Source organism: Setaria viridis, chromosome 9, assembly GCF_005286985.2.
Source record: "Setaria viridis chromosome 9, Setaria_viridis_v4.0, whole genome shotgun sequence".
In the NCBI taxonomy this organism is placed as follows: Eukaryota; Viridiplantae; Streptophyta; class Magnoliopsida; order Poales; family Poaceae; genus Setaria; species Setaria viridis.
In genome coordinates, this window is record NC_048271.2 from 52021487 (window position 1) to 52160949 (window position 139463).

Genomic DNA, 139463 nt, shown 5'->3' on the forward strand with positions numbered 1-139463 from the left:
GGATTTGTGTCTCCTTAGGATGTAGCCGCTGCGAGCCTCCAACACTCGGTGCACCAAACCCGTGGCTGTAGCCTTCAAAATTTGATGTACCAAGCCTGTTGGCGGAGCTTCCGGAACTCGGTGCACAAAACTTGTGGCTATAGGCTCTGTAATTCGGTGTACCAAGCCCAAGGCTATCGGTTAACATGCCCTAGGATTAATTGGTAAAGTGTAGCTCTAGAGGGTAATCTCCATTGAGAGGCGTATACAAAAAGTACTTGATGCGTCGCCCTTCATGCAAAAAAGCTGAAAAAATTATATAAAATAATTAAAAAATGATTTAGCTTGATTCATGGACGATTGTCGACGAAGCCATGGCTGTCATCATGAAGCCGCGATGGTTGTTGATGAAACCGACTAGTCGGAGTTGATTCCGACTAGTTATTGATTGTATGAAACTTACACTCGACTAGTTTCTAATTGAGACGAGTAATTTTGCCAACATGTCCGCGAAGCAATCTTGTCAGAGAGCGCAGAGTTGAAATAGCCGTAAGATCTTAGATCATGAGCTTGTGAAGCGTCGTGGTGATCCTGCTGGTAGCCAATGGTGTGCATGTAGTAATTTTAAATGAATTGAATTTCCGGTCGCAGCAGCTTGATGCTCTATCCCATCTTGATGCGTATGCTTACGCGGCTCAGACTTGTATGTGCAGAAACAGCAACAGATATACTTCAACTTGATACACGTGGGGATGCCGCAACGGATACAGAGGACATTGCGTTTTCGATGCGGACTCAGGGAGTAATCCATCGTATCTTCGAGTAATCGCTGACTGCTCTCGGACTCTATCTTGGCGAATCCTCTTGACGCGCAGATAGGAACACGGCAAATTGTCAAATACAGCTACTACACGCTCAGTGAGTAGATTGATTTTGTGGATGAGGTCCTTCAAGCTTGCCCGATGATCTTCACGATCACTCCTACCTGACACGTTAGATGTCGGTGTTTTATACCTAGCAATCTACCGAGGGGTATCCTAAGGTAGTAGATTGGTTGGTGGGGGATCGTCGGACCTGGAACTTGACGGTAAAAGAGAGGACACAAGATACGGATTTATACGGGTTCGGACCGTCAGAGTAGCGTAATATTCTACATCCTATTTGGGGTTTTGTATATTGCGCTCTGTGCTTGGATGTTGTTATGTGTTGAGGATTTGATCCTCTGTTGTGGTTCTATGAAGTCTTGGCCTACCAATCTAGGGAGTCCTATACTCCTTTATATACTCCAGGGGACAGGATAACTAGTCAGTTAAAAGAAGTTCTAGTAGAATTACATGGTATGAGTCCTGTTAGGATTACAGGGAAATTATAGTAGAAGTCTGTCTTCTTTCTTCCTTGCGTGTACTGAAGATCTATCCCTGATAGCAAATTTTTAGTGTGAAAAGCTAGAAGCTCAAACAAACAACAACCTTCTCGTGTAGCTTCCAAAAACCCAGCAGCTCAGAAAATCTAAGTTTATATGAGAGCTGAAAAGCTCAGTTTTCCGAGCATTTCATAATTTTTGAGCCCCAAAAAGTAAACGCATCTTTCGAAAGTTAGGGTTAACTTTTCAAAATAAAAAATCAACAATAATTTTTCAGAAAAGCACAAAATAGCTAGCTAGCTAGAGACGGATTGACATGCCTGGCTGGCTCATCGGGCAGCGGAACTTAGGAGCAGTCATCGGTCAATCCGACAAGACGGGGGACATTGAAATGAATAGGGAGCACGTGCGCCCGTGGTTGCACTGTTAGCATGCGTTTGTATTAGGATGACGTGGGTTGGGTCGGAACCAAACCCCCTTCTGTGGGTTGGAATGATCCCAGCTAGTGTTTGGATGAGAGGGATAGAGAGAGATAGATTGGACCCAGTCTTTTATTTGGTTGAAGAGGTTGAGAGGGTTGGGATGGATGTCAGCTGCGGGGCTCACCTGTCATCCTCTTCTTCTTTTTTCCCTCACTTCCTCTTCTATCTTCTTCCTCCTTACGCCGCCCGGCTGCAACTCCTCCCCGGCCAGCGGCCCCTTGCCAGCGCCGGGCGGCTCCGCCCGATGCCGGCCGCCTCCGCCCCTGGCTCTTCCCCGGTGCCCCGACGCCCCCGCGCCCCCTGCTCCTCCACGGAACCGTCGACCGCCTCCCCGATTTCTCCCCAACGCCTCCCGCTGGCCGCCTCCTCCCCACGTGACCTCCCTATCCCGGTGCCGACTACCTCCTCTGCGCCGGCCTCCGCCTCCATCAGCAAGCAGAGCTCCCCTGGCCATCCCGCCCCCACCTGGCTCCCGCTCTCTTCTCCCCACTCCCACGCTTGCCGCCTCCTCCCCGCCGTCACTGCCTCCTCGACGGCGACCCCAGGTGCGTGTCCTGGAGCCTGGCGACCAAGGGAGGCGGTGAGCGCGCGGGCGAGCGCGGAGATGGAGAAGCACGGCGTCTATCTGGGTCGGCGTGGTTCCTCCATTTTGGAGGAATGCAGCGGACCCGGATCTCGTACGAATAGTCCCATGTGGGTTGGATCTAACCCACATCCTTTCTCAGCGAAACGCGGAATGACGTGGATCGAACCGGTTCCGACCCGCTACGTAACCAAACACACGCTTATATTCGCGCACTCCCGCTGGTCCGCTCGATTGCTGCCCAGTCGTGCTCATCCGTGGGCCTGGGAAGCAGCAAGCTTCATCCAAAGTCATGAGAGTACCTGTGCAGCACCATGCATGACGGATCAAACTCAACGCGACTTTTGCCTGTGGCAACGCAGCGATCTTGGACGATGCGTAAGCCTAGGCGTCATGCCTGCCGCAGCTAGCTAGCAGGCGTCCTGACACCGAGAAGCCTACCATTTCGGCCGGCGCCAGTACATAGAACACTACGGCGCACACGCGGATCTGCTCGACTGCTCCCAAGATACATCTCCCAGAAACACAAGATACAAGTAAGTCAATGCAGCGCATCATCTCCGAACCGTATAAATTTATTGATAGGGTGACGGCTCTACTTTGAGCAATTTGACTAACGAGAAATAATGCGATTTTCAATAAATATCAGCAAGATCTTATTCAAGGAGACTTATTGTCTCCCATAATGGACCTAGCTACATCACCATAATGACTAGAAGGATACGATGATTCAAGTATGTCGGATGTCGGAGACTTTTGTTCGCCTCTTATGGATGATCCATTAGTTGTGTGAGTATATACGTAGTACGTTGCATCTAAGTATCTTGTTGCGGCCGCATCGCGTTGGCGGACGCCCCAGGGAAGTTCGGGAATGACGCGAGAAGCGCAGGGGCACAGATGAAATGGCGTAGGGGCCGACAACGATGCCCACGTGGTGTTTTTTTTTCCTTGCCAAGCGTCTGTAGAGTAGGGCCTGTTTTCTTCCACTTGCTAAACTTTAGCACCCGTCACATCAAAGTTTAGATACTAATTAGAAATATTAAACGTAGATTATTTACAAAACCCATTACATAAGACGAATCTAAACGGCGAGACGAATCTATTAAGCCTAATTAGTCCATGATTTGACAATGTGTTGCTACAGTAAATATTTGCTAATGATGGACTAATTAGGCTTAATAGATTCGTCTCGCCGTTTAGATTCCACTTATGTAATTAGTTTTGTAAATAGTCTACATTTACTACTCCTAATTAGTATCTAAACATTCGATGTGACACGTGCTAAAAATAAAACACGGGAAGAAAACGCCCCCTAAGAATTACAACGCCTTCGGGTGTATGTATCCAAAAGGATCCACCTGATTTGTTTCGCGCGTTGGGCTCAATCAATCATACTAATCTAGTATTACTAAAGAAGGAGAAAGGCCGCGTACCGAATGTCTGATTTCTCAATCGGCCCGCTAGACGGCCTACCCACAGAAGAAAATGGCGCTGCGTCTCCTCTAGCCAGCCCAAGTTTTCAGAATTGTCTTGGCCCAATCTAAAAAAGAGAGTTTGGTCGGAGAGAGGGAATTGTTTTGGGCTCTTGGCAGACGGTATCATTACAGGATTCCGTACGGCTGCGTGATGGCACGTCGGCAGCCAGACAAAAGTTCAGAGGTAATGTTTTTGTTCGGGTATTTTAATCCAATTTTCCGGGTAGAACTATGTGTACTAGGCGCGTGAAACTTGTGGAGACTGTGAGATTCCATTTTCCGGCCAGAGGGGTATCTAAAGTTCAGAGCTAGACAAAATTACCTTCTGTTTATCTATTTGGTACTGACTCGCCTAGCTACTTCGTTGGCACAGTATATCCAATTAAACAACCATCCTAATTCCTAAACACAAGTAAAGTGTGCAAGCACCAACTCATTAACCATCAGCTACAACAAAATCGCCTACACAGCATGCCTCCCCACTCCCCCAACACGTCGCTCCGCCCCTATCACCGGCGTCGCTAGCTCCGGCGCCGCCGCCCAAGCTCCTCCGCCACCAGCCTGCGCGCATCTGCACACCCTCCCTCCTGCCTCCGCCGCCACATGCCCTCCACGCTCCATCACCTCCACCGTCCCATCTCATCTGCGCTCCCCAGATCTAGGTCCACGCTCCACCGTCCAATCCCCTCCGCGCTACCCAGATCCACCTCAGTACTAGACAGAGACCCCTCCGCCGCCATCGCCACGCCCCCGCCGCGCCGGTTCCTGGGATGACCTCATCATCCCCCACACGACGGAGCACGAGCCCCCATCCTTCGCGAAAGTGGTACGGAGAGGGGCGTCCGTCTTCAAATCGCTAGCTCACCCCCAACAACTAAGACCATGCCACCTCAGATCCACCATTACCATACCTCTGAGGAGCAATTACTACCCTGGCCAACCTCGCCGTCCTCCAGGTGTCATCTTGGGGAGTAATGGCCCTCTGCGCCACCATGCCCCTTCGAGCCCTGAGCAACGGCGCCCCACGTGCAAGATCCGCTCCGGATCCGGGTCTGACGCCACGCCTCGCTGCCTCTCTCCAGTCACCTCGAGGAGTAATGGCCCCTTGCGCTATTCTGCTCCTTCGAGCAACGACGCCCCTCGCAATCTCCGCTTCGAATCCAAGCCTAAGCCAGAGCTAGGGTGGACTCGCATAAGCCGGCGTCAACGACGAGGACGGACATAGTGGCTTCAACCTGCTGTCATCAACCACGCCCGGGACGGCCAGCATTCAAAGCGCCCCTCAACAACCGGCACCACGCCATTCATCCACCTCTCCACCAGTGTTGCCTTCCTGTAGAAGACCAAAGGCCGCTGCTTCAGGTGCCTTGGCCGCGACCACAAAGCCAGTGCGTGCAGGGACCCCATCCGGTGCCTGCGCTGCCTCCGCTCGGGGCTTCGCCGGTAGACTGCCCGCCTGTCGCAACACCAGCAACATCGACGGGAGCTGCGGCCAGCGGCTACCACCGGCAAGATGGCAACAATCCGAGTCGCCAACCCTACCCTGCGGCCCAATGAGGATGCCCTCCACATCCCCACCTCCTTCAAGATCGACCACGACCTACGCGATTGGGAGGAGAACACACTGGTCACCTCGGCCATGCGCGTTCCACTGAGCACCACCGCGAGGAACATCGAGGATGCCATTCTAGCTGAGTTTCGGCTACGTCCCAGTGAGATCACCGTCACTAGGCATCGCCCGGAGGCGTTCCTGATTCGCTTCCAATACCGGCGGCACTACGAGGAGGTCAACGCCAAGGGCTCCATCAAGTACCATGGCAACGAAGTCTGCGTCAGGACATGGCGCAGCCTCACTGGAGCTCTCGGCGCGGCATTATTCTACTGCGTCCGCATCTGCCTCGACGGGGTGCGGAGGCACGCCTGGTTGTCAGACATTGTCGAGCGGCTCATCGACCAGAACTACGCACTGCAATGCATTGACACCAATCTTCTTCACCTGACGGACACGCGCGACATCGAGCTGTGGGCATGGACGGCCGAACTGAGCAAGATCGCAAAGGTGATGTGGCTTATCTTCACAACCTGCTCCATGGATGGATCGTCCTCCTCTGTGCAAATCAATGAAGTCCCGCTCGAGCGCTGGCAACGTGGGCTAAAACATCATGTCCTTGTCCACTTGTGGGAAATCCAAAACTACTCCATGGTCACCGCGGACCCACATGACCTGAACGTGCCGGTTTGAGAGCTGGAGAAGCGGTGGTGGCCTAGTACTGGGGAGTCAGGGACGGCGACCCAGAGTCGACTCCTGCCTTCCCACCATTCCAGCACCCACTTCCATCACGCACGAAGCGGCGCGATGAGCGCAGGGACAACAACCATCGTGGCGGTGCATGGCGTGAAGGCGGCGACAACCACCCTGACTTCCACAACTGGCAGGGGTGGCGGGAGGACAACGATGATGATGGTAACGGTGAATGGCACCATGAGACACGTGGCCACGGTGACTCCAGGGACTCCAGAGGATCTGAGCGCGACACGCCGCACCATCGCAATGGGGGCAACGTCAACCAGGGAGGCAGGCGCCGAAGCATGGACGGTGAAGCCTCACCGTGCGTTGTGAACCGCAAGGCTACAGACTTCAAGCTCCTCTTCGACCTTCAGGTTGGGTCTATGGCGGAAGCAGCACATAAGATATTCAACTTGCAGAGGCATCCCCCACCAGCGGCGCCACGCCCGATACTGGACATACTCGGGAAGGCATCAAGCATCATCGACTCGATCGGGGATGAAGCCTGGTTCAACAACAATAGCAACATAAATGAAAACACAGAGGTAACAGCACCAAACGCTCAACTGGATGTGCCTCTCCATCGAGTTATCACCAGAATCACCTCTGCCTTGCCTCCCCAAACAACCCATCCATCCAGGAGGTGGACGACGCGCTGCATAGGCTTTCTGCTCACCTGGAGCCGCTCGTGCACACACTCCAGAGTGACTAGCTTGTGGAGCATCCTGTGGAGCAGGGGCCAAGCATCACCAGTACGCACTAACACCTCCTCGCGGCGCCGTTGAATACGGAGAGCGCCATCGACGACCAAGCCCTGCAGGCAGAAGCAGAACATGACCGCACAGCAGATGCCTGGCGACCGATGGCGTGGCAGGTCTCTTCACCATGCCTTCACAGCCGGTTCTGCCACCACTGGAACAGCCAAGAGCATCTTCACCTACACCGGCTCCAGTTCATCGTCGCCGGCGCCGTGTTTTCGACATGACTTCGGTACGTTGCAACGTTCATCTCTCCACAGTTTGCCCTATGATGGCAATGCAGAGAGCGCAACGCAACCTGTGTAGGAAAATTAGACTCCTAGGTGATGAACTTGACCCTGTGGAGAGTGCCCTGCATGAGTTCCTTGCTATGTTCACAGGACCACTGCCACAAGACATTATCCCGGCACTGACAGAGATCTTCAACATCAACAACGCTGACGCCGATGAGCTGGACGATGCCATGATTGCATTGGTGGGTGAAGGGGTTGACGACCTTCCAGGGGAGATGGCTACCGCGCAAGCAGTGGCATGACCGCACGCCGCCCCTACTGTGTGTCATTCTAGTTGCAAATGAATTGCAAACTTCATATACTGTCATGCTCCCCAGAGGCAGCGTTCTACGGAGGCCTCACGTATCCTACCTCAACTTTCAATTGGGTTGTAACTCTTAACACAACAATCTACGATCAGAACTTTGATTTGGTTGTAACCTTTAAGACGATACCCTACGACAATTTTGACTGGGCAACGACTACGCTACGCAACGGTTATGGCTCGAGCCCACATCCACAAATTGCCTGTCAAACGTTCCTAAGCTCTCCATCTCCTCATGATTGACGTCAACCTAAATATCATTAGCTGGAACATGAGAGGTCTTAACCAGCAAGCCAGAAAAGATACAGTGCACCAGTTCATGGACTCCACTCTATGCCACTTAGCCTGCCTACAGGAAACCAAATTAGCCAGCATCGATTCGTTCACAGCTGTGTACCTCGGCGGCTACCGCATGCGTAAACACGCATACAAACCGGCTTGGGGTCCGTCACGAATAAGAGGTGGCATCCTCCTCCTATGGAATGAAGACTACATTGAGATTTCCAACATCGCAATAGGCGATTTCAGCATAATGGCAGATGTCCTACTGCAAGAATGCCTACAGAGTTTTAGACTCATGGTAGTCTATGACCCTTCACGTCAAAACGAGCAGCATTGGTTCCTTAGCGAACTTCAGGCACAAAAACCTGTTGAACCAACCAAGTGGCTAGTTGTGGGAGATTTCAACCTCATCTACAAAGCCTCAGATAAAAACAACAACAACCTCAACCGATGGCTTATGAGTGACTTTAGGGACACGCTCGATAGGTGCGACCTTAAGGAAATTCCTCTACAAAATCGGAAATTCACGTGGAGCAATGAACAATTGCAACTAATTATGGTAAAGCTAGACAGATTTTTCTGCAACCCCGACTGGGACATAAGCTTCAGGTGAAACACACCGCAAGTGCTATCAACGTCACATTCCGACCACTACTCGTTGCTACTATCAAATTCCACGGGGCCAAGAAAGCCAGGATCGTTCAAATTTGAAAATTTTTGGGCAAAATTGCCAAGATTCAAAGAAGTCATCACGAACGCACGGAATGCACCAATAGAACATTACGACCCTTTCCACATACTGTACCATAAACTCCTCCGCACCTAACAGGAGCTGCGAGTATGGAGCAGTGGTCTTATATCTGATGCAAGACAACGACTATATACGGCAATGGAGGGCATACTGCGTCTGGACATCGCGCAAGAGCACCGACCACTCACCCAAGGCGAGCAACAACTACGAGCACAACTCAAAAAGAGGGAACTAGGGCTAGCTGCAGTTGAAAGAATGAGAAGGAAACAAGCATCATGTATAACAAATCTCAAGGCAAGAGACACGAACTCGCGCTTCTTCCATCGAAAAGTAAATGCACGCAAAAGACATAATCACATTCAAAGACTGCAAAATGATTCCGGATGGGCTGTTTCCCATGAAGAAAAAGCGGCAGTCACTCAGCAACACTTCAAGAATGCCCTCCACTGATCACCGCAGCGCAAGAATGACATCAATTGGGATATGCTAAACTTGCAGCGCCACAACCTAGACGACTTGGAAGCCCAATTTACCAAAGAGGAAATCAAAAGAGCCATTCACCTCCTACTAGCCAAAAAAGCCCCAGGATCGAACGGATTCATCGAAATTTTCTTCAAAGAATGCTGGGAGACTATCAAGCAAGACGTAATGAATGCGGCAAATGCGTTTTACCTCCTTCGGACAGACAACTTGAGCCTTTTAAACTCAGCCAACATCATCTTGCTACCCAAGAAGGAGGAGGCCAACTCAATCAGTGACTTTTGCCCAATTAGTCTGATTCATTCGTTCATCACAATCCTCGCAAAAGCTTTGGCAATGTGGCTAGCGCCTGTGATGACCGGCCCGTAATCCCCCGGGTTAACCTTATATCCTAGCCCTGATCGTCTGTCTTGTTTTACCGCGCTTGAGTGCTCAGCCTCCCGCCCGGCCCCGAGCCCTGAGACTCGACCCCTCCCCGCCTCGCTTCGGTCCCGACCCCGGCAAACCCAGCCCACCGTCAGATCCTTCTACGTCCTTCACAAATGCCGTTCTGTCCCACCAGTGGACCCGCGAGATCTTTTCCCCCAGATCTTCCGTGGCAGGTGCACTCGAGTTGCATGCCCGCTTCAGAGTCTCCCCGCCGCGTGGCTCATCTTCTCCGATGCCCGCCGCTCAGTTTTGTCTCTGGCTCGCGACCGAATGGATCCACGCGCCCCCTTCCCCAATGGCGGCGGAAGCCCCTCTGCAACCTTTCTGCAGCGCCTCGCCTCCCGCGCTCATCATCACACCGCCAGATCCCGGCCGCAGAGCCCGATGTTGCCCGTCTTTTCCGTCACTTCGAACACAGTCGCGCCGCCCGGTCTCCGCTACACGACGATTCCTCCATCGCCAACCCCGACCACGGCAGCGACAACTCCTTTCCCCGCCCTGTCAGAAGCCGCCCGACAATCTGTTGCTCCGCGCTCGCCCGCGCGCCCGCAGCTGCATGTCTTTTCACCTGTGCGCCCTCGATTCTAGCGCCGTTTAACCAGTCGCTTCTATCAAATCTTCCGCACGACGACACCCGCCTCCGCCAAATCTCAACCACCGGCATACCCGCTCCTGCGCCGCCCTGACGGCAGAACCCAATGACCGCTGGCGTCATCCCCGAGTCCTACACCACCACCCCCATCGCTCAATCGTCGCCCCGGCAGAGCACTCCATTGCTTCTCCCCGGCCTTCGCGCCGCTTCCCTTCTCTCTCTCCCGCGCCGCTTCCCTTCCCCATTCCAGCAGCTATAAAAGGGAATGCACCAGCCGCCGGAGTTCCCTCCGCCATTGTTGCCTTCAGCCATTCTCTTGCTCCCTGCTCAAGCTCCTAGCGCCACACGCCAAGTTCTTGAGGAACTCTTCCCTCAGCTCCCCTCAGTTTTCCAAGTCACCCAGCCGCTTGCTCCTCCGTGCTGCGTAAAAGCTTACTTGTGATCCGCAAGAAGCATCGCCGCTCCCGGAGCACTACCGGTCTTAGCCGTTGTTCAAAGCTTTAATCCCTCCGCCCAAGTCTGCTCTTCCCGACCCCAAGCTTTCCTTTTAGGAAGAAGGTAAGCTGCCGACCCCAGTACGCCTCGCCCGACCCCTCTTATCCGCCCGACCCCGGTTTTGTCTCGCCCGACCCTATCTGTTCCGCCGACCCTTATCCGCCTCGCCCGAGGGTTCGACTGTGATCCTTTTCTTCAACCCGAGGGTGTATGTGTAAAACTTAGGAACCCTTCAGCGCTTGCGTCTGAGGATCCCTAGTATGCCACATCCTCTAGTTCAAGGGTCAGATCATAAGTTCCTTTCCGACCCTTGTCTTTTGATCTTCACCAGCTCCCTTGAACCTCCCCACCCTCCTGCTCTTTGTCGCGAGTTTCTGGGCTCAGGCGAGCAAGTGTTGCTGTTGAAATAACCGTCTAAGCTAACTCCTGCATTGCATTCGTGTAGAGCTGTGCCTCGCCGACGGCTTCTACGAGCTACACCCGGTGCCAGAAGACGACGCTGTAGCTGAGCTCCTGCCCGCCGAAGTCGAAGTCGCCCCCGAAGTCGAGCAGTTCTCTTCCTCCTTGCTCGAAGGCAAGCCCCGGTTGCATGAAAACCCTGCGTGTTTTACCAAACTTGCGCATGCCTTCTGTAACATGTTTGTGCATTTACGTATAGGAGTTGTTTGAAACCCTAGATGCATGACTTAGTTATCCCCATGATCTGAGCACTAGCTGTTGGACCGAGTAGTTGTATTTCTTAACTAGGAAACGGTAAAAGCCGAGTGATTTCCTGTCACTCGCGAGTTGTAGGAGTTGGATGTCTACCTTTTTGTTATAACTATAAGGACGATGGACAGGGCAGGGTTTTGGTAACTCTTTGGTGGACGGATGGTCGCCCCGTCTGTCTATGAAAACTTGCTAAGGCCCGACAGTGGTGGTGTTCGTGATCAAGTGTTTGAAAGTACTAGCCTCATACTTAGTATGGGATGAGGAAGCCTAGTACCGGATTGAACCTAGACGTGAGCGGTCGCCCCATTGTTCTTGGAACGGAGTTTCCCCTGCTGGATGTTGCACGTGGTGGCATGCGTGGTCACAGAACGGCAGAGGCCGGGTCTGTGGAACCTTGCACCAAAGGAAATGGGCCCGACACGGGTTAGGGGATTGATGGGGACGGCCGACACAGGAAGCGACCTCCGGGTGCGTGGATGTCGTGGGGCTAGGTTCACGATGCATGGTTAAAGAACTCGAATCGATTCATCTGCCTCTCACAGTTTGAGATTGCTTGATCGCTATGTCACCCTGAGTAAATGAGGAATCTGATGATGACATGTTTGTTGATATATCTACACATCTTGTTTGGTTCTATGATTGCTTAGAATAGGTTGCAAAACCTAGACTGGTAAATGAACCTAGAACCGGAGCTAAAACTTGAAAATAGGGTTTTTACTTAGTGCTTTTGGGCAAACAAACCCCTCAGCCAAAAAGCCCTGCATGTCTAGAAGGAGGAGTAGTTTTACTCCTATCGGTTAAGTCTTGTTGAGCTTAGTAGCTCAGCCTTCTTGTGGCTCCTATTTTTCAGGTGAAGCTGCTGCTCCTAACCCCTCTCTTGCCGGCGCTTGGCCGCCCCAGCTCCCGCCGAGGTGGACGGTCGAGTGGGATCCCTCCTCGGACGGCGAGGAGAGGGATCAGTGATGTCCCGGCCGGCCTCACCAGGACATCCGACCCCGACGATTGCTTCCGCTAGTGTTTTATCTCCTGTTGTTTTCCGAAATCTTGTAAAACTCTGATGTTCTTTTCGAAACTAATTAATTCAGTTGTTAATTTGTTAACTTGGTGGACTTGTTGTACTCTCTGGAACTGCTCACCTTCGTGTGAGTCTGCTAAATCGGTCCTGTTCAAGTGGTTAAATCGGAGGAAAATCCGACGGCACTTCGTGTTTACCCGACTTAGGCATGAGCGTCGCATATCAGGCGGCTAAAACATGTCTAACCCGGTAGATCCGAAGTGGATCCGCCACAGCGCCCCACATGGAAACGATCGTCTCCAGACACCAGAGCACATTCATCAAAAAGTGAAGCATTCACGACAATTTTATGTATATCCGATCCACGGCTAGACGTCTCCAGTGAAGTAAATGCCCTGCCTTGCTAATCAAACTGGACATTGCCAAGGCCTTCGATTCCATCAGGTAGGACTACCTTCTCTCTCTCATGCAAATACTAGGTTTCCTTGTTTGATGGTGCAATTGGGTAGCTGCACTCCTGTTTACTTCATCGTCACGCGTCCTACTCAACGAGGTGCCAAACGGGCCTATCCAACATGGGAGGGGGCTGAGATAGGGGGATCCACTGTCCCCCTTGTTGTTCGTCATCGCAATTGATCCGCTACAGAAGCTTCTGAAATTAGCAACTGACCGAGGGCTACTCTCTAAATTACAAGGCCGTGCAAATGATCTATGGATATCGATGTATGCGGACAACACGACCATCTTTGTCAACCCAACGCAAGCAGACATAGCCACCCTGGTCGAAATTCTTTCATGTTTCGGTGATGCCACAGGTCTCGACACCAATTTCCACAAATCAATGGTAGTACCAATTCGATGTGCAAGCGTGAACATGGACGACGTCCTTTATAACTTCCCAGTGCAAAGATCTCATTTCCCCATCAAATACTTGGGTCTTCCGCTAACCACTAGAAGGCTTCGACGCATTGACTTTCAACCTCTAGTGGACAAGGCGGCGGCAAAAATGACTTCATGGAATGGGAAGAATATTAGCTACGCGGGATGATTGACGCTCGTCAAATCAGTCCTCACATCACAAGCTGTCTACTTCCTCACGGCCTTGCGTGCGCTGAAGAGCGTATTAAAGGAAATAGATAGTAAGAGGAGGACATTCCTTTGGGCAGGATCCGAGGCTCTCACAGGCGCCAAATGCATAGTAAATTGGCCAAGATCAACTCATCCAAACAATTTGAGGGGCTTGGGCATCCTTCACTTTGGCAAATTCGCGCGAGCACTGCGTTTACGCTGGCTATGGAAAGATTGGGTGGAAGACTGCAGGTGCTGGGATGATCATGACTTACCTTGCAACAAAATAGGTAAGCTCCTATTCGCGACAGCATCCTCAATAATTGTGGGCGACGGTGCGCGAACTTTGTTCTGGAAGAGCTCATGGCTACAAGGATGACGACCTTGCGATATAGCACTAAATATTTTCAAGATCTAAAGGAAGAAAAAAAAGGTCATTGAAGGAGGCGTTAACTCACAACAGTTGGGTCCGCGACATAAATCTGCACCATACGGAATTTTTTGGCTCGGCACTTCATCGAATACATCAAACTGTGGAGGGCAGTAAGAGAGGTTGACATAAGGGAAAATGTGCAAGACTCCATCTCTTGGAAGTTCACAAAAAAAAGGGGAGTACATAGCAGGTTCAGCATACAGAGTGCAGTTCATCGGAGCTGAGAAGACAAACATGAAGATTCTCATTTGGAAGACTTGGGCTCCTCCAAAATGCAAATCCTTCGCTTGGCTGGCCATCCAGAACCAGGTTTGGACAACAGACATACTACAGGTGTAAGGCTAGGCAAACTCAGGGCATTGCCCCCTACGTAGACGAGAGTAGGAGACAGGACGCCATCTGTTCACAGAGTGCCACTACACCAAGCGAATATGGAACGAGATGGCGACATGGGTGTCCAGTGGCGGCCTCCGACCCGCGAGCTGGCAGATGCAACTTTCCATCCACCAATGGTGGACAAACCTAGCTGGCGAAGACCGACGCGGACTAGATAAGGAATCATCCTCGTATGCTGGGTCATCTTGAAGGAACGCGACGCAAGGATTTTCGACCGCAGGGAGTCTACAACACAACAGCTCATGCAGGACATTAAGAACGAGGCATCCATGTGGATAGCAACAGGGGCAAAACACCTGGTGGTAGCTAGGACAGCCGCCAGTAGTTTCCAAGTTTTCTCTTTTCGTGAGTATGAGCGCTATCCGCCATTCATTGAGGTGTTGTATTTTTTAAACTATTTGTGCCCGTCTGATCATCGCTTCTTTTTAATATAACAGGCAGCTCTCGTGCCAGTTCGTTTTGAAAAAAAAACTCATCAACCATCCATTCATCCTATAAGTAGAGCCATTATTAGACCACAAGCTATTGTCCAAGGCAAGTAGAGGCATACTGTGTCGACCCATAGATTGCCGAGTTTGCACTTTGCACCGAAGTCCATCGCTACCTTATGGCCAACACAAAGACAAATTGCAGTTCTTCCATGCAAGAGCAAGACACCAGCCATGCGCCAACACCGCCAAGCACCCCGCGCTGGCCGTCGCCGCTGGTCATATTCAGCGCCTGCCTCGTCCTCCTAGGCGCCGGCGGCCTGCTCCTCCTCCGCGTCTACTTCGTCCACGGGGTACGGCGCTTGTGGCTGTCCACCCTGAGCCTGCTCTCCGGCTGGCCGCTCCTCGTCCCGCCCATCTGCATCTCCCTCTTCCGCGGCCGCAGGGAAGGGATTGCCAACCACCTCCTGCCCGCGCGCCTCGTCGGCGCCGTGGCCTTGCTCCGCGGGCTCTTCGCCGTGGCGTGCTTCGTCTACTCGCTGGGAGCGCAGTCGCTGCCCGTCTCCACGTCCTCGCTGCTGCTGGCTACGCAGCTCGCGTTCAACGCGGTGTTCGCGTTCCTGTTCGTCGGGCTCCGGTTCACGCCGTTCTCGGCCAACGCCGTCGTCCTGCTCACCCTCGGCCCGGCGGTGCTCGGGGTCGGGCCGCCGTCGGGGAAGCCGGCGGGCGAAGGTTCGAGGACGTACTGGACAGTGTTCTGCGAGGCCATCGCCGCGGCAGCGCTGGCCGGGCTCGTGCTGCCGCTCGTCGAGGTCGCCATGGCGCGCTACGGCCGGCGCACCGGAGCTGCCGCGAGAGTGCCACCCCCTTACGTGACGGTGATGCAGATGCAGGTCGTGATGGGCGCGGCTGGCACGATGGTGTGCCTGCTCGGCATGGCCGTCAAGGGAGACTTCCGGGCCATGCCAAGGGAGGCCCCCGAGTTCGGGCTTGGCAAGACCAAGTACTGCCTGGTGTTCATCTTTGAAGCCGTTTCGTGGCAGCTTTTCAACCTGGGGATCATGGGCCTAATCATTTGCGTGTCGTCGCTGCTCACCGGCGTCATGATCGCCGTCCTGCTACCGCTGTCCGAAGTCCTCTCCGTCATCTTCCTTCACGAGAAGTTCGACGGAACGAACGGCATTGCCTTGGTGCTCTCACTGTGGGGCTTCGTGTCCTACCTCTACGGTGAGAACGCGCAGAAGAAACTGGAGGCGAAGAAGATAGCGCCGCAGAAATGTATGCGAGACGTCGTCTTAAAAGAACAGCATCTGCAACATTGACATCAAAGCTTGATTCTCTGCGAGGGGGGTAAAAAAATCCTGCACCAACATTGACATCACGAGACTTTGTGAATCATGGCTCAGTACGATCGAAGCAAGGCACTGAGGAGAGAATCTCGTAAAAATCTGTAGTTTTAATTTTTTTAAAAAAACAGAGTATTTGAATAAAATTTTCGATCACCGCTGTGTTCCTTGCCGCAAGTAACAGTACAATCAATACTTGATTTGGATAATTTATTTGGAAAGTTATGGATTTTTTCTTTATTTCCAATCTTTTGTCTGTACGAGGTGATGCGTTAACGCTTTAGCCCGTTTGGTTCTTCAGTCCGGACTAAAATTTCTATTACATCGAATATTTAGATACTAATTAGAAATATTTAACATAGACTAATTACAAAACCAATTGCACATGGAGGCTAATTTACGAGACGAATCTATTAAGCCTAATTAGTCCATGATTTGACAATGTGATGCTACAGTAAACATGTGCTATGATGGATTAATTAGGTTTAATAGATTCATCTCGTGAATTAATTTTATAATTAGTTCTTCTAATTAGTCTTCAAATATTCGATATCACCGGAATTTTAGTCCGCCCTATAACCAAACGGGACCTCTGCGTTGATGCATGGCACTCTCGTGGGCCGTGTCTGGGCTGTGGGCGCGCACGGCCGACGTGACGTCGCGCGACTAATCAAATCGCCGTGTGAACGTCTTCTACCCAGTTACTGGGCCTACCCCGTGAACCACGAGGCAAATGGGGCCCCTGGCTCGCCGGGATCCGCCTCCGACCGATACTGGCGGTCCCCGTCCGTGTCGCAGTCGCACGCGGCACATGCGTGTGGATTTATGAAAAGGGGTGGTTTGGATACGAGATATTAAATTTTTGGAGAATGATGTGCGATCGTTAATTAGGAGAATTAAATATGAGCTAATTATAAAACTAACTGTAGAACCCCTACACTAATTCACAAGACGAATTTATTAAACCTAATTAATCCATCATTAATAAATGGTTACTGTAGCACCACATTGTCAAATTATGAACTAATTAGGTTTAATAGATTCATCTTGCGAATTAAATTCTATCTGTGCAATTAGTTTTGTAATTAGACTATATTTAATACTCCTAATTAGTATCAAACATCCTATGAGAATAGATACTAAAGTTTAGGGTGGGTTGCCAAAGAGCTCAGCATCTATGCAAGCACCATCGACTCCCCACAGTCATCCACACCATATCGCCAGTCGTCACTTACTCCATGCAATGCAAGGCATAAGCAATGCGCCAACGCCGCCGCGCTGCTCGTTGTCGCCGCTGGTCGTACTCAGCGCGTTCCTCGTCCTCCTCGGCGCCGGCGGGTCGCTCCTCATCCGGGCCTACTTCGTCCACGGCGGCCGGAGGCTGTGGCTTTCCACCATGATCCAGTTGTCCGGCTGGCCGCTCCTCCTCCCGCCCATATGCGCCTCCCTGCTCCTCCGCAGCCGGAGCAGGGACGGCGCTGGCGGCGGCGTCGCCGACCACCTCCCCCCTCCGCGCCTCGTCCGCGCCGTGGCCGTCCTCGGCGCGGTCTTCGCCGTGGCGTGCTTCGCGTACTCGCTGGGGTCGCAGGCCCTGCCCCTGTCCACGTCCTCGCTGCTGCAGGCGACGCAGCTCACCTTCAACGCCGTCTCCGCGTTCCTCTTCGCCGGGCTCCGCTTCACGCCCTTCTCGGTCAACGCGGTCGTCCTGCTCACCATCGGCCCGGCGGTGCTCGGGTTCGCGCCGTCGTCGGAGACGGAGGCACAAGCTGAAGGCTCGACGGCGTACTGGACGGGGTTCTTGGAGTGCATGTCCTCGGCCGCGCTAATTGGGCTCGTGCTGCCGCTGGTCGAGGTCGCCATGTCGAGGTACGGGCGCCGGGACGGCGGCCCCGCCGCCGCGAGAGCGCCGCCTCCGTCGTACGCGACGGTCATGCAGATCCAGGCCGTGATGGGCGCGGCCGGCACTGCGGTGTGCCTGGTCGGCATGGCCATCGCGAAGGACTTCCAGGCGATACCGACGGAGGCCGCCGCGTTCGGGCTCGGCGAGACCAACTACTACCTGCTGCTCATCTTTGGGGCCGTCTCGTGGCAGCTCTCCAACCTGGGGATCATGGGGCTCATCGTCTGCTCCTCGTCGCTCCTCGCCGGCATCATGATCGCGCTTGTCCTGCCGCTCTCGGAGGTCCTCGCCGTCATCTTCCTCCACGAGAAGTTCGACGGGGTCAAGGGCATCGCGCTGGTGCTCTGCCTCTGGGGCTTCGTCTCCTACCTCTACGGCGAGAGCGCGCGGAAGAAGATGAAGGCTACCGGCAAGCAGGTGGCAGAGGGAAGTAAAGACCTGGAGTCAATCCGTTGCCCCCTGGTGGCACCTTAATGTTTCTAAAATGTTTTTAGTTCCCACTTCCCACCGTGCTTGGTTGGTGAATCTGTCCACATTGGACAGATTGCACTGTTCATGCATGTGGTAGGTACAGTAGCTTTAGTGATCTGTCTGCTAAAGCTCATCTAATAAAGGAAGTTGTTTGTTTAGGCAAACAGTTAGACCAGATACCGAGCTCTCCAGTTCCAAAGAACAATACTCCGAAAACTCGTGTTTGCCTATTCAATCTATACCAAAAGGTGCTCCGGGACTTTGCAGTTTTGAGTGCTGTTGTACCATGAGCTAACAGAATCCGTAAAATGATCTGGTACTCCACATATAGGAAACTGATATCTCACTTCTCAAGGAGTACCAGTTACTAAAAAAAAATCTCAAGCACCAAATTTTGGTATCACTCATATTCGTATATATACGTAGTGATACCACTTTAGGAACGGGTAAAGAGGAGCTCTATGATCTTGTGTACATGTCCATCCGTGTTCCTTTTCTTTTCTTTGTTTTAAAAATGTTTATTTGAGAAAAGTGTACACGATACTCCTTCAAACAGTTGATTGATGGTTTATATGGCGCTAGTATAACGGGACCGGCCCATTTGGCGAAGCATTTCCGTGCAGCCCAGCCCAGCCCAGCCCGCCCCCCCCAAAAAAATAAATAAATTCTCCTCAAAGGGCTTCTGACGTCCGCTCAGCTGGCCCATGGGCCACAACAGGTTCTGCTTTTCTCTGGACGTCCTTTTCCTTCTTGTTATTATTTACCGTCGTCCGAGACCCTCAAACCCAAGACAAATTAACTACCAGCCACAACAACTGGCTCCAACAGTCCAACACTTTTTTTAAAACCAACCAAGCAGGAGCTGCAGATTATATTAATATAGAAAAAAACTAGACTAGACAACAATGACCTCGTAGGGGTTGACAACAGATAGGCTAGACAATAATGACCTCGTAGGGGTTGACAACAGAAGAAATATAAAGTTACAAACTAAACTACGACTTAATATAACAACTCCACCAACAAACAACTTCATTCAGTCACAGCATGAGCCATGGCAACACAACATCCTCAGTGAAGGCAACACCTAACACAGAGATAAAAGAAAGTTCCACCAACAACTCCAAGAAGGCATGACCTTTCAAATTCATAAGTGGCTTGAGGTCGTTTGATGGCAACAATTCTTTTAGGCGGTCTGCATAGTCTTGAATTACATCCTCGTTGAGCTTCCCGTCATTCCCAAGAATACCCAAATCTTTTAACACCTTACGCTGGGCAATGCGAGCACTTCGACGAAGCGACGATTTATCGTAAGTTTGCATCGACGTCTTGCTAGGACGGTGGTGAAGGGGTGTGTGTGTAAGAGGACTTCCAAGGTCCTCACCTTTCCTAGCTTTGGTGGATGGAGAAGACACAACCTCTATCGGTGGATCCTCTATTATCATTGGAGCCTCTTCTATCTTGACCTCAACCATAGAATAGGAAGGGCTATCTTCGATGGTGATGAGAAAGATGGGGTCTTCAATTGTCACATGTGCATCTAAGATAGCTTCCTCATCATCAGATGCGTCCTCCACTAGAACAACATCCTCCACAGAGGTGATGATTTGTAGCAACATTTGTTCAATGGGTGAGTCTGGGTGCATCAGTGTAGTGGAGGTCCCAAAAGGCACCTCAATGGCATGCTCTGCAGATGTCTTTTGGTGAAACTCAGTGTCATATGCCCCTCTGGGCACCTCCTCATTTGTGACAGGCTCCACCTCTCTGTGAGTCTCTATGGCAGAGATCCTTGTTGTCATCTCATTGATGGTGGAGTTTGCAATGTTCACATATGTGTCTTGACACACCAAGGAGTCAGCAAATGTGCAAACCGCTGCAAGAGAAGTGAGGATCGACGGTGTTGGAGAGTGATGAATGGGAGAACATGGGCCGAAGAGCTCGGCCATGTCGGATGGCATGACACACTCCAAATGGTTGGCCACACGTGCTAGCCGCAGCTTGATGGCAGAAGTCTTCTCCCTAAGTGGGCGCAACACTTCCTCCAAACAAACTGCAATCTTGTGTTGGAGCTCTGATCACAACAACTCCACCAAAGGTGCAACCATGGACTGTAAGTTCAATGATATCGAAGCAGAAGTGTCACAATGACTATGGTAGATAGGATCGATGTTCTTTTCACAAGAACCAATGGGTCGAGAAGCCGACGAGATGTTGAGATGTTCTTGCGACTTGGACCCAGCCGCAATGTCTGCACAAAAAGTAGAGCAACATGCACTTGGCGAAGGCGTGGCCACTACAACAACCCAACTCCATTTTTGTAGAGGTTGCACATTGGAGTCAACTTGCGGGGTTGGAGAGGGAGACTGAAGGTGATAGTGTCGCTCCCGATGTCCTTGCTGGCGACAACGAATGCAACGGAAGTAGTCCCTGCATGAGCTAACTTGGTGGTCACGTGCGAGCCAACGGTAATATCTACCTTGAGCCCATCTCTTGAAGGCGACGCTCCGCTCAGATTGTGAAGATCGTAGTGGCGGTGATGAAAGCAATCAGTGCCCGTAGCCTAAGAGGGGGAGGGGGTGAATTAGGCAAACTTAAAACCTTAACCTATAGCTTCCACTACTTTTGCATAAAACATAAACTAGATCATGCTATCAAGATGTGCAACTAAGGTTGATCTAGTCTCAAAATAAGTTTTGCAACCTAGAGCCAATCCTATCAAGTTGTAAGTATGAAATGCAGAAATGTAAGAGGTGAGGATGAGGGGAAGCAAACTCTTGACATGATGATTTATCTTGTGGTATCGGTAGGCACTAAGCCACCACTAGTCCATGTTGTTGCAGCACTCACATGCGAGTATTGCTTCCCGATCACCAAGTCTCTTCTGGGACACTCCTTGACTTGCCACAAAGGCTTGACCACTAAGGCTCATGCCAAGTTCCCCGATCACCTTGATGCCTCTCCACTAAGGAGCTTCTCCACGAAGGAAGGGGGTCTCCACGTCCCCCACACACGGTTGTTGACACCGCTCCACACCAAGCCAAAGGGTCAAAGAATTGCTGGTGAGCCACCAAGGCTCCAAGGCGCCGACACACCTTCTACAGATGTGGTTCACTTCTTGAACCGATCATAAGGTAGGCACACATTGCTCTCTCTCTTATCTAGATCTATCCTAGAACTAATCACTCTTCTAAGCTTGTGTTAAGCCTTTGATAAATCACTTAGGCATTTTCGTGGCTTGAATGTGTTGTTGATGAGTCTTGAACTCCAATGGATTCCTGCACACTCCAGCAACTTCAAATGGGCGAATGGAGAGGGTATAAATAGCCCAAGGCATCAAAGAGCCGTTGCTCGAACGGCTAGTTAAAGTATATCATCGGATGTTCCGATGGTCCATTTTGGCATGCATCGGAACATACGGTGCAACTAACCATTGGCCTCCCTGCGCCCAAGTTCTTCATTGACACATCCAAAATTCATCTGACGCTTCATCCGATGGTACTGTCGGAACATCCGGTGTTGAAGAGCTTCTAGCCAAAAACTCTCTGGAACTTTGCAAAGTAAATATGCTTCGTCCGACGCTTTTCATGACCCACCATCGGATCATCCGATGCTATAGGTTTTTTTCATCTTCCAATCGTTCTCCTTAGAATTACTCTGACGCTACTAAAAAATAGGGCATCAGAACATCCGGTGGTCCTAACTTAGATAACCTTCTGCGCGGTGTACCAATTGCTCCGATGTTTACTTTGACGCTTGCTACGGTGGACCATCAGAACATCTGGTGGTACTGATTTTTCTGTGTTAAATACCACCACTTGCACACCGAAGATACCATCATTTGGATGCTCTAGAATTTGGATGCTTGAATACCATAGAATAATCCTAGATACCATGGCTTAGTCACTCGAATACCATAGCTTAGATACTTGAATACCATGATTTGGACCTTGCGATGGTTTGGTTTGCATACTTGGGATGTAGAAAAAACTACAAGGTACATGCTAGAAAAAGCATTAGTCCCAATAACTATGTTGTCACTCAATCACCAAAATCATAAACTATGATCTAACGGGGCCATGTTCACTATGGGTGATTTTTTACGGTGGAGGCAAACCTTCATCTCCAGGCACCCGCGGTGGCTCCACGAATGAAGCTGCAAAACCCACTTTGCTCCCCTCAGGCACAATGTCAGGCTGCTTAGGCAGCATAGTATCGTCTCAGGGGCCAACCAACATGGTAGCGGAGGGGGATTGAGGTTGAATGACTCGGAGATGACCTGCTGGCCAAACTTGTTAACGAATACAGTTGCAAGAGATGGAGGTTGATGCACCGCAAACAACGTAGCGGTGGATGGGCGAGGCGATCCCTTGCAGTGCAGGGTGCAGCCTGAGCTGTGAAGACAGGTGTTGCCGGTGATCCAGACTTACTCCTAGCTACTTCGAACTGGTGGTGGCGACCGTAGGTGGAAGTGCAGCAGAGGACGAGACGAATGGTGATGCGATGGTGGTTGCTGCCGGCAACACGAATGCTAGTGACGACGCCATGGTTTCTGCCAGCAACACGAATTCGGAGACAACACACGCGAATGGGCGACAGTTGATTGGAACTGTGGGCAGCTCAACTTCTTGCGGTGTCAATGACGGTAGTGGCGCTCCGTGGCCCTTGTCGTCTCTTTCTGCTACCCTGCAGGGTCACCGGTGAGGGCTAGTGCAGGAGAGGGGCTGCGGCTTGGAAGCTGGCATCACCAACATCATGGGCAAGCTTTTGTTGGCTCCCATGGCAACCTCCCAGCAAGCCTCCTAGGAGGCGGCAACGGCGACAGCACCATTTGTGCTCACAAGACAAGGGCCTCCTAGGCCGCGATGTGAGAAGAAGCAGTGAGGCAATCTGAATCCGGCGCAGTGGCAATGGCGAGGTGCTTGCTGATCTCCCTTCACACACAACATAAGGAGCTGCTGATGGGATGAATGGAGAGAGCGCGTGGGGGAGAGCTCCGATCTATGGCTGGCCGAGGTGGAGGAGCACAGAGCCGGGAGATTAGAGCGACGGCGGCACTATGGCGGCAGCGACGGAGAGGAGCTCGTGTCAACTACGAGTCCAAGACGCTTATGTTAGTTTGATCTCCACCGGACTTGACCCAACGACCAAGTCTGACCTTGATTCCACGCCCTGATCAGGGGCGCACAACCAACTCATGGTTGGTGGGCCCCCGTCGCGTAGCACATATAAAGCAGAGGTGGGGGCTGGCGGCACGAACGCCCAAGTTCGACACCTTGCCCACCAGACCCACCTACAAACCTAGAACCCAATCTAACTCGTGCTGTCAGCGGCGGGAAGCTCTGCCAACTCTTCGCGTCGCCGCTGCCGCCCTCATCGTCAACACCACCGTCACCACCATGGCGAGTTCCTGCTCCAAGCCCGATGGTCGGTGACCCTCTCACTCTATCTCTCTCTCCCTCTCGGATGTATCTCTGTTTGGATTCTAGGATAATGATTTAATCTAAAGAATGAGTTTGTTAACCCACTAGTTGAGCTCCTAGTGTTTCTGTAATCCTGTCAATGGTATCAGAGCTGTACTAGATTGTTCATCTAGATGGGGAAGTTGTTTTTTGCATGAATCAGAAACTTGAAGCATTTAAAAGAAGATGATTCGCAAAAGAAGAAAGAAAAGACAGAAACCCAAACCCTAACTCCAAGAAGAAAGAAAGAAGAAAAGAGTTTGGGGAAGAAGAGAAAAGAAGAAGAAATCAGAAAGAATCAAAACCCTAACCCAAAAAGATAACGACCGCCGGATTTGACCGATGGCCGCCGGTAGACCAAGGGGAAGGAGGAAGGGTTAGGGAGGCGGCTTACCTCGTCGGCCTCCACTCACCGGAGAACTCCGGGAAGGGGAGTAAGGGACACGCAGTCCTCCTCCGCACCCTCCTCTGCACCGGGAGAGTCACGACTGTGCTAGGGCGCCACCGCTAGGCCGCTCGACAGCGACGTGCTCACCCACAAGGGAGCGCGCGCACCGGCGATGGTGTAGGCAACGGCGCGACCATCCCTCCGCTGTGGTCTAGCACCAGCCGCCACCACTCCTCTCTCACTCGGCTCTCACTCGGTGCGGCGGCGCTGGAGAAAGAAAGGAGGAAGGAGAGGAAATGCGCTAGGGTTGGCTGGAGCGGGGTCGAGCCGGGGTTTTGCTCGCGTGAGATCGACGCGGTGCTATTGATCGTGATGAGCGGCAGGCTACTTTGGTGACCTGGGCCCAGGAGGGAGGCCGCAGCAGGCTGCTTTGGTGTCTTGGGCCCAGGCTGCAGTCTGGCAAGACTCCGAGCGCGCCTACGCCATGCAGGCTAAGCAGCTTCACCACGTGGGCTGGCAGCACAGTGAATAAAAGGCCCCGTCTTGGCGTGCCAAGTGAAGCTGTTGGGCTGGGCTGTTTTCGCTAACGAAACCCGCCGCACAGTAGTGTTTTGAGCTCGATTTCTTTTCCTTTTTCAGAGAATTTCGTATTTTTCATGGAAATCGAATTGATGGCTCAAATAAAATTAGTTTTAAGGAATTTTTCCTGTAGGTAAAATTAGCAAATTAAGATTAAGCTTATGCTATATTAAGATTAAGTTCAGTTGAATTTTTAGCTTTATTTTGCCAATTTTATACATTAAGTTGAAGTTTTTAGTCTATTTCTCTAATTAAATTGGAACCAATTTGGAACCAATGGGAAAATTTATTTGGAAAATAAGTAATTTTTTCTGTGTATAATAATTTTATCTGCTGACTAGTGTTGTTGATAAAGTTGTTGTACTGATAAGTTTTGTTTTATCATTATTGATTTTATTTCTGTCCAATGGTGATGTAGAATTAATATTGAGAAGCTGTATGTTTTAATTTGACCAATGTTGAATTAACTCATATTTTTTCTTTTCTTTTTTTTGCTTTTAGGCAATCCTTTGAATTTTATCTCGGCCATAGAGCCCCTCAATGGAGGGAATTACAACTCACGGCGAGAGAAGGTCGAGACAGCGCTTGCTCTGTCCGACATTGATCTAGCATTGACTGCTCCTTGTCCCATAGAACCTAAGGACCCCGTGAGGGCCGAGAATGAGAGCGAAGCTGCTTTCAATGCTAGGGTGCATGATCATGCACCAATCAGAATGCAGTACGATCTTGATCGTGCGAAGTGGGGCTCATCGAACAGAAAGTGTATGATGGTGATTAAGAGCTCCATTTTGGAGGCAATAAGGGGAGTAATCCCAGAGTGTGACACCGCCAGGGAGTACCTGATAAACATGGAGAGTCAGTTTACTGTCTCTTCAAAGGCATATGCAAGCACTCTTATCAGGAAGCTTAATACTATGAAGTATACTAACGGTGGTATAAGGGATCACATATTGAGAATGAGCAATATGACTTCCAAGCTTAAGTCTATGGATATGGAGCTCCCAGAAGAGTTTATAATCCATCTGGTCATTACCTCACTGCCCAAAGAATTTGAGACCTTTGCTGTGAATTACAACTCACAGCTAGAAAAGTGGGGTATTGAGAAGATGATTGACATGTGTGTGCAAGAAGAAGAGAGACTTAAGGGCTCATCTGGTGATACTATAAATTACCTGAGCCAAAACAAGAAGAGGAATTATCAGAACAACAATTCTAAGCTACAAGGGAAACCTCAGTGGAACGCCTCTTCTTCTAAGGCACATGGAAAGGCTCCAATGCATGATCACCATCAAAGATCAAACCATGAAGTGGTGGTGGACAAGGACACTTGCAAGTGGTGCAAGATCAAGGGATACTACCAAAAGGATTGTGTAGAATTCCTAAAGCATTTGTGCGGGAAAGGTGAGAATCTTATTACATTGATAGATGACTCCCTGTATTTAAGTTATGCAAAATCTACTTGGTGGATTAATTTAGGTGCAACTGTTCATGTTGCAAATTCATTATAGGGATTCCATACGAGGAGGACCCTGCAAAGAGGAGAGAGAAGCATTAAAGTTGCAAATGGCGTCCAAGCTGAAGTCGAAGCCATTGGAGAACTCCCATTAGAATTAGCAAATGGTTTTGTACTTCATCTGAGAGATGTTTTTTATGTACCCTCTTTTCATAGAAACTTAATAAGTGTATCGCACTTAGATGATTATGGTTTTGCTTGTCATTTCGGTAATGGATAATGTAAAATCAAGTTTAATAATAAGATTGTTGGTCTTGCCTTCAGACAAGACGAGCTTTATTTATTATCACTTTGTGAGAATGTAAATGTTGTAAGCGTTGAGAATATGAATGTCTCCTCGTCTATGAATGTAAAGAATAAGTGGGAAAGAATTGATGGTGTATCTTTGAAATTATGGTATTGTTATTTAGCCCATATTTCGAGGGGGGAATAGAATGGTTAATTAAGGAATCAATTCTTCCGCCTTTGGAATTTTCAGATTTAGAGCAATGCATCGATTGCATTAAGGGAAAGTTCATTAAGAAAATTAAAAAAGACGCAAAAAGAAGCACAGGAATTTTAGAAATAATTCACACGGATATCTATGGTCCGTTTCCTGTGATATCTGTGGATGGTTATGATTCTTTTATAACATTCACAGATGATTATTCGCATGATAGTTATATTTATCCAATTAAAGAGCGTTCAGAAACATTGGATAAATTCAAGATATTTAAAACTGAAGTAGAAAATCAGCATAGCTTAAAGATTAAAATAGTAAGATCCGACCGTGGGGGGAGTACTACGGTCGACATATCCCATATGGTCAAGTTCCTAGATCCTTTGCACGGTTTCTATAGGAAAATGGCGTAGTTGCCCAGTACTCTACACCGGGCGAGCCTCAGCAGAATGGAGTAGCTGAAAGACGTAATCGTACCTTAATGGATATGGTGAGAAACATGATAAGTTACTCCACTTTACCAGTTAGTTTGTGGATGGAGGCGTTAAAAACCGCCATTCACATCCTTAATCGGGTTCCTAGTAAGTCGGTGTCTAAGACACCGTATGAGTTGTGGACTGGACGAGAGCCCTTACTCAATTATTTGCGCGTGTGGGGCTATCCAGCTGAGGCTAAAGTCTTTAACCCAAACATTGGGAAATTAGACCCTAAGACACTCAGTTGCCATTTCATTGTCTACCCTGATTAGTCAAAAGGTTATCGTTTCTACTGTCCTGATAGATATACGAAGTTTGTAGAAATGACACATGCTGTGTTTTTGGAAGATGAGATGATCAGGGGGAACACAATACCCCGAGAAATTAACCTTGAGGAGAAGCGGGTATATGTACCCACTCCGATGATTCAAGAACCTTTTTTCCCGATACCTATTGTTGCTGCACCGACAATACAGGACACTGTGGCTACAACACCTGTTGTTAGTTCTCCTGTGGCAACAACGAATGAAGATGAGGAATCTGTCTTTCAGGATCCTATATAACCAGTTGTCACACATGAGGAAGAGCTGCAACAGCCCCATATGGAAGATGTACCAGATGTTGAGGCTCCTAGAAGGTCTCAAAGAGCTAGAAAGCCAGCTATTCCTGATGACTATGAAGTCTATGTCAGTGAAGAAGTTCAAATGGAGGAAGATCCCATCTCATTTGAAGAAGCCATGAGAAGTGTTCACTCATCGAAGTGGCTTGAAGCCATGAAAGATGAAATGAGATCCATGAGTAGCAATAAAGTCTGGGATTTAGAAAAAATTCCTAAAGGATCCAAGAAAGCAGGCTGTAAATGGATCTACAAAATAAAATGTGACTTCAAAGGAAATGTCGAAAGATATAAAGCACTACTTGTAGCAAAAGGTTTCACACAAAGAGAAGGAATAGATTGTAATGAGACATTTTCTCCAGTCTCATGTAAGGATTATTTAGAATTATAATGGCTTTAGTGGCACACTATGATTTAGAATTACATCAGATGGATGTAAAGACGACTTTTCTCAATGAAGACCTGGAAGAAAACGTTTACATGGCACAGCCCAAAGGTTTTGTCGTGGAAGGAAAAGAATATATGGGATGCTGCCTGAAGAAATCCATTTATGAATTAAAACAAGCCTCCAGACAGTGGTACTTAAAGTTTGATGAGACGATAAGAAAGTTTGGATTTCGTGAGAATAAGGAGGACAATTGCGTGTATGCAAAGTTTAAGAGTGGGAATTCATTTTCCTTATCCTGTATGGAGACGAATAAGTTCTTGTTCTTAAACTTTGATATGAAAGATCTTGGTGAAGCTTCATTCATTTTAGGAATTGAAATTCACCGAGATAGAAGATAGGGGGTGTTAGGATTATCGCAAAAGGCATACTTAGAGAAGATTCTAAAGAAGTATAGTATGCATACAAGTAGACCTTCACCTGCTCCCATAGTTAAGGGAGATAGATTTGGGAAATTTCAGAGTCCCAGGAACCAGTATGACATCGATCAAATGAAAGCGGTTCCATATGCTTCAGCTCTCAGAAGCTTGATGTATGCTCAAGTGTGTACACACCCTGACTTAGTTTTTGTTACCGGGATACTTGGCAGATATCAAGATAATCCAGAAATAGATCACTGGAAAATAGTAAAGAAGGCATTGCGTTATACGCAAGGCACGAAAGGCCATATGCTAACATACAAAAGAACTGATTCCCTTGAAATAGAAGGGTACTCAGATTCAGATTTTGCGGGAGATGTAGACGATAGAAAATCCACATCAGGTTATGTATTCACTCTCGCAGGTGGAGCTACATCGTGGAAAAGCTCCAAGTAAACCATCACAACATCGTCCACGATGTTTGCCAAGTTTGTAGCCTGCTATGAGGCCACGGGGCAGGCAAAATGGTTAAATAAGTTTGTACCCGGGTCAAGAGTGGTAGACAACATTCAAAGACCACTCAAGATGTACTGCGACAACAAGCCAGCAGTATTCTATGCTCACAACAATAAGTCAAGTGGTCCTGCCAAACACATTGGCATAAAGTTTTATGTTGTGAAAGAGAAAATCCAGTATCATACTATAAGTCTTGAGCATATAAGAACAAAAGAAATGCTCGCGGATCCGCTTACGAAAGGCTTACCGTCCAATGTGTTCAGAGAACACTTAGCCGGCATAGGTTTACAGGAAAGCCTATGATCCCTGATACTAACAGCCTAGAATAAGAATCTGTTTCAAAACAGAAAGGTGTGTTGTAGCTGTTGAATCTGATAGTACGTAGCTGGCTATTATGACGAGACATGCTCTATACACTGATCTATGATGAAATGGGTGCCAAGTAGCGATGAAAACGGACAGGAACAGGCGGGAAAATCCCTTAACCGTGTCCCGTCCCATATTTTTTTTCACCGGGAATGGGAGCGGGACAGTCGGGAGCGGGACAAGAAGCGGGATAAACGGGTATATGAAAACGAACAAATGCGAGCAGAAATAAAATGGAAACAGGCAGGAACCAGGACCCTACGCCAGGATGACACATTCCAACTTCCAAAGTCCAAATGCCAGCCACAGGCAACAGCAAACCAGCGCTAGGTCGCTAGCCACAAGCACTAAGGCAGGCCGCAGGCAACAGCAAAGAGCAAACCAACGCCAGCCACAGCCCACAGGCAGGCCGCATGCAATAGCACAAGATGACAGGCAGGCCACAGGCATTCAGGCAAACCAATAACAGCCATAAGCAACAACAAGGCAACAAGCTACAGGCAATAGTAAGACAGCAAGTTACAGGCAACGCCGAACCAACAACAGCCACTGCGCGGCATCCTTCTCCACTCCTCCTTCGGCCACAAAGGACACGCGGCAGGGGGCCAGGCGCGTGCGCTGGCGGTGCGGGCGTGCGGGAGCTGGGGGCAGGCAGGCCGGCACGCGCACGCGGCAGGGGGCCAACCAGGGGCCAGTGGCGGCGGGCGCACGCGTGCGAGTTGCGACAGCAAGGGGCCAGCCAGGGGCCGGCGGCGGCGGCCGGTAGGCGCACGCGTGCGACAGCAGGGGCCCAGCCAGGGGCCGGCAGCGGCGGGATGGGTGGGGTAGGAATGGGGAGTTGCGGGTTGCTGCAGTTGCCAGACGCTGAGACGCGGATGCAATGCAAGTTGGGGATCGGATTACGGTTGTTTGTTGGGCTGGATTGGCCGATTGGGGTTTGGGGTGAGGGATTGAGGTAGTGGGCCTATCCCGGTTATTTAGAAACGGGATGAATATGGGACCATCTCGGACTAAAACGGGATCCCACAAATACTGGTAGGATACCCCCTCAACCATATACCGTCCCATTCCCGGGTACCCCTGTCCTGTTTCCCGTCCCATTACCGGATCTTACCATCCCATTTTCGTTTATCTCCAATTACGGGACAAATATGGTAAAACGGACGGGCGGTCACGGGATTTTGTCCGTCCGTTTTCATAGCTAGTGCCAAGTTAAGTTTAAGACTAAGTTTAAGTATGAGATGAGATCAAGGGGGAGAATGTTAGTTTGATCTCCACCGGACTTGCCCCAATGGCCAAGTCCGACCCTGATCTCGCGCCCTGATCGGGGGCGCACAACCAACTCATGGTTGGTGGGTCTCGTCGCGCAACGCATATAAAGCTGAGGTGGGGGTCGGGGGCACAAACGCCCAAGTTCAACACTGTGCCCACCGGACCCACCTACAAACCTAGAACCCGATCTAACTCGCGCTGTCAGCGGCGGGAAGCTCTGCCAACTCTTCGCGTCGCCGCTGCCGCCCTCGTCGTCAACACCATCATCACCGTCATGGCGAGCTCCTGCTCCAAGCCCGATGGTTAGTGACCCTCTCACTCTATCTCTCTCCCTCTCGGATGTATCTTTGTTTAGATTCTAGGACACTGATTTAATCTAAAGAACCCACTAGTTGAGCTCCTAGTGTTCCTGTGATCCTATCAGCTTATGGCTCAACTGTCCAACACTATGAATTATGAAATGACCTTGCAGTGGACGCATGTGATGATGTACCAAGTACCATGCCGGAGCCGGACACAACAACCGTACGCGATCGATGCGAGTCTGCTGAGAGGCTGATGAGACTTTCCAAAGCTATCAGCATTGGTTGAACTGTCACATAAGTCTGACCTTTTCTTGTTTCCCAGCAGAGTAGGTAAGACCGCCGGATTCGGAGTGTTGGAGTGGTCTCAAGGTTAATCGGAACACATGCGCTAATTGCTCAACTAACCTGAACCAGATTCCACGCGCGCGGCCGCCTACACCTATATGTCTACAGTCTACACGGCTGCATGCGTCAGACTAGTGTATACATACATGGTCACAGTCCGATTAGTATAGTTGGATTTCAGTACTTGACCTCAAGTTGATGGCAATACTAGTATATAGTAGATCACTCCATCATGCTGCACGCATGCGTGGACCAGATTTAGGGCAAGTCCGTACGTTATCGTACTCGACTTCTTTCGAAACGAATTATGAAATGATCCACGTAACTGCCTAGAAAATTCCTACGTGATCATTGCATGGCATCAGCGAAAAATAACGCATTATTTAACTTCTGCAGCATTCGGCTCTCTGGTCAAACTTAATTCAACCCAATTTCTTAAGCTTATATAGTATACGAGTATGTAGAGACTCGGAAATATGTCCTAGTTGAACGTGCTACTATTATTCTACTCCCTCTGTTCCAAATTATAAGTCATTCCAACTTTCTTGGAGAGTCAAACCATTTTACGTTTGACCAAAATTATAAAGAGGATCACAAAGGTTTATAGCACCGAATAGATATACTATGAAAATATATTTAATGAAGAAACTAATAATAGTACTTATTTGGTATCACGAATGTTAATACTTTATTGTATAAATATGGTTAAATTTGAGATGCTTTGACTCTGCAAGAAAGTTGAAATGACGAACGGAGGAGTACTAACTGCTCTGATTCTTGACATGCCTTCTGAAACAAGTGTTTCCTCGCGGACTGTCTCAAAGAATTTTTCCCACAGGCGGCGGCTCAGTTAGTTTTTTTTCCTTGGCAGTTGGTGGCTGAGAATATTGAACGTTGATCTTTGAAAATCCAGCAGAGAAATCAGTATAGCTGCAATTCATGCTCAACTAGGAAAAACAGTCATAGCACGCATAGCCGTTAAGTCTGCAGCTTCACTGATGTTTACGGTTCAGGAAAAAAACTACCTGTACCCATCGTCCACTTCTCCGATCATTTTGTGGAATAATGAAGCGCGCGGTCTTACCTACCATACCAAGGAAGACACCAATCAGAAGCTCGGATGATACGATCTTGCTAACAACTAGTACTGCACACTAGTTTCATTCGACGACTACGGGAGAGAATGTTCAGACAAACTAAAGCTGGTGGGTTATGATGGAGTCGAATCGATTTCTCGCAGTAGGTGAATGCGTTTTCAGCGCTTGGATCGTTGTGAGTTCAACCAACGCAGACGGGGAAAAGTGAAAAGGCAGCACTTTTCCCAGGATAGTTGGGAGAGGCACCGGGAAATCCAAACGAGCTGATTCCAACTGTCTTTTCCCTGCTACCAGCAATATGAACTGCAGTCACCATCGTCAGACCGGCTCAACGACGATCATCACCTCTGAAACCTTGCGCGGGAAGAGTCTACTAGCAGTAATGAAGTCCGAAACTCAAGCCATATCCAGCTGAAAGTCTGAAACTGCAAGCCTCCAACAAATTGGTGCATGACACTAACTCTATACACACAACAATCATTTCACGTATAGTTTTCTATGTTCATATACACTATACAGTCTGAAATTTACAGCAATAGTACTGTGTCTGGATATATGAACTAAACCTCGGCCTGAACCAACTACAGCAGAATGGAACTATGGAACCGATCTAACATCTATGTAGCAATTTATTCCAGTGGAAACAGAATAAGATAGCCCACTAGGACAGCGCACATGAGTTAATTACCCGGTCTCCGCAAACGGAGCCTGCTGCACTTTTCTGCGGAGGCGCTTCAGTTTTGTTTTGTCTCTCAAACAACGACAAAGTCTGCGTATTCAGACGCGCGTGTGAAAGAATGGAAGGTGTGATTGGCAGCTACTAGTCCAATGACAGTTTAGTTTGACCATCACTGATTATGCTAGTGCCGACGTGGACTAGTACACCCATCACGGCATCACACGTGAGCAACTCCTGATCCTACGTGGATGCTGGTTGGCTATGGAAACGGCTGATTGCTACGCACGGGTCAAACAGAGCACCGGTCCAAGCATGTGGAACGCTGACAAACTTGCTCACATGTTGTTCCGATCCCTGTCCTATAACCAATCAACAATTAGTATGCTTTACTCGGTCAGGACAGAGAGAGGACATGGCATGTTGAAACTAATGAGTTGTTAGAAAACATATCTAAAAAAATAAATCCCAACTAATCCCACGCAACGAAAAATACTGGAAAGCTTATTCTTATTTATTGTACTCCAAAATTCACAGGAAAACTAGTTAAAGTATAAAACTTCAGATTTGAGAGGGATCTCGGCGACCTCAGACGACTAGTTTTATTATAAAATCATATTTTGTATGTGGAGTATATAGCAGTATAATTTACAATTGCAGCGTTCAGGATCTGAATCTGAGAAACAAACAACCAAACCACTCATTAGTACTTGACTGTTCCGCGTGTACTTATTCTTATGCCCGGCTGCAAGTGTCTACTTCTCTTCCCTTGCCATTCAGTGCTTTGTGTTGACTCACCAACTTCGCTAGCTAACTTGATTTCTCTGGACCTCGTCACATCTTCCGGCTTCTATATAAACGCTAAAGGCCTGTCATGCAAACACAACCAAATCAAGCCAAGTACAGCAGAAGCATACAACAATCAGATCGAGCTCAGCCTCTAAACTCCTGCAAAGTAGGAGTAAGAGGCTGCAGCGTGCAAGAGGAGTAGCGTCATCTCCCATGGCCTCCATAACAGCTAGTGCCAGTCCAGCCATGCAAGAAATCAGCAGCAAGGCGGCGAGCACGACGTCGCCGGATCGCGCCACTACCGCCGCGCCGGCGCCGGTGCGCTACAGGCCGTCGCCGATGGTCATATTCAGCGCCTGCCTCGTCCTCCTGGGCGCCGGCGGCCCGCTCCTCCTCCGGGTCTACTTCGTCCACGGGGGGGAGCGCCTGTTCCTGTCCACCATGCTGCAGCTCTCCGGCTGGCCCCTCCTCCTCCCGCCCATCTGCGTCTCCCTCTTCCGCCGCCGCAGCCAGGGCGTCGCCAACCTGCTCCTCCCGCCGCGCCTCGCCGGCGCCGGGGCCGTCCTCGGGGCGTTCTACGCCATCTCTTGCTTCGTCTACTCGCTGGGATCGCAGGCGCTGCCGCTGTCCACGTCGTCGCTGCTGCTGGCCACGCAGCTCGCCTTCACCGCCGTCTTCGCGTTCCTCTTCGCCGGCCTACGATTCACGCCCTTCTCGGCCAACGCCGTCGTGCTGCTCACCATCGGCCCGGCGGTGCTCGGAGTCGGTCCCGGCTCCGGGAAGCCTGCTGGCGAGTCCTCGAGGACGTACTGGACAGGGTTCTGCGAGGCCGTCGCCGCGGCCGCGCTCGCTGGCCTCGTCCTGCCCCTCGTCGAGGTCGCCATGGCGCGCTACGGCCGACGCACCGGACCCGCCGCGAGAGTGCCACCCCCGTACGTGACGGTGATGCAGATGCAGGCCGTGATGGGCGCCGCCGGCACGATGGTGTGCCTGCTCGGCATGGCCATCAAGAGCGACTTCCAGGCGTTGCCGAACGAGGCCGCCACGTTCGGTCTCGGCAAGACCAACTACTACCTGGTGCTCATCTGGGATGCCATCTCATGGCAGCTGCTCAACCTGGGGATCATGGGGCTCATCACCTGCGCCTCGTCGCTCCTCGCCGGCATCATGATCGCCGTCCTCCTACCACTCTCTCAGGTCCTCTCCGTCATCTTCCTCCACGAGAAGTTCGACGGGCCCAAGGGCATTGCGCTTGTGCTCTGCCTTTGGGGTTTCGCCTCCTACCTTTACGGTGAGAAAGTGCAGAAGAAACGCGAGGCTCAGAAGATTGTTGAGCAGCAGTTGGCTAAGAAGACTGAAGACCTAGAGTCGGCTGCTCCTTGAGAATCTATAGTTTTAGGGTTGTGCAAGCATATATTGGGCCATAAAGCCATATAGGTATAGTAAACACATATTTTTCAGCCACGAGATGATTCTTTACGCGGTGTACATCTTGTAAGGCATTATTTCATTTGTAAGGAAGAGAATACACAAATTTATTAAGTGCTATACGGATGTAGTATCAATTATTACAAAGTTTTCCGTCTCTTTGTCGTCCATGCGTATGGCCAAAATCTAACTTTTCTTAGCCAATACAATTCTTCGATTTTAATACTGACACATCAATATCTAAATTTCCAAGATCTAACGTTTGGCCATTCCGTGACTAATCGGCTATCAAGCCATGGCCCTATGCAGCCTCTCCATGGGCCTGTGGTGCGATAACAAGAGGTTAGACGATGACGAAGCTGAGGCGATGGACAACGCCCTAATCGGCATGGTTGGGGAGGGCGTCAATGACCTACCAGAGGTGGCAGGATAGGTAGCGGTTTTAGGCGAGTTCTATCTATGTCAAGAGGCGGCCGATGATACTAAATTGTGGAGTTACGGGGACTAAGTGATGCACAGTATTGAAGTGGTGGTTTGGCATTGTAGTGTGCTGAGTGGTGGCAGGTGCAACACATGTCTATTGAGTTGATTGGTTTTTTTGGTTGTTGTACTGCTTAGTTTGGAGTCTCACCTTCTTTTTAATATAATCGGCTGCTCTCCTGCCTGGTTCATTTAAAAAAAAGTTAGATGCTGCTGCAATTTCTATTTTAAAACGGCCAAAGTATTTTAGTCTTATATAGTTATCTATCATAACTGTTGATAGTATGTTCTCAGGAATGATATTGTTAGCAAATAGCAATAGCAAAATTGGGGTGAAGGTGTTTGATGAGGTGGGATAGGCAAAATGAGGAAAAAGCTCGATTCGAGTTCAGATTCGCTTTCGGATATTCACTTAATTTTGATGATAGCAATTAGCTAATACTCACTTGCTTTATTGATAGTTTTGGAAGAATGAAATCATCATAAGACATAAAAGTATGGATCAAATATAACAGGTAGGCAAAGACCATTCATTGCAAATATTATGATTAAATATTGATTAATAAATCGTATAATATTTTACAATAACAAAATAAATTATGGTTCAGAGAGTTGCATATGCTATATGAATATAGATAGTATCGGATATCCATCCACGTACACCCATATTCATTTCAAATATGAATACAAATTCACATAAAAATGAATTCGAAAGTATGCACTTAAGGTACCAGTACCACACATTAGAAACGAATGTGAATACGAATATCAATATTTCACATCTAAGCGGAATTTCCCACCCGCTTGGTAATTTGTGTGTAAGCATGACCTGCGCGCACAGTGTCGTTTCGACATGGAAATCCTCTCCCAGTTGGACGTGTTATCTTATTTTACTACCTACTCCAAACATCGACGACATGCCTCGAAGTTTCTGAAACAACGCAGTCTGTCTGAAAGAAGTTTTGCCGCAGCCGGCCTGGTAGTTGTTGAATGCGACGATTGAACGTTGATCTTTGAAAATCCAGCGGATTAATCATGCTTAAATATGCACCAGCTGTTCATGCGACGATCTGTTCACCTACTAGGCGAACCGCGAACGATCATGGCAGAACTGAGAACTGTTAGTCCGCAGCCGGAAATAAACTTGATTCGTAAAACAAAAACGTTTGTAAGTCCACAGTGCATGCCATGCTTTGCTGATATTAGGGGAAATCTGTAGAATCATAATCACTTCTCCTTTTCTGGAACGAAATGAAATGCGTGCCCTTACCTACCATCCCAAGGAAAAGGGAAGAGATCATCTGATCGATCTTACTGACTGCAGCGACACATTATTAGCTTCATCTATTCGACGACCTCGCGAGGGAATGTTCGGACAAATCAAAGTCAGGCGGCATGATCGAGTCCAGTCGGTTTCTCGCAGTAGGTGAATGTGTTTCCAGCACCTGCATATCGTTGTGAATTCTTCAACCTACACATACCGAAATGAGAAGTGAAAAGGCACAACTTTTCTCAGGATAGCAAGGAAAATGACATCACCGGTGGAGGATCCTGTGTAAATTAAAGTTTTACTTTTACACAGGAGAGAAAACAGAGAATCTTAACTCCTAGATAGACAATTCCAACCATCTTTTTCTGCACTTTCAGCCAGTAATACTGATAATACCTGCATTCAGTCAACATTGGTGATAATTTGCACCTGCATATAGGTTCGATATGGTAACATACAGTCCAAAATATTACAGCTATAGAGTTTAATTGGATACCTGAAATATTAGCACAAAGGCACCGGTTGTAAGACATTTTGTAAATCAATCTCTCGGGCTGAACGATTACAGCAGAATGGAACAGATCAAACATTTGGTTCCTTTGAACAGACAAACCTTTAGTCAACAGAATAGCGACCTGCAGCAAAGCTTATCCGCTGATTACCCGGTCTTTGCAGCCTGCACCTTCGAAGGAGGCGCCTCGGTGTCTTCTCTTTTGTGAACAACCATCACATCTACGTGTAGACGCATGTGAAAGAATGGCAATGTGCGATTGATTATTTGATAGCCACAGCTACTAGAGCTACTAGAGCTAGTCGACCCATCTGCATTACACGTCAGCCAATCCTCCTAGTCCTATGGGGATGGTGGTTGGTTACGGTTACGGACAATTGGACATGGATGATTGCTACGCATGGGTCAAACGGAGCACGAGTCCAAAGCCACGGAACGCTGACCGATTTTCTCATTTTGCTCTCTGTCCCTGTGGTCAATCCGCCTATACCAAGTAGGAGTATGCTTTATTACTCGGTCAGGACATAGAAAGGACATTACATGTTGAAATTAGTTGGCGGCAAACATAAAGATAATAAAACTTAGTTAGACACATGCAACGAAAAATCTCGGAGAATCAATTTGCATTTTCTAATTCCATGCTTCACTATTTTTGTCAAAAAAGGAAAAAAGCTGCAGCATGAAGTAATTTCAGTCGATCGCCACCGAAAAGATCGAAATTTCGCAAAATTCACGAAATTTCACCCGAAACTTTTATCACTGGAAGTAATAATTAAATTATTCGTTGAGATTTGCGTTCAAATTTGCAGGCGCAGTAAGATTTTCGTGGTTGGCTGCTTGCTCCGGTCACAGATTCCGTCCAAAATTTAGATTTCAGTTCATGTTTGTATTGCATTTTAGTATGCCGAAACTTATGGTCATATATGCATACGCAGCATGTGAACCATTAGGTCTGTCACAAGCTGACGGCTCATTACTTAACTGTTCCGCGTGTACTTATTTCCCATGCGTGCTTCTCTTCCCGTTCCATGCCTTCTGTGTTGACTCACCAACTGCGTAGTAACTTAATTGATTTTCTCTGAGAAGATCATTCCCGCTTCTATATAAACCTTACAAGACTGTCATGAACAACAAGCCAAGTACAAGCAGAAGCATCCAACAAGTAGATCGAGCCTCCAGACTCCTTCTGCCATTAACTACGAGGCTGCAAGAGGCATAGCATCAACACAGTACAGAATGGCCTCCATTACGGCTAGTTCCAGTCCAGCCATGCAAGAAATCAGCAGCAAGGCGGCGAGCACGACGTCGCCGGCACGCGCCACTACCGCCACGCCGGTGCCGGTGCGCAACAGGCCCTCGCTGATGGTCATATTCAGTGCCTGCCTCGTCCTCCTGGGCGCCGGCGGCCCGCTCCTCCTCCGGGTCTACTTCGTCCACGGGGGGGAGCGCCTGTTCCTGTCCACCATGCTGCAGATCTCCGGCTGGCCCCTCCTTCTCCCGCCCATCTGCGTCTCCCTCTTCCGCGGTCGCAGCCACGGCGTCGCCAACCTGCTCCTCCCGCCGCGCCTCGCCTGCGCCGGTGCCGTCCTCGGGGCGTTCTACGCCATCTCCTGCTTCGTCTACTCGCTGGGATCGCAGGCGCTGCCGCTGTCCACGTCGTCGCTGCTGCTCGCCACGCAGCTCGCCTTCACCGCCGTCTTCGCGTTCCTCTTTGCCGGCCTACGATTCACGCCCTTCTCGGCCAACGCTGTCGTTCTGCTCACCATCGGCCCGGCGGTGCTCGGAGTCGGTCCCGGCTCTGGGAGGCCTGCCGGCCAGTCCTCGAAGACGTACTGGACAGGGTTCTGCGAGGCCGTCGCCGCGGCCGCGCTCGCTGGCCTCGTCCTGCCCCTCGTCGAGGTCGCCATGGCGCGCTACGGCCGACGCACGGGACCCGCGGCGAGAGTGCCACCCCCGTACGTGACGGTGATGCAGATGCAGGCCGTGATGGGCGCCGCCGGCACCGTGGTGTGTCTGCTCGGCATGGCCATCAAGAGCGACTTCCAGGCGTTGCCGAACGAGGCCGCCACGTTCGGTCTCGGCAAGACCAACTACTACCTGGTGCTCATCTGGGATGCCATCTCATGGCAGCTGCTCAACCTGGGGATCATGGGGCTCATCACCTGCGCCTCGTCGCTCCTCGCCGGCATCATGATCGCCGTCCTCCTACCACTCTCTCAGGTCCTCTCCGTCATCTTCCTCCATGAGAAATTCAATGGGCCGAAAGGCATCGCGCTCGTGCTCTCCCTTTGGGGCTTCGCATCCTACCTCTACGGTGAGAGGGCGCAGAAGAAGCAGGAATTGCAGAAGAACGAGCAGCAGTTGGCTTTGGCTAAGAAGACTGGAGACCTGGAGTCAGCTGCTCCTTGAGGATCAATAGATCTCTGTTTTGTCTAGGGTTGTTCACACATATACACAGGTATAGAAACAAGTTTTCATTACACGATTGGTACATTTATACACATTTTGTACGCATTAATTCATTTGTAAGGTAAGCAGATACAAAAACATACGATTGTATCAAGGAAAGATCAATACAGCTCTTGTCCAAGCCTAAAATGCTTGTTGTACTAGCCAACAAATGTCCTAAAATACGCAAATACATCTCCTTTTCTTGTCGTCTGGACAAACGATAGCATTGCTGTGAACAAAGATACAGATGGAAAAGAGAAGGATGATGGCACTGTACCAAGAGTCTTAGCTGTAGACTAGACGACAAGCAGCACCAGAAGACCATGGCTGGTGAGAAAAGTTCCCTGGGTGTCTCTGCGAAAGTACGATGAGAGATTACAGAGCAGAGCAGAACTAGGAAATGCACCGACGGCCAAGAACTCACTCGATCACGAACCAAGGAGAAGCGAAACTGGAAGCGCATGGCGCTCGTGAATTGATGGTGCGTCCGGGGTTTGCCATGCCGGACGCCGGTTGGCCTCATGGTGGCGGCAGGCGGCGGTCGACGTCTGCAGCGCGGCCACATCGGCCACACCGAGTCACCGACCGACGACGATGGCGAGCGCGCAAGTCACGCAGATCAAATTCCCCAACGGGCCTCAGCGTAAAAAGGAAGTGGGCTCAGGTAATTGGGCCCCCGCCTGGCCCAGCAGCGCGGCCGCATCTCACTCAACAGATCGAATCGTGGCCGCATCCTCTCGATCCAACGGTTCGGAATACCCCGAGCCTGGACGGTAAATGAAATACCGTCCAGGGTGGACGGCGAATGAGATACCGTCCACCCCCGACCCTCCTGGCGCGCGCCATCGTGCTCGCCGCGGCGTCGCGCTCGGGATCGCCGGCGCCCGCGAAGCCGCAGCACCCTCCCCTAGCGTCATATCCGCGGCCTTGGGCCCTTCCTGCGCCATTTCCCGCGCGCATCCACTCGCCTCGTTGTGCTCCGCGGCGGCGGCCGACATCTTCCCTCGCCGTCGTGCCCGCGGCCAGCGCCGCCCGGGACGACACCGCCCAGCCCCGTCGCGCGCGTTTTCTCTGCCTGCAGCTCTGCGCCTCTGCCGCGTCGAGGTATTCCAGTGCCATGGGGACAGCCAGCGCCGCGGCAGTGCGGCATGGACTTGGACTCGGAGCCTCGGAGGGCATCAACGATGCATCCTGACCGCGTCCGTGGCACCTTCTGCCGTAGTCGATGGCACCTTCAGGCTGACTATGCCCTTGTTACTTGTTAGCTCCAATCTGCAACGACGTGGCTGTCACAGTTTACTGTTGTCAGGTATTCAATCGGAAATGGAGGGGAAAGACCACAAGCAGCACCAGAAGACCATAAAACTGTGAAAAAGCACCAAACTCGGCATATTAACATATATATAAACTCAAATTTCTGTAAAACATACAGAAGAACAAATCCCTTCTCCAACTACCATCATGGTGTCCCATATTACTGTGGCTAGAATTGACCCAGCTATAGTGTTACCGCCTTGCCGGTCACTAGGTTTCTTTCGCTCCCTTTCCTTTCTTGCAACAAAAGGCTTCCTATTTCATTTCCGGGAGAATTTGGACACAAGGTACACTAGAAAGAAGCAAGCAAGGGCAAACAGGACCACATGAACAAGATGGTTTGAACCATTCTGTATGATGCTCTTGTTCATTCGCCTCATGTTGTTCTTGACCCCTGCCTGGGCCTTAGTCAGAGTCATTTGCTGCAACAAAAAAGGAGTTGTACATGAAACACTGTCATAGAGGAATATACCAAGTTTCAGCCCAAAAAGGCACAAAACACATTACATTGTTGATCAGTCACACATGCTTTCACAAACAAAAGGAACGTGGCAGATAACAGACAACACATACTCTCAACAAGCATCAAGTTGCTTGAAATGAACTAATACTAAATCAAAGTGCTCAACACCAATGGAACAAAATAATAAATTAGATCCAGAGAGGATCATTATCTTTAAAAAGTCTTTACATCTGAAGTAAATGGCAAGCACTTAAGGGTTGTGGTTCAAATGTATGACACTAAAACATATGTTTCCAGTTGACCCTTTTGTTTTTAGAAACAACTACTTTGTGGAATTTAACATAGCATGGCGGTGCAAAGACAACCTGGATAAGATAATCGACAATAAAAGTAGGATCAAATCAGACCATGGAGGCTTTCAGTTTCAGACAGTCACGCATGGTTTAAGGAATTGCCAACCTTGGCTGATGAATTGACAAAAGACAGTCGACTGGCGAAATGCATTTGAGAAAACATAACAGTAAGAACATAATGTTTGGTGATGACCAGATTAAAATGCCCACGCAAGATAATAGAAAGCATATCAGCAATGGAAATACATCACTCACAACCCATGTATACATCTCTATTAGGTGTTGGAAGTTGGAACCTTCAAACAAATATATGTGCTGATAAGTGACAACGAACCACAGATGCATAATTCTTATCAAAAAGCAACTGAGCTTTCTTCAGGATTTGCCCCCACACTTATTAGTAAAATTAGTTAATTACCAGGTGAGATATGAAATCATTTTGATACTTGGCCTCTGACTGGATCTCTTGAGCGACCTGCAGTACAAAATCGATGGCTTATCTTAGAAATAAATCGATGTGTAGCTAAAAGTACTGGGAACTAATTACATGTACCATTGGTTTCATTTAACGAATAAAATCGGACAAACTTCTGAAGCGGAGTTCAACTCAGAGGGAGGTACAACTATACAACTTACTCCTCTTAGCTTGCGGACTTGTCCACGTAGTCCAATGATATGATCATCCAAATCAGCATTGATCGGGTCAATCTGGAGCGAAATCTCGCTGGAGCTTGATGATGCAGCAGGCCTGACCGTCAGCCCTTCCCTGCAGAACTCAATATTCAGATATATGTCATAACAACGGAAGCGGGGAGTTCGAGAGGATTAAAACCACGGAGCAATTGATGGGGAAAACTTTGGAACCAACGATAGTAGTAGATACTAGTATTAGAACTACGCGACCACAAATGTTTGGGCCCTAAGGAAGATCAAGACCACACCAAGCACCGCGAGAAACCAAATCAGGAATAGGTCACGGGGACATTGGGGATCAGCATCACGGCGCAACCTAATCAACCAGTAAGGAGGGGAAACGGACACGGAAGGGCGAACCTGGAGCCGTAGGAGCTGTTCGCCATGGCGGACGCAGCAGAGGCGATCTCCGAGAGATTGGAGCCCGACGAGTTCGAGATCGGCGCGGCGGTAGTACGAGCGCAAATTTGCTTGCCCCGCCGGCCCGACCCAAGCAATCCCGGCGGTGGCTTCAGGGAAGGGGGAACCTGGCTCTGGTGGGGCCGTTATAATTGGGGAAACGGAGGGGGGAACGTGGCAGATCGGACGGCGGAGGAGTCGCCGGTGACGGTGGCAATCTAAAACGCGTCGATGCGAAGCAGTGAAGGTGAAGCAACACAAGCTGGCTTGTCGCTGACTGCATCGGCGAACGTTCCTGACGAGCACAACTCGTTTTCCCGTATGCTATCATGAACAACTTGCTAAGACAGTTTAGGAGTGTTTGGATATCACCCATAAAATTTAGCACCTGTCACGTCGGATGTTTGATACTAACTGGAACTGGAAGTATTAAATATAGGCTAATTATAAAACTAATTGCACAAATGAAGTCTAATTCACGAGATGAATCTATTAAGCCTAATTAGTCCATAATTTGACTATGTGGTGCTACAGTAACCATTTGCTAATGATGAATTAATTATACTTAATAGATTCGTCTTGCGAATTAGTCTAGAGGTTCTGCAATTAGTTTTATAATTAGCTTATATTTAATCCTCCTAATTAGTATCCAACATTTGGTATGACACTGCTGCTGCCTCCCCTTAAACTGGCGTCGGCGATCACTGATCGGGGGTGTACTCTGTTCGACTGCGCGATCGATGATTGAACAAATGCGATAGTTGTGTCAGAGCTAATACTAACATGAGGTTGCTACACCACACTCCAGTGTAGAAGATCCCGTCCACACTCGAAATTTTTAACCGCCCGATCCGGAATCGACGGTGCAGATCGAACCAGCCTGCTCTTTCACTTCCTCCGCTCCTCAGCGCTCAACCTTATCCATTCCCCGCCCGTCACCTCCACCCCAGAGCGAGGCCCTGCCGCCTCCTCCCCGCTGCCTCGTCGGCGCCGTCCCCGGCGTCGGCGAGGCCCGCCCTCCCTCCACCGCCCCTCCCACATCCCTCCCCCCTCGCCGTTCTTTGCAGCCGTCGGAGTCACCTCAGCCGCTAGCCCCCGCCTCCGCCGCCGCTCGGCCCGTCTCCAGCGGCTCTCGCCGCCGGATACGCGTCCGCCGTCTCGACCGCTTGCCTATTCTCCGGTGCTCACCCCCGCCGCCTCCACCGCCCAACCGGGGGTCCACCGCCGCCCGGCTTCTGCGGCGCCTCCGCTTACCCGCCGTCTCGGCCGTCACCACCGCCGGCCGGCGAGCCACCCCGGAGCTCCTTCTACAGTCGGAGGCCACAGGAAACCTCCACCCCCGAACCCTAACTTGCCGGAGCTCAAGTAGAAGCTGCTGCCGGAGCTCGAGAAGAAGGTGTTGTGGCATGAGATGATTGGGCAGTGAAATTTGAGCGTGGGGAGGAGTAGAAATGCTCGAGTGTAATATAGCTTTCCCCTACTAACATTCAGGATGTTCAGTGCTCAGACATACTTTTGAGTGAAAGCAGACGGGCTGCTGCATCGGTATATTTAACAGGGATGACGATACATTTTGATAAGTTGTTCATTCAGATGATATCCGAATCCCCAGTTTCAGTTGACGCAGAATGGAAACTAGCTGCACAAGGCAAACACGGCAGGATCAGGATGCACACTGTCATAGATCAAAATTCAAAAAATCTGTTTCAGACTTCCATTTGGTGTAGAGCATATGCCAACGCCTATCCAACTAAACTGCAACAACTGTCAGCCTTCCAGACACAAAGTATATCACAAGTTCACAACTGTAACGCAACCTGATAACCCCGATCTGGTTCGATCAGTTGGGGTGCATTCCACTGCAACAATCTGATTGTAACTGTGCTAGCATTGCACCTCAAGGAACATTTTTGTGATTGTGCTATCCCGTTTGCCGCACGGCATCGTCCTTGCCGGGCGCAAGGCTCGCGCTCGCCTGCCTGACCTCGTCGTCATCGCGTCCCAGGCCCAGCGCCGTGCGAGTGGAAGCAAATCCTTCACCACCACCGCAGCACCACCGCACCACAGCAGCAGCAGCAGGAGGAGGAGAAAACTTTCGTCCCCGTTGGAAGACTGAAATCTGTTTGTTAACAAACAGATTTCAGTCTTTCTGGACGGAAAAAGAAAAGAAAACTAGCAACGAATACTGGGCTGCCAAGTACTGCAAACCACGCACGGATGGGCTGAATTGTACGGGTCATCGGCTCGTTGCAGGAAGCCCAAGCCCAACTGCCCAAGCTGGACCTCCTTCCCCGACGACGGCAACGGCGATGGCAAGTTGGCAACGGCGATGGCAAGTTGGCAACGCCGTTTGCCCACCTTCCCAGCAGATCTAGAGGAGTCGAGAGAGAAGAGAACTGGCCAAGCCGTCCGCACATCCAGAGGTGGGCCATCGCTTCCTTCACCGGCCGACGGCCGCGCCGCCCCGCAGATCCATTTGACCTCGTGCCGCGTCCGAGGCACCGAGGTAGACGCCCGGCGGCGAACGGGCGGGCGGCGGGAGGACGAGGAGAAGGAACGACCGCCAAGGGGGGCAATATGTAAAGTTTCAGGGGGCAAAGTGTAAATAATCGGATCGCGATTAAAGGTCACGATCCAAACTAGGGGGCACAATGAAAAATAATCGGATCGCGATCCAAATCAGGGGGTAAAGTGAAAAAGGGTGAATCGCGGCGGCGGAGCTCCGGCGGGCCTCCGCCGCGGCGGACGCGGGGCTGGAGATGCTCCAGAAATGGAATACGGCGGCGATGCGTCCGACTACCTCAGATTTGAAGCCTAGAGGAGAGAACCATATGCTGGCGTCCTCGCTTCGCTGGTGTTGCGGCGGCGCCGGGCGAAGCAGTGGCGCGCGGTTCGGTCTCCGGCAAGCGATGGTGTGGGCCCTAGTTTTACGCTCCATAGGCAAATACTAATGGTGCGCAATCACGGATTCCTAGCTGATACACCATGGGGGCGTCGTGCTCTGTTTTCTGTTGTTGCAAGCTGCAGTGCAAGCTCAGATGAAGAGCGACGGCAGAGTGCATGCAATGCAAGTTCTTTTTCTATTTTTGCGGGCTGTATGCAAGTTCATGAGATTCACTTGAATGGTGTGCGAGAGTTGAAGATGATGTTGAGGTCTGTACATTGGATGGCAAATCGGAAATTGGCAGCTTTGAGCTTGAAACCGGCTTACATCTGATCCAATCCAAGCATTGGATGCTGGAGTCCAAGAGGTTCAGATTCAATTAGGTACTGTTACATATGTAAATGTTGGGTTGTTGGAGGCTCTTTATACACAATTATTATGTCGGGTTCAGATTCACAGCTACAACGTGGAACGGAGGGAGTAACATTCATCCACTCGATTTGATCTGCATGAAAAAAGAAATAATAAACCAGTAAATATTGTTCCTCGAGAAGTGCCTACGAGTCTGGAATAGCAACTCGTTAGCTCCATGCTCTCAAGTTTGGTTCACGCAAAACATTGTAATCAGGTTCTAGAGGGCATATTTGCCTCCTATGAATCTCATGCCTGCAAGGAAGTGAGCTGCATTAGGCGGGCTTTAGTTTTTTTCATGTCAAACATTATTGAGCTAGGAGCCAATACACTCCCATCCCAACTGCTTGAAGCAAACGGGCTCATATTATCAATGGCAATTCACAGCAGAGTGCAAACATGAGAGGATGCACATGACAGACTGAAAAATGGTCCAAGTTGGCACTAATCACAGCAGAACCAATACTTATCCAACTAGATCTGAACAACAGTCGAAACACAAAGTATATTACAACTGTAGTGTATAAGACATGCTAGTTCTAATCTACGGACATCACTAAGCACGCAAATTCTGAGCCTCCTGAAGTGCTTCCTGCAGATTCTTTACAGCACTGTCGTAGTACACGAAGCCCATGAACCAAAACTCATGGTTATCGACAGAAACCACCTGAATGTATTTCTCTGATGCGTTTGTTCTGCTGGTGGAGGAGTTAACTGATCGCAGTTGAGCAAGGGGAATGACCACCTATTTTCAAACAAATTGTAAGTTACCTATTCTTTCTGAAAAAATAAGATCGTGAAATTTTCAAGTAATATCAGCAAACAAGATTGCCGAAAATCTGCATATGTGCATTCTGCTACTTTAATTTTTTATACAAAGTGGCAAGGACAGAATCAAGACGACAAGTATGATCAAAGTAGAATGATAAAAGATAACAGATTAAAGGAATTCTGCTACTTTAATTTTTTATACAAAACAGTAAAGCAAGATGTATTGTTTCAAGAAAATTCTGTAAGCCTGATTATCATAAAGAATAAGCTTCAGTATGAGTTGCAATTCCTCAAACAAACTTTACACCTCTTGAATCAAAGCACAACACAGCAATCAACATAATTACGTACCTTATAGTAGCTCCACTCAGTTTTGTCTCCAACCTGGTATGCAAGTGGGTTATCGCTACAGAATGCCAGTTTTACGTTGGACAGGTAAAGCACACCCATAACAGGACCAGCCGAGGTGGACAAATAGCATGCATATGGCTTCTTTAGTTTTTCGCCAGGGGCGACCTCAAAGGTTTGATGGAAAATTTTCTCATATCCACCTTCTGCAATGACTTTGGTGACCTGGGAGATCCTGCCCATCGCTGCATCAGTAATGCTTGGTCCAGTTTTCACTGTTTAATGACAAACAAGTTCAATTATATATCCAAATGAGAATTCTAAGCTTTGGCTTAATACAAGAATGCATAAACCAATCTACCCAGAAAACAATGTGGAAATTATTTTTCTTTCCATCAGAGCTACTATTTAATTGTCATGTATCATAAACATATCAGGAAGATCTCATCATTCTTCATATTCTCTACATTGTAATGACTTGGAAAACTTAGTTATAATTAATCTAACCAACCATTCACAAACACGACATCAAACATCATATAATGAAATATATGGAACAAAACTTGTCTTCTACAGTCACATAAACTAAGAATCCGCATACTTAAAATAAATGTCTACTTCAACTATTAAAAATGCTGCAAAAACAAAGTGTACAGACAGGATCACCTTAATTCAGCACTATCATAATCTTAATTCAGCACTATCATAACCTGCAATGCTCATCAGAAATCCTGAATGGAGCCACACTAATGGAAGAAGGTGAAACTAGAGTTAACTAAATTAGTTGCCCCTCTTTTTGGCCGCGCCATCAACATTATAGTTGCCCCTCTTTTTGTCCGCCCATCAGCATTATAGTCAACAATTTGATTCCGCCCATCAACATTGTAGTCAAAAAATTCGATGGAAAACACAAAATGACAGCTTCAGAGCTGAATTTCGTGAAAAGACGGCTATGGAATCGAAGCTCACAGTGCTGCCAGAAGTTGCCGGTGATGTTCTCTGTCTTCCGGGCAGCCTCGCCGAACCTCTTCCCCATCTTCCCCAGCACGTCCTTCACCGAGTCCATCGTATCTGCAAAAACGCACAACACGAAAGCACCCCCAGAAAATTAAGCAACGATCCAAATTTCCGCCGAATCGGCGGGCCAACGGGCCTAGATTTGGGGCGAGGGGCGACGCACTCTTCGGGGCGGTCGCGGCGCCGCCGGCGGGGGAGGAGACGTAGGGGTTGCCGACGTAGGGAGGCGGCGCGGCGGTGGCGGTGGCGGCATGGTAAGGCGGTGGCGGAGGCGGGGCCACGTCCTCCGGCGAGAGCCTCGGGTACGGCGCGTACTCCGGGGCTGCCGCGGCGCGGTCGGCTCCGCCGGTGGACGCGGCTGCTGCGGGCGGGTTCATGTCGCCGGTGGGCGTGATGGCCGAGCGGTGCGGTGCGTGGGCGTTGGCGTTGGCGTTGGGTTCGATGTCCGCAGCTCGTACGTTTCGTGGACGAGATGACAAAGCTGCACGGTTTGTGGAATTTATTTGGGATCTGCCGTGCCTACGATGCCAGAATATGTACTACTGCCACTTTATTTATTTTCTGGGAAAATATTTATCATCTGGAAAACGCGGTGGAGTCGTCGCTAAGCACAGCGCTTCAAAGTTCGAGCTCGACTTGACCACCCAAAATGCTTAGCCACGAAGGAGTTTCCGTTTGTTTTTTTGCCTCGGCGCAATTGAATAGGCAGGCGCTCTCCCCCTATCGTGTGGCGTGTGGATTTCTTTTCTTTTCTGGAACAAATACATGGGCGTGTGAATTTTCAAACTTGGAATCGTACGCCGCGTGATGGATGTGACGCGTCCCCAACCCAAGGACGCGTTAACGTTTGCAGGACCCACTTGTCGGTCCTCCAGGTGAGCTGATGGCCCCACATGGGATGCCCTTTACAACGGTTCAATTCCGGACACATGGGATCTAGAAGGTTCGAACCCACCGGACGGAACAAGGCTACTGGACGCCCAGCCCGGGCCAGGCCGTTCACTGCCAGCCCATGGTGCTGGCCAGTTAGCAAAACGGCCCAGCCTGCGAGGGTGACACACACAAGCTGTGCACCTCGTTCGGCCCGCTGGAAGGCCTGCACACACATCCGCGCAACGCAACAAACAGCCCACCAGGTAGCCCGGGCTCGTTGGCCCCTCGAGCCGCACGCGCGTGGTCCAGGCAGGCTGCTGAATCTCGATGAGGCGGCGGCGCGCGCCCGTGCGGGGAATCAGGCGGGGCCGCCGGCCGCGTGGCGGGGCACGGTGCCGCGGCGACGACGCTGATCCCGGTCTCTTTCGGCACGCCGTTCTCCGGCGATCCAACCGCCCGGCCGGCGGCCGACACACGCCAGTGGCGTCGGCCTCGCGCGGTTGAATCGCAGGGGCCTGTGCGACCTACCACCAAATAAAGATCGGAGCCACCTTTGGGCATGCACAATTGGCCTCGCCAAAAAGCTCGGGCGTCGATTGTTGGTCATTGGCTACCACGCTTCCCACACACCAGATGGTTAGTAATCGCTTTAGCCTAATCGTGGATCCTTTTGGTGACCATTACTATAACTATTCTGCCACCATCTTGGTTTGCTTACATTAGACTTCAGTATTTAAGTGAAGCAACCCGGTTGAGAGCATAAGCTGCAAAAGGCAACACACTTTCCTTTGGAGAGGGAGATAGAGGCAGGAAAACTGGGGGGGTGGGGGGGTGGGGGGGGGGGGGGGGGGGGTGAGGGAAGAGGGGTGGCCTTTGGCATCCATGAAAGAAAACCAAATAGATTTTCTGAATGAATCTCTACGTTGGAAATGGAAGAAATTATTGCCATTTTCAGTTTGGACAGAAAGAAGTTCCATGAATTGAGATCATTAGCCTTTACATATGTAAGAAGCCTTTAGTCACGGAAGACTTGTCCTTTTTAGATTTTGTGATGACTGGTCCCGGATATCAAATCAAACGTCATAGTAGCTCCTCCTCATCCATGTGTCGAGTAATAGATGGACCTCAATGGAGGAGACGAGCCATATGATCACACTTCTTTTTTGCTTCGACCTTATCTCCGCCTCCCTAAATAATTTGAGTATACAATGAATTATGAAATAAAGATATGTAGCGGAAAGGGTACACCAATTGGCTGGTTTTAGCTTGATTGTTTATATATTCTTTTTTACAATAATACATGGCATAAGTGCAATGCTACAAGATGTTAATGCCATTAAGGATCTCTGGACAGATGGTTTGATTCCAGCCTGTAAACAAATCATAGAAAGTACAGTGTATGGTCAGCACTATATAATAACAATTAACATGGGACAGATCAAAATGTATTCCCACCATGAAATAAAATAGTTTATCATCACAAATACTCGAGAAAATAATATGCTTTCATGTACAGAGGTTGATATGGGGTCACATGGCACCGTGCAGTGCGATGTTTTTTATAAAAGAAAATGTTTGCAAAGTCCGCGTAAGTTTACTGGACAGCGCAATCAGCTAGGAACATGGAGGGCAGAAAAATTATTGAACAGAAAATCAAGATTTGACGTCAATAATTTCCTTTCCTTTTCCTTTTTTTTGCAAGGGGGAAAAGATACTCCTTACTTGCAAATTGCAATATCGCGAGAGGCCAGGGTGCAGCAAAGTGGACAGTCTGACCTAGCTAGCAGTGCCTTTATCACCATCTTTCAACAGGGTAATTGACTTTAATCAGAGAACAAAATCAGAATATCTCACCAGGCGCCTCACCTGGGCAAAAGATGAAGAAATCAGAATACTCCCACCGCGTGCGAGGTGCAACCGTGCAAGCCTTTAAACGAAGTGGATCTGTACTTGAAATCTGCCAAGGACGATGCGCATACACTGTAAGACAGCAGCAGCATCGGTCAGGAACCCTGCCCAGTTCTCTGAATGCAAACATGGTCCACCCGGTACTTTTGAGGGCTGCTCGAGTTGCAAATGATAAGTTCAACCAGAATATGCCGTGCAGGAAGTCCACTGAGAAAGGTGCCGACTTTTGGCACCAGTTTTCCGTTCCTCCGTGCGGGCAATTGCAATATGATATCGTCAGGTCAAATTATAGTGCGTGGCCTTTTGGTGTTTGGAGACGGACAGCTCATCTGCAACTCTGATCGGAAAGAATCCGCGGTGCTCTGCGCCTCTGCTCGTAGCAACACGATCGGCGATCTGGGGTCCCTTTTGAATCTCATGCTAATAAACAAGGAGCGGCAGAGGCAGCAGCAGCAGCCGGGTAAAGTTTTTAAGCTGATGCTGCGGATCGCAAGTAAACTAATGCCACACCCACCGGCCAACGTGATGTGTCCAAGCATGATGTGATAACTGCTCTCTGGAAATGGAAAAAATTATATATCATCATCGTCGAACCGCATCGCATTTCATTGCTGAAGATTGTTGTGCGGTTGCTGATTCCTTTTTCCCCCTCCCTATCTTCTGAAGAAACTGAATCTGAAAGGATGGATGCTGAAGATATGTGTGCTTTGTTACTTGTGTGGTGCAGCGAACAGCTTGTGCCTGAAATTTGCCAGGCATCTCGAGTAGCCTGGATGAGCAGTATCGGCAAGCTCGCTATTCACGGTCACGGCACATGACAGAAAGCTATGACTGGATGATCTGAGATGACTGCAGCACCGAATGCTCATTCCGCACAGCTTGAGTAGAGTGACGGTAGGATGGGCAATGCTGATCGGAACATATCGAGAGTTGCTGCAGCATCGAGTACTATGCCATGTTCTTCTTGGCATGTCACTCAGGTCCATGCTGTTCTGATGAACATAGGGTTCAGCCATTTAGGGTTCTCCGTTACCATTCAAATCGGCATCTCTGCAGGAAGCAACCGTGCTGCACTACTGCATGGCAAGCGAGCACCGGCTCCATCGACGGATCGCAATATTATTTGCAGGAAAGACTGGAGGAGGGCACAGCCCAGCCGGGACATTATGAGCTGTGCTTAGTGTTTTCTAACAGGAGATTGTTTAGGTTTAAGCGATGGGGGCAGTTTAAACAAATGCGTGGCGCTAAGAATCCCAATGCCCTTGACTGACAGCAATCCCTGCCCGAAAGAGCCGACCGGGCGCAATAAAAGATGTGGGAAGAAACAAAAACAAACGAGCGCGCCTTGGCCTATCTCCCGCTCTTTCCTGCTGCTGCCTTGTAAACTAAGCCCCTCATGCATGTGGACTCGGCAACAGTGGCGGCTTAGTTTTTGCGCTGGGTTTTGGAATGGCTTTTTTTTCCGCTGAGTGCCCCGACCTCGTCGACCTGACTGGTTCAAACATCTTCAAGGATGCAAACTTTCTTGGTTATCTTCACTTCTTCAGCAGGAGCTGGTTTGCCAATCTTCACCGCCTTGCTTTCTTCGTCATCTCTCGACTGACCTGTCGAATGCCTTTTGCGAAGTTCAGATTTGCAATGTTCAGAAATTAGCAAGATTTGACAGCACGCGCGAGTGATAGGATCAGCGAAGTTTGTTGTTCAACCTTTTTCACTACTCTGCAATCAACTGTTTTTGATGGCTTTCTGATTTTTTTCCCCCTGGTATTTGCCAGATAAAGTCTGTCTATTGTGCACTGAGCACTGTCGAATTCTTCAGGGTAGGATACAAAAATGTCTCCAACGGCTACAGTGCCAAACTGGCCAGCAATTGGTCACAATTTGAGGGGCCTGTTGAGCATAACGCAAGTGGCCGCCTGATGAGCGATCAGTTCACCGCCACCACTAATCCAGTGATCCTCGTCAGTGAAAATGCGATCACGTGAATAATCCCGGAACATGATTTTACGGTCGACTCATTTTTTACCTGGCACCTGAAAAGGGACAGGTAACCAGATCTACCGCCTCCCCCCGGCAAACAAAGGGAGGGGAGGAGAGAAAAGGGCAGAGAGATCTACCGCTCCACGGCTCTCTCTACCACCCAACGCAACGCAAGCGGCGGCTGCGTCGACTGACTCGGGCGAACACAAGTACACCTCACACCCACCCCTCGCACCCCACCACCCAGCTCGCCGCGCCTCCACCTCTCCGCTCCGCAGGCGCTGCTCGCTCCCCCACCCCCTTCTCCTCCCGTTCCTCCTCCATCTCCTCTTCCTCCTCCCTCCTCCTTCTCCTCCTTCCCACCCAACGCCGCGACGTCGGGGGGAGCCAGCCCGCGCGCGATGTCGGAGGAGGACGAGGACCAGCCGCCGCCCAAGCGGCCCAGCGCGTCGCCGCCCGCGGACCAGGTGCTCGGCAACGTGCTCGAGACGGTGCTCCAGTTCCTCGACGCGCCGCGGGACCGGAGCGCTGCGTCCCTCGTCTGCCGCTCCTGGCACCGCGCCGAGTCCGCCACCCGCGAGGCCGTCGCCGTCCGCAACCTCCTGGCCGCCTCGGCGGCCCGCACCGCACGGCGCTTCCCCAACGCGCGGACCCTCCTACTCAAGGGCCGCCCGCGCTTCGCCGACTTCAACCTACTCCCGCACGGCTGGGACGCCTCCGCCTTCCGCCCCTGGGCAGCCGCCATCGCCGCCGGCGCCTTCCCCGCGCTCGCCTCGCTCTACCTCAAGCGCATCCCCGTCACCGACGCCGACCTCGACCTCCTCTCCCGCTCCCTCCCCGCCTCATTTCGCGACCTCTCCCTGCACCTCTGCGACGGCTTCTCCTCACGCGGGCTCGCCTCCATCGCCTCCCATTGCAGGTATCTACCCCTCCTCCTCCTACTCCTCCTCTGCGCCATTCCGATGCGTTGTTCTCCTATTACAACTTGACTTGATGGGACGTTTTCCCTGCAGGGCGCTGCGAGTGCTCGACGTGGTGGAGTGCGACATGGCCGAGGAGCAGGAGGTCGTGGACTGGGTGGCGGCGTTCCGGCCGGAGCCCACCAACCTCGAGTCGCTCTCATTCGAGTGCTACGAGCAGCCCGTGTCCTTCGCCGCGCTCGAGGCGCTCGTGGCGCGGTCCCCGCGCCTCACCCGCCTGGGGGTCAACCAGCACATCTCCCTCGGCCAGCTGCGCCGCCTCATGGCGCACGCGCCGCGCTTGTCGCACCTCGGCACCGGCTCCTTCCGGCCGGCGGACGGCGGCGAGGAGGGGGTCGGATTCGGGGAGGTTCTCGCTGCATTCGACTCCGCTGGGCGAGCGCGCACGCTCGTTTCTCTGTCCGGCTTCCGTGAACTCGCGCAGGAGTACCTGCCGACCATCACCGTGGTGTGCTCCAACTTGAAGAGCCTTGACTTAAGCTACACCCCGGTCACCCCAAATCAAATTCTGATGTTCATCGGGCAATGCTACAACCTTGAAACGCTATGGGTACTAACCTCACCTTGGCTTGGTTTGCCACTTTACCTGTCTGTTTACTGCTGTTTTGCTGATGACAACCTCTTTGCTAGGTGCTTGACTCGGTGCGCGACGAAGGGCTTGGGAACGTGGCAATTTCTTGCAAGAAGCTCAAGTGTCTTCGCGTGCTCCCATTGAATGCGCATGAGGACGCCGACGAGTTGGTATCAGAGGTTGGCCTTACTGCCATCTCGCAGGGCTGCCCTGAGCTACGCTCGATATTGTATTTTTGCCAGACAATGACCAATGCTGCCGTTATTGCCATGTCACGGAACTGCCCGGAGCTCAAGGTATTCCGGTTGTGTATAATGGGACGGCACCAGCCTGACCATGCGACTGGGGAGCCTATGGATGAAGGGTTCGGTGCCATTGTTCAGAATTGCAGCAAGCTCACCAGGCTATCCACATCAGGGCACCTTACTGACCGGGCATTTGAGTACATTGGCAGGTATGGCAAGTCCTTGCGGACGCTCTCAGTGGCGTTTGCTGGAAATAGTGATGTGGCGCTGCAATACATTCTCCAGGGTTGTTCAAAGCTAGAGAAGCTTGAGATAAGAGACTGCCCATTCGGTGATGCCGGTCTCCTCTCGGGGATGCACCATTTCTACAACATGCGGTTCGTCTGGATGTCGGGCTGCAACCTGACACTGCAAGGGTGCAAGGAGGTGGCTCGGGGGCTACCACGAATGGTGGTGGAGTTGATCAATGGCCAGCCTGAGAATGAAAGGACCGAAAAGGTGGACATCTTATACATGTATCGATCACTGGACGGGCCAAGGGAAGATGTACCATCATTTGTGAAAATCCTGTGAAGCTTCTGCTGTGGAGGCATCGTATGAGTGGCTGCCTGGGAGTATCATACTTCTGCACTTGCTGAGCGTGGATCTAATGCAATCTGTGTAAGTTGTTGGTTCTGCAGATATGTTACATTTTTCTCATTCAATTTCTAGAGAAGGATTACCAAGCACTTTTAGCTGAGGGTGGGGTGTTCAATTGATGTTGTGCTTGTAGGAGTTCATCAGCGAAATGTAAAGTTTTTCTACAGCAAGACCACAAGCGCAGGCTTCTTCGAGGGGGTGTCATGGCCGCCTCAGTTTTGTTTGCTGCTCTGGGAGGCTCCAGTTTGAGGATCATGTTTCTATGCCGGCGCAACCACCATTTTTCGATGTGAAGCTTGTTATCAGATTAAATTCATTAGAACTTTTCCCTTCTGTTGTTATTGTCAGTTGCATATTTTCCGTTTCCATTTTCTCGTTTCTGAAGTCTGAACTATGAGCAAAGCCTCCTGGACTGGGCTATGTTGTTAAATTCCAATGCTCCTTGTCTCAAGTTTTGTGATCTCTGTTGATTGTTTGAAAAGTCCCTGCGCCTGTCTTTTCGATATCTCATCTGAATCCAGAGCTTTGGCTGTTGCTATCATTACCGGAGGACCTACAGTCACAACCTGAAAGCTCTTATCCAAGGGTTCCCCTCCCTCCTTACTGAAAGGTCAGCAAAGGGTCATGCTTATTAGGCCCTGGTCCATCAAGTGATGATTGCCTGGCGTCCATTTGTCTTGACAGCCCTAGTTCCTCGCCGACGTGTTCGCCGTCCACAGTCAGGCCGGCGACAGCGACGGCCGGGGTCTACTAATAAGCCTTCCATCAACTCCTGCAGCTTAGCGATTATATGACGATGATGAGTTGATGATTAGGTTTTCTTTTGCCCCAATGCAAGTGTCATGCTGATGCTATGGTCGTAGTAGCTGCCACCACGGCCTCTCTCTTTCTTTCCCAGCTTCCTTTGGCTGCCTCTGATGGCCCTGCCGGCCACAGTTTCGGCGAAAGAAAAGCCTGGATGGCGACCAGTCCTGCAAGGAAGCCCGGGTGGATCCGGACGAGAAGAGGGAAAAGACGACGGCGAGATGGCAAATGATGGGGGAGTGATGACCGGTCGATGGCGATGGAGGTCGATCGATCCGTCGTTTGACTGGATGGCTCCCCACGAGTCACTCACTGAGTGACCTGGTGAGTGAAATGGGGTAGTAGATGCCAAGCGAGCGTGAGGAGTAGAGATTCAGAGAGGACAGTGAAATCTTGAGCTGGTGAAAGGGCTTCCCCCAGCAAACTCATTGGCTCCCTTGACCATCTCGCTGTCGCCAACAGTTGGTCTTGTACTCTTGTTTTGCTCGTCGTCGATGATTGAAGGCGCGCTCTGGGAATTATGAACTAGCTCGACAACATGTGCAATGAATAATAGGGAAGAAATCTATCCAAGCTTTAGTTTTTACCACCATCACGAGAGGTAATTGTGCCTTGTTGTTGCTGGTAATATCGAAAGCAGGTCTGAATGAACTGCTGAAAGGTGGATTACTGAAAGCTGCGGCCACCGATCGCCCCAGCAAATGTCCGAACGCCAGTGATGGCGATCTCCCGGAAACAGGAGATCTCCATCGATTCTGATCGTCCGAGACCGGACTGAGTTATCGCATGATGGCGCCTCGAGGCCTAGCGGTTGGGATCCGTCGCTGTTTTCTCGCCATCTTGAGGCATCATGTCAAATAATTGGCTGCTGTTCCAACTCGGCCTCAGGGAGAAAGATCGGGAAATCCGGCAGATCTAGTGGACCTCATGCTTCAACTGCATGCAAAGCGGCCGTGGAAAAGAGATGTGCGTTGTGCAAGGCTTTGGTTGTTCGAGATGCAGCAGTCAGCAGGGGGTGATGAGGGAGACTGTGATGGATTCACCCCCGCGGAAAGTTGCAACTGCTATGAGCCCTGTGGAACAGCACTTGGTATGTGCAAGCTTTACTACTCTACATTAGCTCAAGGGCCACTGCTACTGCATGGTGATTTCCTTCGGAAGAATGTAAGACCGCCTTTTTTTTTTATTCAGTTCAGTCTTGTGTACGCAGTATGCTTCAACAGTTCAGGTTCAGAAACAGGCAGGTGAGAGCTATACTACTTAACAGTGGGGGGTTTTATGATTGCTGTGCCTTTTCCTCTCCTCATTACGTTCTAAACCACGCCTTTCCCGGGCTCATTATGTTGGGTAAAAAGGATGGAAATGATGGCAGAAAGGTGATTCACCGTGGTGCTAGCTGCTCACCTATTTTAACCTCTTCACCGGGCTCCAAAACTAGCAAAAAGGTGAGGTAACTCCTTTTCACCGGCCATCAGCAGCACGGGGACATGGATCATCTGGTGTGGCCACTCGATTATCTCTTCTGAAAGTTAGGCGCCCATTCAGGCAGGCAGGCAGGCATGTGTTACCAAATCCGCAGAGGCGTTAGCGGGTTTTTAATTACTCAGATCTTGTCAGACATCATGGCTCAACCGAACTGCATATGAAGGAAGCAAAGCGTGGCCAGTTATCTCGCTTTTTTGCGCCTCATGATTATGGGACGATCAAGCGCGAGCTTAACTCCTAACTGCTTCCTGCAGCGTGGGCCCGTGGCGAGTAGGTCTTGCAATCATGTGAATATGCGAACAGTGAAGAGATTGGATTTCTAGGGTTACTTTATAGAGTGTCAACACCTTAGATTTTTTTTTTGTGGTTTTTTTTTTTTTGGGGGGGGGGGGGGGGGGGGGGTCATGTCACCTTTTCTCACCCTTTGTTGATTGAGGTAGCAGGGCCATGTTCCTAAATATCCAAGATAACACATGACCAGCGTGTCCACATGCATCTGAAGAGCCCTAGAAAGAAGAGTAGTGCTCCACTAAATCCCTACTAGACACTTCAGCAGCTCATCTCATGGGCTTCTCTGCATGAGCCTGATGCTTGGTACCGGGAGAGAATCATTCGCCTGCTGCAAGCAAATGCCAAAGTTCTCGGTGAAATGAAATGCACCGCGAGCGCGCATCTTTTTTCGAAAAACACCAGCAGATCAGTGCAGAGGATATATTGCCTTTGCTTTATAGGAAAAAGGAAAAGCAAAGCGGCTTTGTGTTTGTGGAAGCTGGATTGCAAGAACATATTCTGTAATCTGAACCGCGAGCCAGATTAGTCAACGGCTTCTGCTACGTGCAATGTCTCTGGTTGAAGTGATTGATTATATTGAACCTAGCCGTGAGGAATCAGGTTTTGAACCTAACGCACCTCATCACGTTGACAAAATGAAATGTTCCCATCTCGATTTCTTTTTTTTTAAGAAAAAAAATAACGTGCCTATTTGAAATCTACTAGATTGCTCGTCAGCAGACACAATATTTCAGAATTGAATTCTTCTCTGAAATCTTTGCTGATATTCTCATCCATCAACAAATGCCACAAAGATGACCAACCATTTAATCTGAGTGTGACGAGTTGATGCCAAAAAAAAAACTGAGGAGAATTTCAAAAGTTTTGGGGGCCTCAATCGGGCACTTTTTGTTCTGTTCATCAACTAACTCCTGTTTCTCACTTTTAACCATTTCAGAGAGTATTACCAGTGCACTGCTCCCCGGGACATGAACATGCCGATCCACAAGTTGCTGCTCCCATCCAGCGGCCAATCGCCGGAGAGGACAACTCAACCCGGGGCGGGGCATCATCTCCGGATCTGGACCGCCCCGACCAATCCAGTTCCGTTTCTCCCCGACGAACGTGCACGGCACAGCCGAGAGCCCGAGAGCCGAGCCAGAGCCAGAGCCATCGCTGCTCGCCAGGTGAGGCCTGGTCCGGTGGCGCCGTGCTCTCGCGCTCGGGGCTCGCGGCTCGCCATGTGATCTTCCTCAGAGCAGAGGCCAGCCAGTTGCAGGTGAGTACGAGCACATGATTGAGGAGGGCTCCTCCCCGGCGGCTCAGAGAGATTTGTAAAGGCATCGCAGGCATCAATGTTGGCAGCGAGAGCGCGGGCAGATCTACAGCGCGGCACGGCAGGGGGGGTGCGCGCGCAGGTGACAGCCACTACACGAGCAGGCACAAGGGGTTGAGGAGAAGCAAACAAGGGTCTAGTTAGATTGCAGCACGCCAGGACAAGCCTGAATCGATTCTTTGATCCCCATCTCTAAGCCTCTGTCTCCTTTTTTTTTCTCCATTTCAAATGCTGGCCTGCTGGTTGTTTTGTATTGTCTATCTTTGCAGCACAAGCCTGATTGCCAGCCAAGCAGTTGATCATATGGCAAATATTGTATTTTACTTACTCAGTGTTATGCATGCTGATGATGCCATGGGTTACTTGAAGCAAAGCAAGCCAGGCTGCTGTTAAAACATTTTCTGCTCCAAAAAATCCAAAGTGAAAAAAGGGGAATCTTGCTCATCATTTCGAACCCCAAGAACCATGGACTTGTTGGGAGGCGAACCGCATCAAACTGACCAGTGATAAGAGAGGTAAAGAGGAAAGGCTGCCTTACCTTGCAGAGGCCAAAGTTGCAAGTTGCAGATGCATTTTACCTTTCATCCCTATGCACCAATTCTGAACTAGCAGTACCAATGCAAGTGAAAACTTTTTTTCTCGCAGCTATCAGCTTTTACTTCCTCATACTCCACAGACCACAACCTTGTATGATGCATGTAATCTTTTGAGCTTATAAGCTTCAATACTGAAGCACATCGATCAGGTCCTTGACCGACAACTCCTTAGTTCTGAAGAGAGCATTCTGATGTTGGCTGTGGCACTGTGAGACGGTCAAAGGCGTGCCATTCAAACCCTTGGTGGGGGCCAGCCCCTCTTTGCAAAGGCAAGGCACTGTACTGCCATGATCTCCAGTTATTATCATTGTTCAGTCTGTGCTGGGGCCAATGCCACTGCCAATGCACATCTAATCCAAGGTGATGGATCCATTCCAACCAGAACCAGCTTCCACAGCCTCCTCTTCAAGGTGACGGGCGGATCCATCCAACCGGTTTTCTGTGGTCGTGGAAAGGCTCGAGTGCTGATCACAAAAGGGCACAAGTGAATGCTGCACAGTGTAATGAACAGAGCAAGAAAGCAAAGGCATCTCTGTGGGCTGTGGCTAGATAGAGAGTCACTGATGTGGAGGCATGCCTGCCTGCCTGCCTCAAAAGAATGAGTTGGGGTTCAGCTCTGCATCTCGCTACACATTGCTGCCTGCCTTGCTGGGGTCCTCTATTTTATCATTGCAATCTTGTGCCATGGTTGAAGATGATACAGGACGGCATGACCATTTGCCCCCCTTGCCGTTTTCAGGCTTCAGTAGTTCAGTTCGTCTCCACTGCGTCGCATTCACGGCTTTCTTTTGAAACGTTTCCGGGGATATATATAGACCAGAAAATTCAAAATCGGTGCCAGGTTATACGAACAGGTTCTGGACAGAAGTTCAAAAACAGGTTCCTTCAAAAAAGTTCAAAAAAAAAACTTGGCCTACATTCTGGACGCAAGTACTTGGACTTTAGCACTGTATTTTTCATTACTGCTAGTCTGCACTGCATTACTATCCTAGCAGGAGGACCATCTCGGACGGACACTGCTGGGGAGAACAGCTTTGGTTTCAGGCCGAGTCTTTTATCACATTGCTCGTCCCAGATCCACAGCAGGTGCTGCCATGATCTGGCCCTCTGCAGCTCTTCACTCTCCAGGTTGTTCGGCACATGACATATCACGGATCCTATTCATGCTTGAACGATGAGGTATCTGTGCTACAAATTTTGAATGCAGTCACTGAATCGTGTCCTCTTACGTGGCAACGCTCATCTGAACGTCACATGGTGATAATTCATCTCTAAGAAACCAAACTGACACATGAGAGTGACAGAGTACATCTATCGACAAAAGGCAGCATACCCAACCCAGCCTTCGTGAAATCCTGACAGGTAGTATGTGTTTTCAGAAGTCAGCATAGCAGAAGCATGGTGACCTGCAGGCCAGGATAAGATTCTGCTGTGCGCTGGTTCGATGAATGCCGTCCAGTTCACCTTCTCAGAAAGCCGTTCTACGCTTCAGTGCAGAATCCATGGAAAGGTTGAGAGGTGCACGGAGCTTAAACAACAGCAGGAGCAAGACGATCCTCCTCCATTTGTCAAACAGCTCTTACTCTTAGAGATGAATGGTCAAGGTGCCAAACTTTCAAAGCGTCACCCTGGAGTTGGAGATATTTCACCCGATTAGGGAATACTGCACCTTGCTTTAAGAAAACTGGCAGAGTATTGAACATTGAACTTTTCTCTAAAGGTAGTGAATTACTGAACGTTAGGACTGGATTCTGAAGAATCACGGCAGGCGTGCATGGACATCTGTATTCACCACTGCAATTGATCAGCAAGTTAGTGCAGAGTGACAATGCAGGAAGAGGTCAAGACAATGATTTTGCTACTCTACATTAGGTCCAAAGCCGATTCAGAATTGTCAGAGTTTACTTTGGTAGGTTAGGCTTACCTACTTTCTGACCGCACTGCACATATGCTCATATCCTATCCTACTGAAAAAGGTACGTAGTAAGCAGGAGCTGCTGCATTAAGTATCTAGTATATATGATCATGCCCACTAAGATAGTGTCTCTCAGTGTCAACGCAGGATATTTTGCATAAAGCCATAAACAAATCGCAGCATGCCAAATAACGGGCAGGAGCTCCAATGAAGGAGAGTCGTAGTGGCGATGGCCGAGAGATGTCACATCTCGACCCGGCATCAGGGTTTGCATTGGCACCACCAGACCAGACCAGACCATTAGCAGCCATTTGGCACTAAGTGAACCGGAGATGAGTTGATCCGTGCCAACGTGTAGTTGGTCAGCATGAGTTGATGATCAGGACTTGTCAGCTGTCGGTATCGCAAGAAGCTAGCAGCTGGCCGTTCATCTTGCAAGTATTTCTCAGCTGATTCTTCTTCTGGAACCTTCTCAACAGATTCCTTAACACTTGCCTGGGCTGGGATTGCAGTACTGATGACAGTGATGGCTCTCGGACAACAGCTAGCTGAAAGATGCACGGAGCTTTTTGAGTGTCGCTGGAGGCAATGAAGATTCAGGAACGCACATGTGGGCAACTAAATCCTTTCTCTGATGAGCTCACGGAATTTACTAATTCAGTACAAGTCCAAAAGGAACTTGTTTATAACTCTTTCTTTCCTTCAAGAAATCAGATCCGTCACACATGGAAGGGTGTGCCAGCAGGAAAATAATCGAAGTTGTGCGTGCTTGACGAGCACCTGATGCAAATGGTTCAGTCGTCAGTTGGACATCGAACAATTCAGAAGAATGCCGTTTTACCTCAGAGTGAGGTGTGGTAAAATACCTGACTGATGGAGGCATGGAGCTCTAACAAACGGCTACAAGGAAGTGTTTGGTGACTTCTGTCAAAGGCGATTATGTGGGTAGGGGTTTCATCACTACTCCCTGCATCCGTTTATTTTTTTGTGCATGTTATTAAGATTTAAAATCCTCAAAAAGAGTGGTGGTGAAGGTACATGGGTGCGGCTCTGCCCATCAGTTTTAGGGGCTGTTTGGATCTCACGTTTTAATAGATGCCCGAAAGATTTAAACAAAAAGAATACTTTCAGCAATTTATTTCTTTATTTATTTAAACATATACATTTGCACGTGCTCATATATACATGCGTACACTCAACTTTTTTAATACATCCACGCAGACACCACTAAACCTATGAACACCTCTAAGAGACTGGAACAACATATTTTTAAAATTAACAAAGTCACCGCAAAAGTGCAAAGTGTCTCTGAAAGAGTAGTGTCGTTAAATCTTAGATAAAATGCGAGTATGTGTGTTGACTCGGGAACTTGAAACTGGGTAGACAAACAAACTTAACTAATAACTCAGCTTAGCCCAATTCGTGCAATTTATTTATAAATGTGTGACGAGGGCATTAAGATTTATACGCAAACGAGGTGTGTAAGTGTGGTGTGCAAAGGTATCGTGTTTGTCGTTTTTGTAACTGAAAAACGATTAAAAAGGCAAAAAATGAATAGTGTGGAAGCACTTGAAGTAATATATAGGCTGGGGTAACATAGATACGGGCATACGGCCATATGGATATGGGTGATATAAGCAAGTTGTGAATACGATGTAGCGTTGGCACACGTTTTTTGACCACTGACATACGTGTCCATTGTTAACAATGCTGTAACCGAATAGATAGATTTACTAAGTGTCAGCACTCTCTAGGATGTTTATTCTCTGTTGTAATTGTGTTGTACTCTAATAAGAGATAGAATAGGAGATAGTTGTTTAGAATCTAGCCAAGTAACCTATCTATATATATATATGTAATCCTCCTGGCGCCATTGGTGCATCAATTAACACGCAATCACCCTCCACCCAAGATAGGGTGTCGGTGTTCCATCCACAGTTCCGCACCTCTGATTTTCTACATGGTAATCAGAGCCATAAAGAACTATGATCAATCTACAATGGCCAGTTCATCCTTCATCCCGTCCAATCCCTTCTTCGGCCTTCAGGTGTCCGAGAAGCTCACCCGCCAGAACTATGGCGTGTGGTCGACGCAGGTGCTCACCACAATCAAGGGTGTGCGTCTCTTCGGCTTCATCATCGGTGCAAGGGCACCACCACCAGAAGAAGTAGATGAGAAGCAAGGGGACAAGACGTTGAAGGTTCCCAATCCAGCCTACGAGGACTGGGTTGCCTTGAACCAACAGGCTCTAGGGTTTCTCCTTGCGACATTGTCAAAGGATGTGTTGTCGCAGGTTGCTATGGCAAAAACGGTGGCACAAGTGTGGAAGGTGATTGAAGATCTCTTCTCTTCCCACACCTGTGCAAGGACGATCAATGTGCACCTTGCACTGACCACGACCAAGAAGGAGACCATGACTGTCTCCCAATACTACGCCAAGATGAAGGCTCTTGGAGATGAGATAGCGGCGGCTGGAAAAACACTAAATGATGAAGAGATGATGGGATACATATTGAATGGCCTTGATCCTGATTTTAATTCTTTAGTTTCTGCTCTTATAACCAGGGTTGAACCTATCTCCTTGTCTGAGTTGTACTCCCAATTGCTAAGCTTTGAGACTAGGCTAGAAATACAACAGGGAGGTAGTGGATCCTCGTCGTCTATCAATGTTGCAGGAAGAGGAGGACGTGGTGGTTCTGGGCGTGGTAACAGAGCTTCAACCGTGGCCATGGCAACTATCGTGGTGGTGGCGGTGGTGGCCGCACTCCTGGACGAGGTGGCCGTGGCCAGCAGCAGCAACACCCAAATCAGGATCAACAGTAACGCCGAAACTACACCAACATCCCAACTACCAATGCCAATGGTCGTCCAATCTGCCAAGTTTGCTTCAAGGTTGGACATATGGCGCCTGATTGCTAGCACAGGTTTGATGAAAAATTATGTGCCAGATGAAAGACATATTGCTGCAACAATGAACACCTACAACGTCGACACAAACTAGTACACTGATTCAGGGGTGACTAATCATGCTACAAGTGACTTGGAGAAGCTTGCAGTCCGTGACAAGTACGTGGGTTGCAGTCCGTGACAAGTACGTAGGTAATGATCAAATTCATACTGGAAGTGGCAAAGGTATGAAAATTAAATATATTGGTTATTCTACTGTTTCTACCCCAGTTCCTGATTTGCATCTTAAAAATATTCTCTATCTTCCTAAAGCTGCTAAGAATCTTGTATCTGTTCATCGCCTTGCCAAAAATAATTTTACCTTTCTAGAATTTCACCTTGATTATTTTTTGGTTAAGGATCAGGCCACGAAGAACATCATCCTTAAATAGCACTGTCACAAGGGCATCCACCCTCTTCCTTCAACACCCCAATAGAGCAGGCGTTTGGAGTTGTTAAACCATCTTTTGAAAGGTGGCATAGCCGCCTTGGTCATCCTCTGTTCCTATCGTTGAGAGGATTATTAGCAATAATAGTTGAGAGGATTATTAGCAATAATAGTTTACCTTATCATGAGTCAAATAAGGAGTTGGAGTGTGATGCTTGTCAAAAATCAAAGAGTCATTAGTTACCCCATCCAAAGTCGCTTAGTGTGTCTACACAACCTTTGCAACTTGTGTTTTCTGATGTTTGGGGCCTTGCACCCATGTCTGTTGGAGGAAGAAAGTATTATGTGAGCTTTATTGATGATTACATCAAATTTACTTGAATTTATCTTATCAAATTTAAGTCCAAAGTTTTCCAGTGCTTTCATGAGTTTCAATCTTGTTGAAAGACTTTTTGATAAAAAGATTATAGCCATGCAAACTGATTGGGGAGGAGAATACCAAAAACTCTACTCCTTTGAAAAAATTGGAATCTCTCATCTTGTTTCTTGCTCGCACGCTCATCAACAAAACGGAACTGCCGAAAGAAAACATCGACACATTGTTGAAGTAGGCCTTGCTTTACTAGCTCACGCATCTATGCCTCTCAAGTTCTGGGACGAAGCCTTTCTTGCTGCCACATATATCATCAGTCGTGTTCCTAGTAAGATAATTGGATATGAGACACCCTTAGAGCGTCTTTTTCATCAAACTCTTGATTATACTCCGTTTCGATTGTTTGGATGCGCTTAACTTGTTGGTCTAATTTGCGACCATATAATTCTCACAAGCTTCAGTTCTGTTCCAAGCAATGCATTTTCTTGGGTTATAGCAATTAGCATAAGGTTTCGAGTGCCTTGATTTGAGCATTGGTCGCGTTTATATTTCTCGTGATGTTATTTTTGATGGGAATGTTTTTACCTTTGCTCAACTTCATCCTAACGCAGGCGCGCAGCTTCAATCTGAAATTTCCCTCTTCCTTCCGATCTCCTACCATCTAATCAAAGGAGGGAGATAGTAGATGATCATATGTTTATTTCCTCTAATAATAACCAGACTCATGATTATTCTAGTGGAGAAAACACAGGCTTTGGTGGTGCAGGTAGCAGGGGAGACGAAGCAATTCTCCCTGGCACGGATAGCGAGCTTGATCCGGGCGAAGGGTCGACAGCAGCAGCCTCGGGATCGCTGCCAAATCCTCATGGGATCCAGGACCAAGATGCGCTAGACGCACCTGCGCGCTCCTTGCCCGCAGCAGCTCCCAGCGACCCATCTGGCGCTACCACGACACCAAGCGCACTCCCGCACACCGGCGCCCGCTCCAGCGACGCCGAATATGGAGCTGCCACATCTCCAGCCCCTGCACGGGTTCCCGCCCAGGCATCTTCGGCAGCACCACGATAGCCCCGCACAGAACTCCAGGCTGGTCCTCCAGGCCTGGATCTCCTACAAGTGCTGAAGCAAGTCCGACGCTTGCTATATTTGATGAACCGGTTGCGGCTCAAGCAGAAGAAGTTGTGCATCCAAGAACGAGACTTCAGAGTGGGATACGCAAGGAAAAGGTATATACTGATGGCACTGTTAAGTATGGTTTTCTTACTTCTTCGGGAGAACCGCAAAATCTAGATGAAACTTTAGGCAATAAACATTGGAAAGAAGCTATGGATGTTGAATATAGTGCTTTAATGAGAAATAAAACTTGGCACCTGGTACCACCTCAAAAAGGAAGGAATATCATAGATTGCAAATGGTTATATAAAATCAAACAAAAACAAGATGAGAGTTTGGATAGTTATAAGGCTTGATTGGTAGCAAAGGGGTTCAAACAAAGGTATGGCATAGACTATGAGGATACTTTTATCCCTATTGTTAAAACTGCTACTATCAGAATTGTTTTATCTATTGCTGTGTCAAAAGGATGGAGCCTTCGTCAACTAGATGTTCAAAATGCTTTCCTTCATGGAGTTCTTGAGGAGGAGGTATATATGAGACAACCACCAGGGTATGAGGATTATTCTTTGCCTAATTACATTTGCAAGTTAGACAAGGCTCTCTATGGGTTAAAACAGGTGCCAAGAGCATGGTATGGTAGGCTAAGTGCAAAGTTGTATGAACTAGGCTTCAAGTCATCAAAGGCAGATACTTCTTTGTTCTTCTTTAATCAAGGGGGAGTTACTATATTTGTTCTTATATATGTAGATGACATTATTGTTGCTAGTTCAGTTCAAAGTGTCACTTCAGCCTTGCTTAAAAATCTTAACAAGGAGTTTGCCTTATCTTGGTGATCTACACTACTTTCTTGGGATTGAAGTACATAAGGTACGTGATGGAATATTATTGACACAAGAGAAATATGCATCTGATGTACTTAAGAGGGTTGGCATGAGCAATTGTAAACTGGTCAACACACCTTTGTCAGCTTCAGAAAAGTTGTCGGTTCATGAAGGGGATTTTCTTGGACCGAACGATGCTACTCAATAAAGGAGTGTAGTAGGGGTGCTACAGTACCTAACTCTAACAAGATCGGATATGTCTTTTTCAGTCAACAAGGTGTGCATTGGGCAGCGTTCAAAAGAATTCTAAGATATTTAAAATACTCGGTAAAGTTGGGGATTAAGATTACTAGGTCCGCTTCATTATTAATCAATGGTTTCTCATATGTAGATTGGGCAGGATGCCTAGATGGAGGATTTGCTATATTCTTGGGACCGAATCTTGTGTCATGGAGTGCGAGAAAACAAGCTACAGTGTCAAGATCGAGTACTGAAGCAGAATACAAGGCATTTGCTAATGCGACTACAGAAATTATGTGGATACAAATTTTGTTTGACGAGCTTGGGGTACAAGTACCTAAAGCGGCCAAGCTACAGTGTGACAATATAGGAGCTAAGTATTTATCTACTAACCCTATTTTTCATGCACTTACTAAACGTATAGAAGTTGATTATCATTTTGTTCAAGAAAGAGTTGCTCGAAAGCTACTTGATATACAACATATATCTTCCAAGGATCGGATTGCAGATTGGTTTACAAAACCCCTTGCTGTGCGGCCAATGGAGATCTTCAAGAGCAATCTCAACTTGACAAGTTTAGATTGAGGGGGAGTGTTCGCAATATTGTAACCGAATAGATAGATTTACCAAGTGGCATGACTCTCTAGGATGTTTATTCTCTGTTGTAATCATGTTGTACTCTGATAAGAGATAGAATAGGAGATAGAGTTGTTTAGAATCTAGCCAAGTAACCTATCTATACATATATGTAATCCTCCTAACGCCATTGGTGCATCAATTAATACGCAATCACCCTCGACCCAAGATAGGGTGTTGGTGTTCCATCCACCATTCCGCACTTCTGGTTTTCTACATCCATATGTACTATTTCTTCTCGGAATAAATGCATGAAATGTCCTCCGTGGCGTTTTTAGGAGTGGATAGAGATCACTCGATTCTGCCGCATGGGACGTCAACGGTTCGCTGAACGGTGCAAGTTTTGGATGAACTTGAGGTTGCATGAAACTCCACGTCAATATACAAGAAGCCACGTACAAGGACACAAGGAAATCATTCATGCATAAAATAACAGAAGCCTTCTCTCTTTAATTACCTTGATTAAGCTCTCGAGATTAGAGTTTGTACATCGCAGGAAAGAAGTTTATTTGTACGCAGAGAACACTCTATAAACAGCTAGCCGGTTAACTATAACCGAGAGGATCGATCAAGCGAATATCGAACTGCACGTTAGCAAGTATTATTCCTCATGTACAGCACGTCGCACAGTCTGATTAGCAGCTGATAAGCGCGCGCACACAGGACACCGCTAGACCTCCTCCGTCCATGCATGCATGGCGGCACACAAGATGCACGTACAACACCTAATACATACACGTGTCATCCACGACGGCACACTGGCATCTGTGGCTACTAGCTAGTGATCACCTCTTCCAAGAGCTTGTACCTCCGGACCCTCGGCCTGCCGCGCGCGACGCCGGGCGACGGGGGCGGCGCGTCGCGGACGGCGCGGCTTCCGAGGTCCGACGCCGACCGCCGCAGCAGGAGCCGCTGGTGCTGCGGCTGCTGCTTCTTTATAGGCTTGCTCGGGTTCGACGACGCGAAGTCGCCACGAGCGGCGACCTTGGGCGACCTGCCGCCGCCGCTCGTGGGGTCGCTGTGACCAGCCGGCGACCGGGCGGCCGCCTTGCCGGCGGACCTCGGCGAGGAAGAAGTCGAAGCAGCCACGCCCCCGTCCACCCTCAGACACCAGTTGCAGGTGCCGTACGACTCCACCTTCGGGTACCGATCCGTGCAGTATCTGGTACACGAATCACGTATATACATACGTGCACAGAATTAGCCTGCAGGCTCGTGTAAATGTTATTGCATGCAAAAATTATGAGGTGAACTGGTGGTGAAGATGTACGTGTGTTCACGTGGGATAGCTGATGAAAACATTATAAAGAGCCGGAGGAACTGCTGGTAAGCAGTGATGCAGTTGGATTCGGGTACAAATCAGCTGTAGCTAAGAAATCAACGTCGAGCGAATGTGGATATAGGCCCCGTCTCGTTTGACAATTTTGGCGACGACGTGCGAAAAGTGCATGTCCGGAATAAACTAGAAGGACGGGTGATCAAAAGGATTTATACTCGGAGAAGAAATAATTTGACAAATAAACTTATTGACATGCATCAAATGCACGCACGCGACGACGGATTGTTTTTTATGGGGGCGACAAATTCAGGGAATAGCTAGAACAGACGATGAGAAAGTTTAACGTGTTCTTCAGGGGAAAAAAAAGAAAAAGGTTACGTTGTGCGGGTTGACATCAACTCATGAACTATCAGTTCGATCGTGTGGTGGGAATTTCTGGATTCAAAGCAGCAAGATGCATCATGCCTTTTCTTTTTCTTGTAAAATCTGCGGATTGAGAATGCGAAGGAGAACCGCGCATCTTTTCATTTTGGAGAAATTCTAAAACTAAATGGAATAGTCATATATGCCAAAGAAAACCAAAGGATCGAAACACATGAATCTGGACCTAATTCGATGCAAGTATAAAAAACTAACACGCAAATAAAGCGATTAAATCCCAGATGCGCAAGAAGAAAGAGAGCGATGGACTTTGATCTATTCGAGTACCTATCCATGCTACCGCAAGTGCAAATCGAATTAGGGATCGGTCGCACGTACGGACATGTTCGTCACTACCTAAATGAGGAGGAATTGATTGGGGGGAGAGTGGTGGGTGGGTGGGTGGATGCACGTACGTGTGCTGGGAGCGGACGGAGCAGGCGGAGCAGCGGAAGAGCTCGGGCAGGAGGCCGCGGTCGCCGCACATGCAGCAGACGGCGGCGCCCGGCGGCTGCTGCGGCGGGCCGCCGCTCGCGCCGGCAACGGCGCCTGGTGAGGATGCCTTGCCGCTCCCCATGGATCGATGCCTCCCGGCGATCTCAGATGCACGGGTCGAGCCGGCGCCGCATGCGATCGATCCGACGGGATCAAACCCAACGCTAGCTGGTCTGCTGGTGCCGAACAACTGCCGTTGATAGCTGCAGCAGCTGGGTTCGTCGGCGGCTGCTTGATTTCTCGTCGCTCCTCCCGGAGAACGATGATGAGACGGTGGAGTTGGCAAACTTGTGGGGTGGATGTTTCGGGGAGGCTGGCTGGAGGCAGGAATTAAAGGTGGTGGTGGCGGCTGATGCGTCTTGTGCAGTCTTCACACATCCCAAGATCTTGCAGAAGCTGCCCTCTTTTGTCCTCCTCTTCCTGCCATGGCCGGTAAAGATTTTCTGTAATATTTTATTCACTGGTTCAGCTTTGCAGTCTAGACCTTCAAGTTTGGTGGTTTTATTTGTAGGATTTGTTTGTTTGAAGCATGAGAATTTTTGTCCAGTAAAATAACTGGAATACTAGAGTATTGAATTTTTTTTTGAAATGTGCTCTAGTTGTGTCGAATAGGACCAAATCATTTGTCAACGCATGAAAGTTTGCTCCAACTTATTTCCGTACTTAGAAAACAAGCATTTCGCAGATCAAAACCATGAGACCTTGAAGGTTGATTTAAAGAATCACTTTGAAAATATTAAAACATGCTTTGACAGATGTAGCTCATAGTTTACACTAAGAGTAGCTATCCAAGTATTAAATCCTTCATTACCATTTATTAAAATTTAACTCACAGCCATGGCGGCAGGTCGGCCAGGGACTGAAAAAGAATGATGAATAGCACACATCTTAGAAGGGGCAGTACCAAAAAGCACCTCACTAAGTAAATAAATAAATAAATAAATAAAAATAAAATCGCAGAACAAACAAGACGTCCCTGTCAGTGGCAAGACCGTGAATGTCAAGGCATCGAGGGGCGAATCCTTTCCTCTGAGGAATAATTGCAGCTGGGTGGATGGACTTCGTTGGACGGCCGGGCGAGCGTGGGCCTACCATCACGCTCTGCGAACCTACCGCCGTCCCGCTGCCAAGCGGGCCCAGAAAGGAACGACCCACCTGTCAGAGCTAGGTGGTTGGCGCGGAGGTGGCCAACTTGCTCGGCTGCTCGGCGCGCCGCGTGGGGCACGCTGGCCGGTGGGCCTAAAAGGAAACCAGGCGGTGGCATCCCGTGTAAATTTCTGGCGAACGCGGGGTGGATTAGTTGGGAGAGGGTAGCGTAGTGGGGTCCGTGTTTGACCCCTCTACATCCCGCGACCGCCAATAGGAAGGTACGGGGCCCACGTGGATCGGACGTGGCAGGTGGCTCCGGTGCGTTCGTGCATGTGGTTACGAGGAGAGCCCGGCCGTCAGAGCCTAGTGCTTCACGTAAAACTAATTTAATGGCCAAGTTTCCGTTTCCTTTTCTTGCGTTGATGGTGGTGGATGCCTACACGCATACATGGGATTACCATATCATTCTACGGCTCGTTTTCTAACGATGAGTCGATGGAACCTAGTTGCTGCAAGTGGAGAGACACAAGCAAGTTGGAGAGAGTTTTGTTTTGTCCCAAGGAAACCGGCATTGTCTAGATGCATGGGGTCTAGTGGCCTACTCTAATCCGCCGGCTGGCCTCGCGGCGCCGACATGCCAACCGGCAGAGGGTAGTGGACAACTGGGCACTCGTTGCGGAGCTGAGCCGGTGAGCCCCGCGGCGGCATCGGCCGGCTGCGTGCTTATCGCTCAAGGCTCAAGCGTTTCGGATAGGACCGTCAAGCCAGCAGCACATGGTTCCGTCTCGTTGCCACGGGTGGTATACAGCAGCCTCTGGAAACTGGGGCTACACGGACTCTCAGGCTCTCAGCTCAGGTGGAAAAGGTACGCTTCGGCTCTTCCGCTCTTGGAAAGGATCAAATTAAGAAAGTGCAAAAGAGAGGTGAAACGTCGTTTGCCTTCCATCCTCCTGTGTTCTGTGGCTGCGGCCCTGCTCACGATAGCTTTTGCTGCTGATGCTAAACCATCATGAACCTTGACGGGTTCCAGAGTGGTGGTAGTTTTCGTCATTGATTACGGTTGAAACACTTCATTTGTGGGTTCATCGTATACAATGAACACGGCCAACGATCAGCTCTGACAACTAACTTTACATTAAAGTACAAGAGAAATATTGTGTCGAAGGCCATATCTTATAGCAAGTCCACCAGTGCTTGTTATTTCCATGTGACCAATCTAACTACCTAAGTGGTCAAAATTAAGAGAGTTCGACCACCAAATTCTAAAGACTAGCATCATGCACGCAAGCCACGTAGAATTACATAAAGAGTTCCCATATCGATTAATTATTCAGCATACGTCAAAAAAGGAATGATATTGCTAGCCACCGCACACAGGAAGCACAAAAAGAAACGCTACAACCAACCTACCTCGATTAGAAAAATAATCAAACATATATACCAAAGCGAGAGTTGCAGCACTATACAACATTATCCTCTTCGCCACTCCCAGCTAGTCTCAACTCTCAAGCGAACAAGACACATCCCAATCGTCAACCAAACTAGCATCACATAGAGGCGGCATGCGGAGAAAACAATATGGCTCTATGCACACGTAGATGGTACATCACTGATTTTCACTATTGCAGAACCACATCTATCTACAATCTGTACAAGGGGATAATGAATCCAGTAATCCAACCACACTGCATGTACGAAACATTATACCCTCCCAAACCACAACATAATTGCATTGTTTATTGACATCTCAAGTAATAATTCCAGCACTGATGGCACACCTGCTTATCTAACCAGGTGCATCAACATGATCAATCCACGTCTATACTTTTCCGGTCATGTCGTAACATGAGCTGCTTGTACCTTGGACGTAATCATTCTTCAAACTATTAAACCTTTTCCTGGAAAGCGGGGAAAAAGGTCATAATTGACGTTAGACCATAATGTTACGAATTTATCAGTGCTTATTCCCTGGGCTGTAAGAATGCCCTAAGTGAATAGCAGTACCTCAGCAACTCTAGCAATAGTAAATCAACTCTGGGCACACTCGAAACCCTCAGCAAACTCATGCATCCGAAATCGTTCCAAAAATTCGAAAGGCCTGCATATAGAATGTGACCTTTTCCACATCAGAATTCAGAACTAAACAATAACATTGTACTGGTTTGTTGCCATTACATTTGACGTAAGCCATGGCGGGTAAGTGACACTAAGAGAGGATGGTGTTTATTGTTTATTTATATTAACTTAGCTAATCTCCTAGAATCAAATGGCATTGGAAGAAAACACATTTGGTAATGTACTATAGAAATGGCAATTTCAAAGATAGCATGGGCACTGGATGAAAATCACATCACTGCGCCAAATATTACTTATGCTAGTCTAATTAAAAGAGCATATCACAGTATGATGTTCTTAGTGAACCTTACAGCAAAATTTGACGGTTCCGACATAACTTCCGCTGATTATTCTCTATGGCACTCAACACATCAAGTTCTGGTCCTGCGACCATAGATGTAGCATTTGCATCGGGTGTCCATAGCTAATAAATAAACAAAGAAAAGACAAAAGAGTGAGCCAAATACTCAAGTACTCCCTCCGTCCGCAAAAGATTGCAATTCTAGCACAGTGTCATAGTTTTGTATCTTAAATTTGATCAATTATAGATAAAAAAGTATCAATACTTATGATATCAAATAAATAGCATTAGGTTAATTATGAAATGTATTTTTATAATAAATTAATTTGGAGTCATAAATATGAATAGTATTCACTAGAAATGTGGTCAAACGTGAGCTACTTTTGATGGCACGCAACCCATAGTTGCATTCTTTCCCGGACGGAGGGAGTACTACACTAGAATATATTAAGCCACTTCAGAGAAAATTGACAATATAGCACGGAATAACGACATGATTCACAACCTTTCACTCATTGTATGGCTGACATGCAGGGCCAGGACCCCCATGTCAGGTGATACAATTGTAGCACATGTGAACATAGAAGTCATTTTGTGGTATGTGAGGAACAGCCTTATATATTGGATTATCAATTGCAACAAGTACAGGTTATATACCTTTATCGTATTATCGATTCCACTTGTTGCAACCGCGCAGTCAAAGGGATGAGACTGTATGCAGTTCACAACTAACGAAAATACAGCACAAGTGAGAACCAGTGTTAAAAAGATAACAGCAAAAGGGAATTGAAATATAATTACCAGCTCCATCCCCTGCAAGCATTTTAATAAGCCTTCCTGTTCTCTTCTCCCATATGAACCATCTACCATCATCACTTCCGCTGGCAATGAACTCCCCTGTTGTAAGAGGAATAAAGCACAATAGTTGAGAACCGCAAGGGTAAGCTCATATTATCGTGTAAATTTTGCATCCAATTCAGATGTTTTTTTCATGCGAGGTTCTGGATGTTTCAAGTGGGGAAGAACACAGCATGATATTTTATGTTTCATGAATCTAAGAAGATCTGAGTTAGCGCAAGCTGTTATGTATTTAGTTAGTTTTAGTGACTACTGTAAAGTCCAGACTCCAGATTTCCTTAACACAAGGCATCATGTTACTTTCAAAACAAATAAATTTAACTACAGGCTAGCACAGCAGAGTTCTATGCCTTACTCTTACACAAAAAGTTAACATGTTTCTGTTACTATAAATCTGCAAATGAAAATACAAGTGTTGATGGAGCTGGTAATCTGCGAATGTATTTTAACATGTCTTCTAGCGAAAGTAGAACTAAAACAAGAACGCATGAAGGACTAGCATACCTTGCTCACCAAGAAAGCTAGCTTGTTTTATATCTGTCCCCACATTGCAGTGTGCAACATATCTTTGTTTCATATCAATGGCAACGTCCGACTGCATCGCACGATTTTGGAAAGTTGTGTTAAAATCCATGCACGAGCATTATAAAAAAAGTATCTCTTATTAGGTATCACATAAAAGGACGATAATAGAGGAAATAACTACCTGGAGGGCAGAATCATCATTGTGAGTGGATTCGGTCGATCCATTCTCACCAGCCTGCTCATTAGTTTGATCCTCTCTTTGATGAAATCTGAAACTTAAACTACCACGAAAGACACCTTGATCATTCTCTCGGCTTTCATCACCGGATACTGATGTCTCATAGTCTAATTCCATTTCATCGTCATAATCTGAATCTTCTCGTCCCTCCTGTGATGAAGAACCACTAACATCGGATCTAAACAATATATCACTCAATGAGCGTAATTTCCCATGTGTATCAGCTTTAGCATTCCCATTCTGATCCATTCTGTTCTTCTCAAGTTCAGCTGCTTGAACAAAAGAAATATATCACAATATAGAAGATCAACATCTTAAAAATTATAATTCCTCGACTTCAATGCCCAGAGCTTGAAAGTAGAAAGAGGCATAATGGACTGAGACACACAAACAGGCTATGAGCATGATATGCTCATAAAAGGAAAACTCTAGGTCATCTGTTTATCAGTGAAGAACTAACATATATTCATAGCAGCAGATACCAATAATGGAAGATTAATACTCCCGCCGTCCCAAATTACTATTGGTTTTGGCTTTTCTAGGTACATAGCTCTAGATATGCACCTAGATACATATTATGTCTAGATACATAGTAAAAGTTATGTATCTAGAAAAGCTAAAACGAATAGTATTTTGGGACGGAGGAAGTAATAGATAATAGAGTGCAGTAGATGGAAGGAAAACATCATCTTGATCATGTAGCATGCAAATAAGTTAATACCCATAAATAATCAGTTCATATGCTAAAGTTATGTGACAAAATAATAGTTTATGACGTTATCACAAATATACTCACCTGAAGCAACACGCTGCTTTATATCATCCACCTGCTTCCTCAATTCAGAATGAGGCGGAAGAAGACTATTTACCGCTTCTGCATACTCAGAGGCCTCCTTCAGTCTTCCTAACTACACAAGGCATGGCACGACTATTTAAGATACGGAAGCTAAGGATCTGATTCAGGACTTTTAATTAAATGATTACTAAATTTTATTAGCGAGTCCAAAAGTAAACAAAGTAGACGATGTGATTAAACAAGGACCGATCGGCTTATCGGAATTATCAAAGCTTCATGTATTAGAGATTGCTCATGCTCATAAAATTTATCTGGGAAAAGAATAGGAAAATATTCAGTTAAAAAAGAACAGGAAAACATAATGACTTCTGAATTTCTCGAACCCTTCATGTTAGTGTGAAATTCAACATTTCCACAGGAACAAACTCGTGAAGGCTTGACCAGTTCGTATAGATACAGAGCTACTTCCTCCGTCCCAAATTACTATTCGTTTTGGCTTTTCTAGGTATATAGCTTTTGCTACGTATGTAGACATAGCGTATATCTAAATGCGTAGCAAAAGCTATGTACCTAGAAAAGCCAAAACGAATTGTAATTTGGGACGGAGGGAGTACCAAACTATTTTTGCAGTATACACGCATGTTGTTCAAACTGATTCACAGATGCTTACCTGTAATAGTGCCTCTGACATATATAAGTGTGCTTGATAGGATGTGGGATAAATATTCCGCGCGCTGTTGCAGTCCCGAATTGCCATGTAAACGTCATTTTTCCACTTCCTCTGTACATCAAAGTTTTATGATCCCTACATTTATTATGGAACAGAACTTTCACATGTGACCAACAAAGCAGACAAACCTTAAGGTATAATCCTGCTCGAGTGCACAAGCAATCATGCCTCATGTCATCATCAATATCAGGTCCCACTGATTCAAGTACTTCGCCGCATGCGTCAATCCCACACATTAAGTTCTTGCCCGTCACCAGAGATCTAGTCGCAACTTGCATAAATTTCCTGCACATATCTACCTGAAACGGGCGCCATGAAAGGCGGAGGGGTTCAATATGTGTAGCAGATGAAGAGACGGATATGATATGACAAAATGTCGTGATGTTAGAAGCTAAACTGCACGAGAGAGAGAGGGAGGGAGGGAGGGAGTCTCACCCTAAGTAATTTCCTTGAAGTTGCGTTCACTGAATCCTTCCTTTGTTTTGCAAGTTTTTTTGCTGCTACTTTGTGAAAAGGGGGTAAAAATAATTGCTCTCGTACATAATCTGCTGTGTATCTCACTGAACTCGTACTATCTGAACTGATAACAAAATTTGATCAGTACAGTATTTAAGATCTGCCTTTGTGAATCAACAGTGGCAGGTAAAGCATATAAAAGAGAATGCAGGCTGGAGGAAAGAGGCCAAGGGCCCTATGCCCACATTAGGTTGTGTATTAGTGTGTGTTGGTGAGTGAGTTGGAGTGATGGAGTGCGTGTTTGTTGTAATCTTCCTTTTGGAAGAGTAATTGTTCAGACTCAGGCTTTATTTCTATAATTCAAAGATACACAGCTCTCAAACACATTAGAAAGAAAGACAAAGAAAGTGCACAAAGTGAGCGAAATGATCATACCTGGGTCAGCATCAAACAGATAAACATGTTCACCACTGTAACTTAGAAGAACCTCCTTCCCATTTGGGCTGAATGCAACATGTGTAAGGTGCAAATGTGTCTTCTTCTGGTTACAAAACAAGCACAAAGTCAACAGACGGAACACTACGGTTGTTCAAGGCATAACAACAATGTGAAAGCCAAGTGCACAATTTGGCTCAAATGCTTTAGCTCAAGTATCTGGGACAAATGTAAAAGCACCAGAATTAATACCTTCTGTAAATAAGTGGATGCTAAAACTCATTGACCGCTCATGAATAAAAGGACTACCAACAAACAGATAATAATGCTAACAGAAGTTGATGCAGAATGAAGCAGCGACCCCATGGTGAAGTGTGAGCATCGGAGGCTAGACGAGATATAAAAAAATCCCTAACCCTAGCTTGGCTCTGTATACCATGTTATGAATAGCACTTGTATTCAGTGCAATATATATCAGTACATGAGTATACAAAGAGAACTCTACTTACGCATACGTAAAGGACTCTAGACTCCTAACAAAGTGATCATTATACAGAGGTGCCCTCTGGTTACAGAGAGGCACAATTTGGGCAAAAACTGGTGGATTTTTACCATTTTACCGCCTCAAGATACTTTTTTTAGCATACATACAGCATTTACAACTCTTGACACCCTTTGGCTTCATACAAGCTAGCTGTGGTTGCCAACTTTACCATACACAACTGAAACAACACAGCATAACAACAAAAAGCAAGAGTGAACTCACATTGTCAGCAAGATGCAACGGACAGAACATTTTAATGCATGGCGGTGGCTTCCTTTTGGTTTGACATGAGCTCAATGGCGGTAGCATTCTCCTATCATACAGCCTGGCAAATGCATCGCTGCATGAACATGCAACAGAGTTGTGCTAGTCAGCTAAAAGAACAGACGAGGCTTGTTATGTACTGAGTACTGACAATGGATGACTAGAAATAAAGGTTACCTCCCACCAATAAGGATTTCATGGGGACGAACAGAGCTAATATCACAAGACTTCAGTGCCAATGGATGTTTGGGTAGATCAACTAAAGACTTCCTTGCTCCGCAACGTAGATCAAGCTGCCCCATAAATGTGCAGTGAAAATAATATTAGAACAAAGCCCAAAACTAAATCAGCTATATTACTAACAAGCAATTATCTTAAAGCAACAAATATCCATGCATTTCAAACAGAATCTGAAAGGCAAAAAAGTTAATGGTATAAACCAATGAACAAGCAGGCGAATTAGAGGCGCAGCAGAACACAAAGCCACAACTGATTATAAAATGACTGTCCAACAAATGAGCATTATGAGTTAATACATCATTTTTTTGAATTTTCTATGGATTCAGCCACTGACGAATAGAAAGTGATGTCCAGGTCCAGATATATACTTAATTTGTTCCATGCCCGCACAAGAGTTCTTGAAAAGCTTAAATAAATTACAAACATAACCAACCAACATCCTCAACATCAAAGCCTTTCAGCCCCAAGCAAGTTGGGGTAGGCTAGAGTTGAAACCCAACAGGAACCACTTATCAAATTACAAACATAACCCCAAGGAAAAATTTGGATTGCCATTATTAGTTCTCTAAAGATCATAAAATCAGGGGGAAAATTATCGATAAATATTTAATAACATGGTACGCTGGACAAACAGAATAGAATAGCATGCTCCATGTGAAGAATTCAGTCAAACAATAACAACTGGAACAAATAAACCAAAGGGAAAAAAATCATCAAAAGTATGGATTGCTCACAAGCACATTGCGGCATTCCTGATTAGCAGATCCTGCACGAGGACAGGAACTACACTCCCGAAAATCATGCTGTCTCAGAGTACCATCCTCGCTTGCACTCCACACTACATTAGGATTGCCAATTTCAACCTACATTTGGCAAAAAAAATATTAATGACTGAACCATGCAGAGGCTGACAAAAGCAAATAATGTAAGTGCATTGATGAGCAGACACATCTCAAATGATAGGACATAACATACACCACATTAATGCCTAAGAACAAAGATATGGATAGCACATCCAAGTTGTAGAACAGTAGAAGACCTAATTACATGATGTTGCCCACTCTCCTAAAGGATAATTTTTTTAAAAAAAAATCAATTTGCTCAGATCCATGTCAGCTTAAATGCACAAACTCCCCCCATGCTCTAGAATTCCAAATTAAAAAAAATGGTCCATCAGTATGATAACTTACAGCTAGTTTCTTGACCCTTCTTGAGTGACACTGGTAAACTGCTGCTGGTTCCATAGAAATTTCTCTAGGCCTTCTGCCACTTAAACGAGACATATTGAAAACACGAACCTGGGAAAGAATCAGTAAGTCTTCTGAAGAAAGACCCAACGTAACAGGAATAAGAAACAATTTTTATAAAGGAAAACGAAAGGTGTACCTCTGCATCTCCTGCTCCAGAGACTACTACTTCATCACATGTTTCTGGAACGAATTTTGTGCAAAAGATATTTGCAGAATGTCCGGTGTCAATATCATGCAAAAGCTCTCGATTATTATAACTCCAGATGTTAATCTGCAGAATCAATAATCACACAATACTGAAATCAAATGTTCAAATCTCTTCATATCATAAAACATTGAAGCAAGTCATAGAGGAAACATTTGAGGACTAAGTGCGTCATATGTCACTGCTAGAGCATCGTCTCTTTTGCAAGAAGATGGGTCTCATTTGCTTGTATCGTACAATTTTCTTGTTCTTTAGTCAACAGCTTAAAATTCAGACATGCAAATGGAAAATTCTTAGGTTTGTAAAGGCGTACACACCCTAAACTGCTTTTTAAAGACAAGAAATCCACAAAATAATTAACAGTGATCCAATCCTTCTGTAAAAAGAGGTATGAGAAACGTATAAAGCCAAAGATTAATCATGCATTACCATATTTCTAAATACAAAACGATCTACTAGATATTTTCCATTTAAACATATGGCTTAGTCCTCCTGCAAGAAAGCACACCAAAACATATAGACGCAAAAGACAAAACATGCCCATATCTCTCAAAACCATTTCTTGGGCACTATAGTTTTGATAGAAATGTAATGAGTCAACCTAACTCAATAGAGAAAGAAAATATTTAAAAATTAATGGTGTTAGCTAACAAACAACCTAAGTTTAGAAACTTACTCTAGTGTCATCTGATCCTGATATGAGAAGCGAACCATTCGAATTCCATGCGATAGCATTCACACAACCTATGTGACCCTGTTAAAAATCACAGGAAAAGGCACACATTATAAAAATCAAGCAAAAAGCAAGAAACTTCAGCTTTTATCACAACAGCACATAGAAATTTTAACGTGCCAGCATAGGATTCATATATTTTTCACATGCTGAGATGGTCAATGGAAACAGTTACTTAAATACCTCCATCTCCTTTTCCAAAGCTAGCTTTTGCACTAGAGAAGAATGGAATTGTACTCGTTTCCTAATGTCCTGCAAAAGAGAAAACATTAGTTGTATTTGCATTATCCTTTAAATCATAGTAGAGAAATGCACAATTACAGAACGCAAGCAAAGAAGAACAGTACTACAATTGATAGAATCATGTGTCTCAGTAATTCAAGATATAATATTCAACTAAGCAATGCTGTCAGGAAAACCGTTGCTGCATTGTATGCGATCAATTTTTTTTTAAAAAAAAAAACCCGAAAAGGTCCCTTTGTCATGTATGTTTTAGTTACGGGAGCTGCTGGACCAGACCCTTTGCCTGACATACTAAATCAAGGATAATCTGGCTAGTTAGGGTAAATTGGTGTTCCTTTACCTTTCTCTTAAGTTCTATATTTTTTATCGCTCTCTTTCTAACATGACAACATTTTCAAATGGTGGATCAGTTTCTCCATAGACTATATGTGATGTTTGCTGCCTTAATTTATTCCCAGATACAGTTTCTCACTAAAATAATGAATCCTGGCGCCCGTGTTTTTAACAGTTGGTCCATGGCACCGTACATATGTAACTTGTGAGGAAAACAGCTATTCTGAAGGCATACCACAAAAGTCACAAGAACAGATCATGATACCCTATCAAAGTTTAGCTTCTACGAAAGGACCTGAATGCACACACTGCTCACAGCATGCACAGTTGATTGAAATAAGATCCCCCCAAGTAAGCTGTCAGCTATGTTCCATGTAAAATAGGTTGCATCATCATTGCCTAAAGATCAAGCTGTCATCAAGAACAGATTAATGTCCTCCTGCCAGTTTACATGCCAAAAAGAGAGAGAGTAAGCATCCTACAGTCATTTTGATACTGCCACATTTCAGAAGCAATTCCGGTTCCTAAATAAACAAAGCAATTATACTAATTTAACTACTTGCATCAGGTTGTGTCACCCAAAGCACTCAAACAGCAACTGTGGTTCCCCACGCCCATAAACCCTAGTAGGTTTCAACCTAATCAGAAACACCGATCGAGAAATGCAACCCGAGGTCCCACTAACTCATCCAAAACCGCCTGGCCAATCACTCCTGTCCCAGCGATTCACCAACACCAACCCCGACGAATCAGGCAATTCTCCCCCAAACCAGAGCAGAAATGACGCCTAAAGCGGCAGGAGAAAACTCAGGGCTCGGCAGCTCCGAGGGGCCTTACGGGGGAGCCGTGGAGGCTGCGGGCGTCGAGGAGATCGGTGACGCTGCCGTCCGAGAAGGGCCACCGCAGCTTCTCCGCCGCGTCCATCTCCGGCTAACCCTCGTCGCCGCTCCCTCTCCCGCGTCGCCAGCCGCCAGCTTCCGAGCGATCGCCGCGGTCGGGGTTGGGGGATGCTTCTAGAAACTGGGTGCCCTTCGGGGCTCGGTGGTCGGGGCCGGATGGGTGGTCTGAGCCGTGGGCGTGGGGGTCGCTCTGGTTTCCAGAGAGGGCGCCCCCGGGTCGAAGTTGGGGGGTGGGGCCAGACGGCCAGGGACGACGCGTGGATCGACGGCTGAACGAGGCGTGGACTGACCGCAGCCCAGTGCGGCAGTGCCCCGAGCTTTTGCCCTTTCGGTCCCTTGGATGACGAGGGGCAAGGTGAACACGTCATGCTCTGGGATTTCCAGCGTACTCGCAGAAATGGCCGAGAAAGATTTCAAAAAGGTAAAAAAGTTTTGCCTTTCAGAAATTTCGGGCGTATTCACGCAAACTGTTCGAGTTTTTTACATGAAAAAAAGGAAAAGGCATCGTTCGCTTTCAGACAGCAGCCTGTACATCTTATACACTGATGTGTGATGATGATGATTGATGAGCCAGAAAATTACATCTAGATTCGTCATTTTCCTAGGCTTTCTTTAAGGCCACAGAAATATCAATTTGCTGTGAAAAGGCCATTGATGCATCAGGTTACTTCGAGATGTAGCGACATCTTGATCCGACAGGAAAGCAACTGAAAGTAAAAGGAAGGGTTTTGTGGAGCGTACACCGGGTCTACACGAAAAGCTTGAAGGGGAGGCTGGCGATAATGAAACAGCTTTGAAAACAAAACTGTCATATTTCATAAAACAACTGAACTGCATCCACAGGTGATATTAAAGAATTAATATTTGTACTAACAACATATTCCCATATTTTACTCTGCTTCCTTCAAAACTTCTCTATTGGTCTACTGATATGTACAGAGTTAGTGATTTACTTCAGTTTGACATGGATCACAATAATACAAAGCAAATGTACAACGCCAGGAGAGGAGAGATCTCGCCCTTTCTCACAGGGGGTTAAAAAGTTACAAAACATCTACAAAGAGAAACGACCGGTCACAGTGCCAAACTAGCTGCAAAACTGCTGTTGTAACGCCGGGTCAGACATCAAACCTCCGTTCTGTAAGTAATGGATCATTTACTTATGGTCTCAGCATCATGTGGAGGCGCCCATCAGCGGTCATTGGTCTTCAAACTGCCTTGGCCTCCACTTCCGCCGTGATTACTATGGAACTCAGCATGGTGATCCTGAGAATCACGGACAAACTAAGGTTGTCACAGGTAAGTGCATTTGGCTGAATGTCCAAGCCAAGCAAATATTCTACAATGGCAAGCCTAATGTCGTGTCCCGACATTTTCAGACTTGACAATGAGTGACAGCCTCTGAGAAGCAGTTGCAAATGCCCTGCATGGTTACAACAAAACAATAATTCAGTTCGTCGTCAGTTGAACACTGTTCCACAGTGCTTCTGGGAAATAATCAAGTAGGACAGAACTCACATGTGTTATGAGTGTTGATCAGTTACTCATTTGAATAGGCCTCTGTAAAGTCTCTAATTCTTTGCTTCATAATCTGGGGAAAACAACCAAAATATCAGAATGCAGATAATAACTAGAACAGTATGGAAGTTGCACAGTAAACTACTACTCATGATATCACATAATACCCGCAGCTCCTCATGAAGCAATACAAAGACCTTCTTCATCAATTTATGCCTCTACAGGAAATAATGTTCACAATTAGATTCAGGGAGAGCATCAATTATTAGCAAGAGTTAAATTAAACAGCAAAAAGTTCGTATACTTTCATAACCCAATGTTATATGAACAGAGCTATTTGTTAGATAAGGATGCTGGTAGCAAATTTTAAGTTTTTAAGACAGAAATAGGAAATGAGGACCATCTGGTCCCCTTTCAGGCTATGAAAAACTAAAGGCAATCATGTTAAAGCGTATGGAAGGTCAGGCAGAAAACATACTGCTCCTGATTCACGGTACATGTCTCTGAGCCTTTCTACAGTGTTATAGTATTGTTCCTTGTCTCTTTCTTTAGCAACATTGAGATCCTCTTGAACCTTTAAGAATTCAGACCTGTATTTTAAAAAATATAAGAAAAAGAAAAAAAAACACCAGTTCCAGGAGATTATTAAGTTATGAACTATTAAACAGAAGATAATGAAGTGCAAAAGAAATAGAAAACACATACTTAGTTTTCTCAATCTGACTGTTCAAGTAAGAATAGGCTTCATACTTCTCATTGTACTCCTGCACATAATCTTTGTATCTGGAAAAGAACATAATCAGTTGGTTCTATGCATCAACAACAAAATACACTAGAAATTTGAAACAGATCAACAGTTTGCACTTCAAAATCAATCAAACTTAATGATCATACGAGCCGTAATGTTTCAGATAACACAGACAAATAGAAGTCTCCAAAAGAGACAGTAGAAAATTCATCAAGCATTGCATTGGTCACCAGCCAACGTGTAAACAGTTCTAACGGTTCTAAGAGGAAGGAGAGAGAGTCTGAGGCATTAAGAGATTTATGGAAATTTAGATGCGCCACTGAATCATTCTATAAAACAGGGACCTGGTTAGTAATATGGCTGGTCCAGGCCTGCTGATATGGTTCAATCAGTATCAGGTCTTTGGCAGTAGGAATCTATAGAAGGTAAGCTGGACTGTGAGGGAACCCAAAAGAAAACAGAAAGCATATTCCAGTCTAGTACTACATACAACTCAGTAGCTAAAGATCACTAGGAACATCCAAGATTGTATCAAAAGATTTAAGAACAGGGAAGTCAGGTACAGCTTACCAATAAAAGTAGGGGGGAAGTGAAAATGCACAAAACAAAATACTTCGAGAAATAAAACTAACTGAATGGAGGATATTGGAACTTACTGTGAGAAATCTTTTATTGGAGCTTTCAGTTCTGGCTCATCTTTATCATACTTGGAGAAAAATAAGTTATCGTCATCAGAAGAACTGTCTCTCTTCCTACCTGTCTCGGACTCAATCAGAGAGTTGTTCCTACTTCTTTCCTCATTATCTGATGGGGAAAGTGATTTCTGTGTTCGAGGCACTATGGCATTATTACTACCATTCTGTGGAAGCCTTGAGGTTGTTTTCTTCTTCATATCTGGATACTCTAGCATTCCACCTTGTGCCATCCTTGACTCCTTTTTGCTTGTTTTATCACCTGGCCTATATGATATGTTCTCAGAATCTGAATTGTCAGTCCTTGGAAAATGCTGATTCTCTGGAACATTACCTCTTTGCTGAGGCCTATTATCATCAAAATCATATCCTGTTGCCTTTCTAGGAAAGGCTTCCTGGTTTATATGACCTCCAATACCATATTCTTGAGGTGATGGTTTCCCCTTATCATGAAACCCAGTTAAATGAACCTTCCTGCTATTCATACTGGGGTAGGAATTATTTATGTCAGTTAATTTACCATCAAGTGACTTGGAAGAACTATTTCTCTCAAATTGCTTCCTTGTCCTCCCATTGTCATTGTCCAGAGAAGACTCACGAAGTTCACCCAATTCGAGATCTGAAAGCTCTCTCTGGAGCTTTTTCTTACCATGAGGTGATCTCTCAAAATTATCTCTTTGTGAACTTGGTAGCTCACCATTACTTTCATTGGGTTCAGGAAAAGTAGTGATCTCATCAGGCCCAGCATTTCCACTGGAAGTTTTGGATAAATTCATGGAATTTATATTAACATTAGCATCCTTTGAACGCTTGAGCATTTTACCATCACTAAGAGAATCCCCATGTCTACTCCTTTTTCTTGTCGAAGAATCATCCGAGCCATCAAAACTGGCATGGTGGCCATCACCATGTGTACCAAAGTCACCATCAGTACCATGCCATGGTTTCTGCATCTTATCTGTTTTTTTCTTCAAACTTGATTTCTCAATATTTTCTTTTGGTCTCTCAGAGTGCATTGTTGGAATAGGTAAATTTGGGCTCTGATCTATCTTCTGTATATTTCCAGAAGCCAAAGGTCTTCCTTTCATGGCAGGACTGCTATCTCGTGAAGCAATGCGGCTAACGCTCCCTGTCTCCTTGTTCAACCTATCATTCATATGTTTTTCAGGCAGTAAGCTTTTTTTGTGCTCTGAGAAAGAACCTGTAACGCCTGGAGATGCTGCGTCAACCTTGACCTTTTTGGCACTTTCAGGCTTTGCTGTGGAGTTCTCATTACCAGAAGACCTTTTCAATTTGGGTTTGGCACTTTTGTCGATAGTACTCATCGAGCCGTGGTTTGATCCATCCTTTGATGTTGATTTTCTCCTGTTAGCATGCTGCTTGGTGAATTGGTCAGCTTCTTCATTGGGTAAGTTCTCACTGATTGTTCGCAAAGAATCATCAAAAAGGTCGTCTTCATAAGACATTTCATTATACTTGCTATCAACACGGGTAGGCTCCATTCTGGTGCTTGGAATATTCTTGCTCCCTGTAATTTCAGATGGCTTCTTCAGGTTGCCTGCGGCCAAGCCCCCGGCTTCTGCATCATCATCATGGGTATTAAAATTGTTCAAATCAATATGCGGTGATGTAGTCGTATAATCCATATTTGTTCCTATGTCGATCTGTTCATCATCAACATCAAGTCTTGTCAAATCTCTTGGCGGTGAAGACAAATTCAGATCATCTCCAACTTTTGTTTGTGCTGTATTTGCTTTGTCATCATCACTTGTAATATCCACAAATGCGTCAGAGCCTTCCTTGCTGCTCGATGAAGCATCACTATCGCTGTCGCTGCTGCTCCCGCTGCCACTTTCTGCAGCACTTCTGCTTTGACTCCCACTATCACTTCCACTGTCACTGCTGTCACTGTCACTATCACTATCACTTGCGCTCTCACTAGAAGTTCTTGCCTTATCTTCACTGCCATTATTGACCTTTCCATCTCCTGCAGTAGCAGCTGGGGAGTCCACAACATCAATACTCTCAAATATATCAGGATCATCAATCTTTAAGCTTGGAGGAAATTCCTCAACGTTCTCATTGATGGATCTGTCAGCAATAGATTGTTAAGGTGTTGCAGAAGAGTTGCAGACATGTAGAGAAATCGTACAAAGCTTTGGAAGCAAACATGACAAATCATTTCCCGCAAGATAAAAAGGACCACGAATTTGATTGTAATATGAGAAAAGGCTATACCTTCCCTCTTCAGATGTATGCCTTTTAGAGTTTTCTACCTCCAGACCTGGTTTGAGCACATATCTCCCAGGGGCTTGGTAATTTGCAATCTGAAAGAATAATCAAAATGTCAAGTGAGTTCACTCCGTGCTTTCTACGTTTTCTATTTGGGAAAAGAGGTGATGAATAATGTTTGGTTACTCACATTCTTGATGATGCTCTCTATTTTCTTCGATGCGTTAGGAAATACATCTGCAACAGCTTTCTCCAAAGCCTGCATATGTTCCATGACACGTGAAGAACATCAGATAATAATTCGTGGGGTATTAACTGAACTATGTGACCAGACAAATTAGGAGAAAATCAGGTGCATATGATGACAAATGAAAGCATTCGTAGTGTAATACCAAACCAAAAAAATAATGTTACTATAAATTATGTTCAAAAGGTGAAGGTAGTCATAGAACTTGAGCTACAATGTCACTTGATGAAAGCACCAAGATACAAATAGGTCAACTTTGACAACCTTCTTTTATCATACTGCAAACTCAGCAGACCTGTAAATTATAACACCTTCACCTGCAACTCAGTATTTGATTTATTTACAAAGAACAGGAAATTTCAGGGTTCTATTTACATTTGCACATGGAGCTTGGTTAATCTATGTGACCTCATGCAGGGAGGGAGGGAGGGAGGGAGAGATTACCTTTAGGCTCATTCCTTTTGGATTTTCTGAGAGTGCAGATATCAAGAGGCTCCGCACTTCATTTGTATTGTCATCAACACTTGCAGAATGAGCACTTGCTCGGCGATTTATTCCTTTAGACATCTTACTTGATGTTGCTTTCTCAGTTTTACTGTTTCCCCCTTTATTCGAATCAAAAGGTGTTATGACTTCATTATTTGCATCTGATCCAACAGGAAATGAAGGAATATTCGCTCCAGGTTGTTCAGGAGAAGGTGCAGGTGAAATTGAGAAATTTCCTTTGGGAATATTGTTAGATAACTTCACTTTGGAAACTGATTTGGTAGGGGCGATAACGGCAGCTGGAGCAGGCAATGAACAATACAAAGAGTTAATTACAACAAAAACAGAAAAACAGTAATATGGAATAATGTGATCCAACATGATCCTAACCTTTATTCTTTTTAAACAATTCATTCTTCTGCTTCCAGTTCATCCTCCGCATATTGCCTGGAAGAGACAACAGGTCTAAATAGTAAATATGGCCTCTAACAAACATTAGCCAATTCAGAACTAATATTTACTAGTGCACATAGGCAATCTGAGCCCATATACTGTCTAATATGAGGAAATTAAACATATATTGAATTTGCTTGGAGTAATAACCACATAACAGTGCACATTTCTACAATGAATTAATGAAAGCAAAAGCGAGGAACTCATAATATAATGTTAAAAAAGAAAACGCAAATCAAAGTACTGACCTTCTACAGCTGCAGCAGTCATTGCCTTGGCCTGATTCTTGACAGATGGATTAGCTGGGTCCAGCACAATTGATCTAAAGCCAGAAATGTTAAAAGGATACATAAGCGAAATTGAAGAAATCTACGATACCATAAAACATAAAATCTTAAGAAAATCTACATTAGGATAATCATAAATCAATAGAGACCATGAGAATTATGGAATGGGAAAAGCAGACAAACTTTCGAGATTTTGAGAGACGTTCAGCCTCCTCAGAGCGCATTTTCACAAGGTTCTTTGCTGACTCATCCAAAATGCGCTGCACATTCACCTTGCGCCAAGCAGAGCCACACTCTAGAAGCAACCCATTTCCATCCTCTCCACTCTGACGTTCTTCATAAATATCACACAATTCGCTTTGTTCAGGTGCCCACGAGAATTTGAATTCTTTACCACTAACATCTATAACCTGGTGCAGGAAAAGATATCTGAGTACTCAAATTAAACAATTAAAAGTACAGAATCAACTAAACATACAAGAGTAATTGTCATGTTGAACAAATTTCTCTTGGCATACCAATCTAAGCTGGGCCTAGTAGAACAATCTAAGCTGGACCAATATTAACCTGAATTTCTTCAAAGCATCCTTCACCATAAGGAACCGGCCCATTCCCACCAGTCTCCACAATTTTGTTGTGGGCAGGAAGTGCAATATGAAATGAATAGGCATATTTTTCTGTTGTTTCAAGAGTACTGGCATACTCGTTGGTAATTCCATACATAGGAAAGATAAACACTTCATAAGACACAAAAAATATAAAAAAAAATGTATGCCTGGAGAGAAAGAGGGACCCATCCAATCTATGGAAACCAGATGGGAGGCAGTGAGATTTCAACTCCTCTGCTCCACAACACAAGGTTAATTGAAAATTGAATTATGACTTATTGCTTAAGTCTACATCACCATTTTTTGAAGATTTTGAGCAGCAGTTAAGGCCTGTTTGGATATCGTGGTATTAAGAAACTGTAGATTGAAAACGCAAAGACTTGCAAACCCGAAGTTTAGGGGGGGGGGGGAAAGTGGTCTAGACTCTAGAGTGGAATTTCTAAAACTCCGAACAAGACAACAGTTTTAGAAATACCATGGCTTTCAAATATTATAAGACTTTTGTTAAATCCGAACACCTCATGGCTTTCCAATACCAAAGTATTTTGTAAAATCATGGTATTTTTCTAAACCTTGAAAAATACTTTGCATCCACACAGGGCTTTACCTAACAGATTAAAAATCCAAAGTCATCGAAGATAACAACCTAAAATCGCATGCCAACAAATCCAAAGTCATGGACAAAATGAACACGAAACATAAACTGAATTTCAACTGATCCAAAACAAATTGCATGAGATGCTCGCTTGAAATGAAAAAAGAATCATCAAACAAGCAATGTGCTTGTTTCAGGCATCCTAAATTAAAACAGGATACTCAGGAGTCCAGGGCCATAGCGCAAGGGAAATCTCGAGGTTCATGGGAAATATTACTAAACTTGTTCCCACCAAACAATAATAACGTCAATAAGAATGCAATACATCATTGTACCCCCAACAGATCAAACTAAATGCAAAGTTACCAATGATATCTTTGAGAACGGAAGAAACAGCAACAATGTGCAAGCATGATTTGCACAGATTCTAAACTGAGTTCGCACTTCGCAGTTTAGGCCATCAAAATGACACCCTGAAAGGGCCCAACGAGCAATGCAAGCTCACTGTCCTAAATGAACCAAAGTAACCCACAGACCATCACACGATATGAAGAGGAAATCGTTAATCCTGCAGATGAACCTAACAAATCACCATGCCCTAACATTTCAAACTGTCAGTTTGAGTAACATGCAGTAAATTTGATTAGTCTGAATGTAATTACAGAAAAAATTAACTCAAACACAGTTACTGCTAAAAGGAAAACGCATTTAGGATATACTGTGAGTGAAAAAACTATCCAAATTTGTTAGGTTAAAAGTTAGAGGGACTCATGGTAACAGAGCTAAACGACAGAGGGTGCTCACGTTATCCGACGAGTTGTACACGCTAGGGTTGAACTTGATGCGGGCGCCGCCACCGGCCTCCTCCGCCCGCCGGATCTCGTCGATGAGGTCGGGGGTCAGCCGTATTATAGCAGCTAAGGCGGGCGGCCCGCTGGACTCCAGGCGGAACGCCTCATCACGCCCCGCCGGCTGCGCGGGGGCAGCGGAGGCGGCGGCGGCACGACCGCGGGGAGGCGCGCCCATCCCGCCGATGGAGGAGGCGCCGCCCCGGCCGCGGCCGTGGGGGCCCGGCGGGCGCTTCGAACCGCCGCCACCGCCGCCCCGGCCACCGCCACGGCCGCCGAGCTTGTACATGGCCCGCGGCTCGCGGCGGCGCCGGCGGGAGGGCTGGTCGTATCGGGCTCGCTGGTGGAGAGTAGCGAAGACGCCGGAGGGGAGAGCGCAGAAATCGTATGAAATTTGTCCCCCCCTATTTTTTTCTTTTTTGGTCGGTTTCTCTTCTGTATTTTCTTGCCAGAGTTGTTCTTTTCCCCCTTCTGTACTTTGCTTCAGACTCCTTTCAAAAAAAAAACTTGCTTCAGACGAACATACCTATAGAGGTTAGAAGTTTAGTCTGAGATGTATAAAAAAAACATATCAAAACCGATGCAAAAAGTTTAGTAATGCTCATTTACATTACAGGTGGGTCGAAGTAGCATGGTGCGAGTTCGTCCACGTGGACAAAAACATACGAATTAGTAACTTGTTGCTATGGACGTGCCAAACCAATGTATCGAAAGACCACTCCATGTAAAGAAAAAATTAATCAAATAATCTTTTTATTGCAAATATGTGTAGGCCTTTTTGTCTTTGATGTAAATAGGTATAGACACTTGGATCAAGTTCAATATGCATAGACAAAGTCACTTGAAAAAATATGGCGTGAGTTTTTTTTCTCTCATATGCTTTTAAATTAAAGTATAAAAATATAAAGATATTTTTCCCTCTTGTGCATAGAGGTTTAGAAGAAGGATAAATTGTCATGGAATCTCATTGCATTGTAAAAAAATTAAAAACTGCGTCACCGGACTCGTCGTATGTAGTATTGTGATCGTATTCCATCAATGATGTGCGCACATTTATCTCTTTATTAAAATATTGGCACGTGTAGTGATCAAATTGACCATGACACTAGCTAGTGGATGGCCCACCGTGATTATCGCAGCAGTCATCGAACAAACAAAACTCTTCGGTAAATTTGAGTGAATAAACAAGTACTTTACAGCATGGACCACAAATAGAAGGTACATGCGTCTCCGATTGTAATATGATTTGTGTACCATGTGGCTTCTTAACCCGTGCGAGTTGCGCCCTGTGAAATTGATTTGCGTATCGGCTCCTCGCTGCCGTACGCCCGTACCTGCGAGGCCGCGATATGGCTTCGAATCTGCTTGGGGAAAGAAAACCGCTGTGATTTGATAGGCGGCAAGGCTACCGTCTTGTCACGCGTCCGGTGCCGCGGCTGCGGATGGAGCAGCAGGCAGAGACAAGCAGTCGCGTAAATACGGTGGCATCGACGGGGGGAAAGAACAAACACAGAGGCAGGTGAGTCTTATCCGCACCCACCAGCACTCCACCACCGTTGCGTCCTTGGCCAGCCCGCACATCGCGTTCCCAGCTGCGACGTCGGATTCACGAAGCCACATGGGTGGCGGTGGCGGTGGCACTGGCTATCATATGATGATCATATCCTCTGCTCGGGTCCATCGCTTTGCGGGCGTGCTGTGTTGTTTTGATCGATCCCCGTTCCAAAAGCGGGTCTGCGTGAGGGCTGAGAGGCGCGCGCTACGCTGCGTCTGCGAACTGCAAGCAGCAACCCCCAGCCCGGAGTAGTCACGAAACGGTGAGACCGTGAGAGGGCCCGATTGCGGCTGGTGTGTTGGTGCACGTTTCGATGATGCCAATCAAGTCCAGTTATTTTTTTTCCAGAAAAAAGAAAATACTACCGGTCCAGGGAGATATGTCAGTCCATTTGACTGTGTTTTGTTTTACCTTGAAAATCAACGATGGACTGAGTGCTTTGTAAAGGCTAGCACTTGGTAGCTGATGACGAGCGAGCACGCAACGAGCGGCAGCAGCAAATGCTGGTAGCGTAACCGGATAATGGATAACAAGTGGCAAAAGCGTCGGTGCCTTTTCCCTCAACCTTTAGAGGAGGTGGGCCTTTGGTCGCTGTTCTGATGCCCAGCCCTAGTAGCGCATTTTTCCTGCGCAGATCGTCACCGTAAAGACCATCAGCAGACAGATCCGGATGGGGAATATTCCGGTGCTCAGCCACGCAGGGAGCAGCCGCCGCTTGGTTCCTGGCCCCGGTCACAGGTACAGGTGAAAAGCGTGCGTACCACGACGTACATGCGGCGAGACATGTACTACCAAGTAGATCAGGGACGTGTTCATGTACAGTGTACTCGCTGGCCGTGCAGTGTCGTGCCGAATCGTGTGACCAACAGATTTGTCCGCTACCCTTTCGTTTCTGAGACTAGTCCTGTACCATCAGTGTGTTCATCTGCTGCTTCTCAGTTCTTTCTTCTTCTTTGGACAGAAGACGTCCTCGGACATCTCATATCTGATTCACATCAAGGAAAGCAAGAACCAAAACAGAAAGGAAACTCTGAAATATTCGAGCACAATGCGAGTATGCGACACCCGCTGGTTTTTCTGTTAACCCACGCCGGTTGCTCTCAGCTCCAGCACAAGAGGACTGATGACAGTTGACAGATGAACTGAGGCACCAGCGCACCAGCCGAGCGGGTGGTGCAAACTGCAAAGATGCAATAACCACATTGCAAACGACCGAACAAAACCAGAACGGGTGTTAGTGGAACGGCACAATTTAGGAACAGCATGGCGCGGCATGGCGCAAGAAGCATTCCGCATGGATCATCTCCCAGTTTCAAGGTTCACAAGTGGGCATCATCTGTCTCTAGGACAGGGGCAAAGAAGCCCCACATAAAACAACATAAATGCCCTTCGTGTTCACACGACTGCCCCGGTATTAAACATGCAAAATTTCAGGGCTCGTTAACTACCTAGCCGCCTCTCCTGCCCCTACCGCGCCCACCGCGCCAACCACCTCGGCCCCCTCCTCCACGCCCTCCACCCCGGCCCCCACCACCGCCCTTGTGGTGGCCGCCGGACTTCTTGCTGTTGCCAATCTTCATGTCCTCGGGGAGAGGCAGTATGTTGTCCACGCATTTGCGGAAGCTGAAATCATCCGCGGATCCATCAACCCTGCGGACAAAGAAGCAGCGGCTCTGCCACACAGGGTGGTTGCGGATCTCAAATGCTTCGATTCCTGGCCCAATCTTCTTAGCGGGCTCAGCATGGCCTTTCTTCAGCAAGTCCTCCAGCACCATTTGTTCATACTGCAAAAGTTGAGATGCAAATTAGAAATCCATGTGCCGAAGAGCATTCATGGCGGTATACTAGATTCAACTGGGGGACTTTGAAGATCAATGAAACTAAATCTGTGGAGCACAAGGTGAAGTAATCTAGTGGCCATTATGTACCTAGTAATCATTTTCAAAAGCACAACAGCCAACTAACAGATGTTTCCATCACCCAACTTCTTCTTCTGTATACTAGATTTGGGAAAACTACATTGCAATCGCATTAAATTGTTTGACCTAAAAGTATTGCCTATTATTATGAGAAATTCCGCGTCAAATATCCACATTGCGCATTCAAACATCTTTGGAACTACAACAAAAGACACCCACTTGACTTTTCTGTGCAACCAGACCACAGCAAAAGTTTTATTATTTTTTTGCTTTAAGCTCCACATAAACAAAACAAATGCAAAAACTATGTCTTAAGTGCAAAATATAACATAAAACCTAAAACGTGGTAATAAGGCAGAAATCACAACTCAAACACAAATTGGCATATCAGAAAGGTAACAATTACTCTATTCTTTCCATTTCATGATATATATAGCATTGACGATATGAGATCCAAAGTATCTCAATGGTGTAAGTTCGTCGACTGGAGATATAATTAAGGTTAGCAATGCTTCACAAAAAAAGGAACCTTTCTCCCACTCAAGTCTCATATGCACCAAAACTTAACGAAAAAGTTAACAACCATGCTAGGAACTTTGCGACTAGCTCAAAGCTAACAACAGCAAAGCCTTTCTTTCTCAAACAGTAGAAAAGCACTTGGAACTCCAGGCCAAAACTGAAACTGAAGCGCCACAAAGCAGGTTGAACAACAAATGAAAGCACATATGAGGACAAATATCTCACGCTCTTTGAACAAATGGTGGTGATGTTACAAAAATGCTTACACCATAGAAAAGGAAAATCTAATGTGCACCTAAAAGCATTCAAACAATCCAAGTTAATAAAAAATAACATGGATACTCACACGCAATCCCAACAAATGAAGCCAAAGAAGTTAAAAGTCCTTTTAGGACACAGGTTCAATCAAAACTTTATTTAACAAATCACACTAGCCACATGAAACTAAAACAAAGCTAAGTAAACACCAACCATGCTTAATCCAAGCAAGCAAAAATGTTACAGCTTCCCTAGCGATAATACAACTTCAGAAGAGCAAATTGCATCATGATATGCATAATAATATAATGAAAGTTAAATCTTTATTTTAGCCCATGCCCACAGCTTTGATACATCAATCAAAGGAGCTGGAAGGCACATGACACAATACAAGCTCCAACTCACAACCCTTTAGTAACAAACTAAGTAGTTGCAAAATCGCAGCCTTAACAATAGATTTATCAAGCCAAATAATTTCCACACCAGGAGCAAACCTTGCCTAACACAAGTAAACGCACTCCCCGAACTCAAACGAAGCTTACGAAATTTGCCTACTTCCACCTTTTTGGTGCCGCGGCAAGGATAACAATTCACCAGGGCAAACTACTTCACGCATAGCGAATCGAAGTGCAGGAACCATCTTTAGCGCAACCATATCACCGCGAGGCTACGAGAGAGAATCAGTCACCTTATTGAACTCAAGCTGCGGCGCCCACGAGTGGAGCAGGGCGAAGAAGTAGTCGAACATCTCGACGGCCGTGGCGAACTCTTTCGGCCCCAACTTCGCGGGCTTGCCCTTCGCCTCCTCTCCCTTCCCCTCCACGCCCTCCTTATCATCCTTCGTCTCCTCCTCCTTTTCTTCCTTGGTATCCCCCTCCACCTTCGGCTTCTTAGCCGCCGCCGCTTCCTCCTCCTCCGCCGCCTCGCCGCCCTCAGCGGCAGGATCACCCCCTTCCTCCCTCTCCCTCTTCTGACCAGCGGCTGCCGGCGCCTCGGTTTCCATCGCTGCTGCGGCGGCTGCGGCCACCTCCACCTCGGGTTCAGCCATGGCCAGAGACGCGCAGAAGGCCGAAGCAGAGCTCGAAGTGTCGGCGCTGGCGGTGGAGGCTGCTCTGGTTCGTGTAGGGTTTGGGGCTCGGGGCTTCCGTTCCGTCCCAGGGAAGATACAGGGGTTAAGAAGACCCGAGGAGTTGCGGAGTTCGGGCCGAATGCAATGAGGAAGGCTTGCGGCAAGCCCAAGAGTGGCCCACTAGAACCCACAGAGCCCAAGAGCGGAGCGGGGAGAGGAATCGGGTTCGTGAGCCACCAAGGGCAAGGGAAGGAATGCGCTTTTCCGACGGCGACGCGTACATAAACGGCTGTGGAAGCTGCCGGAGATGCCACTCCCCGCGCCGTTCCGGGTTTTCTCCCCACCTTCCGCCGCCGCCACCGCCGCCGCCGGTCCCGCCGGAGCGCAGCGTGCGCTGATCTACGGACGCCGCGCGCCGCTCGCGGGAGCGCTCCTGTTCTTCAGCATCGGCGCTGTCAGCGCCGCCGTCGCTTGCAGGACGGGGTGCTCCTTCTCCCACCGCCGCTTCCCCTTCCTCGGGTAACTTCCCCCTCCCTCCTACTACAGCTCATTTGGGTGATGCGAGGATGGCACACGGCTCGAGGCGCCTGCATGCATCGCGACGGTCGCCGGCGGCGCCGCGGCCTCGTCGCCCTCCATATGCCGCCGGCCTGGAAGTTTTGCAAAATACACCCTGATTTGGATCGCGATTATATATCGCGATCCAAATTAGGGGGTTTTATGTAAACTACCGGTGGACGTTTTATGTAAAGACTCCTGATTTGGATCGCGATTACTAATCGCGACCTGTATTTTTCAAAAAGGCCCCTGATATTTATAAATAAGCCCTTGAAGCCGCTTCTTCTCCCCTCTCCGCGCCGTTCCGGCCTCCCTGGTTTCATCGCCACCTTCCGCCGCCACCGCCGCCGCCGCAGCCGGTCCCGCCGGAGCGTAGCGTGCGCTGATCTACGGACGCCGCGCGCCGCTCGAGGGAGCGCTCCTGTTCTTCAGCATCAGCGCCGCCGTCGCTTGCAGGACGGGGTGCTTTCTCCCACCGCTGCCTCCCCTTCCTCGGGTAACTTCCTCCTTCCTCCTACTAGAGCTCGTTTGGCTGATGCGAGGAAGGCACTGGCATCCCCGTGGGTTTGCGAATTTTATGCTGCCGCAGTTTAGTTGATTACACATTAACATTAGCGTGCTTTTAGTTTGAGAATTGCAAACTTGTAGTTGTAGTGGTACTATGGTGCGTTTTGTGAGGATTTGTAAGATAATATGTAGTACTATCGCACGATTGTGTTGATGCCATGCCTGTTTCCGGCACACACTTCTACAATTGGACTAGTGTACTGTGGGTGTGGCATCAAGAGTGTATCCTATGCCCTATGAGAAGCCGTTGTTCATGTGGTAGTAGCATCAAAAGTTAAGTAGGCAAACATTGGACGGTAGAAATGTTGTGTCTTGTGTCTGTCATTGTATGTCCAGGTATATATTGTGATATACCAAACATTAAGAAACTTCAATTATGAAAACTTTGCAGGGCAAGAGGTCTCAGCTCTGCTCGAATGGAGTCCGCTTCCACCACCGTGCCATCCATTGTTGTGTATGTTACCGTTCCAAACAGGGAAGCAGGTAGCTGGCACCTAATTTTTCTATTATACTGATGCGTCCTAGTTGCTAATCAATTTGTGCAGTTCTCTTCAATCTTCATTGAAAAACAGTCAAATTAGTATGTTTTGGCTTGTGAACATCAAAGCTTTGTTCGCTTGATTAGCTTTTTCTTTTAAGGTTTTATCTTTTTGTTCTTATTATTGTCGAACATTTTTCTGCGTAATCTTTCGGGCTTTTGCTCTAGAAGTCTTAAAGAAGTAAAGAACTTTGTCTCACATCTACTGCAGGCAAGAAGCTGTCACAGAGCATCATCAGCAAGAAGCTTGCTGCTTGTGTCAATATAGTACCTGGTTTGAATTCGATTTTCTCCTCGCTTAAGTTTTTTTTTAAAATTTTTGACATTATGAATGCAGTGCACATGAAAATGTGATTGCTCATTTCAATTGTTTATTTTTCCTAAAATGGAAGACTTTGTTCTTTGCAAATAATGATACCAGCACTGGAAGGTCTACTTGTGTTATAGTTCCTGAGGGGCGTGGAGACCTTGGGCTCTTGTCCTCCCTAACCTTAAGGATTTCCTATAAAATATTAAATTTCACTGCTCAATGTTAAACAATAAATATTCCCACTTTTCAAGTGGTTGGTTTGTTTCTCTGTTAAGTTATGTTGCATCAGGTGAAGTTAGGTTACTATACCTCTGTAAATGAGATAAGCTTCAAAAAAAAAAAGCACTGTCAGCATATCCTGTAAGAACTAACGTCCCAGAGCTTACTGAAATGATTTAGTTGGAACCCTGTGATAACTATTATTTTGTGCATCTAGCTTCAGGCAACCTAGGCGACCATAAACTGAAACAACAGAGTCTGTAAATTCGAAAAGAAAATGACAAAGCCTCTTGCCTGTAAACAAGAATGATCAATATAATTGTATATAAAATGTTCTTTGCTGTCATCATTTGAGCACTTAGTATGGATACCTTACTCTGTGTTCTTATACTAGTTTTTGGAATAGAAAGTCCTGTTAGTTTGCTTTTCAAGTGGTGAAATATACTGAAGGCATCATTATCCTTTCAGGCATTGAATCTGTTTACTGGTGGGAGGGAAAGGTATGGTCCTAATAATTGCATCCAGTAAATAATTTAGTAGATCTTCAGTTTTACTTATTTGTTGTTTGGAAATTTCCAAAATCCCTCTTGAAAATCTCTCCCTGCTTATCAGTTATCAAACAAAGTGTGGGCTGATATTTTCAGGTGCAATCTGATGCTGAAGAATTGCTGATCATAAAGACCAGGGAATCACTTCTAGATGCCTTGACTGAGCACGTCAAAGCCAACCATGAATATGAGTAAGCTTCATACGGTCTACTGATTTCTTGTACACTATGCTGTATGCATCATTGCCCTTGGTTACTAGCTCCTCATCCATGCAGTGTTCCTGAAGTTATTGCTCTGCCCATAACTGGTGGTAACAGCAAGTATCTGGAGTGGATCAAGAACAGCACTAGGGAAGACTGATCATCCAGTGGGCTTGCACAATGGAGTTTCCTCCGTTGACCTGTATATCTCAGTTACATTCCGGTGCCAAATCAACGTTTACCATCCTGTCGTGACAAATGATCTGGTGTCTTGTGTGGGTATGCAAATTCATGCATCGCTCTGTTGACAGATTGACCCGTGTAAGTCAAACCAAATCATATTCAATCATGTATATTGTTGCTCTTGTGAATCGCTATTTGGGCCGAGTTTTCTGCTGATGTGTGTGCCTGAAGTCTACCATGTAGCTAAGCCTGGGCTGTAAAATTTGTTCAGAGGAGAGGATGGGAGAATTTTACTGCAAGAGCCACCTGGGAATGTCCTTGGAGGCGCTGAGACAGCAGCCTAACGGCTAGCCTCCTACCGCAACTGCACGTCTGGCAGGATGAGCACACCGGGGAGGACGGCCGTGAGCCCGTGACGACGCCTGCCATGCCGTGCCGCAGGTAATCGACCGCCGGTTTCACTGATTCCACGTGAAAATCACACGGAATGCACGCGCCAGGCTCTGTAAACCGGCGAGCCAGGTGTTGACGTGTTAGAGCCTCTACTGGGTTACTGAGATGAACGACCAACCAGAAGAAGACACTGCACGTCCAGATACGGCCGAGTGACAGCTTGTGTATCGCAATCCTCTCGCGTAGAACGTACGAGTGCAATTCCGTCCATTCCAAGATGCTTTTCTACTGTGCATGCTCGTGACACGGTCGTTGGCGAACAAGCCCCCATCGAATTTTCGCAAATCAATTAATATCTTGCAACAGCCATACAAAACATTGAAAAAAAACGAAAGCAATACACACTCTGGCAGAATCTTTACTACGTGATCCTCTAGCTACCCGTGACGAACCAATATTTTTCGTGTCACGTCACGTCCCTTCTTATTGCACACACAACACTGGAAACGAAACACAATGGGGGTGGGGAGTGTCTAGTTGCAGGGCTCCCTCGCGAAGCCGACGCGCGAGGCGGCGACGTCGACGACGACCCGTACGTTCTGCTGCTGCAGGTTGGCCACGACGTTGACGACGGAGTTGACGTTCTGCGGCGCCTCGGCCATGGCGAGGCACGCCAGCGGCGTGGCGCTGCTGTGGATGAGCGTGTTCTCCATGGGCAGCGTGAGGTCGACGCCGCCGTCCATGTGCAGCGTCACGGCCGGCGCGCCGCCCGCCGCCACCTCGTCCGTGTTGAAGCACGTGTCGAAGGCGCCCAGCGACGTGTACCCGCTGGGCGCGCCCACCTGCCGCCGGAACTCCTCCCGCAGCGCCGCGTACACGGGCGCCGTCCACCGCGTGATCACCGTGCCGGAGTCTATCACCGTGCCGGCTCCGGTGGCGGGGTCGAACGCGAACGCCCCCGCGGGGACCTTCACCCACGCCCGACCCACGCTCAGCCCCGTCACGTTCACGTAGTACAGTGACGGCCGGTGCGGGTTGCTCAGCAGCGGCGTGTACCGGGCGTTCCGGGGCTGCCCGGCGGCGCCCAGCCGGAGCGACCCCGAGAAGTAGTAAGACTTGTAGCTCGGCAGGCAGTAGGAGAAAACGCCGTTGTACCTGCTCCCGGTCTGGGACAGCAGGGACATGGGGCCACGGCCGAGGCCGAGGAGACCCTGCTTGGGCAGGTTGGTGGTCGGCCCGGTCACGGCGCCCACGCACCCGAACGCGTAGTTGGCGATGGCGTCCTTGCCCAGGCGCAGCGTGTCGCTGCCCAACGACGCCTGGAAGGAGGCGTCGGCGAAGGGCTTGGAGAAGGCGCACGTCGGCATCGACGCGCCGGCGTCCTGGTTCGCCGGGCACGGCTGCCCCTGGAAGAGCGGGCACCAGTCGGAGGCGCACGGGAGCGCGGCGTACGAGGAGGAGCTGGCAGGGATGAAGCGGCTGCCGGCGGGGCAGGTGTCGCAGGGGGCGCAGTGCGCCCAGGTGGCGTCGGCGCTGGTGTCGAGCGCGAGGAGGGTCTGCTGCACCGGGGTGCCGAGCCCCGCGCGGACGACGTACGACGGCGGGGCCTGACCGGAGGCCACGGGCGCCGAGGTGACGCCGGGCGAGGCCGCCGCCTTGGACGAGAGGAAGAGAAGGCGCGCGTCGTCGGCGCGCGCCAGCGCGATGATGGACTCCAGGGGGGACGGGGACGGCGGGTGCACGTTGTGGTACACGGACAGGTCGGCGGCCGAGGCCGCAGTGGCGGCCAGGAGGAGGACGAGGAGGGTGGTGGCCGCCATGGCGAGCGAGCTGGGAGGTGTCAGTTGAGTGTGAGGGCGTGAGTGTGAGGTGCGGGGTTTATATAGGAACATGGGGTTCGCTGCTGGAGCGTGTTCCAGTCGTTGCGTTTTAGAGCAACTCCAACATATTTATTTTTGTTCTCCAATTAACTCTTTGACTAAGTTTGGCAAAAAAAATTCCTCTTGTTGCTCATTCTAATAGACTATCAATTTCCTACTTCCTAAATTCCAATAGCTAGGTTACTCTCTAAAAATCTATACTCTCTATCCACTCCAACAGCCTCTCCATTTCACACAGACTATCCATTCTGCACTCTCCATTTTAAGCGTGGGACTTACATTTGGCAAGCCAAACCCACTTGCCAAGTTTGGAAAGTGCGGGTGCGTATTTGGCAAGCTGAATGGAATAGCCATCCGGATAGCAACTCTGTTGGAGCGTACTTTTCCAGCAAACTTACTAAATTTTAGCTTAGAGAGTGGGATCTCTTAGACTACTCTAGAGTTTTAGCTAGGATTTTACTTGTTTTTAGCTCTTTTCTAATTGCCTGATAAGTTCGAACATCTGCCGACAAATCTTGTTTTCACTTTCATCATGCATATGGATTTTCACTTCTGGATTTCCTAAGGAAAATGGAATTTACACGACGAGTTTGCATTGGCCTATTTTGTCAGAACTGGTTATTGGTGAATGGTGAATACAAATGGACACGTGAATCACAAAAGGCATGGTGGTGACCTGATGGACTGGACTCCAAAGCTGGTCCACATAGCTGTACTTGTGGAAAAGTAAATTGCTGTGCCTCTAGCTGTACCTCATGTAAAATCTTGCCTACTGCGTGCAGCCGCAACCTGAAAAGGTCCGACGGCCGGGATGAGACAGCTTCTTCACGGGTCAACAAGGACAAATACCATCGCATCTTGTCGACTCCCGTAGTCTCTTGCAGCCATCTCTACCGAACAAGCTGAATGCTCCTAAATGTCTCTCTGAATTATGAGCCAGGTACAGTAATACCAAAACGCCTCGCAGCATCGCAGGCGACGTTAGCCGATGTTAACTGACGACAACGTATAGCCTCATGATCCTTATCCATGGCATGCATTCGCTGGCAGGTATACGTGATACATCGATCCGCGGCCGGTATGTACCTCGGGCACGCCGCATGTGACCGAGATCAAGGACCACAGGCAGACACGAGTCTACCAATCGATCGGCATTCTGGCGCATGCACAATACTACAGGGAGTAGGTTACAAAGATGATGAATGATTACCAGCGGCGCATGCGCATCGTATGTGCACACGCAGAGATATCTCGGCTTCGCCATTTTTAGGTGTTTTCAGCCTAGTATTTCCCAGTTACAGGCTGAAATCCACGCACCAGCGTATACAGCTAGGGCCTTGTTTAGTTCCCAATTTGGAAGTACCAAAGTTGGAATTTTACCATAAATGCGCAACTGTAGCATTTCGTTTGTATTTGTGAATTATTGTTCAAACATTGACTAATTAGGCTCAAAAGATTTATCTCGCAAAGTACAACAAAACTGTGCAATTATTTTTTGATTTCGTCTACATTTAGTACTCCATGCATGTACCGCAAGTTTGATGTGATAGGGAATCTTCTTTTTGCATAGTGTTAAAATTGGAAGTTTGGGAGGAACTGAACAGGTCCTAGATCGATTCGAGAGAGAATTTGGCAATGGCAATTAGTAAGGGTGTGTTTGGTTCTAGGGTCGAAGTGGGTTGGGTTGGAGCCGACCCACTTCGACCCATGTTTGGTTGGAGAGGGTGGGGGTTGGGTCCAACCCAGTAGAGGAATATTCCTCCAAGATCCGGGTCGAGATGATCCCTTGAAATCGAGCGGACCATCTCGACCCACTTGCACGGCGTCGGTCTCCGTTCGCGGGCGAGGCGCGCCTGGATGCCGCTGCGGCCGCTCGAGCTCCTTGGGAGAGGAGGAGGCGCCGTGGGGAGGAGCCGCGCGGGGCTCCAGCCGGCGGCGTGGGGCGTTGGTGGCCGGCCGCGAGGCTCGGGCCGGCGCGGGGCTTCGGCCAGCGGCGGGGGGCGCTGGCGGCCGGCCGGGGGGCGCAGGCCGGCGGCGGGGAGGAGGCGCAGGCCGGCGGCGGGGAGGGAAGGGGCCGGCGGCGGGGAGGGGGCGCGGGCCGGCGGCGGGGAGGGCAGGGGCCGGCGGCGGGGAGGGGGCGCGGGCCGGCGGCGGGGAGGGCAGGGGCCGGCGACGGGGAGGGGGCGCCGACCGGCGGCGGGGAGGGGGCGCAGGCCGGCAGCCGGCTGTGGGGAGAGCAGGGGCCGGCGGCCGGGCAGGAGGATGAGCAGGAGCGGACCGTGAGGGAGGAAGAAGAAGATAAGGAAAAAAAGAGAGGCTGACAGGTGGGCCCCGCAGCTGACAGGTGGGGCCCACAACTAACGGTGTTAAAAAGACATCCACCCAACCCTCTCAATTTCTCCAACCAAACAAAAGACTGGGTTGGCTCCAACCCACTCATCCAAACACGGGATGGGTCGGCTCCAACCCATAAAAGTGGATCGGCTCCAACCCAACCCACATCATCCCAAAACCAAACACACCCTAACTTCCATCCACTTGGCTGCTTGGAATGGATGAAGCAGCCAGGCAGCGCCCACGCCGTCACGCGGCGCCTCTGATATATACATCCCAGTGGCCGCCAAGCTCCCTCTGCTGCATGCACGAACAGTGCAAGGTGCTGCGCTTTTGTTGGCTTCCACTTCACGAGCGGGCATCTCCAGCTCGGCGCGCACGATACGGCCACGCCACACGTACTCGGGGGACCAGGCGGGCCTACCTAGCTATCTATCTCGTCGCCCTAGATAATAATCTTGTTAGCCAAATCTTGGCTAACTTTACTCATATCTCTGACTCTGAAGACATTAGCCGTAACCAGGCACACCCGAATTCGTCTGACCATGAACACACGGCCGATACATTCGACACGCCAACAGTCAACGACACACCACGCCATAAAGCCGGGGAACATCGCTCAAGAAACCCACGATATCAGCTGTCCACGGCGAGAGCATGGTTCCACGGCTACGGACAAAGCGTATCACATATGGAGTGAAGCAAACACCGATTAATCTTCTAAGCTAACGCAGCAGCAGAAGCGAACGAGATGACGGACGAGCTCATGAGCAACCCCCGGCGAGTGTCGGCCGGAGCGTACCAACAAACCATCCCCTGTTCTCGTAATCCTGGCCAACCAAACCAACCAACCCCGGTTGCCGAGACTAACAATAACGATGGTCTCAGCTCAGTAGGCCTTCCTGACGAACACGATTCCTCCGTGGAATTCTGCACGGCGCCCTACGCCTGCATCCAAAGGCGGCAGGCACGTCACGGGTCTCTGGATCCGCAGCGATGCGGACAAGAGGCGCCGTCGCAGCTGGTTCTGCGCGGATGCAGAGATCGGATCCATTTCATCTAATCCTGTGTGCTGTGTGGCAGCGGGCCAGCGAACAAATGGTTGCGCCGTACGAACTGATCTGGAGGAGTTCAGCCGTTCAGCATTCGGCCGCGCGCTCGGGGCACGAACGAATTGGTCCTAGTAGAATTAGATGCGTAGCGTAGCACATCTGGGATGTGGGAATTTCTCGGGTGCTGGAGTATTAGCGCGTTTCAGAATCTGCTCGGCAGGACTGCAGGAGCGTATGCGTGCTCTCTGCTGCTCTATGATTTGGCGTCGTGCGTCATATGCTTGTGTAAACATACCTTGCAAGCTCAAAAAACGAAGCCCAGACCACGTCGTGCCAAGTTGTTTTTTTAAATCCGTTAGAATAAGAAAGTAGCAGATTTGATTCTCTTGTCGCGTGTGGAACCAAATTGCTGAATAACTAGAGCAGTTTTAACGAGAGCCGTGAAAATGAAGCACCCAAGTTTTTTTATGTTGGTTCTTGTCTGAACACGCTGCATATCATGAGAACGATCACAGATCACTGACGATAAGAGTTGGATGGAGTTCAATCTGTCTCAATGCTTCTATGGTTTTGAACACACACTAAGCTGGCATAGAGTACACACCAAGCATGAACCTTGAGAGGGCTTTATATAGAAGAAATTTTTGTTTGAAAAGCTATATAGGAGAGATTTAGGCAATGGGTTTGATTACCGCATGTCAATCCAACTTGGTCACTCGGCAGGACAGCGAACGTAAGGCGTAACACAACATAACTATACACGCCATATACGTTTGATGTTTGGCAAGCCCTACAATAAGCTGCACTCAAAAACATGCCCCAGCAGAGTGTAGAACACGAATGTGTGAGCAGGCATACAACAAAGTTGCTACGATCGACTGCGCAGCCCGCAGCACGACAGCCTACGGACCGATATCAGCGCAGTGATGTCTGGCCTGCGAGATGGAGCAACGCCTGCTTGTGGTAGGCGGTGCGGATCTTCTTGTACTTCTGCACAAAGGTAGGCAGGTCGATGTCCTTCTCGAGGAACTTTTGGTGCAGCTCCTCAGACTCCTCGTCCAACTTTGCCATCGATGCTGAGAGCAAACAACAATGTGATGAGTATACGACAAATAACATCTTGTATAGTTCCTGGAAGTAACATGATCCTAGATTGAAAATAGATGTACCGTCCAATGAACATTATAATCAATTATTACACCAGAAAGTAACCAAACTAAGATACAAGTATGCGACTGACAAGGATGACAGTGACTGCAGATGCTATCGTACAAAGTGCTTACTTTGGAGCTTGTCGAGCAGTGCAGCAGGGGAATAGGACCTCATAATATCGTCCTTTTGCCTCTCCAAATCAGTCAGCCTGTCTTGTGCAGCAGCCAGTTCTGTGGTTCTTATTATTGTGCACTGTACAAATCATGAATGCAACTTTAATGTCAGCAAAGAGATGTTCGAGTGCTGAAAACGTAAGAACAAAACTAGTAGAAGGCTTCACAGTAACAGTTATGAACTATTTCTGTATCATGGTATTAATCAAATTCAAACCATCCATGATGATTCGTTCTAATAATGAATAGCATGGTTACAGTGTAAGCCATTTTCCTTCATGAGATGTAGCTTTAAGTGCTGCACCTGATTCCGGAGCTCCAAAATTCGCTGCTCCTTTTCTAAATTTTCCCCTGTAGTTTACAATTCAAAGAGGAAGTAATAATAAGTTACATGTATCTCATTTGAAGCTCAGCAAATCAATAAGTACTTTTGAAACACCATTTTTCTATGAAACCAATTGAAATACCATTATTATATAAAGAGAATTTATAACTTACTTGCAAGTTGCAATGTCTCCTTTCTAAGCTCATCACGCACCTGAACATTAAGAAAGAACACCAGGTCAGGAAATATACAGGACTCTTCAGGAATTTCCTGTGTGGGTACGCCAGATATAAGGCATTGGATAAAACAATCATAGATAAACAACAGTCAACACCACAATATAAACACTTGCAGAACAACCACCAACACATTGATGAGAAGGCAGAGGAAAAACATAAGGTGTTAGAACACTTGGAGCACCTAGGAGATACAGACTGTAAAGATAAAACGATGAAAAAAAAAGAGCACAACAGTTTGCAACTCTGACTAGTTTAACTAATCAGGAAGATTTGAAAACTATTTTCTATAACCAGTGTAGTGTGGATAACCAATAAAAATGAGGGTAATCACTCTTAGCAACCTCACTAGTTGGTGGAACCACTGAGCAAAAGAGCATCCAAAAATTGCATTATATCCAGAACGGATCTCAACATAAAAAGAAGTGGCACATGCAACAGAGCTTACGTTGTTCTGGGTTTTCACTTGATCAAGTGAATTAAAGAATGCATTGTATGCCTCTTTGTCTTTCAATAGCCGCTGTAACTCCTCGATACTGCACAAAAGGATTTGATAAGAAGGATAGCAAGACAAGGTTGTAGACTCCAGTCAAATAATGCATCATGAGCAAAATTGAATATTGTGGAAATAAACACATTTTCAGCATATAATTCAGGAACACAGCACAACAAATCAACAATGCATAAACAGTCCTTCCAAAATTCTAAAGCATTTATCAACTAGTTCTCCATCTTACACCAATTGTCATGTGTTAGAGAGGCAGTTTCATATTTATCCCCCCCCCCCCCCCCCTTCAAATCAGCCAACAAGCTGCCTGACTCTGGTCATTTAGCCTTGCCTAAACATGTATCAACGTATTCAAGGATTTTTCAGTCTTGCACCGATCCATAAAAAAATCAAAATAGGCAAAATGTTAAGGTCTCAAAATTAGAGCAGTCGCATAGCATAGATCTGGAGTTCTGGACACAGTTTTGCTAAATCTCCCAGTTTGGGAATAATCCTAAAAACATACAATTTGTAGCAAAGGGTAACAAAGTATTTCTATTGCAATCCATAGTGTAAGGTACGAGAAAGTCTTGTATGCAAGAAAGATAGAAGTAAACCATGAACGAAAATGAGGCTATTTGCTAACCTCTTATCCTTCAAACGAGCAATTATTCCTGCAGCCTCAGCAGGAGATGGTTGCCCACGGGATGAAGGCTGAGGATGATCTGAAGCTCTTTGATGTGGGGTAGCACTAGAAGAGGTAGGTGTGGATGGACGTGAAGACGAGCCTGCCACCGAGGGAGGGTACCAGGATTGGGTAGGGATATCCTGGAAATTTGGATCCGTTTGCTGCTGCTGAGAGCTGCTATAGGCACATTCAGCAGAGCCAATGACCGTAAGCACGAGAAGCAAAACATTCAGGCAGTAAGCAAGATAAGCAAAATTTCAGAACTGCTTAACACATATTTCATACAAGCTATCCTAAATCATTCAGTACAACTGTATAAGATGCATCCCCACAAAATGACACACATAGCAATTAGGTGAATCCTCTTTGGTTAACAAATAAACTTTTGAGTAAAACAGCACAGAATTTCATAACTTCTTAAATGTCTGTGGGTTGTACAGAACAAAACTAAAAACTAGGTACCAAAGTATTGCAACCAGACAACTCATTTTTAAACTAAGAGGTTCTAAATAAAACAGGAAACCAAATGTGTACATGAACATGTCAAACCTAGCTAATTTTGACAGATAAACGAGAAGCCAGGGCTCATAAAGCATAAAGTGAGAGAAACATACCCGAAGAGAGGAATTCTCCAGCTCATTGTATAGAGAAATCTGCACTGATAGAGAGAAGGTTACATGGCAATCATTAAACTGATCAGTGATGCGATCTGAAATGTTTGAACCCTTATAATTTGGGTTACATCAAAGTGAATGTCTAAATAGATTCTGATGCAAATAACATAACAGTAGTATTCAGCACTTATTTCATCGTAAAAAAACAGTCATTTCATTTCATATCTAGCACGCTGAATTTTGTCCATTATAATTTATAGGTAATGCCATGATTGCTAGCAGATACAGACATCTTCTCTGGAGGCCATCACTTATACCATCAATTGCCTAGATGTGCTATACTAGACAGGTGAGTTCATTCCAGATGCCATGTGCGGCAGTGGTAACTTTCTACTATCATGTATTAGCATTACAAATATTACAAAAATAACATGGCCAATCCAGTCAAATCGTCAAAAAAGGAGACGAAGCGTGCATGATCCTGAGCATAAGTTGGGGCAGGGGCGGACTTAACGAAGGGCCACTGAGGTTCAGCTGAACATCCTTTTTTTGTCCAACATAAACTCCACCCACGCCTGGATATATTAATCTTACCCACTGCGAACCTAATTGCACGATGGATGGGTGGATCGGATTTCTATCGAAGGATGGAGCATGCGAACCCGCGACTCATGGGAAGGATCACATACCAAATCAATCCACGTCCGGATGGATCTCCAGTCAAGTCCACTAGACAGAGGGAGAAGGGCGGGCGGCGGCGGCAGTCGGCGGGGGATCCGGCAGAGGGAGCAAGGGAGGGGTCGGGTGCGCGGGGTTGGGATTCTAGGTTTAGAAGGGCTCGATTGATGCGTGCGCCCCGGCAAGGGAGAGAAGGCGTGCCAACACAGACGAGAAGAAGAAGGGGAAGGGTTGATTACCTCGCCGCAGCGCGTAGAGGAGGTCCTTTGCCTTGCGCCCGCGGTGGTTGCTTCGCGACGGAGGAACTGCGGAGGTGGGGCAGGCGGACCAGACAGACGACGGGGAGAAGAGTCGAAGCCGGCGGTTGAGCAGACAGGCTGCATAACGAGCCGGCTCGGCTCAGTCTGGCTCGTTAGGGCTCGGCTCGTTATCTCGACGATGTAAAAGTCCAGCTCGGCTCGGCTCGTTACAGGCTCGCGAGCTTTTATGGTAGAAAACACCGTGTAGTATCAAGAACAGACATCGTATAAAAAAACATAATCGAGCACAATCAGAGCGTATTAGACTAGGAATCCCCCAAATCTGACCCTCATTGAGCTAACAATCGTACACAAAATAGCCCAGGTGACCTATAACAGACCCAAAATCAAATCCAAGCAGATAAGAGAACAATGGAAGCACGGAAGCATACCACAACTCAATCAGACAAAAAATCGAATCCAAGCGGCCAAGGGAGTTGGCGGCTTGCACGTCGATGGAACAGCTAGAGGCGACCGTCAGTGAAAAAGTGCGACCGCGTGAGCTATCTGCACTGCTATTTTTTCCATTCATTCATTCCTGCCGCCGCCGGGCTTCACCTCGGTCTTCAGAAGAACACTTGGGCTTTTGTTGGGCCTGACGTTTGGTAAATTCCAATCTTTTCTCTAGCGTGTGTGTGCGTCCTCCCTCTCAGAACGAGCTATAACTTCAGCTTGGCTCCTTACAAAAATCAATGCAGCCATGCCTGCCAAGCAAGCTAACGAGCTGTGAAGATTTCGAGCAGACAGACCATACAACCGGGGAGAAAGGTCCACGCGGTTGAGCGCTTACTCCTACAGTCCTTTGCTGCCCGAATGCGTATACGGGCCGGCTGAGAAGAAAAGGCCCACACTCTCGTCTGAGCCGTACACGTAGCTGGCAGATACTCCGTACGTTATGATGTTGTCGGGAAATGGGTCTTTTCTGACGTATCTCAAGATCCGAGAAATACTTGAAATTGATGAGCATAGCTTCTACCACTTAAAAATAGTATCATTATATTTATTTGTAAGAAAATATAAAAATATGATCAATCACACCGAGTCCACTATTTGGACCCACGTGAATAAGTTCTTTCTACCATAAGAAATCTAATTAATTGAGAGTATATGTACCAATATAAGAGTGCATAAGGGGAAACATAACATTAGCGCATCGTCAGCACCTATACAGAAACACTCCCCTTGGATGGAAGCATCTTCCTTAGTTGGTGCTTTAGTTGCTTTCACGTTCTGATTTTTGTAGCAACGAGTGCAAATAGTAAGTCCATTGACAATGATACACAGTCTCTAACATGACACTTTGATTGATATCTATATGAAATATTATTTCGAAAATAAAAGAAGGCCTGAAACGATTCCTTTTTCTAAAAAAATGTAATACGTTTCATGATGAAGTTATTAACATCAAAGTATCAAAAGTTGTATTAATGATCAAAACTAAAAATATTTAATCAAGCACAAATATAAATATACTTATATTCAAAAGCGGAAGTAGTATTAATCGTTGTAGCTCATCAAGCATCAAAGTGACATTTCGTGCACTCAAAAATTCAGGATGATCTTAAAGTCATTTCTAATGGGAGTTTTATTTTCATTAAATAGAGTGTCGTGACAGCATTTTTTATGATTTAGTGAATGGAGCGATTGAGTAATTTTCATTTAGATGAAACCATGCGTGCGCTATTTTCAACATAGCCTGTCTCCGGCATGTATGGCTATGAACAATAAAAATAAAAATCATTTATTACATGGCGCTATATATTTCAACCATCCACTCAATGTCACTTTTCAAATACAAATATGAATCTCCAAATGGCCTAACTAGCTTGTAGCCTTTAGTGCCGTATATCAAATATATGTTTTCCAAGCTCGCATGTATATCACACTGTTTTTTCAAGAAACTGTACAGATCATTAATGAATATTCAAATTGAACTGGCGCTGCCGATGGGCGGACATCGCGTTGGGCACTACTGAAAAACTCGGCATTCGTCCTGAGGTTTAGTACCGGTTGATTTTAACTCGGTACTAATGTTGAACATTAGTACCGAGTCTAACGGCTAGTTCCCCAGGAGCCCCCCGTGACCCCCTTTAGTATCAGATGGAGGCTTCAACCGGTACTAAAGGTTGCACATTAGTACCGGTTGAAGCCTCCAACCTGTACTAATGTGCCTGAGGGCCTTTAGTACATGGTGGAGACTTCAACCGTTACTAAAGTGCAACCTTTAGTACCGGGTGAAGCCTCCACCCGGTACTAACTTCCATCCTATAAATCAGGCATCTTCTTCCTTCACCCGAGCCATTTCCTCTAGGTCGGGCTTCATCCATTGATGGTGAAATAGGGGAGGTGTTGTCGGATTTTTGACTATTTCGTGGGGATTTCACTCATTCAAGTGTTCTAAAGGTTAGAAACTCCATCCTCCCTTGATACATGGTTAGCATACTAAGTTTTATGCTTTAGAGCTAGAGTAATTTGTGATTTTTAGAAGAAAGTATAATGGAGAAATTTTTCATTTATATGCATGTGTTATATATGTTTGAGATACAATTTTTTGGATGCTATTTTTTGTATTAGTCAAAGAAACTGATCAATACAAGGTTAGAGGAATAATTTCATAGTTTAGTCCTTTACAAATATGAGCTAAAGGGGGAAAATATATTTTTTTTCATATTTTGGTCATTTGCAAATGTGAGCGAGATGAACTGTGGTACATAGAGATAATAAGATTAAATAGAGGTACGTATTTAGTCATTTTTAGAATAAGCTACAATGGAGAAATTTTTCATTCATATGTTATGTTTGAGCTAAATAAATTGTGAGGAAAAAATATAATTTGTTCATAGTTTAGTCATTTGCAAATATGACCTAAATAAATTGTGGTACATAGAGATGGCTACTGCTGCCGGAGGTAGTGGTGATGGTGGGGGCGATCGTCGTTCCTCTCGCGGCAAGGAGAGAACCATAGTTAGCCCTCATGACAAGCCAAAGGAAATGAGCACATGGGAGAGAGCAATGCTTCATTATTTGGAAGGATATCATGAAAATGTTGTTGCGGCGGGTCAGCAACCTCCTTTTGGTGGTCGTTATGCTCCACCGCCAGTCCCGGAGGTTTCAAGTCCACCGAGTACTACCATCGCAGGAGGCACAAATAAACCATAGGATGAGGCTGGGTCAGCTAAACATTCGTCTTCACCGCCCAAGGATGCTTAAAGTCCTCCTGGATAGTACTCAGTGGATGGTTTGTCGTAGTGTATCATGTTATTTGGGTCGGAACTTTAAATTTATGTATTTCTATATAAACTTTCAGCAACATTTGAGTTTGTCGTTGTCTATCATGTTGTTTGGGTCTCAACTTTAAATTTATGTATTTCTATCTAAACTTTCAGCAACATTTGAGTTTGTTATAGTGTATCATGTTATTTGGGTCTGAACTTTAAATTTGTATATTTCTATCTAAACTTTCAGCAACATTTGAGTTATATGAGATTTGTATGATGTTTGTTATGCTTCATAATTATATGCATGATCAGAAAATTTTTGGTTTGTTAGTACTTTGTAGATGAATCGACAATGAATGTACAACGCAGACAAACACTCCATGGAGTACATTAATGGCATGCGTGGTTTTCTCGATCTGGCAGAATCCAACAAGCCGCCGTCCGATTTCATTTGTTGTCCATGTAAAAATTGCATATATGAAAAGGATTACTCAGCCAGAAAGTCTATTCACGCCACATATACAATTCTGGATTCATGCCTAACTATTTTGTTTGGACCAAGCATGGGGAAAGAGGAGTTATGATGGAAGATGATGAAAAAGAAGATAACGACAACATTCCTAACTAGACTCAAGGAGGTAACTTTGTACATGCTCCAATGGGCGAAACTGAAGAAGAGATGAGCAAGGCAGAAGGTTCTATCGATGATCTAGGTCTGGTGTTGCGAGATGCAAAGGAAAACTGAGAGAATGTGAAGGAGTCAAAAAAGTTTGAGCATATGTTAGATGATCATAAGAAATTGTTGTACCCAGATTGCAAACAGGGGCATAAAAAGTTGGGTACCACACTAAAAATGCTGCAATGGAAGGCAAAAAATGGAATTTCTAACCAGGGTTTTGATGAGTTAACAAAAATCATAAAGAACATGCTTCCCGAGGGGAACGAATTGCCATCCTCAACGTACGAAGCGAAAAATGTTGTTTGCCCTCTGGTTTTGAAGATACAAAAGATACATACATATCCTAATGACTGTATCATCTATTGCGGTGAGGAATACGGGAAATTGGAAGCTTGTCCTGTGTGCGAAGCACTGCATTATAAGATCAGGCGAGATGACCCAAGTGATGTTGAGGGGTAGTCTAGCAAGAAGAAAGTTTCTGCGAAGGTAATGTGGTATTTTCCTGTAGTGCTTCAAGCGTATGTCCAGAAACAAGGCACATGCAACATTGATGCTTTGGCATAAAGAATAACGTAAGCAAGATGAAATGATCAGACACCCCGCTGATGGGTCCCAGCGGAGAACAGTTGACAGAGAATTTTTCAAGTTTGAAAAGGATGCAACGAACATAAGGTTTATGTTAAGTACGAATGGATTCAATCCATTCGATGAGTTCAGTAGTGGTCATAACACTTGGTTTGTGACTTTATGTATGTTTAACCTTCCGTCCTGGATGTGCATGAAGTGAAAGTTCATTATGATGTCGGTAATTATCCAAGATTCAAAACAACCTGGTAACGACATTGATGTTTACCTAAAACCGTTAGTTGATGAACTTTTATTGTTATGGAAGGAAGAAGGTGCACGTGTGTGGGATGAGGACAAAAAGGAGACTTTTAATTTATGAGCATTGTTGTTCGTAACCATCAATGATTTGCTGGCGCTTGGTAATCAGTCCGGATAGACAAATAAGGGATATCGAGCCTACACACACTGTTTATATGATACTTGCAGCATGTATTTTCTTCCTGCTAAGCACCCGTTAAGAAAGAAAGGAAAGCATTTTGAAGGGGAGGAAGAAAAACGTACTAAGCCCGTTCACCGTAATGGTAAACGTGTATTTTCTATGATAAAGGATACGAGGGTAGTCTTTAGCAAGGGCTCTGGTAGCCAACCTGTTCCAAACAACGAGGATGGACATGCACCCATGTGGAAGAAGAAGTCTATATTTTGGGAGCTACTTTATTGGGATGTCCTTGAGGTTCGTAATGCAATCGATGTGATGCACCTAACGAAAAATCTTTGCGTGAATGTGCTTGGCTTCCTGGGTACATATGGAAAGGAAAAGGATACAATTGAAGCACGTTGGGACCTGAAATGTGTGAAACAACGAGATGGTCTACATCCAAAAAAGAAAGATAATGGACATTACTTGCATCCTGCTAGTTACACTCTCAGCTAGGAAGAGAAAGAAAATATGTTTGAGTGCTTGAATAGTATCAAGGTCCCATCGGGCTACTCCTCGAATATACAGGGAATAATAAATATTAAAGAGAAGAAATTCATAAATCTAAAGGTCCATGACTGCCACATCTTGATGACACAATTGCTACCTATTGCACTGAGGGGTATTTTACCAGAGAATGGAAGAATGGCAATCCATGAAGCTATGTGCATTCCTCAATATGATTTCTCAAAAGGCAATCCATCCAAACAATCTACTAAAGCTGCAGAATGACATGGTCCAATGCCTTGTCAGCTTTGAGATGATCTTTCCATCTTCCTTCTTTAATATCATAACCCACCTTCTAGTCCACCTCGTTGAAGAGATTTTTATTCTCGTTCCTGTATTTCTACACAATATGTTTCCTTTCAAAAGGTTTATGGTAGTTCTGAAAAATTATGTTCGTAATCGTACCCGTCCAAAAGGAAGCATCACAAAGGGATATAGAACAGAGAAGATCATTGAGTTTTGTGTTGATTTTATTGACGACCTCAGTTTGATTGGAGTCACTGTATCACACTCTGACTAATTTTTGCATGGTTAAAATATTAAATATTTTGACTTTTTTAGCACTATTAAATATTAAATAATAAATTTACATACAATTAAATAAGGACAACACTAAGTCATGGTAAACATGTTAATAACACGACATGCACTATTATTCTAAATTTTTGTATGTTCAAATATCTATTTTTTCAAATTTTAAAATTATCATAAGTATCATGACCATTATAACATATTACTAAATTAAAAGTAATAAATTTACTATATTTATATTTAAATGCATCTAATATTTTTATAGTGTATATCTAATCAACATCAAGCTAACAAATTGTTTTTGTAATTTTTGAATATTATTTGATTTACTATGAATAAATTAATATAACAGTAATTGTAAAAGAAAGAAAATAAAAGATGTTTAGGCGGGAAGCCAAAATAGTGGGCTACAAAACCCTTTAGTACTGGGTGATAAACACACTCGGTACTAAGGGGGGGGGCAGTTTCACTTTGCACGCTCTGCCGCCTTTAGTACCGGGTGGTGGCCAGCACCGGTACTAAAGGCCGCCTTTAGTACCGGTGCTGGCCACCACCCGGTACTAAAGGGCATTAGTACCGGGTGGGGATGACGCCCGGTACTAAAGGGGAATAAAAACCCCATCCCCTTCCTCCACGAACACTTAGCTGCGACGTCGCCCCCGTCTCCTCCGGATCCTCTGCCGCCGCCCACTTCGTCGCCGCGCGCGTCCTCCCCGCCGGCCACTTACTCCCTGACAACGCGCCTCCAACCTCCTTCCCGACCCGACCGCGCGTCGACGCCCCCGTGGCCACCAACCTCCGCCCCAACGATAACGGCGCCGCTGCCCCTCACTTCTCCGCCGCATCCTCCCCGCCGGCTGCTCCTCCCCGACGATGCGCCGCCGGTGCCCGCCCCGACCACTCCGCCGCCGCCGCCGTTCCCCAATTCGCCACCGCGGTCGTCCTCCTCCTCCACCTGTCGGCCGCGCATCCTCCCCAACCCAGCCGTCGGCGCCCGCCCCCAGCCCACTCCACTGCCGGTGCCTCTTCCGCCCCTTCACGAGCGCACGCGGCCTGCCGCGGGCTCGCTTTTTCTCTGCTGACATAAACTCGCAGCCAGCTGACATCATTTTTTTATTTTTCTTTTTCATTTCTGCAGTATATGAATTAGCTAGAAATTGTAGGAAAATGTTGAATGAGCTAGAAAATATAGAAAAATTCTTGAATTACCTGGAAATTATAGAAAAATTGTTGGAAAAGCCTATTAATTGTAAATTGTACAACATGCCATGTTGAAAAATTCTGTTAATTGTTAGAAATATCTAGAAATGAGTAAATATTACTTTGATACTATTATAAATTACCAATAAATTTATGATGTTGTCATTTATTGTTACAAAATTCATCAAATAGTTCAAAATGTATAAATAGTTCAAAATGTAAAAAATTCAATATTTTTTAGTCAATTATTGTTACAAAATGTATAAATATTAGTCATTCATTTTTTAGTCAATTTTTTTAACAAATTGTAATAAATATATAACTATGAATCATTCATTTTTTAGTCATTTTTTGTAATTATATGTATAAGTTATAGTGATTCTTATTATAATAGTCATTATTTTTATTGTAACAAATTGTATAAGTGTTTCATGCTTTTTTTAGTCATTTATTATTGTGAAAAATTGTATAAATATTTAATTCTTTTTTAGTTATTCTTTTTATTATTGATGCCTACTATTTCTTAGAATAATTCTTTTTATATTAGTTTTAATTGTGTAGATCCATTGATCTAATATAATAACCTTTACTAATGACATAGATGATGCACATGAAGGAAGAACTCATCGAGACGGAAAAAATCAGGGCAATTCAAGAACAACTCAGTGGATTTCTTTTGGAGGAGGTAGTAAATCCAGCGGGAGAGTTCTATAATAATGGATCAAATCCGCATCACCGTCTGGACTCGGGTTCAGAATAGTTGATCCAAAATGTTGAACTTGAAAAGTTGATGCAATATAGTATTATTGATATATGTGTATGCATAATATGTCTATGCATAATATTATCTCAAATATAATATTATAAATCAAATACAAATTTATATATATTAGCGTATTAGAGCAGTACATGTAAAGGAAACAAATATGAATTGCTAATATAGAATAAAGAAATAGAAAAGAAAATAAGAAAAGAAATAGAAAAGAAAAAAGAATTTAGTACCGGTTGGTCTCCCCAACCGATACTAAAGGACCCCTTTAGTACCGACTTAGCAATATCACTTGCACAATCAGTACTAAAGGAGGGTTTGGATCCGACACTGAAGACACTTTCCCAGCAGCGGGGTTTATAAAACAAATTCAAACAAAATCCGCTTCTTTCGAGAGAGAGAGAAATGCCACTCTTCGGGGGTGTTTGAATACCAGGGGCTAAAGTTTAGCCCTGTCACATCGAATGTTCGGATGCTAATTAGGAGGATTAAACATGAACTAATTATAAAATTAATTGCAGAACACCTAGGCTAATTCGCGAACGAATCTATTAAGCCTAATTAATCCATCATTAGCGAATGGTTATTGTAGCACCACATTGTCAAATCATGGACTAATTAGGCTTAATAAATTCATCTCACGAATTAGAATCCATCTGTGTAATTAATTTTATAATTAAACTATATTTAATATTTCTAATTAGTATCTAAACATCCGATATGACAGGACTAAACTTTAGTCCCTGAGCCAAACACCCCCTTCGTGTCTTCAAAAGAGGCAAACACCGGAGAGCCCCTAGGCCCTAGCCGGGTAGCTCGTGCTGGCTGCTGCCGCACATGGCACTACCCTATATGCCCATCGGTCCATCCGCGTCGCCGTTCTTCCCTACCAGTCCCAAGAAAAACACCCCAAAACAGTATCGTCGGAGGATCGTTAAAAAAGGATGCCGAGCACGAGCACGAGTCGTACCAGCCAGCCATCCAGCGCTCCAAAAGAGAAGAAGAGAGGAGAAAGAAAGAAAGAGATCAAAAGATGCAGAGGCGACGTACAGTAGCAGCGACACAGTGGAACGGATACGGTGACCTTTCAAAGCAGGCCAGCACGGCAAGCAACAGCAGCGGCAGTGGGGCGAGCTGACGCGCGGACCAATGGCGGAGCTGGGGTCACTCGCCCCTGACCACCTCGTGGCAGACACCTGGCTCCATCGGCCTGCGGTGCGGCACCACCACCATCCATGACCTGCCCTTTGCCATAAAAAGCTACTGCTCCTTCGTACGGCGCTGCGAGCTGCCCTACCGGCTAACCCCCCCCCCCCCCCCCCCCCCCCTACTCTACTCCTGCAGTGGCGCTGGCCGGCTACTAGGCTACTAGCGCTCCTGCTCCGCTGCTCCTGCCGCTGCGGCGCCAACGCGGCCGTCCTCATCCATCCTCTCTCTCTCTCTCTCGTCGCCATTGGCTAGTTTATGCGTCTGTTCCATAAATAGTAGCCAGTTGCTCACTGGTCCTTTGCGCAAAGAGGAGAGCTCCTAAAAGATACTCCTACCAGCGGCCGGCCTTGACTGCTCCCGGCCCCGACGCGCGCCGCAGATCTACACCTGTAAGCGTTTGCTGTGGCCGTGGCTTTCCCGGCCGGCCAGCAGCTAGGGTTCTCGTGAGCTGCTGCTGCTGCTGCTTGGTCTCTTTCCTAATCTTTACTCGGTGGAAATTAAACATGTGCGCTTCATCGTCACTTCTTCTTGTGCCAACAGCAGCGGCGGCGCCGGCCGGCCGGGTGGAGCGGATGGCGGGGAAGAGGGAGCGGATAGCGATACGGAGGATCGACAACCTGGCGGCGAGGCAGGTGACCTTCTCCAAGCGCCGCCGGGGGCTGTTCAAGAAGGCCGAGGAACTCTCCATCCTCTGCGATGCCGAGGTCGGGCTCGTCGTCTTCTCCGCCACCGGCAAGCTCTTCAACTTCGCCAGCTCCAGGTAGCCATACCGTCCATTATCTATGTGCAGACACCTGCCCCGGGCGCGCTCGCTGCAATTGTTCTTGCTCTGATGATTGATCCGCTTGGGACGACTCCGGATTTCCTTTCTTCCAGCTGGTCTAGGGCATAGATTGATTGAGCTGCATCTTGGTACTGAATGCCCTAATTTCCCCTCTGTATTTATTTCTTCTTTAATTTACCGTCTTAATTATTTAATCGATTAATTCCAGGCTTAGAAACCTGATTTCCCTGTTTCTTGAGATCGGGGATTCCTTTCTTCCAACTTGGGTATCCGTCTGAGCCACTGTCTCCTTTTTGGGACCAAGCTTGTGTACGGCTTACACATGTCGTTTTATTATCGATTCATATTTGATGGTCGATTTTGGAATGTATAATTCCTGCCGGCCGTTCTTAAATCGCTTGAGATGCCTCCAGATAGTAAGAATAGCTTTGGTTGAAGCTTTGCGCAATTCTTCCTTGTTTTTTCTAGATCAAATTAAAGGAGAAAGTTCTTGTTCGTTGAAGCAAAGTTTCTTTTGCCCTCTGTCAACAGCGACTTTGATTGTTCGTTTTTGGATCAACCATGTTTTGCGCTGTCTTTTTCTCCTTTTTGCTAAGATTTTCTTGTGCTTACTTGGAGGTCCTCACCTGTTCTAGCTGGAAAATCTTTCTCTTGCAAAAAGGAAAAAAAACATTGTTCATTGATACACCAGTACATCTCTGTCTTGTTGCTGCCCGTCAGATCCAGATTTTTCTTTGATGCTGATATATAATAAGTGTTATGTTTTTTTTGTATGCACATACTGATAATTAGGTAATGCCAGCAATCTGCCCCAAAAATTGTGTTATATTCAAAGTTACGTTGACCATTTCATCGTATCTATTTTTTAATCCAGGTTTCATTTTCGTAGAAACGCTGTAAATGAATACACACCCACCCCTATGTATATCCCATTGTAAAATAGCCATAAATGCAAGCTCTCTTGCTGAGCTCGGAGACTCTAACCCGGATGAACAGATTGCATCATAAGAAACTTAATTAACAACTTTGTTATGCTCACTTTGCAAGTGTCATCTATTGATACGATGGGATAAGGATATTTTTCCTTATCTTGCGAAAATATATATCTAGGATATACTATTTGTCTCAACCATTTAAAAAAAAATCATCGATGTTCTTCCATTCAAACTTGAAATATGTGGAAGAGACTATAGGCAGATGGAGAGCTTTCTTCTGGCAGTGTTACTAGTCAAAAAATATATTCTCTTTGAGAAAAAGTGCATGTCACAGGTCTTCGTTCTGATCTGCAACTAAGGTCCTGTTTGGATACTGGGGCTAAACTTTAGCCCCTGTCACATCGGATGTTTGGATACTAAAGAGTATTAAATATAAGCTAATTACAAAACTAATTGCATAGATGGAGGCTAATTCGCGAGACGAATCTATTAAGCCTAATTAGTCCATGATTTGACAATGTGGTGCTACAGTAATCTTTGCTAATGATGGATTGATTAGGCTTAATAGATTCGTCTCGCGAATTAGCCCTGAGCTTCTGCAATTAGTTTTGTAATTAGCTCATGTTTAGTCTTTCTAATTAGCATCCGAACATTCGATGTGACAAGGGCTAAACTTTAGCCCGAGGATCCAAACACGCCCTAAATCTTTCAGCCACCATTTGTACTGTTGCTTACTTGGATTTCCATGTTTCTTCTATTGTTGTTCTAGCACGTTAACACTTTTGACTTCACCGGTCTGTGTTTCCACATTAACTCGGACATCCTACCTAGAAAATGCTTTCTAGCTACTAGTCAGAGCTATTTCCACATGTATTCCAGCCTACCATCCAGGAAATGCCTTGGAACGTTCATGTGAGCTTCCTTGATTGAAATCATTTCAGCCCTAAAAAGGATAATAAAAAAATGATACCTCATTTTCTCCTTGCTTGTCAATGTAAGCTTGCAAGGTACATATAGTTTTAATTTTTAAGGTTAAATCTGTCCACATTTCTACATGAAAATAGAGAATAAGAGAAAGCTAGGACACATACGAACTTGGGCATGCTTGAAAATGTTTTGAATACAAGTTGCACGAAATTTATACAAAAAAGGCACAGGTGATTAATTATGGGCATTTACATACTCAATTCTAAACATCTTTGTCATTGACGAGGTTGGAAACATGTGTCTTCAATTGAGTTAAACATCCAATTTACATACAAAATGTAGTAAATGTCACTACATCAATATGTTGCCACTTTTCCCCATTATTTTAGGTCTAAAAAATATGGTAGTAAAATGATCTACTTCGGCTCCTGACTGAATAAATAATATATATAGTCTGTCCGCAAATCAGGCTGCAATGAGCCTTATAAGTGTCATAAGCATGACGGTTACTAAGACTAGTGTGTTATGAATATAATTGATCTTATGCAATGTTTAGAAAAAAACACTTAATTAACCCAAACTAGCTAGCAGGCAGAAATATACTGCTATAGTAGTAATATAGTTGCAAATTAAAGGGGGAAATTTTCCAGAAAAAGGGCCGCAGTGGTATATGTACTTACATTGTCCTATATAGCATTACACTGGAGTAGATAGTTAAGGGGGGGGGGGGGGGGGGGATTAGTACATCTATTTTTTATGTCAACATGCATAGATAGTTTGATAGTTTGGTCTAGTCTTTTCATGCATGGCACACAGTGTCTTTAGATCACTGTCACTAGTTGCCTGCGCATGACATGATTCATCGGGATGCTCGGGGGTAAAAAGATCGGCCTATCCATGCATATTCGCATTGGATTTCGTTCCATGTTTGCTCGAACAGAGGGTGTGAAAATTAGCAATTACCATCGTCAGGAAGGTTAGCATTGCTGGCCCCGGCCGGGCGGTCTGGCGTGAAGATACAACGAACACATTTCATTTTTCGTCGTAACAGGGAGTTCACTGTATGTGTATGAGTTCCATCGTCAGCCAAACGTTTTATTTTAGGTATAAAGGTTGTTACAAGTTACAAGCACTCTAGGTTTACATGGATGTGTTTTATTTCTCAGGAAAAAGCATTAACCTTAGGATTCAGAAACATCAAATTTGTTAATAATGAAAATGCACATATCTGTTGACCCTTGCAGTTGCATAAAATTTAAGCAGGTCATTAATAATTATATTTTTTTAAACTTCGACATTCAAAACACGATTTGCCGTATGTCTTCTACCATGCACCTACTACATCATGAGGCTTCTTGCTGTCCTGTAAGTTGGACGAAGCAGGCCTGAGCCAAGTCCCCGGATCCATGCATGAAATATCGATGGTGACACAACAATATGATGCTCCTAGCATGCATGCCTTTGGCGTGTAGACCGATATCGCTTCCCAGAAGCACAGCTTTACTGAGACAATTCCTTTTATTTGTATAAGCATCTTGATAAAAAGTAGGTCAATACATTATTTAATCCTCACGATATATATGTGCAGTCTGATATGTTGTTCTGCCCCATTTTTCTGAAGCATGAAGCAGATCATCGATCGGTATGACTCCCATTCCAAGACGCTGCAGAAGTCAGAAGCGTCATCGAAGCTGCAGTCACATGTGAGCTAAGCTAAATTCATGCTGCAGTTGCCATCCGGCGTTTACTCCAAAATCCAAATCACAAGACAGACGCAATGGCTACCATTTTGGTATTAACAGCTTAATGTTTTTGTTGTATATGTTAACTAGGTGAATGACAGCACTTGTGTAAGGCTAAGGGAGGAGCTTGCCGAAGCAAGCCTTAAGCTCAGGTCAACATCTAGCCTACAATATAATCTACAGGAAGCTGCTAGTCTTCTTTTTTTGGGACAAAACCTTCCTGAAGTATACGTTAACGTTATTGCCTAAATTATGGTTCTCGACGTTAATTTCCTACTACAGGCAGATGAGAGGAGAGGAGCTCCAGAGGCTGAGCGTCCAACAGCTGCAGGAGTTAGAGAAGACCCTCGAATCCGGCCTCGGATCTGTACTCAAAATCAAGGTACCTGATACACACGTGCAGTGACAGCATGCATCAGACTGTACAGTAATGCAAACCGTAACCATTTTCTTCCATGTCAAAATTGTAGAGCCAAAAAATCCTCGACGAGATCAACGGTCTGGAAAGAAAGGCAAGCATAACTCTCTTTTCAAACTGCTTCAGTTAAATTTTATTTCAGAAATAAGATGCTTCAGTTTCCTCAGACCTAGGCTAGGCTGCAGCTTAATCAACTAGTATATGGCAAACTTCAGAGCAACACTTAGACATGCTACTAAAAGATGCCGCTGAAATCTTTTACATTATATTCAATCATATTCTGTTTTTCTGTCTTCTGACAGCTTCACTTGCGTTGTTAAACAGAGAATGCAACTGATCGAGGAGAACTCAAGGCTAAAGGAGCAAGTAAACTCCTGTCCTCCTTTGCATGAGGTTTCCATTCCGCTCTGCATCTTTTCCAGTGACACCTCCGTTTAAGCCGCGGCGATCTGAAGCTGCAGGTGGCAAGGATGGAGATGCAGCTCGGTGCCGATTCAGAAGTTGTGTATGAGGAAGGGCAGTCATCTGAATCCGTGACCAACACATCCTATCCGCCGGCCGACACCGACGACGGCGGCTCCGATACATCGCTCAGGCTCGGGTGAGTTCAGATAAAGTTCTTGCCCGGCACGGCAGAATATGAAAGTACATGAAAAAAGTTGGTGACTTGTACGACAATGCACAAGGGAATAGCACTAACCATATGAATCTGCATACTGCAGGTTACCACTCTTCAGCTCGAAGTGATGGAGCAGAACTGTTCTGGACCAGAGTGACGCCGTCACGGCGATTACTTGCCCTCTCCATTGTGAATTCGGGAGCAGGATTCCTGGATTGAGAAGCGGCCAACGCGTCGCATCAAAATAAGTGGCATTATCTACTGCTGGATGATGTGTGTATTCTGAAAATGGCTAGCTTTTGTTATACATCATGTTAATAAACAACGGATTCCTTCTTGATGTTACCTGAAATCCATGTCTGTCCTCTGTTTTGACTACTCGTAATTCCCTGCACTCCTTGTTACCTTCAATACCTGCTTTTGTTGATCATCGTCTGAAGGTTCCTTTGGTAGAGCTCCAAAAACGGGAGCCGTATTTGGTGGAGCCGAGCCAAAAGGAGAAAAAGAGAAGGGCTTCTTGGGAGAAGCCAGTCGGAGCCGGAGCCCTTTTTACCCGCGGGAGGCGGAGCCAGTTCTTTCTGGCTCCGTCGGCTCCATCCCGCACGTCTAGCACAATCGTTACGTAAGTGCCCCTCGAGTTGGTCAAAATTGCCACCCCACAAGCGCGTGCGGCTCCCGTCCGTTACATGCGCTTGCGCCTCCCTCTATTGCACCTGCCCCATCTCCGCATCTTGCTCCCCTCCTCGCGTGCGCCTTGCCTCGAACCAGTACTAGCGGCGGCGCACGATGGCGAGGAGCAACGACGATGGCGGAGCGCGCTGTGGGCACCAGCGGCGGCGGAGCAGATGGGGTTGGAATGGACCGGCGGATTGGAGGAAGGATGAGGCGGCCGACGGGGATGATGGGAGGTGGGGGGCAGGCCAGCGGGGGCGGAGACGGCCGGGAGGCGGGCAGCGGGGGTCGGGGTGTGCCGGCGGTGGGAGGCGGATAATGAAGGAAGAGAAAAGGACAATGAAGGAAGTGAAAAGAAAGAAGGAAGAAAAGAAAAAAAAAGAAAAGGAAAGGGTATTATGGGTATTTCACCTTATCTAACCATTTTAAACTACATGAAAGAGCCGTTTTGCCAAACGGTTTTCCAGAAGGAGGAGCCAAAGCCGAAGAAGCTACTCCACCAGAGAAGTCGGAGCCGGAGCCGTTTTCAAAGGAGCTGAAGCCCTGCCAAACTGGCCCTTGCTCCAGCCCTTGCAAATAACCTTCAGCACTTCTGATTTCACAAGATCACCAGGCGTCTGTCAGAGATTCCCTGAGGAAGAGGATTTGGATCATCCTTTTTTATGTGAATGTGTAACAGACACACAGGGAAATTTGCAGCAAAAAAGAGTGTTAGTTAGCGAAAGCTGCAAAGATATTAACTGAAGAGGGCAATTCTTAGCATCCGCAAAGGGAGCTTTCTGCCTAATCTGCACGTGCTACGTAAGCGCGCATATTTTGGCATTAACGAATGAGACGTCCACTAACACATGCATCAAGCATTCAGGCACCTCCCCTGCTTTATACAGGAACATACTTTCCATCATGTCTGCAGATGATAGTGAGGTGAGACATGACACTTTAGAATCTTTAGCTAGGGCCTGGAGGGAGGCCAATCATGTGGCGTATCGGCGATGAAAAGGCCAGGACAAGCTACTAATCATGTGGCGTATGTATGAGCGATGAAAAGGCCAGTACAATCACCTCCTCTTGTTCGTATCGTAGCTACGGGATCGTTTCTGTATCTCTGAATCGCATTCGCCTGAAGCAAAAGAATGCAGTCAGATCTTGGTTTCGCTAACATTTCAGTCGGATCGTTGCTGTACGGTTTACAGGCGTTAAACTAGACAGTATAATTGTCAGTGGTTTAGAGAAACGTCAGTTTTAATTTTTTAAACTTTTAATCTGGTTCGCTTTCTGTGTTGACAAATTGCCAACAGAGACGCATGGTTAGTAGAAACGCAGAGCGCAGGGACGCATGCAAGACGCTCCGGCAAACCCGGGTCAAATTATTTCAGCCATTTTTTTCCAGCTCACTTTATTCCATAACCAGTTGCTACATCAGACGGCGGCGATCCGCGGCCGCGAGACACGGGCGGTGCAGATGATGATGGCTTCATCATGAGGGTCTGGGGCTCTCTAGCGAACAAGCTATAGGAGGCCCCTTCAGAAGCAACAGGCATCTTACATGGCGCGCCATTCCTTACTATCCCCAGCAGGTTTGCAGGGAAATGGTCTCCCCATATGTCGTATGTGAAGTCTTTCTTCAGCCTGGCACCCTCACCTCTCTTCACAGCCTTGTCTTTCACCAGATTGGAGCCAGGAGCACGAGCGTGCGGCGCAATCGGGGAAGAAGTGGACAGCATTGGTGAGCGCCATGTGGTGGTGGTCAGTGCAGAAGCTGAAGGTGATGGGGTTCCAGGTGAGGCTGAACGCGAGCGAGGCTGCTCCTTGGCGACTTGCGACCAAGTCTTCTTCTCGCGGTTAGTGCCAGTTGATGATGTAGTTGCCTCAACATCGAATCCAGTCTCATGTCTGTTTCCATGCTTCAGCTCTGATGGTGCACCAGAAAAGGACCAACCTTGTTTTGGGGTTGAACTTTGTGACAATGGCGAAGATGGTGTTGAGTTCCCACTGTGGCTGCTAGAAACTTCAAACTTCCCTGCCAGTCCTGCACCACCAACTTTCCGCTTCCTTCGTTTCCCTTTGTCCCGAGCAATCCTGATAGTGAGGTTTTCACTAGTTCGTGGAGCTTCTCCTGAGGCCTTGTCTTCCACTGGATTAGATGGGGACACGGACATAGTCGAAGTTGGCAGTTCTTCATCTGGATTGTTCTTGTCATCTGTACTCTTGGAGCTATCAATAACACTGGCAGGGTATTTCTCAGCAAGAGCTTCTTCAGTTCTTTTGTGTTCCTTTATGGCCCTGTGCACAAGCCACAAATGATCGAACTTAAGTTAATGTAAAAATGAAGAGGACTTGGGAAAAGGTGTGGCACTGTTCAAAATTTACCTGGACTTTTTGCTGCTTTGGTGAAGGAAAGAGGGCTTAAGAGTCTTGCTAACAGGACTTTTCCTGTTCTCCTCAAAAATGGTACTTTTCCTGTCATCAATTTTGATGTAATGATCTTGAGAGCCCCCTGCCAAAGAATGTGGGGGATATCGGACAAAGACAAGAACAAGCAGTGTTAAAGCTCCAAAGAAGAGTACCAACAGCTTCCAATGAGCGGATCTGAGATAAGACTTTCTGCACTGGTTAAGCATGCAAACCGGAATATTTGCAGTCATAGGGATCGGAAAGATGCCAGTAGTCATGACTAACTCAAGATCTCTCTTAACCATAGCTGAAGAGAAGTCAGCTTGAAAAGAAATGAGCATTCTTATTGATTCACTTGGTGCTAAGCTAAATCCCTTGCAGTTGTCCACAGCAAAACCATCCACACCACAATCAGCTCCCGAAATTTTAACCTTTGTTACTTGAAGAGGAAGGTCACCGCTGTTTTTAACATGTATCTCCTTGGTTAATTGTTGGCTGCACAAAGAGCTTGGGACCTCTTGTTTGGTCATTGTTGATTTATTCTGAACATTCTGAATATTGGAGCCAAGGTTAAACTCTAGCTTCCATGCAGGTTTGGATTCCTCTAAAAGGACAATAGATTGCCGTCCACCATATGCCCGAAGAGGCAGCAGCTCCACTCCTGACAGGTTGTTTCTGATCAAAACCATGCTTGACCACATGCAGCGATTCGAGGGGCGGAAGACAATAGGACCAAGCAAAGCAGTCTCTGAAGGACCAACATGGGCCTCTGTGATTGCTACATCACTTAACGAGAATCCAAATCTAGTCTCAGTTGAGTTAATCTCTGGAGATTTGCTTGAGAATGTGAGTTCACATACATCAGTTACAGTTTTGCACTGGTCTATGATTTCCTCAGAGTTCACTACCAGCTGCATGGCTGCATGCTCCAGGCTTGGGTTATGGACCTTTATCCATTTAGAAAACTGCGAACCAATTTGCACAATGGGAAACATTATTTCATGATCCATTAGAATAGAAATCCCATCACTTGTTCCATGAGATCTCCATTGTCTAAGTATTGTATCATCAGCTTTGACTGCTCTCATGATCGTTGGCTGCAAATCATTTTATGAACTTACATAAGCATATTTACAAGCAAAAGGATATAGATGCACAGATGTATAACCCACTTGAAATAAGTAATCCAACAGCTGTCAGTACTTAAGCACAAGAACAAAAAAAATGTGGACAATTGGAGATAAAATTCAAATTCGAAGAGCAATCAACAACTATAAACTCAAGTTACCAAGGTACTTTGCTATTATACAGCTATAGGCATCAATCTCAAGATCAGATTAATATATTACAGTAGCAGCATAAAAAAGTATTAAGCATTACTGATAAACATTTTCTCTATAACATCAAACCGTTCATCAAAATAACTGATCAACAGTTAAGACTCAGGCAAGGCATCCAACATATTCTCTTAAATAAAAAAATATAAAGCAAGCTCAAGATGAGTAAACCTAGCATACAAATACTTGCCAAATAAGCATAGACTTGACACCATGCAGTTTCATGCATGAAGACACAAAATGGACATAGAAGCTACACACATGAATTATGTGGGATTGGCATGAAAGATGAGAGAACGATGCGGTGGGCTAGATAAAACTATCAAACAGCATAAGGTAGCATTCATACTAGGCCATATGTCAAATACAACTCCTACTAAGCATTTAGCACTTCAATGGGGAAAGGCATTTAAGATCAACTGAAGCAATGAGGGTCTATTTCTTGTTAAAAAAACACGTGTGTAAGGAGGACATACCTTCACATTATGCAAGTCTTCAATTTGCAGCATGCTGCCTAAAGTTCCTGTCCTCGCATTAGCAGAGATAGCTTCCTCATGTAATGGTCTGGTAAACGGTCCGTCAGATTCAGCGACGACAGCAGTACTTGCATAGGAAAGAGATGCACGCACTAAATCTTTGCACGGTATTATGACTGAACTACCAAGGGTACTGTTTGTTTCTACCACTATATTGCAGCTGTCAAATGAAATGTCCTCTGGAACTGAAGAAGTGTATCTTACTAAAGCTATATCTGTTACAGTATCAGGGAAGAGTATCAATCCATTCAGGTACTTAACCTGAAAGATCATCGGGCCATTTCTGTCATCCTCACTAATACCTACAATCCTCAGCAACTTTGGTGCACCATTCCGTAAAGAAAGCGAAAATATAGACCCACTTTCACCACAAGTCGATATATGCTCAAATGTGACAGCAATTAAGCCACTGGAATCATAGTAGGTTCGCGTATGCACCTCTAGCTCAATAGGTGTCACAAAAGTATGCATCGTACCAGGAGTGCAGTTGCGCATTTTCAAGCAGATAGCACCAAACACCTTGCCTTCAGAAAGAGCTTGCAGTTTGAACTCTATAACAGTGTTCCTCCTTGAAGGAAGAACCTCCCATTGCTCACTAGGCCTAATATACATCACTGGCCATCCAGATTCGTCACTGCTTGCTGTATACCAGTTGCTACTTGAAGATAGCTCCAGTGCTCCATCAAACGGGCCTAGCTGGCAAACAAGGTGAGAAGAATACCTTGTGCTCTCCAATGAAGACATCCAAACAGCCACTTCCTCAACATAGAGAGTATCATCATGAGGGTTGTATATCGACAAGTTCCTCCCTACCTGTCCACCTATTACAACATCTATCCCTGTCAATGGCAGTATCTGATATGGTGAACTGACAGCCATGCCCTTGGCATGTATAATAAATCCACCAAAATTTGTCTGCACAACCAGATGTGCTGATGACGAGCCCAACAACTTTGGCAAGAAAATGAAGGTAACTGTGGCATTATCCCCAGGCTGCAGCTCCAGATCCTCATAACCATATACATAGAACTGGGGGTCAGTGCTGAATGGCTCATACAGACGCAGGGCACTGTCGTTGTTCAAATTCACCACGGTCAAGGTGGCCATGGAGGCGGCATACAAATCTCTCCTACCCCAATCCAACACCGGCGGGTCAATCGCCACATTCATCGACAAGGAACTCTGAAGGCCACTCGGGTCGACATCTGCGGCCGGCACATCCAACTCCATCGGCACCCCGGCTGATGCCCGCATCCAATTGTCAGGCACAAGCGGCGCCTGGCAAGGCTCTGCATTGTACCTCACACCAGCATCGCTGTCTCGCCCCAATCCATTGCGCGCCCGGGTGAGCGTCGTGTCAACAGAAGAGCAAGTCACCACGCCTCCGCCGCCGGACATCGGGAAACCCAGTGGCGGAGACGACGGTCCCCACTCCCTCGGCACCTCCAAATCCGGCGCCTTGATGCCATCCGCGCTTGCAAGCAGCGTCTGAGACAGCGAGGACGAGAAGCAGAAGGCGCTTTGGTCTGCACAGGCATCCCGGAAGCCGAGACAGCGATCGTCGCCGTCAGCGCCGTCACTCTCCTCGGCGCAATCCTCCGCCGCCGCCGCCGACACGGGGAAAGCAAGGAGCACCAAGGTCAAGCAGCATAGCGCAAGCAACGAACCCCTGAAAGAAACCCAACACGCCGCAAAAAAAAAAAAAAAATCAACACATCGCTGCAGTTGATCGCCGAATAGGGAAAGTGCCAGCGAACTGCAGTACATCGCCGGATAAAACCTCAGGAGAAAAAAAAACACACAAGAACATAGAGAAACACCACTGATGCTTTTGAGCCGGTTCAAGCACGGATCAAGCTTGAACTACTGAACACAAGAAAAAATCCAGAGAGAGGGGAAAAGGCAGAGCAGTTCGTTCGCTTCAGGATTGCTAGAAACTGGCAAAACGGATGAGAAGGGGAGTTGGGGGGAGAGAACTTACCCGGTAAAGGAGGAGCAGGAAGGCGCCGCCGGCGAAGAGCGGTGGCGGCGGCCGCTCATGGCGAAGGAAGCATGCGGCGGTCGAGACTTCACTGTTGTGACCATGGGAATCCACGGAGAAAAATGGAAAAGAAAGAAAAATATAGAAAAGGGAGAGGAGGGCAGGAGGGGAGGGACAGGGGCAGGCAGCGGGGAATGAAAAAGGAGGAAGGCGAGAAGAAAAGAAGGAAAACAAATGAGTTGGGTGTTGGTTGGGTTTTTTTTTTTTTTGCCCAAAGGAAAACCGGGGACTTTACAGCCTGAATAGACCAATTTGCCCCTGGGTATCTAACCGAGTACAGTTGTTTTGTGAAAATTTTGTTCCCACCTTTTATACTTATTAGTGATAATATGGCACTAAATTTTTTTCCCATTTTTTATACTTAATAGTGACTATGGCCACACGTCACATAGTAGGGCATTTTTCTCCTTTTTCTCAGGTTTTCCGCTTAAAGCCCGCGTCTCCGCCAACCGCTGTCGGGCTATGCGACGAAACGGCTCTAACTCAGGTTCCTCGATAAATTCTCAATTTTTTCCTACACTGACCTGCATAAGCGAAACAAATATGGTCTTCGATCAACTCATCCCCATGCTCTTCATGTCGCAGTAGTTGTCGATGTGGGCCAATATTGTATGGTGATCACATTATTATTTTTTATTTATTCAGTGTGCGTCCAATACACTCGATCAACTTATCGCTCTTCTTCTACTGTCGGGCGAGGAAACGGCTCTTACCTTGGTTTCTCAGCAGGATCCTTCACTTTTTCTCTGACATTGACGTCCGCATAAGCAAACAAATATGGTCTGCGATCAACTCATCCTCACACTCTTAAAGTCAGAGAGATCATATTTTTTTGATTTATTCAGCGTGCGTCCAATACACTCAGATCAACTTATTGCTCTTCTTCTGCTATCGGGCGGTGTGAGGAAACGTCTCTGCCCCTGGTTTCTTGGCAGGATCCTTCACTTTTTCTCTGACACTGACATCCGCATAAGCGAAACAAATATGGTCCTCGATCAACTCATCCCCACGCTCTTAACGTTAGAGTGATCATATTTTTTGGGATTTATTTATTCAGCGTGCGTCCAATACACTCGATCAACTCATCGCTCTCATTCCCCTTCTCCTCCTTTTCCTTGAGTTTTCCATTTAAAGCCCGCATCTCCGCCAACCTCTATCAAGTGGTGCAAGGAAACGGCTCTGACCCTGGTTCCTCGGTGGGATCCTCTGCTTTTTCCCACATAAGCGGAAACAAATATGGTCAATAATCGACTCATCCCCCACACTCCTTAGGTCGCAGTAGTCGATGTGACATCCACGTAGTAGGGCAATTATATTAATTTTTAAAATTTATTTAGCGTCCGTCCAATAAGCCGATCAATTGTCTAGATCATGTGATGATGATTGTTCATCGTCTTCTTCGTCTGGGCACTTTGTTTCTCGCCATGACCTCCACCACCTCGCATGCGTCTTTCACACGTCTTCCCCAAATCCTCGTTTTGAAAGGCGTTCCCACTGCACTTGCTACCTTTTTGTCCCCTATCCAACGTTTTTCTAGTAGTCGAAATTCATCATTTCGCGTCACCGAATATTGTTATGTTTTCCACACCTCTTATGCCTTGTGACCTTAATCAACTCATCCTATGCTCCCAATGCTGCAACAAATCGATGTTGTCACGAGGAGCACTCGGTTAAGGTTTCGAGATTCAGGAGGAGAATCTCCATGGATGCCTACACTCACACCTTTTTACGGACACACACGCATTTGTGTCTCCTACACGCACTAGAACTTAACCGGAAGTAGTAAACGCGTGGGATCATCACAAAGTGGAGATTCCACTCATCCCGTTGGAGACACATGACATGGACCGTGCAACGATCTACGGAATCGAAGCGGAAACTCCAAATCACTACCGGTGGCGCTTCCGCTAGCTGAAAATTTGCAGGTTCCAATTTGGGAGGATGTTTTGTGTGTACCAGCATGCACACTCCATGTAGCACGTTTCCATCTTCCTCGCGGCGACGGTTGTTCCCTCCCCTCGAGCAAACGAAACGCAGGAATGAATCAGACACGACTCAGGGATTGGCACGCCGAACAAGAACCTGTGCGAGAAGTCCATGCCCTTGCCAATGCCACCCGGCTCGTTCGATCGCTAGTCGTGGCCACGAGATGGAATGGAACCGGCAAATGAGTGATGGGAGGATAAGCGAGCCAGCAACTCCGGTCCCTTTCCGGCGGATTCGACGGGTGAGGAGACTCCAGGCGTCGAGATCACGCGCGTGTTCGCACGCTCCTCATAGCGCCGGATGATGGCTGGCTGGCTTATCCGCAGGCCGGTTCGCGGCCAGGCACGTCCAGGAGATCGACGACCCTGACGGCGAGACCCAGGAGGAGGGGTTTTTGTTGCCTTGCGACGTACCTGTGATGTGAACTCGTGGCTGCATCGTCCTCGTCCACCCTGCTGCACGGCCGCTGCACGTCGTCGTCGTCGATTGGACGGCGGCCTGTTTTTTATATGCGTGATACGATACGAGTGGCCCGGACACAACAGCACAGTCCCCAGCGTGCAGGTGTCGTGGCAGGAATGTTTTTTTTTTCTTCATCTGTTTGTTCTTTTTTTATTCTGCTCATCAGAGCACACTTGTGAACCTGGACACCCGATGAATTTGGACATGGAAGCCGGGTCACTTCTGGACTCGCAAAAGAATGCATGACCCGGAAGCCGTGACTCTGATCGGCTCATGACCAACAATAAAGAATTCAACGCTCAAGACGATTGACCGCGCGTATTGTGACCCCGACGTCTGAAAAAGACTCACCGCATGTAGGATCCATGATCCATCTCGGTTCTACACCAGTGCTCTTCCTTCGGTACACTTTAATTACGGCCACAGAACAAGTGTTGTTTTTCTTTTTTTTTTTGGAAACTAATATGTCTCCCGGTTGATGGCTGGTCATTGTACAATGCGGTCTTGTTCTATATTGGTCCGGGGAGAAATAATTTCCCTCTCCTTTCTTGGAAATTTTTCTATAGGTCAACCAATACTTAGGAGGTAAAAACCGTCACGCCTCCTAATTTTCTTGTCCACACAAAGATTACAATTCATCCTAATTTTGTAGAGTGAGGCAGTTCTCTGTTCCCCCAAGGTCTTCCAGTTTTCTCAAGTACCTTTTTCTTTTTGCAAAAATTAAGCTGAGGGCATAATGGTCCTTTTTCTATCTAAAAAAATTCTAGAGACACACTTCCTCTAAAAGAAAACCTAATTAAATTAGAAAAAAACTTACTACTAGGAACCGAAGACGCTTTCCCGCTTTTGACCTATGTATTTAGCGTCCATTTTGGATCGGCGCCCCGCTTCTCGGCGCAACAAGTAACCGAAGTTGAACATATGTTGTAGCCGTGATTTGAATCACAAAATTTGGTGTGCCCAGCCCCATGCTATTGTTGTGAGTGTTTTTCTCGCCAACTCCCAATGCGAAATCACAGCGCTAAAAAGAAAGAAATACCAAACATTTAAAGAGGCCGTAACTTTGCGTGGCTCACTACGGGCTGATCTCAGTGAAGCCCTAGTTCACTTTTTTTCCAAGGAAACACTAATCCTTTACTCTCTATGCCAAATGTTGGACGGGTGAAAAACCAAGAATAATTAACACCTTTCTAGATATTGGTCAGGTGAAAACTCAAGAATCCCATTGTTTAAGAGTTACTCATGTAGGAACCACTTTTGTCAAACCTTCTTTTCTCCCTCCTAGGACCAGAGCACTTTCCCATGGATTCATCTCGGATCTATGCCTATGGGTTCGGTATACTTTACAGCCACAAAACAATTGTTGTTTTTCTTTTTTGGAAATTGGTCTCCTTGTTGATGGCTGGTCATAGAATGTGGTCTTGTCAATATTGAACCGGGGACAATAAGCTCCATTCTTCTCTGTTTTTTTTTTGGAAATTTATCTGTAGATCACGGGAGGAGGTAAAAACCTGTCCCAAATCTGCAGGCCACCTAATTTTCTTCAAGCACAGACTACAATTCATCCTAGAATTTTGTAGAGTGATGCAATGCTCTATTCCCCATCCATATGGTTTCTTCCATGTTTTTTCTGGCAAAATGAAACTGAGGCCATAATGGTCCTTTTTCTCTCTTTGGGAACCCTCAAGGCAGAATTACCCTTGCACGTACTCTAAAATGACATAAGTTTAATTAGGAAAAAATTACTGCTAGAAACTAAAGATGCTTTCTTGCTTTCGATCAGAGTATTCAGGGTCTGTTGGACCAGCACATTTGTACGACGTGGACACTTTTTTCGTTAGGAGCTCATTGATCCCCTAGAAGAAAAATAAAAAAGGGGGATTGTACGACGTGGCACAGCTGCCTGGTCGTGGTTGGGGTGCATCGTGCTCGCCACTAATGTCAGCTTGCTTCCTGACAGGGCCTCCTAAGGATTGGTTGAACTAGGCTTTTGTTAGAATAACCCCTATTGAAAAAGGTTTCTAATACTGTCATTGGTTGGGAAGAATCCTTTGTATCCAGCATGGCTGTTTTGTTAATCTCTCACGTCAACTTCCTAGGGAAGCCTACCGCCAGAGATTCAAAACCCCACAGGCTCTGTGTCCGAATTGACAAAAGATGTCTGGACCATTCATACGTTTTGCGGGGCCAATATTCCATTAGAAGATTTCCATCTTTGATCGTCTAAGCACATGATCCAACCACGCGACGCCGTTATGTTTATATACAAGTCAGCTCGTGCTCTGCAGTCTGCACACACAGGTGGTGGCCTTGCAAGTAATGATGCGGATGGAACGAATGGATCACTGTACAACACAGCTGAAACCGGTTAGGTTTATGAGCTGCTTGTCAGTTGTAACAATGTGCATGAGCGATCTCAAAATAATTTAGGAAAGATAAAGATAAATATTTTTTCTCGAATACGCAGGAGAGCTACGTATTATTATATTAAGAAGAAAGACGTTCAGTTACAACATCGCAAAGCAAGCTCACAGAGAGACAAGCTCGTGTACACACACGCTTACAGCATGCAGATTGAGGAACAACAAGCTGGCGCAACATAAAAAAAACTTAGTAATAGAATGGATATTTTTGAGAAAAAGCTATATAACACTCGGGTATTTTGGAAGGATCTCACTTTATTTTTTTTTTCGAGTTGGATGACGCCATGATTCACGTGGAACGCACCGTCCGTCTCTCTTGCTTGGCGAACTACCTTTAGTGGTTAGGAGTGGGGGCTTTCTCGAGAAGGGCCGCCGGCATAGAAGAAAGCTTGCCGAAGGCAGACCGACCCGTGCGTGAAGGTGACGGGGTGGCAAAGAGGTGGTCGCCAACCACGATAGGTGGAGGAGGCTGGTTTGGTAGAATAAAGATGGGGTAGTCATATCTCGACGAGTTAGCGTGGCGGTGGATTCGGCGATGAGGAATAGGGGCAAATGTGGAGGAGAAACTTACCATAGGCTATGGCAAAAAAAAAGGGATGATGAAGGCGTGGCCGCACAGATTACATCTCGAGATCATTGAAACTGCACACTACTCTTGAGGCAACAGCACCATGTATTGGTGGAGGCTCAAGTGGCAACGTGCAAGGTGGGGATGGGGATCGGGTGTTAGGGTTATGGAACCTATCAAAGATGAACCGTTGATCTACAGACGGATGATACATCGGGTATTAGCGGAGGCAGAAACACTCGAATGACCCGTAAACATCCCCTATTTTAACGGGTGATGCAAAATGGAGTTTCGATCTCCATAATTTGCATGATGCTGCCTCGAGTTCCTAATCTGCAATCGTGGCGATTCATGCACCAAAATATGATCAAAATATATGGGTTAAAAATAGTAGTCAGAAAGCAATCGCACCTGCAGTCACACGCACTCCCCTTAACATTAATCAGGTGCCCCGAGGTCCGAACCCTAGCCACCTTCGCCTCAGCGGTCGACACGCGTCCACCTAACGGTCGACCTAACGGCAGGAATCTGGCCGCGGCGGCGCTGTCGCCGTCCTAGCGGATTCCGCACCGGGTGCCGGCCTTACCCGCCGCCGTGGCACACTCCCTGCGCGGCGGCTCTTCCCGTGGGACCCCGCTGCTGTGGGTAGCGGATTCCGGTGAGTGTCGCGCGGCGCGGTGCGTGGCGTGGGTCCCACACGGCCGGGCCCGCGGAATCCGACGGTGGGCCGCGCGGTCGGTGTCCTGTGGTGGTGCCGTGTCGCTTTCGTTTTGGTTTGGAGGGACTTGGCCTGGTTCAACTAGGGCTCGGTGATGGGTCTAATCACCGATCTTCCATTGGTTCCAGGCAGCAAGGACTCGGAGTCGCAGACACGCAACCGCCGTCTTCAGAAATCCAGAGCACAAATAAAATGGGCCTGTTCGCTTCAGCTTATAAGCCGGCTGAAAAGCTGAAACGGCTGATTTGTTGTGAGAGGAAAACACTGTTTGGTGGCTGATAAGCCGGCTGAATAAGCTGAAGCGAACGGGCCGAATATGCAAATGCTCGTGCGAGTTGCTCGAATTGCACCTTTCAGACGTGTCAAAGTTTTGCATTAATGCCATCTGAAAAGAAAGGTCGAGCGAATTGCATCGACCTTTATCTTTCGGATTCAGATTAGTCTTTGAAACATTTGCTGCCATCACTAAAAGAAGCAGGCAAGCAGGATGATCAAATGGTCTTCAGTCGAACGACCTTTTTGACCACCGAGTACCGAGAGGCGTTACCAGTCACCAACCGTGGACTACCATGGCACCGCAGCTCCAAGCCTACTTCTGCATTTACACGCGTCCGTGCTTATCACCGATGGACAGGACAGGAGACAAAGAGTACTTGTTGCCAGATGCCAACCGAACAGGCACAAATGCAGCCACCATCCAATTGGGAGGCTTTGCCATATTTTACGCAATCCCAGTGACCGCAACAGCCAGATATTTGAGAGGAGCCGGTGTTTAGTTGTTGGTTCGCTACGGGTATATTTACATTGTGTTTTTAGTGTCAAATTTAATATATTAGTTTTGGAGCACTGTCCCGTCAGAAAAAATAGTTTTCAAGCAAGTCGCTAGAAACTGGGGCGCGACGTTGGTGCATCAGCTTGGGCTGGTCCAGTGGATGACCTGTGAGTAGTATT

The 139463-nt window shown here is 47.0% G+C and overlaps 16 protein-coding genes and 1 non-coding gene across 29 annotated transcripts; 9 read left to right on the forward strand and 8 right to left on the reverse strand.

Moving 5' to 3' along the window:
- Positions 1-14699: 14699 nt before the first annotated feature.
- On the forward strand, positions 14700-16127 carry LOC117839961 (purine permease 3). The gene has a single exon (XM_034720407.2). It carries the CDS (start codon positions 14784-14786, stop codon positions 15924-15926), a length of 1143 nt encoding a protein of 380 aa, XP_034576298.1. The 5' UTR covers positions 14700-14783; the 3' UTR covers positions 15927-16127.
- A 998-nt stretch (positions 16128-17125) lies between these two features.
- On the forward strand, positions 17126-18496 carry LOC117836417 (purine permease 3). Its single transcript, XM_034715840.2, has one exon. The coding sequence runs from the start codon at positions 17128-17130 to the stop codon at positions 18322-18324; it is 1197 nt and encodes a 398-aa protein (XP_034571731.1). The 5' UTR covers positions 17126-17127; the 3' UTR covers positions 18325-18496.
- Positions 18497-20424: 1928 nt separating this feature from the next.
- Positions 20425-26302, forward strand: LOC140221242 (uncharacterized). The gene is made up of 3 exons (XM_072290560.1): positions 20425-20431; positions 25249-26148; positions 26256-26302. The coding sequence occupies exons 1-3, from the start codon at positions 20425-20427 to the stop codon at positions 26300-26302; spliced, it is 954 nt and encodes a 317-aa protein (XP_072146661.1).
- A 7680-nt stretch (positions 26303-33982) lies between these two features.
- On the forward strand, positions 33983-35509 carry LOC117839566 (purine permease 3). Its single transcript, XM_034719927.2, has one exon. The coding sequence runs from the start codon at positions 34175-34177 to the stop codon at positions 35342-35344; it is 1170 nt and encodes a 389-aa protein (XP_034575818.1). The 5' UTR covers positions 33983-34174; the 3' UTR covers positions 35345-35509.
- A 3218-nt stretch (positions 35510-38727) lies between these two features.
- On the forward strand, positions 38728-40262 carry LOC117835125 (purine permease 3). The gene has a single exon (XM_034714498.2). It carries the CDS (start codon positions 38887-38889, stop codon positions 40057-40059), a length of 1173 nt encoding a protein of 390 aa, XP_034570389.1. The 5' UTR covers positions 38728-38886; the 3' UTR covers positions 40060-40262.
- Positions 40263-41467: 1205 nt separating this feature from the next.
- LOC117835126 (bet1-like protein At4g14600) lies at positions 41468-43453 on the reverse strand. The gene is made up of 4 exons (XM_034714499.1): positions 43285-43453; positions 42868-42997; positions 42650-42706; positions 41468-41837 (listed from the first exon to the last, which is right to left on the reverse strand). Exons 1-4 carry the CDS (start codon positions 43308-43310, stop codon positions 41676-41678), a joined length of 375 nt encoding a protein of 124 aa, XP_034570390.1. The 5' UTR covers positions 43311-43453; the 3' UTR covers positions 41468-41675.
- Positions 43454-46965: 3512 nt separating this feature from the next.
- LOC117840107 (GEM-like protein 1) lies at positions 46966-49262 on the reverse strand. Its single transcript, XM_034720564.2, has 4 exons — positions 48918-49262; positions 48707-48808; positions 47741-48012; positions 46966-47363 (listed from the first exon to the last, which is right to left on the reverse strand). The coding sequence occupies exons 1-4, from the start codon at positions 49129-49131 to the stop codon at positions 47175-47177; spliced, it is 777 nt and encodes a 258-aa protein (XP_034576455.1). The 5' UTR covers positions 49132-49262; the 3' UTR covers positions 46966-47174.
- A 4401-nt stretch (positions 49263-53663) lies between these two features.
- On the forward strand, positions 53664-56401 carry LOC117840552 (transport inhibitor response 1-like protein). The gene is made up of 4 exons (XM_034721070.2): positions 53664-54434; positions 54529-55045; positions 55126-55971; positions 56084-56401. Exons 1-3 carry the CDS (start codon positions 53917-53919, stop codon positions 55882-55884), a joined length of 1794 nt encoding a protein of 597 aa, XP_034576961.1. The 5' UTR covers positions 53664-53916; the 3' UTR covers positions 55885-55971; positions 56084-56401.
- An 8434-nt stretch (positions 56402-64835) lies between these two features.
- LOC117841142 (small nucleolar RNA Z247) lies at positions 64836-64974 on the forward strand. The gene has a single exon (XR_004637173.1). It is a non-coding gene; the product is annotated as a small nucleolar RNA Z247 (small nucleolar RNA).
- Positions 64975-69306: 4332 nt separating this feature from the next.
- On the reverse strand, positions 69307-71505 carry LOC117835917 (uncharacterized). Its single transcript, XM_034715248.2, has 2 exons — positions 70992-71505; positions 69307-70038 (listed from the first exon to the last, which is right to left on the reverse strand). The coding sequence occupies exons 1-2, from the start codon at positions 71150-71152 to the stop codon at positions 69651-69653; spliced, it is 549 nt and encodes a 182-aa protein (XP_034571139.1). The 5' UTR covers positions 71153-71505; the 3' UTR covers positions 69307-69650.
- A 2253-nt stretch (positions 71506-73758) lies between these two features.
- LOC117835804 (uncharacterized) lies at positions 73759-92448 on the reverse strand. Its single transcript, XM_034715124.2, has 33 exons — positions 91995-92448; positions 90171-90397; positions 89949-90022; positions 89638-89694; positions 89206-89546; positions 88705-88773; positions 88521-88609; positions 86247-88373; positions 85548-85625; positions 85321-85432; positions 85010-85060; positions 84869-84915; positions 84696-84747; positions 83263-83355; positions 82033-82101; positions 81793-81870; positions 81048-81182; positions 80852-80959; positions 80396-80524; positions 79599-79714; positions 79380-79497; positions 78614-78719; positions 78158-78297; positions 77851-78021; positions 77663-77773; positions 76993-77104; positions 76140-76465; positions 75938-76028; positions 75377-75472; positions 75233-75303; positions 74586-74698; positions 74164-74257; positions 73759-74057 (listed from the first exon to the last, which is right to left on the reverse strand). The coding sequence occupies exons 1-32, from the start codon at positions 92325-92327 to the stop codon at positions 74188-74190; spliced, it is 5910 nt and encodes a 1969-aa protein (XP_034571015.1). The 5' UTR covers positions 92328-92448; the 3' UTR covers positions 73759-74057; positions 74164-74187.
- Positions 92449-94844: 2396 nt separating this feature from the next.
- On the reverse strand, positions 94845-97450 carry LOC117837945 (uncharacterized). Its single transcript, XM_034717760.2, has 2 exons — positions 96978-97450; positions 94845-95377 (listed from the first exon to the last, which is right to left on the reverse strand). The coding sequence occupies exons 1-2, from the start codon at positions 97335-97337 to the stop codon at positions 95042-95044; spliced, it is 696 nt and encodes a 231-aa protein (XP_034573651.1). The 5' UTR covers positions 97338-97450; the 3' UTR covers positions 94845-95041.
- Positions 97451-97622: 172 nt separating this feature from the next.
- Positions 97623-100675, forward strand: LOC117837946 (protein CutA 1, chloroplastic). Its single transcript, XM_034717761.2, has 6 exons — positions 97623-97877; positions 98875-98966; positions 99233-99295; positions 100019-100050; positions 100195-100289; positions 100374-100675. The coding sequence occupies exons 1-6, from the start codon at positions 97666-97668 to the stop codon at positions 100456-100458; spliced, it is 579 nt and encodes a 192-aa protein (XP_034573652.1). The 5' UTR covers positions 97623-97665; the 3' UTR covers positions 100459-100675.
- A 511-nt stretch (positions 100676-101186) lies between these two features.
- Positions 101187-102743, reverse strand: LOC117837944 (aspartyl protease 25). The gene has a single exon (XM_034717759.1). The coding sequence runs from the start codon at positions 102692-102694 to the stop codon at positions 101408-101410; it is 1287 nt and encodes a 428-aa protein (XP_034573650.1). The 5' UTR covers positions 102695-102743; the 3' UTR covers positions 101187-101407.
- A 4007-nt stretch (positions 102744-106750) lies between these two features.
- On the reverse strand, positions 106751-110891 carry LOC117840765 (vacuolar protein-sorting-associated protein 37 homolog 1). 8 transcript variants are annotated; one of them, XM_034721287.2, is made up of 8 exons: positions 110733-110891; positions 109816-109859; positions 109160-109375; positions 108475-108562; positions 107964-108003; positions 107770-107816; positions 107424-107544; positions 106751-107216 (listed from the first exon to the last, which is right to left on the reverse strand). In XM_034721287.2, exons 1-8 carry the CDS (start codon positions 110874-110876, stop codon positions 107056-107058), a joined length of 861 nt encoding a protein of 286 aa, XP_034577178.1. In that variant the 5' UTR covers positions 110877-110891; the 3' UTR covers positions 106751-107055. The 8 variants fall into 8 exon arrangements, with proteins under 8 accessions (XP_034577178.1, XP_034577177.1, XP_034577182.1 ...); XM_034721286.2 differs by having other exon boundaries at positions 109160-109378; XM_034721291.2 differs by having other exon boundaries at positions 109816-109854; positions 110733-110851.
- A 9168-nt stretch (positions 110892-120059) lies between these two features.
- On the forward strand, positions 120060-125753 carry LOC117838786 (MADS-box transcription factor 47). 6 transcript variants are annotated; one of them, XM_034718945.2, is made up of 9 exons: positions 120060-120417; positions 120491-120710; positions 124218-124299; positions 124429-124490; positions 124621-124720; positions 124809-124850; positions 125081-125122; positions 125212-125357; positions 125479-125753. In XM_034718945.2, the coding sequence occupies exons 2-9, from the start codon at positions 120523-120525 to the stop codon at positions 125501-125503; spliced, it is 687 nt and encodes a 228-aa protein (XP_034574836.1). In that variant the 5' UTR covers positions 120060-120417; positions 120491-120522; the 3' UTR covers positions 125504-125753. The 6 variants fall into 6 exon arrangements, with proteins under 6 accessions (XP_034574836.1, XP_034574840.1, XP_034574841.1 ...); XM_034718949.2 differs by having other exon boundaries at positions 120494-120710; XM_034718950.2 differs by having other exon boundaries at positions 120060-120393.
- A 1661-nt stretch (positions 125754-127414) lies between these two features.
- On the reverse strand, positions 127415-132490 carry LOC117838785 (uncharacterized). Its single transcript, XM_034718943.2, has 4 exons — positions 132296-132490; positions 130255-131983; positions 128418-129538; positions 127415-128330 (listed from the first exon to the last, which is right to left on the reverse strand). The coding sequence occupies exons 1-4, from the start codon at positions 132397-132399 to the stop codon at positions 127439-127441; spliced, it is 3846 nt and encodes a 1281-aa protein (XP_034574834.1). The 5' UTR covers positions 132400-132490; the 3' UTR covers positions 127415-127438.
- Between the last annotated feature and the right edge of the window lie 6973 nt (positions 132491-139463).

Coding starts and splice junctions, on each gene's coding strand:
- LOC117839961 (XM_034720407.2), top strand. CDS start 14,784: ATGGCCAACACAAAGACAAATTGCAGTTCTTCCATGCAAGAGCAAGAC.
- LOC117836417 (XM_034715840.2), top strand. CDS start 17,128: ATGCAAGCACCATCGACTCCCCACAGTCATCCACACCATATCGCCAGT.
- LOC140221242 (XM_072290560.1), top strand. Junction 26,149..26,255: donor AAAGCATTTGTGCGGGAAAG/GTGAGAATCTTA, acceptor AATTCATTATAG/GGATTCCATACGAGGAGGAC.
- LOC117839566 (XM_034719927.2), top strand. CDS start 34,175: ATGGCCTCCATAACAGCTAGTGCCAGTCCAGCCATGCAAGAAATCAGC.
- LOC117835125 (XM_034714498.2), top strand. CDS start 38,887: ATGGCCTCCATTACGGCTAGTTCCAGTCCAGCCATGCAAGAAATCAGC.
- LOC117835126 (XM_034714499.1), bottom strand. CDS start 43,310: ATGGCGAACAGCTCCTACGGCTCCAG. Junction 42,998..43,284: donor AACAGCTCCTACGGCTCCAG/GTTCGCCCTTCC, acceptor TGAGTTCTGCAG/GGAAGGGCTGACGGTCAGGC. Junction 42,707..42,867: donor AAGTCCGCAAGCTAAGAGGA/GTAAGTTGTATA, acceptor TTTGTACTGCAG/GTCGCTCAAGAGATCCAGTC.
- LOC117840107 (XM_034720564.2), bottom strand. CDS start 49,131: ATGAACCCGCCCGCAGCAGCCGCGTCCACCGGCGGAGCCGACCGCGCC. Junction 48,809..48,917: donor CGCCGCGACCGCCCCGAAGA/GTGCGTCGCCCC, acceptor GCGTTTTTGCAG/ATACGATGGACTCGGTGAAG. Junction 47,364..47,740: donor CTGAGTGGAGCTACTATAAG/GTACGTAATTAT, acceptor GTTTGAAAATAG/GTGGTCATTCCCCTTGCTCA.
- LOC117840552 (XM_034721070.2), top strand. CDS start 53,917: ATGTCGGAGGAGGACGAGGACCAGCCGCCGCCCAAGCGGCCCAGCGCG. Junction 54,435..54,528: donor TCCATCGCCTCCCATTGCAG/GTATCTACCCCT, acceptor TTTTCCCTGCAG/GGCGCTGCGAGTGCTCGACG. Junction 55,046..55,125: donor ACAACCTTGAAACGCTATGG/GTACTAACCTCA, acceptor CCTCTTTGCTAG/GTGCTTGACTCGGTGCGCGA.
- LOC117835917 (XM_034715248.2), bottom strand. CDS start 71,152: ATGGGGAGCGGCAAGGCATCCTCACCAGGCGCCGTTGCCGGCGCGAGC. Junction 70,039..70,991: donor TCCGTCCGCTCCCAGCACAC/GTACGTGCATCC, acceptor TTCGTGTACCAG/ATACTGCACGGATCGGTACC.
- LOC117835804 (XM_034715124.2), bottom strand. CDS start 92,327: ATGTACAAGCTCGGCGGCCGTGGCGGTGGCCGGGGCGGCGGTGGCGGC. Junction 78,720..79,379: donor CGTTGCATCTTGCTGACAAT/GTGAGTTCACTC, acceptor TTTTGTAACCAG/AAGAAGACACATTTGCACCT. Junction 76,466..76,992: donor AAAGCAGCGTGTTGCTTCAG/GTGAGTATATTT, acceptor TTGTTCAAGCAG/CTGAACTTGAGAAGAACAGA.
- LOC117837945 (XM_034717760.2), bottom strand. CDS start 97,337: ATGGCTGAACCCGAGGTGGAGGTGGCCGCAGCCGCCGCAGCAGCGATG. Junction 95,378..96,977: donor CGCAGCTTGAGTTCAATAAG/GTGACTGATTCT, acceptor CAACTTTTGCAG/TATGAACAAATGGTGCTGGA.
- LOC117837946 (XM_034717761.2), top strand. CDS start 97,666: ATGCCACTCCCCGCGCCGTTCCGGGTTTTCTCCCCACCTTCCGCCGCC. Junction 99,296..100,018: donor TTGTGTCAATATAGTACCTG/GTTTGAATTCGA, acceptor TTATCCTTTCAG/GCATTGAATCTGTTTACTGG. Junction 100,290..100,373: donor AAAGCCAACCATGAATATGA/GTAAGCTTCATA, acceptor TCATCCATGCAG/TGTTCCTGAAGTTATTGCTC.
- LOC117837944 (XM_034717759.1), bottom strand. CDS start 102,694: ATGGCGGCCACCACCCTCCTCGTCCTCCTCCTGGCCGCCACTGCGGCC.
- LOC117840765 (XM_034721286.2), bottom strand. CDS start 110,876: ATGCAGCCTGTCTGCTCAACCGCCGGCTTCGACTCTTCTCCCCGTCGT. Junction 109,860..110,732: donor CCTCTACGCGCTGCGGCGAG/GTAATCAACCCT, acceptor TCTCTCTATCAG/TGCAGATTTCTCTATACAAT. Junction 109,379..109,815: donor TGGAGAATTCCTCTCTTCGG/GTATGTTTCTCT, acceptor ATGTGCCTATAG/CAGCTCTCAGCAGCAGCAAA.
- LOC117838786 (XM_034718945.2), top strand. CDS start 120,523: ATGGCGGGGAAGAGGGAGCGGATAGCGATACGGAGGATCGACAACCTG. Junction 120,711..124,217: donor TTCAACTTCGCCAGCTCCAG/GTAGCCATACCG, acceptor ATTTTTCTGAAG/CATGAAGCAGATCATCGATC. Junction 125,123..125,211: donor ACTCAAGGCTAAAGGAGCAA/GTAAACTCCTGT, acceptor GGCGATCTGAAG/CTGCAGGTGGCAAGGATGGA.
- LOC117838785 (XM_034718943.2), bottom strand. CDS start 132,399: ATGGTCACAACAGTGAAGTCTCGACCGCCGCATGCTTCCTTCGCCATG. Junction 129,539..130,254: donor AAGACTTGCATAATGTGAAG/GTATGTCCTCCT, acceptor AATGATTTGCAG/CCAACGATCATGAGAGCAGT. Junction 128,331..128,417: donor CAAAGCAGCAAAAAGTCCAG/GTAAATTTTGAA, acceptor GCTTGTGCACAG/GGCCATAAAGGAACACAAAA.